Source organism: Taudactylus pleione, unplaced genomic scaffold (assembly GCF_031769625.1).
Source record: "Taudactylus pleione unplaced genomic scaffold, aTauple2 ptg000572l, whole genome shotgun sequence".
Taxonomy (NCBI): domain Eukaryota; kingdom Metazoa; phylum Chordata; class Amphibia; order Anura; family Myobatrachidae; genus Taudactylus; species Taudactylus pleione.
Genome location: NW_028284974.1, coordinates 2,168,944 through 2,313,122, shown reverse-complemented (window position 1 = coordinate 2,313,122; position 144,179 = coordinate 2,168,944). Strand labels below are relative to the sequence as shown.

Sequence of the window (144,179 nt, the reverse complement as noted above, 5' to 3'; positions counted from 1 at the left end):
CCTAGAATATGGAGAAATATACAAACACCAATCCTATATACTTACATACCCCCCCAGCTGACTCATTTCGCATTGGACACAATGTTATGGAGCAGTTTCACCCAGCAAAGTTCCTAATGCATAAATCTAATCAAGGCAGGGGGCACTGTTTGGGCCTGTCAATTTTCCTGTTTATTATCATTCTCGCTTGTAGTCTCCTCTTCTTGTATCCCCAGCATCTCCTGGCCTCCCCTATCTCTTCCCTGACCCTTCCCCATGAGGTCATGGCCCTTTTTCGGGTGTACTACTTTATGTCCCTCTTTGAAAAATGGGGGAGGGGGGGCACCAATGCTCTCTCTGGCACAGGGTATCAAAAAGTCTAGTTACGGTTCTGGTGCTGGGATCTGAAGGGGGTATGATGATGTGGTAAAAGTAGGGCCAACACAGCGCTCTGTATATGATAAGAGCCGATCTGCCCAATTTCATCCTGGACCGTAATAGTGTAGAAGAGAGGCCTCTATAATCCCATACAAGATATGACATTCTGGTCTCTCTGCAGTGTTACTGCAACACAAGTTCAGTTCTAAGATTACAGATAAGAATTTTATTCCTAATTCCGGGTTTAGATGGATTAATACCCTGGTAATTTTTGGAGGTAAAAGGGTTTGGTATTTGGGCCTGAATACTGATCTATACATAGATTCTTTGAATCCCTGGTATATAATACACAGCAGGAACATCACTGGCCCACATTGCGGAGGATGAGAATAACCAGTGATGGACAGGATTAGCCTAACTGTTGTATGTGCTGACGCCGGACCATGGGTCCATGACTGGCCAAACCGTACGCCAACTAAAGGTAAGCAGGGCATGGCATGGCACATCACAAACCGCGTAGTTACACAAGTTATAATATATCAACTTTATTTCATTGACTTTTTAAAAACATTGGGGGATAGCTTTCGGGGGAGTGTCCCCTCTATATGTGGGGGCGGAGGGCATATATATAATTGCTACTGATATATACAGATGTGTCATTATACACTGTGGCTTCAGTCGCGCCAAGCAGTCTCTCTCAGTGGGCCAGGTCTGGGGCGACTTGGCCATTTTGAGCATCTTTTTCACTGGAAATGTGCGTAATAATCATAAAAATAAAACAACTGGAGGCGGCAAAACTCCTTTGCTAGATGACACTGATCAATTTGATGTGCGACATTTGTATATCTGTGTGCGACTGAGCCTGGCCCTGTGTACAAAGTGCTGCGAGGCAGCGGCCACAGCTTCTTCTCACGCCAAGTTACGTTGTGCTTCATCTGCGACTTTGTACGTATTTAAAACTAATTCCTGTGAAGTTAAAGTCGCAGCCCAGCGCCTGTAGTACACTGTGAGTGGGCGTTTTGCTGCATTGCAAATAAGATAGAAAATGTAAAAGATGGTAATCTACAGCTCTCGGTGCAGCTCAGTCACGCTGGGAGTCGCGCCCCGTATGGCTTATTGATGCTAGGTGTTCGAGGACACATCTCTCTTTCTATAGCGCCTACATACTCTGCGTCCCATTATAGATGAGATATCTGGGTCAAATCAAGGAGGAGGTATCCCGTAACATATGACAGATACATGAGCATGTTACTACACTATTTACATGTGGCCATAGGCACTTCCTGCACAGCGATGTCCCGGCTATGTTAGCGCATCATGGAGAATAGAACAGCACAGTCCTAAGATAATAGATGGCCCCTTGGTGTCATCTAAATCACTGAAATCATTGGTGATTCTCTAATGCACTAATTAGCTCTTGTATAAAGATCATAGTAAGACCACGGAGGTGTGGGAAGACCTTGGCATGTTGGTGGCCCCTCTATATCCCAGTCAGGCCTTTAAAAGTGTCATGTGTATATTTCCCATTATGGACATATAAACCTTTCTATTCATTTTGTAATGAGGATTACAGAGTTATTAATGTACATTACCTTCACTTTATTTGGGTCTAATATGAAATGCTGACCCATAACTAGCAATTAACCTTTCTTTTCCCTTAGCTGCTTAATTAATCAATTACACCCTAATTGGAGAGATTGCACAGCAGGGTCGGAGAAGAGAACAGTCACACAACATGGAACCACAGATTCTGGCGGCACTAAGCGGCCGGCATCGGGGAAAGTTCTCTATATTTAAAATAAAGGCACCTATTTATTGAAAATGACGTTGCAGCCCCGAAAATGAACATCCCTTATCACCACATAACGTGGTCATTTAGATTGTCTTATAGCAGGGATGGGGAACCTCAGGCCCAGGGGCCGTATAAGGCCCGTGGAATCATTTGGTCTGGCCCTCTGAGCTTTTTTCTGCTAGCCTCATCTGGCTAGCAGGGTTCCTAGCTGGCACCCTGCTGCCAGAGTCTATACAGCAGTGCCGCCTGGAGCGTCCTTAGGACGCTTCAGAGAGTCGCACCGATGCCGTCACAGCTCCCTGGAGCATCCTGAGGATGCTCCTGGCATTGCTGTAATCACCGGCGATTGTGGCCCCGCCCCTATGTGACATCACACGGAGGGGGCGTGGCCTGCACCAGGCCCGCGAATAATATTATATATATCAAAGTGACCGTCGGCAGAAAAAAGGTTCCCCACCCCTGTCTTCTAGGATCTGGAACACAGGCTCCTGTAAGAACCATCTCTTTCCTTCTGAATATTTGCAACGGGCATCACAGTCAGCTGCAGCCCACTGAGGAAGGGATGTAGTTATAATCCCGACAGTCGGGATGGCCGCGCACATCCTGACGGTATGTACTGGGGTTAGGGGTCAGGCTCTAAGCGGGAGAAGGGTTAGGGATAAGCACTGGGGGGAAGGGTAGAGTTAGGCACTGGGGTGGGGGAGGGTTATGTTTAGACAGAAGGGGGAATAAGGTTTAGGGGGAGGGTCTAGGATTCAGACCACCGGGATCCCGAGCGCTGGGAACCCCATACCCAACCCCTGAGGAGAGATCACTAGATCCCTCTCTGTCCGGGCTCCATCTAAATCTAAGCTTGTCTGAGCTTTGGTAAATAGCCCCAGTAACTATGTCTCTACAAAAGAACTATGGGACGGCTACTGCAAGCATCTGCGGGTTTATGGAGAGTCTGGCATGATGTTTTAAAGGGGCAATCATTTAAAAGGCAAAACCATGTTGTCTTTTAAATGATTGCCCCTTTAAAACATTAAGCAGATGTGCCAGAAATTCGCAGATACCTGCAACTCGCAGGAAATTCCATTTACCGTAAGATATCTCCGCTATCGCCTGCCTTCTATCTCTTCTAAATAGTGTGTATACTTCATTGTGCAGAAACAGTCGTGTCCACGGGTTTTACAAAATTCAGTTGAGAAATAGGTCCCAAAATACCTGTTTTTATAAGTGAATAATACAAGGGTATTGGAATCGGAGTTGCATGTTATAGTATAGCATTGTAATATTTACCGATATAGGTCCAGGGCTGTATTTAATGTATGGATACGGGTTAGTAGAAGACATCTGAGGGGATACACTTGTGCACTCCAGCTGATTGTCTCTGGGCGTGAGTAAAGTGTTCAGGCTCACGTATGGCATAGAGTATAGCAATATTACTGTGTGTCAGTGTTCAGACTGCACTTGCTATGGTAAAAGGAAATAGTACAGCACCAGGTCTCACTATGGTCAATTTTAATAAATTATATTATAATATATGTATATATATATATATATATATATATATATACACACACACACACATACTGTATATATATATATATATATATATATATATATATATTATATATATATATTTATTTTTTTGCGGTTCCTGTCCTGTATAATTAGTGCCATTATTAAAGGCAGTCTGGGGCAATGCTTAGATGGGTCTGGCATGGCCGGGTCTTTCCCTGTAACAGCATATTGCTTGCCTGTATTTCTGCCAATACAATACATTTATAGTACTGTCACTGGCTGCTGCACTTGTCCCAGCTGTCTAGTTCTATTCTAGTATCACTAACACCTCTATCTAGCTCTCCTATGTTACACTGAAGCTCTTATATGTATGGCCTAACCCATAACATAGCTGCTATACAATGAGAGCCTGATGCTGGAATGAGCTTACAGCCATATGTACGCCATACATTGTGCACGTTTGCACAGATCATGCCATAGGAGGACGCACACATATATGCGCCAATGCTGACTTTCGCATATACAGAACTCAGACCACCTTACACCTTTAGAAAGGAACGGGGGGAATGGGGGTGCAAACGTATGCTGAGCACAATAAGGACATGTCCGCACGAATACTGCTCATGTCGTCCTGCAGAAACACCATATACGCTGTTAGGAAGGGTAATATTTCTACCTATTAAAGGGTGGCTGCAAATACACGCAGGTGACGTAAACCAGACGCATACCTGGCGCTGAAAAGATGGATGCTTATGTTCAGTAATACGCAATATTTGCATGCACTTTTTTAATTTATATAACTTACGCTCATTGTTCAACCAACTCTGTGTCCAAACTATTAACAATGAAAACTACATTTCTCATTTTGGGATCTTTATGCCGGAGCAAATATGTACTTTAAGGCCTGTGCCAGCTGTTTTTTTATTGACACTATTTCAAATAAACAGGTTGAATAATGTTACATATACTAATGAAAGAGTCACAGGTCATTCACATTAAACTATTCGTAGATCCATATTTTTTTACACATTAGTCACAATCTCATTTGAATGCTCAGTAGCTCCCCTGTAATCATTTCTGCATAATAAGTTGGTCACAAACCTTGCAGGTGACTTCTCTGGACAATTAGATCCTATGCTTGGGTGGGTTTTAAAGGGATCATAGGAGGTGGGTTCCCTCTAGTGGTCATTTCATCACATTGCAATTGCAGCACCCACCTTTACTTTAACACCTTCAATCCAACAGGTAGAGAACTACAGGGTACAGTGCTCTCAGCTACACCATTCAGATGTTCAGGCAAATAATACGGCTTTACCTGTGTTTTGGGTTTTTAAAAAAAAAAAAAAAAGAAACAGATGTGGCATTTGTTAATGGAAAACATAGTGGTTTTCACAACACTAAAATCATACTATAAAGCCATATTTATTTATAAACAGTTTCCTAAATAATGCAGCAAAGTCTGTTGCGCTTTACAATTGGAAACAACATTAGTAGAACAAAACTGAGTAATAATAGACAGACATAGTGGTACATTAAGGGGCCCTGCTCGCAAGCTTACAATCTACTTTTACTGCGGAGACATACACGGAGAGCCAATGCAATTTACATTAAAAAGAAAAAATAACAGATGCTAATTGCATACGATAAATATACACATTTTACGTAGTATGTAGAGCAGCAGGTATTTTACAAGACCTGTAACCCTGCACAGGGTCCGAGTCAGTGAAGTACGCTAAACGCATCGCCACTGCATAGCCAGGGCTGGTGGCGCTATATCAGTGCTGGGCCCCCTTGCCATAATAAATGCCATTCCGTACTATAGTAATACATTTTTCCTTCCGCATTTCACAAATCGATTGTCTTTAGGTAGAGTTGGGACTCTGATGCCGATTCACTGTGCTCTGTGGTGTGGTTGGCATATAAAAAGTATAGATGTGCGCGGACCCCCGTATTCTGGTTTTGGCAAAACCACCCTAAAGTGTTTCAGTTCGTATTCGGTTTTCTATAAAATGGATAAAAACAACTGCAATCATATCATTTGGACAGTTTACATGCAGTCCAGAGATTCGGTTCTTAAATCAGAGTTCTGAACATACAGAAGACCCGAGCCGGGACTCAGTTCTACTCAGAATCCCAAAAGTGATCTGAGTCGGGACTTGGAACTCTAAAGCTGCATACACACGTAAAGATTTTCTGTCCAACCATCTAACTAGTTGATTGGTTGGAATGAAAATCTGGTAACGTATGGGAGTAACTGATGATCAGCAATTTGCTCCTAAATGCCAAAAAACATATGAAAATGGTCGTCAGACACGTTTGTTAAATGTTTGATCTAAACAATTTGCTCAAACAACAGTTTTTGTCCATTTTCCGGCGTTTGGAAGCAAATTGCTAATTGTTATTTACTCCCATACCTTACCAGATTTTCATTCCAACCAATCAACTACTGTAGTTGGATGGTTGGACAGAAAATCTTTACGTGTTGTAATAGGATCACTGGTAAAGTGGTCTGTGGCAGGTGCATTTGTCCCAGATTCCTGTCAATATGTGTTTTAAACCCCCAGGAGAAGGTCTGCAGTGTAGCAGGCTTGAGTTTCGGCTTTTTGAAAAACCGGTTTGGGACCTGGGGGTTGTGGGTGAGAGGAGAGGGAGGTCTCCACCCACGGCCACTCCAGGTTTTGGTTCTCGCAGCCTGGTAACAGGCTTGATTGAGTTCCCACCTGAGGGTGGCCAATATAAGCCTAGTGTGTTGAGGGCTGATTGTCTCACCTGGGAGAGCAGACAGGGAGTTTGCTCAGAGACACTTGGAAAACCGATCTGTAAGTACTGTGCTGTGCTTTGTTGCTGGCGAGGGCATTAGGCCCTGCCAGGTTCTGGTAGTGAGGGAACTACCTGTGAAGTTAGTGCCCCGACAGGGCTAGGATTTACGTTTATGTTTTCTTTGTGTTATTTCTGACATTGTACAATAAAGACTGGCGCCGACCAGCTTGTACTTGCATCCAGACTGGTGTGCTGCTTCCCTGCTGCTGTGTGTGTGTAAGGAAGGAGTCCTCTACCCAGGAGAGGGACCCCCTAACCTAACTGTGTCACAATATGGTGGAGATGGATACAATGGCTTTGATGGTGGTGGTGGTAAGTATGGTGGTGGTGGCCCTGGGTATGGCGGCAGAGGTTACGGAGGACGCCCAGGCTATGGAAACCAGGGAGGTGGATATGGTGGTCGTGGCGGCAGCAATTCTGGATATGATGGTTACAATGAAGGCGGAAACTTTGGTGGTGGTAACTACAATGACTTTGGAAACTATGGTGGCCAGCAGCAATCCAGTTATGGTCCCATGAAAGGTGGCGGAGGAGGAAGCTTTAGCGGAAGAAGCCCTGGAAAGATAGAATGGTACTGTCGGCCGTCCGAGCTCCTCCAGTAAGTCCAGGGCCCTTAGTTCCCGAAGTGACAGCGGCAAAAACCCGGTCGGCAATTCAACAACGAGAGGTCAAGGAGTTTCTGGTTAGAAATAGGGTGCTGTTCTCGGACGTACCTGGGAAAACCTCGGTCGTTAAACATGACATCATCACTGACCCAGGGGTTAAAGTTAATCTAAAGCCCTATAGGGTACCAGAAGCACCAAGAGCATCGGTGTCGAAAGAAATTAAAATGCTAGAGTTAGGGGTTATTGAAGTATCACATAGTGAATGGTCAAGTCCCATTGTGTTGATTCCAAAGCCCGACGGGAGTGTGCGTTTCTGCAATGACTTCCGAAAGTTGAACAGTGTTTCAAAATTCGATGCCTACCCGGTGCCACAGTGGAGAAGGAGGCGTTGGCCATAAAGTGGGCGTTACAAACTTTTAAATTTTCGGTGGAACACAGGCCAGGGGGCCTGTTGTTTAAAGCAGACGCGTTGTCACGCGTTCTTTGTTTGGGGGCTTCAGTTGTTCCGCCCCATAGGTCGAAACAAAGGGGGGGGATATGTGATAGGATCACTGGTAAAGTGGTCTGTGGCAGGTGCATTTGTCCCAGATTCCTGTCATTATGTGTTTTAAACCCCCAGGAGAGAGTCTGCAGTGTAGCAGGCTTGAGTTTCGTGTTTTTGAAAAACCGGTTTGGGACCTGGGGACCCCCTAACCTAACTGTGTCACAATGTGTATGCACCTTAAACTTTGGGTGTGTTCGTGTTTCAGGAAAACCGAACCACCCGTCTCTAATTAAAAGGAAGTCTGGCAGAACAAAAATTATATGGCAAAATTTGACCGACGAAACCTACAAAATTCAGCTCCCAATGACGGAATATAGAGAATATTCCTTGGAGCAGTTTTGAGAATTTTGCTTACTTCTAATCAGGTAAGGGTTGACAACATTTGGCCACGGGGGGTAACACTAGCCAGCAGACCAGGCTTTCAATGATCGAGCAGAAAAATGGGCGTGACAGGATGCACGTGTGTGAATTTTTACAGTCAATTAAATATATAAAAGCTTGTTATATCAAAGAGCTATAATCAAATGCAACACTTGCAAGTCCTATCTGACTACTGTTCAAGGCACAGACTATTCTAGTGACCTCTATACTATACAGAGATCATTTTAGTGACCTATATTTAATATAGAAAATATTGTATTGACCTCTACGCAATACAGCGACCAGTCTATTGTTCTCTATAATATGGAGAGTATCCTAGAGAACTCTATACAACACACTGAGCATCTAAATAAACAATATAAAGTACAGAGAGTATGCTAGTGACGTATTCAATACAGAGAGCATGCTAGTGACCTCTATGCAACAGAGAGAATTCTAGTGACTTGTATACAGTACAGAGCATTCTAGGGACCTTTATAAAGAACAGCAAGTTTTCCAGTTACATCTACACAATACAGAGAGCATTCTAGTGATGGCTATACCATACAGAGACCATTCTATTGACTTGTACAGAATACAGAGAGCATTCTAAACCCGGGAGAGGGCAGTCAGGTGGGAGGTGCAGGATGGGGGTGTGTGATGTGGCAAAGTGGGTGGGGCATCGCTATTTGGTCATCATGGACCCTGCTCCACTACTATACAAAGTTGCTATTCCCGGCTGTGTAAAGAGGGGGGTGGGTTATGATGACGTGATTTAGAGCTATTTGCGTCATCAAGCCAACCAGACATCCGGGCATCTATTTGGTTCCTGGAGAGGTTGGGGGCAACCCAGCATGACGACAAACGATGCAGTCACCCAGATATTTGAACAAACCAATATCTATTCTGAAAGCTGGCAGTGACTTGTTAAAGATAGCCTTTGATAGACTACAACTGGGGGTGATGACCCATCCCTGGACATGAGGAAAGGGATAAAAGAGGCTGCAGGGAATCTCAGAAGTTGAGTTGTACATTTTCCGGGATGAACGGGAAGACTCGGTGGGCTCAGTGTTCCTTAGGGACGGGGACTGACTGACATCTGGGCCGGAATCATCAAGATTGAGTAGGAACCAGCAGCGTCCCACCAACATAACAGAATGGGGATATCTCTATCACCAGTACTTCCCCTGTAAATGTGGGTAAGCGAGAGACTGGCATATGCTGATTTCTGTGTAAACTAAGGAACTGTTAGAAGGTGGAGGGCACTCCGGATGACTAATAATTGATGTCACTGCATTGTATATGGTGTATATATTGCACATAGTTACTGTTTATAAATTGTTAACACTGTGTTCTGAGTAAAGTAACAGCATTGTCGTACCTTTGCTCTTGTGTCTTTTCTGTGCGATCTGTGACTCTCAGGTTACTGCCATAGTGCTCGTTCTAAACAGCCACCTTTGACATGGGGATAAGGCACACATAAAGCTGGCATCCTCACAGAAAGGGGAGAACATGACATTATGTGCTAGATTACAGTGCTTCCAGACAGCATGGTATCTAGGGTCCCGGGCTCCCCTGACAAAGTGAAGGGCTTGCTCAGCCACGCTACAACTTCATGGAGGCCCCATGATGGAGCCCAGAGACAGCAGCTTGAGCAAAACGGCGAGGCTGGGGTAATTTGTGGAGAATCTTCCCTGGGACCCAAGGGGTTAAGGTTTGTGGTTTGTTGAGCCATCCTGGCTAACCTGTAGTCACGACCCTTCTGCAGGGACCAGCATGTGTAGCTTGTAACTTGCGAAAACGCAACAACTCAACAGTCTATTCAGTGTGGGCTCTGCTGACATCTAGAGGTCAATCCAATTAGGTGCGAGTTTGCAAATGCGAGTGTGTTTCATGAAACTCGCCCACTGCGCACTTTTGTGCGCTCCAGGGAAACGTGAGCTCCAAATACAAAAATGTCATTTTGCGCTACTCACGAATTTCCATAAGAAAGAGTGGGGAAACCATCCTGGACCCCCAAAAATTGACAACTGAGATAGCAGGACCATTTACAAGGCTGTTAGTGGCCATAACTTAAGTATTGAAGGTTCTCAAAAGGTGTTAAATATCTGTTTTTTGCACTTTTTATTAAAGGCTAAAAAAAGCATTTTTTTTAAATTAAATTAAAGTCTTTCTAGCATTTTAAGGTACAGAAAAATGCTTCTGTAGTGATTTTGCAGTGTTTTTATACAAGATTGTAAAAAGTAAGAATAAATGTCTTTAACTCCCATCTGGAAGTTCAAAAAGCACTCTAACATCAATACACTTCCACACACCTGTCCCCTACCTCCACACATGGGTTGGGTTCGCAATGCCAGTGCTGAAATGATGGCAGTCAGAATACAGATAGCGGAATCCCGACAGTGGAACCCTAATATTCACAGTCGGAATCTCAGTCATTGGGATTCTGACTGCTGTCTGGATTCTGACCACCAGCATTGCGTGTGCCGGGATGCCAACTACATCCCCCACACCAGGGTTGCCGATATTCTGGCTGCCCGTTCCAAATTGTTTCCTAATTTATCCCTTCCAGGAGGGAACAGCCAGATTGGCATTGCAGGGAGGGCGTGAACGGACAGTTTTGTGATCGGTGCGGGGGCATGGCCGAAATGGCAGAGACTACCGGCATTGTGAGCAGAGGGCGGGGCCAAAATGACTATTCAGAGTAAATCGCGTCATCGGCCTACCCTGCTGTGGGGGTTTCTCTTGCAACCGCGGTGGTGGGCCGGCGCTGCCGGGAGGCTTGCCTGCCTTTCCAGGGGGCTGGGAGCAGCACCCAATTTTTTGGGGAGGCTCCCGGCCAAATCGGGAGGGTAGGCAAGTATACCCCACACACCTAACCCCAATCAGTTAAACCTTCACACACCTGTCCGGCATAATTTACTCCACATATTTCTCCTACATTTTTTATACCTACAGTATCTGGGCCTAAATCAGACCCGCTCGCGAGCGCTGAGCGCTTGCAAGCGGGTTGATGTTAGCCCAGTGCGCATGCGCACGACGGAGGCGACTCCGTCGTGCGCATGCACAGGACCCGGATAGCGACGGGCAAGCCGTCGCTATGGGTCTCGCTTCAAAGGGGGCGTGCTGTCGATGGTGAGTGACAGCACGCCCCCGGGGGCGTGGCTGCCCAGACTGAGGCGTTCCCATGGGAACACCTACCGTCTGGGGCCGGCCCCACTGACATCACAAGTGATGTCAGTGGGAGTGCTTTCGGCTCTGTTAGAGCCGAAAGCACTCCAGGGCTTGCGGCCACGAGACCCAACCACAAGGGTCTCGTCGCAAGCCCGATGGTCGCGATGGTCTTGACCATCGCGACCATCATTTTGGCCGCTCGCTATAGCTGTGGGTGGTCACCGACAGCTATGCGAGCGACCAGGAGGCTGCTCTAAAAAAGAGAAGGAGGGCACTGATTCATAGCGAGCGCTCTGAAAGAGTGTCCGGCTCTAAATCAGGCCCTCTTTCCCTCAACATTTACACCTACACATACCTATCACCCATCATTTACACCATCATGTACCTGTCCCCCATCATTTACACCTCCACATACCTCTCCCACATCATTTACACCTCCACATACCTGTCCCACATCATTTACACCTCCACATACCTGTCCCACATCATATACAAAACCACGTACCTGTCCCCCATCATTTACACCTCCACGTACCTGTCCCTCATCATTTACACCACTCTGAAGCTGTCCCTCATCATTTACAGCTCCACGTACCTGTCCCCCATCATTTACACCTCCACGTACCTGTCCCCAATCATTTACACCACCACGTACCTGTCCCTCTTCATTTACACCTCCACATACCTGTTCCCCATCATTTACACCTCCACGTACCTGTCCCCCATCATTTACACCTCGATGTACCTGTCCCCCATCACTTACACCTCCACGTACCTGTCCCCCATCATTTACACCTCCACGTACCTGTCCCCCATCATTTACACCTCCACATATCTGTTGCCCATCATTTACACCTCCACATGCCTGTCCCCCATCACTTACACCACCACGTTCGTGTCCCCCATCATTTACACCTCCACGGACCTGTTCCACATCATTTACACCTCCACGTACCAGTCCCCCATCATTTACACCTCCACGTACCAGTCCCCCATCATTTACACCACCACATATCTGTCCCTCATCATTTACATCTCAACATACCTGTCCTACATCATTTACATCTCAACATACCTGTCTCACATCAGATAAACCCCCACATATCTGTCCCCCTTCATGTACACCTCCATGTATCTTTCACCCATAATTTAGATCTCAAAATACCTGTCCTACATCATTTAAACCTACACATACCTCTCCCACATTAATTACACCTCCGCCTACCTCTCACACATCATTTACACCTACCTGTCTTACATAAGTTACACCTCCACATACCTGTCCCCCATCATTTCCAGCACCACGTACCTGTATCACATCATTTACACCTCCACCTACCTGTTTCACATCATTTACACCTCCACCTACCTGTCCCACATCATTTACACCACCACGTACCTGTCCCCCAAAATTTACACCACCACCTACCTGTCCCCCATCATTTACACCTCCACATACCTGTCCCACATCATTTACACCCCCAAATACCTGTCCCCCATCATTTACACCACCACGCATCTGTCCATCATTTAAATCTCAACATACCTGTCCTACATCATTTTACACCTCCACATACCTCTCCCACATTATTTACACCTCCGTGTACCTCTCCCTCATCACTTACACCTACCTGTCTTACATAATTTCCACCTCCATATACCTGTCCCCCATCATTTCCACCTCCACATACCTGTCCCCCATCATTTCCAACACCACGTACATGTCTCACATCATTTCCACCTACCTGTCCCACATCATTTACACCTCCACCTACCTGTCCCACATAATTTACACCTCCACGTCCCACATCATTTACACCTCCACATACCTGTCCCACATCACTTACACCTCCATGTACCTGTCTCACATAATTTACACCTCCATGTACCTGTCCCACATCATTTACACCTCCAACCTGTCTCACATCATTTATACCTCCACCTACCTATCCCACATCATTTACACCTCCACCTACCTGTCCCACATAATTTACACCTCCACGTCCCACATCATTTATACCTCCACGTACCTGTCCCACATCACTTACACCTCCATGTACCTGTCCCACATCATTTACACCTCCACCTACCTGTCTCACATCATTTATACCTCCACCTACCTATCCCACATCATTTACACCTCCACCTACCTGTCCCACATCATTTACAACTCCACATACTTGTCCCACATCATTTACACTTCCACCTACCTGTCCCTCATCAATTACACCTCCACACACCTGTGCCACATCATTTACATCTCCACACACCTATCCCACATCACTTACACCTCCACCTACCTGTCCCACATCATTTGCACCTCCACGTACCTGTCCCCCATCATCTGCAACTCCACGTACCTGTCCCCCATCATTTGCAGCTCCACGTACCTGTCCCACATCATTTACACCTCCACCTACCTGTCCCACATAATTTACACCACCACATATCTGTCCCCCATCATTTACATCTCCACATACCTGTCCTACATCATTTACACCTCCACATACCTCTCCCACATTATTTACACCTCCGTGTACTTCTCCCACATGATTTACACCTATCTGTCTTACATCATTTACACCTCCACATACCTGTCCCACATCATTTACACCTCATGTACCTGTCCCCCATCATTTCCACCACCACCTACCTGTCTCACATCATTTACACCTCCACCTACCTGTCCCCCATCATTTACACCTCCACCTACCTGTCCCCCATCATTTACACCTCCACCAACCTGTCCCACATAATTTACACCACCACATATCTGTCCCCATCATTTACATCTCCACATACCTGTCCCACCTCATTTACACCCCCAAATACCTGTCCCCCATCATTTACACCTCCGTGTACCTGTCCCACATCATTTACACCTACCTGTCTTACATAATTTACACCTCCACATACCTGTCCCCCATCATTTCCACCTCCACATACCTGTCCCCCATCATTTCCAACACCACGTACCTGTCTCACATAATTTCCACCTACCTCTCCCACATCATTTACACCTCCGCCTACCTGTCTCACATCATTTACACCACCACATATCTGTCCCCCATCATTTACATCTCCACAAACCTGTCCTACATCATTTACACCTCCACATACCTCTCCCACATTATTTACACCTCCGTGTACTTCTCCCACATGATTTACACCTATCTGTCTTACATCATTTACACCTCCACATACCTGTCCCACATCATTTACACCTCCACCTACCTGTCTCACATCATTTATACCTCCACCTACCTGTCTCACATCATTTACACCTCCACCTACCTGTCCCACATCATTTACACCTCCACCTACCTGTCCCACATCATTTACACCTCCACCTACCTGTCTCACATCATTTATACCTCCACCTACCTATCCCACATCATTTACACCTCCACCTACCTGTCCCACATCATTTACAACTCCACATACTTGTCCCACATAATTTACACTTCCACCTACCTGTCCCTCATCAATTACACCTCCACACACCTGTGCCACATCATTTACATCTCCACACACCTATCCCACATCACTTACACCTCCACCTACCTCTCCCACATCATTTACACCTCCACCTACCTGTCCCACATCATTTACACTTCCACACATCTGTTCCTCATCAATTACACCTCCACACACCTGTCCCACATCATTTACACCTCCACACACCTGTCCCCCATCAATTACACCTCCACGTACCTGTCCCCCATCATTTACACCTCCACGTACCTGTCCCCCATCATCTGCAACTCCACGTACCTGTCCCCCATCATTTGCACCTCCACGTACCTGTCCCACATCATTTACACCTCCACCTACCTGTCCCACATAATTTACACCACCACATATCTGTCCCCCATCATTTACATCTCCACATACCTGTCCTACATCATTTACACCTCCACATACCTCTCCCACATTATTTACACCTCCGTGTACTTCTCCCACATGATTTACACCTATCTGTCTTACATCATTTACACCTCCACATACCTGTCCCACATCATTTACACCTCATGTACCTGTCCCCCATCATTTTCACCACCACCTACCTGTCTCACATCATTTACACCTCCACCTACCTGTCTCACATCATTTACACCTCCACCTACCTGTCCCCCATCATTTACACCTCCACCTACCTGTCCCACATAATTTACACCACCACATATCTGTCCCCATCATTTACATCTCCACATACCTGTCCCACCTCATTTACACCCCCAAATACCTGTCCCCCATCATTTACACCTCCGTGTACCTGTCCCACATCATTTACACCTACCTGTCTTACATAATTTACACCTCCACATACCTGTCCCCCATCATTTCCACCTCCACATACCTGTCCCCCATCATTTCCAACACCACGTACCTGTCTCACATCATTTCCACCTACCTCTCCCACATCATTTACACCTCCGCCTACCTGTCTCACATCATTTACACCTCCGCCTACCTGTCTCACATCATTTATACCTCCACCTACCTGTCCCACATCATTTACACCTCCACATACCTGTCCCACATCACTTACACCTCCACGTAGCTGTCCCATATCACTTACACCTCCATGTACCTGTCTCACATCATTTACAGCTTCATGTACCTGTCCCACATCACTTACACCTCCACGTACCTGTCCCACATCATTTACGCCGCCACATTTACACCTCCACCTACTTGTCTCACATCATTTACGCCTCCACATTTACACCTCCACCTACTTGTCTCACATCATTTACGCCTCCACCTACCTGTCCCACATCATTAACACCTCCACCTCCCTGTCCCACATCATTTACACCTCCACATACCTGTCCCACATCACTTACACCTCCACGTAGCTGTCCCATATCACTTACACCTCCATGTACCTGTCTCACATCATTTACAGCTTCATGTACTTGTCCCACATCACTTACACCTCTACGTACCTGTCCCACATCATTTACGCCGCCACATTTACACCTCCACCTACTTGTCTCACATCATTTACGCATCCACATTTACACCTCCACCTACTTGTCTCACATCATTTACGCCTCCACATTTACACCTCCACCTACTTGTCTCACATCATTCACACCTCCACCTACCTGTCCCACATCATTTACACCTCCACCTACCTGTCCCACATCATTTACACCTCCATGTACCTGTCCCCCATCATTTACACCTCCACGTACCTGTCCCCCATCATTTACACCTCCACGTACCTGTCCCCCATCATTTACACCTCCACGTACCTGTCCCCCATCATTTATACCTCCACGTACCTGTCCCCCATCATTTGCACCTCCACGTACCTGTCCCACATCATTTACACCTCCACGTACCTGTCCCCCATCATTTACACCTCCACGTACCTGTCCCCCATCATTTGCACCTCCACGTACCTGTCCCCCATCATTTACACCTCTCTAGGTACCTGTCCCCCATCATTTACACCTCCACGTACCTGTCCCACATCATTTACACCACCACATATCTGTCCCCCATCATTTACATCTCCACATACCTGTCCTACATCATTTACACCTCCATGTACCTGTCCCACATAATTGACACCACCACGTATCTGTCCCCATCATTTACATCTCCACATACCTGTACCAACTCATTTACACCCCCAAATACCTGTCCCCCATCATTCACACCTCCGTGTACCTATCCCACATCATTTACACCTACCTGTCTTACATAATTTACACCTCCACATACCTGTCCCCCATCATTTCCAACACCACGTACCTGTCTCACATCATTTCCACCTACCTCTCCCACATCATTTACACCTCCGCCTACCTGTCTCACATCATTTACGCCTCCACATTTACACCTCCACCTACCTGTCCCACATCATTTACACCTCCACGTACCTGTCCCCCATCATTTACACCTCCACGTACCTGTCCCCCATCATTTACACCTCCACATACCTGTTCCACATCACTTACATCGCCACGTACCTGTCTCACATCAGTTACACCTCCATGTACCTGTCCCACATCACTTACACCTCCGCCTACCTGTCTCACATCATTTACACCTACACCTACCTGTCCCACATCATTTACACCTCCATGTACCTGTCTCACATCATTTAAACCTCCGCCTACCTGTCTCACATCATTTACACCTACACCTACCTGTCCCACATCATTTACACCTCCACCAACCTGTCCCACATCACTTACACCTCTACATACATGTCCCACATCATTTACGCTTCCATGTTCCTGTCCCCCATCATTTCCACCACCACGTACCTGTCTCACATCATCGGAGGTTCTGCACATCAGTGTCCTGACATTTTTACCTGAAATTAAAGATATCCCTAACTTTTCACATGCTCACAAAATAAAAACGTGAATTGCCTCTGATAAAAGCAAGGTGAGTATGGCATATTTTGATTGCAATTGAAAATTGCGGTACGAGTTTTCCATGAGAGCGGCTCGCAGGATCCAACTCGCACCTAATTGGTTTGACCCCCTAGGGGTAAATTTACTAAAGTGAGAGTTTTTAGAAGTGAGTTTTAAAAGCGATGTTGCCCATAGCAACCAATCAGATTCTGGCTATTATCTACTAGGAGGTGCTAGTTAAATGTTAAGTAGAATCTGATTAGTTGCTAAGGGCAACATCACTTTTGAAACTGTCTTCTAAATACTCTCACTTTAGTAAATTTACCCCCTAGTGTCCAAACAATGGAACTACATCAGATTTAGCTCATGATTAGTGTCAGTAAAAGTGACTTACACAGAATAAAATACCTTCCCCCATCTTGTCCTCAGCTGCCCTATCGGACCTTATGCATGATGTACGGACTGAACTACTCCCCCCATCATATCATTCATGGCCGCTCCAATAAATATCCAGCACACACACACCCGCATAGAGTAATTGGGTCGTACGCCCCGCCCACCAAGTCATTCTCCTCATTAATAAGCCGTCCCATGGTGCAGCCGGGTGCGCCAGACTACACCTCCCAGGGGGCATTGCGGAGTGACGTCACCGGGCGGCCGCGTGGCGCTGGTTGCTATGAGAACCGCATTGGACAGTGTCTTCCCCGCAGCTGCTTCCGGACGGTGCCAGATCACTTCCGGCGGCTGCCAGCAGAGGAGGTAGGTGGTGCTGGTGGGGAGGAGGGGCGGGAGTGTTTACTATAGTCTGCCGGGGAACTACAGATCCCAGATGGCTCCGACAGTTCTTGGTTTGCTGTGACTTGTAGTTCCACAGAAGGAAGCAGGAGAGACACAGTGACCACCTCTGGCAATGGTTGTGACTGTAACCAGATATGCAAACCATTTTATTCCTTCCCTGTTTGTGTGTGTGTATATGTGTGTGTGTGTGTGTGTGTGTGTGTGTATATATATATATATATCATACACAGGGCTATTTTCTAGAAAAATAGATTCAGGAACTGTGAGTGGAGCTATAGAATTTAAAATGTGTATGTGTGTGAAAAGATGGCACTGAAAAGGATTTTAAAATAAAGCTTAACTTATGAAAATACATTTTGGGCCAGGACATTGTGTCAGTTAATGGGAGGCACAGGAACTGAATTCCTCTTGAATAATATCTGTGTGTATATGTATGTATGTATGTATGTATGTGTGTGTGTGTGTGTGTATATATATATATCTATATCTCAAAGTCTGAGGGCACACTGAACCTAACTTAAGCCATCAGGGTGTGCTCCATTAAAGACATCAAATGTCCAAAGAATAGAAAATCCAGTAAAATGTCGCTAACCGCAGATTATAAAGAAAAACTTTGTTTATTCAACTCATCAAGGGATCCCTTGGTGGTAGCTGTGCTGTCTTTGTGTATTTGGTCTTGATTCCCTCTTGCTCTTCTAGCCATAGTCGTATTCTACTCATTGCCTCCTCAATACCACCCACCCTGCGTCTGGTTGTATACTTGTGTTTGTGTTCATAGGGCCTGATTCAGCCAGGATCGGAACTGCCATTACGCATGCAATCGGCCGATTGTGTTCTGCGCATGTGTATGCATCACTGTACGCGAACTAGCCACTGCGATCAGGAGCCGTATTCAATTTGAGCCGAGCCACAATACTTTTCCGCATCCCGGACCTTTCACCTACTTCGCCTGTTTTGTAGGCGGAAAAGTATAGCGCGTTTGCACGCTTTACCCCGTATTCAATTTGAAAGTAGGCGAAAACGGGACCCGGCGAAACTTGAACAGGCGGAAAGTCCTGTCAGATTTGGGGAAATCAGCCTGACACCCCGCAAAAGATGCTTGACATGGGGGTTAGCTATGGTACCACCGATTTGGCTTGCTGAAGGTATTTGCTGTTTTTAAATGGGCTCAATAGCTGCTAAATAGTGTTTTTCTATACTTGGTGCAGAATAGTATTCAGGAGTATTTTTTCCAGGTAATAAGTTATCCCAGCAAATTTGGGGTACTTGAAAATGGGGGGTAGCATATTTAAAAGTTGCTAAAGTGAAGTTGAAAAAAATTGTGAAAAATCCACCTGCCGCAAGCACCTGCAATCAAAAAAACACTTGGCCCATACTTAGGGGCCCCCCCAGAGTCAAGTTCGCTAGTTTTTAACTTTTTACACCAACATTTTTTTTCGCCCCCTTTTCAAAGTCATTTTTTGGGGTGTCCTTAAGTGTTTTTTAATTTTTTTTGACACAGTTTACCTTTGGGGGACTGTCTGAAGGCTGCAGGGGGGTTCCTGCAACGTTACACCCCAAAACCCCAATTCTGCACTTTTTTCCGCCTGCTTTTCATAGGCGAAACTTTTTCGCCTAGTACATTGCATTGACTTTCCACCTAGGCGGAAAGTCTTTCAAATTGAATACGGGGTTAAAGCAAAACAGACGAAAATTACGTCATTGGCGAAAAAGTATTGTGCATCCGGACTTTTTGCCTCAAATTGAATACGAGCCCAGGTCTGCGTTCACAGTGGCTACGCAGACCCATTGCAGGGTGGGTGGTCGGGGAAATGCAGGCGTGCCAGTGCGTTTGAACGCTGTTGCAGGGGCATGCATAAATTATCCACTGCAATGCCATACGCAGCTCGAGTGCTCAGTGCGTGCGCTGAGGATAGCAATTTCTGAGTTACGTCAGACCTTGTGCAAGTGTGTGTGAGGCTGCGATGGTACTCCATGTTACCGATGGTTTCTCAGTCTTGCTAAACATTACAGATGTGTGTAAGGTAGGCGTCCTTATGTAGTGCTGTGACGGCATAGCGTTCGTAATGTATTAGCATATCACAGTGAGACTGCGTGTGTAATTGTCATGAATTGGGCCCATAGTTCTCATTCTGTCTGAGTTGTCTAATGACCACCGTACAGTGCTGTGGACACCATTAATGTAATTTATTAATAATTAAACTTTGTGGTATAAATGACTATTCTATATTGAGGACTCCTGTAATGTTAGGTAGGTTTCGGAGCATGCTTAATGCTAGTAACATGCTGCACGCAGCAATAACTTATGGTATCCATATGTGCACTACTGCCAGTCCCTGCATTGTTCTTCTTACCCAGTCAGCGTACACTCTGTAAGACAGGACCATTAGGGTTACACCGACAAGGTGGCACTGCCAGGCCACAGGTTGCATTGTACACACACAGGATATCCTTGTCTGTGTCTAGTTCCTGGAACATATCATGTGTGTTTAAGTTGCTGGTACGGCTTTTCGTTCCTGGACGTTTTGTTACAGATGTATCCATCTTGTTTACCTGTGTATTACAGAAATACAATTCATTACCGTCCTAGTCAATATGTGAACAAGTGTTAGATATTTAGCATTTCATTTGATATATCCATACAATACTAATATCTATATAATAATGCAGAATGGCATGCACATCCTGAGGGGGAGGGCTAAGGTGACAGCATACGCCAGGTCCAGATATATAGTGCAGTAGCTTAGTTGGTGGGCATCATGTTTTCTACCCAATGGAAACCATTGTGAATTTAGAGGGTCTGGGTCTGTCTCTATTAGAGAGAGTGTATATCCAACGGTAAAGACCAGCGGCTAAATGTAATAGCTTGCGATCTTCAGCCGCTGCGGGGATTTATGCGAGTCTCCTCGTATTTTTAAAGCGCCAATCATTTTAAAGGCTAAACCAAGCTGGTTTTAGCCTTTAAAATGATTGGCACTTGGAAATACGAGGAGACTCGCATAAATCCCCGCAGCGGCTGAAGATCGCAAGCTATTACATTTAGCCGCTGGTTATTCTGGTAAAACGAAAATATTTTTTTTAAGGCTTGAAAGTAATATAAATATTAAGGTGGTGTTCTCTAATCTTGGATTAGAGTGTATAGCACATTCTTTGAAATAATTAACCTATTTAGTGTTTTTTCTAGCACCATGCACCTGTCACAACACGTGCAGTTCCTCTTTCCTGCCTGGGGTGTTCCTGTCTGCTCTGGTGCTTCTAGCAGCTAATGCAACAAACTGCTAAGATACAGACCAGAGGGCCTGATTCAGAGCTGAACGCTCTGACCAGAGCGCTCGCTCTGAATCAGGGCCCTCCTCCATGAAAATGGAGCGGCCTCCTGGCCGCTCGCATAGCTGTGGGTGACCACCCACAGCATATGCGAGCGGCCAAAAAGATGGTCGCGATGCTCTTGACCATCGCGACCATCGGACTTGCGACGGAGACCCTGCAGTAGGGTCTCCCTGCCACAAGCCCTGGAGTGATTTTGGCTCTAGTGATGTCAGTGGGGCCGGCTTCAGACGGTAGGCGTTCCCATGGGAACGCCTCCGTCTGGCAGGCACGCCCACCAAAGGGGGCGTGTTGTCAATCAACATCGACAGCACGCCCCGTTTGGTGCGAGACCGGGAGCGATGGAAAGCCCATTGCTCCCCGGGTCTCGAGCATGCGCACGACGGAGCTCCCTCCGTTGTGCGCATGCGCAGTGGGAAACATCGACCCGCTTGCGAGCGTACTGCCACTTGCGAGCGGGTCTGAATGACCCCTAGAGTGTGCTAGAAGCACAACAGCGGAAAGCGCCACCTCCGGTAGGAAAGAGGTACTGCACAGGTTGTGACAGGTGCAGGGTGCTAGAATAAACACTACTATTAATGTGGGGTTTTCTAATATCTAGGAATAGAACGTATATTAGCACAGAGCATGCGCTTGGAAATAATATAGAATTTAAGGTGGGGTTCTCCTTTAATATCTATGATAGGAATGTATATTAGCATTGGGCATGTGGCAGGCCTGCTAAGTTCTGTGTCTCTCTCTGTTCCTGTCGCAGAAAGCCCAGGACACTGAACATGACAGGGAAGAGTGGGGAGGTGTTAACTGGAGCAGCGGACGAGGGACCCAGTGGCATTATTACCAAGTAGGAACTCTAATGTGTTATTGCTGAATGCATCAGTTATTGTTCCCTGATCATCTGCATGTCTGTTATCTGTAAGGACGAACTGACCTAACCTGTCCAACACGTCATGCCTACACAAACATGTCCATCTGATGATGGCGGCCTGTCACGTGCGAGGCATCAATAAACCACACAGACCAGTTGCATAAACTCTGTATGCTAAACATTGCTCTACTGCTGTAGGAAATACAAATAGTGCAGTAGACTTCCACGTTACAGACACGTGTCCCAGATTTAACGTGTGCTCTATGCTGTTCTGTCATACCCCAGTCTTAGCTTTGTCCCATGCATTAAACGAGTTTTGGAAATCCACAGATTTGTTACACAGTGAATCAAACAGAAAGCAGATCTGATTGTGACAGATGGTGTATTATTTATCACATACATCTTACATTGGCTTATTACCCCCCGACTACGCTTATACTTGTCCCTGGGAGGATAGACCCATTACCTGTAATGCAGGTGTATGTTTCTTATACCCCTTTTCCACCTAAATTCCGGGTCTGACCTGGAGTTGGAACAAAGTTCCTATCCGGATCAGACCTGGAATTTTGCCGGCGCCGACTCGGGATATTCCCGAGTCGGCGCCGCTCACACCGCAGTCGGGTCTGCATAGACCAGGCTTTTGCGGAGTGAAAGTGGTCGCTTGGAGATGACGTCATCTCCAAGCGCCACTGAAGCCGGACCAATCGGCCGGCTAGCAGCGCACTCCAGGTCATTGTGACCAGTGTTAAACCCTGCCAGTTACCTGGGTTGGATTGCCGGGTCACTCGACCCGGCGATCCAACTCTCTCCCCTTTTACACCAGGGAGCTGCCCAGGTTAACCCTTCAAAAACCCGGGTTTTAGCTCCGGTGTAAAAGGGGTATTAGTGTGTGCAGCAGATTTATGGCCATGTAATGTCCAGCTTTTTTGTCTACGTCAGAAGTCTCGGTGGCTTTAGCAGCCATTTTCATGAAGTTCAAGTTGTTTTTTAAGAACCGTAAAGAAGACAGGACCACAGTGTTTGATGTACAGCAAAATAGCAATAACCGTACCCTCTGTAATATCAGATCAGAGCTGAGTATTTATTAAGCATTATGGCTCCTGTTACACTGTGATTGGCGGTTTTCTGTGCGGTGGTCGGGCTGCAGCTAAAATGCCATTACCACAGACTGTGTTTTACCATGAGACCCCTCTGACGCGTGAGTTTCTTGTTCTGAGTTTATAAAGCCACTTTAATGTCCTGTATGGTGAAATCAGTAATGCTATTTGCACAAGTGATTATTATAGAAAGCAGTATGTAAGGAAATTGCTCTAATAAATCTAATGGTATTTTTCCAGCAGGGTCCTTTTCGGTACATAGGTACATTGGCCCTCATTCAGAGCCGTACGCTCTGAATGAGGGCCGCCCTCCATAATTATGGCGCGTCCTCCTGGACGCTCGTATAGCTGTGGGTCACCACCCACAGCCTATACGAGCGTGCAGTTTGCTGGCCGCGATGGTCTTGACCATCGCGACCATCGCCACTGCGAGCCGGAGCCTGCGGTTGAGTTTTTCAACCGCAAGGCCCGGAGTGATTTTGGCTCTATCAGAGCCAAAATCACTCCCACTGACATCACTAGTGATGTCAGTGGGCCGGCTTCTGACGGTAGGCGTTCCCTTGGGAACGCCCCCGTCAGGGAGGCACGCCCACCAAAGGGGGCGTGCTGTCAATCAACATCGACAGCACGCCCCCTTTGATCAGACACAACGAGCGAAGGAAAGTCCTTCGCTCGTCGCGTCTGGCGCATGCGCACGACGGAGCTCCCGCCGTCGTGCGCATGCGCAGTGCACAACATCGACCCACTTGCGAGCAGACAGCCGCTTGCGAGTGGGTCTGAATCAGGCCCATTGTCCTCTGTTTCCCTGAGTCCTTTTTGTTCATTGTTCCCTAGACATCCATCTTGTATCTGCTCCTCTGCTGCACACTATCTCATTAGACCTCTTCCTTCCCTCCTCAGGATCTTTCCCAAGATGATCACCCCAAGCACAGCGAAGGATTGGTTTGACCGGCGCAGGGCCCACATCCGCCCATGGAATAACTTTATTGACCAGAGACGCTTCTCCCGTCCACAGAACTTCGGGGATCTGTGTAAGCGCATGACGCGGAATGTGGAACATTTTCAGAGCAACTACATCTTTGTTTTCCTGGGGCTCATCATGTACTGCATGTGAGTTCTTCTGTCTGCCAGCATCATTCTATACAGTCTTATGTTCTCTGGGCCTGATTCAGAGCCGGACGCTATTTGCGTTCGCTCGTTCAGAAAAAGGGGCCGGCTATTTAAATTGAGCGCTTACTTTTTGCGGTCTGTTGACGCCTCTGTTTGAGCGAGCGAACGAAACATGCGCTCGCTATTCTGTAAAGACGCCCCCTGGCCGCTCGCATCATACGTCATCTCCGCTATTTATTTGATTAATCGAGTACATCGAAAGGCGTCTGAACTGCTCGCAGTGCTTGTGGTTGGATTTTCCTACCGCAATCATGCGAACAGTTCAGGCTAAGAAACAACCAAGCAACGTGGTCGATGACGCTGCTTTGTTAATTATGCACACCCTTAAAAAGCCCGTTTTGACCGTTTGGCACGCCTGCGTTCGGATCACCACTCCCCGTTTTCAAGCACCTTCCCCTGTTACCACCCACATACGCCTCATCCTGTCACTCAAATTAGCAGGCACTCGCTATTTTGCGAGCGCTCGATTTCCGACCGCAATGACTGGTTGGCGCATGCGCATTATGACCCATGTGCAGTTGTGCGAACATCGCTCGGAGCGAACGAGCGGCTCTGAATCAGGCCCTCTGTTCCAGCACTTCTCCTTCTGTAAGTCAGATTGATCTGTGAAATGAAGGACTCCGACAAAATGGTAAGAAGGTGGCTGATGGGGATTTACATGACTGAGCACGGGCAAGTAACTCGGAAGAGACAGCCAACACGAGATTGTAAATGTTGGAGGCAGTCTTTATATGCTGTGCTGTACACTTCTATCTATTATCTGTAATGGAGGGAATGCTGAGTGTTGTCTGTGGTAACCGCTGAAGGGGATTTGTGGTGAGTCCTGGTCTACTTCTCTCATGGACACGTTCTCCAGCACTGCACTAGAAGCAGACTCTGCACCAGAGACTCTATCGTAGCTGAAACACCTTCAGCTCTGCCCAGAGGTCTTTGGGTCTAATGAGGCCCATACATCTGTGACTGATGGCGGCAATTCTCTCTCTGCTGATGGCGGGGTCCTAGAAACAGAGATAATCAACATGTTGAAAAATCTCGATTCTCCGATTCCAACCTGAGAAAACAGTCGGAAAAGTTGTGTCTGGGATTTTTTCCACGTTGAATTTCTCTGATCCGCCAACGGATCGCCGATCATCTATGACCATTGGTCGGATTTGCGGAACAGGGAAATGGGGCCTGATTTTGAGACTGACACAATGCCAATATTTTCGCAGAACGAGCGATTGTTTGCTAATGCGTAAGTGCGAAAGCCGAACTGTGCAAGTGCGAAAGCCGAACTGTGCAAGTGCGAAAGCCGAACTGTGCAAGTGCGAAAGCCGAACTGCGCACGTTCAGCGATAGCATTGCGATTACTCTCGTACACAGGAACCACTTGCCAAGCGAGTGACAGGTAGTCAGTGCTTGGTGGTGGTAACGCAGGGGATGGTTAGAAAAACGCAGGTGTGTCTGACTGTATAAACACCGTATTGTGGGCGTGCATAAATTAACCACTGCAATCTCCTAGGCTGCGTAAGACCTCTGCGTGTCAGGAGAGCTGCAGTGTTTGCGGCTGGTCAGGCTTGCCTTACATGCTGTGTGACTCCCGGATGTGCGTTGAGAAGGCAGCAGTGGGTGTCCCTATGCTCGATTAAGCTTTGGAAGCATTAGCATATTTTCTCAGCTGTGTTCCGTGCGAAAGCGCAGCCTGAAATTGCATTAGCGTACATCTCTGAATCAGACCCTTAGTGTGAACAATATCATGTCTTTGGCAATTCTATGGTGCCCTCATAGTGGGTATTTGTATCTGAACGCTACGTTAGTTAGAAAGGTGAGTAAACAAGTATATTTGTCACATACCAAATTGTTAGGCTTATATACGTGATTAAAGTTCACCAAAATAAGCTAATACCAACTCTGTGCTAATGTAATTGTAGTAAACTGATTATTTCACATAACCTATGTATCAGTATTGTAATCTATAACAGATCTGTGACCGGGACGCGTGTTTCGCTGTCGGTTCTGATTACACACAGGGACTGGTTTAAGTAGGTTTTAACACCTATCCCTTTGCAATACGTCATGTAGCCGTTGTCCAATCACCTCCTTTGTTTTCCAATGTGTGCTGCAATGAATTAAGTTATTACAGTAGTTAGACAATTAAAACTAAAGTTTATTCTATCAGGTGTGATCGTTGATATTCATTAATGAGAAAAGATATATCTCACGTATTTACTAAATGGCAGCTTTGCAAAACAAAGATCTTCTTTTTAAAACAGCACTTTATTTAAAGACAATGCACTTTGTTGGCGTTAAAAAAATTCTGCTATATCACGTGTGTGTATGTATGTGTGTATATATATTAGGGATGAGCGGGTTCAGTTCCCTGAGAACCGAACCCACCCGAACTTCCCAAGCCCAAGCTCGGATCTCCCTGTCTGCCCCGGATCCCTCTCCCGAGGTAAAACCTCGAGATCTGCTGTCTGATCTCGAGGTTTTGCCTCGAGCGGCCATTTTAAAAAAAATGCCTTTGCCTTCAATGGGCAAAGTGCTGATTGGCTGACAGAGCCGTCTGTCACGGCTCTCAGCCAATCAGCATTATGGTGCTCATTTGCATGTAGCACGGACTCGTGAGATCCGTGCTACATGCATCTGTGTGACTGACAGTGACAAAGAGCACAGATGGGTCAGTGAGACCCGTCTGTGCTGCTGTGTATTTCAATGACACAGATGCACGCACGGACCAGGAGATTCGTGCTACTTGCATCTGTGTCATTGACACAGAGCACTGACGGGTCCGTGAGACCCGTCTGTGCTGCTGTGGTAAAAAAAAAAAACCTGTGTAAAAAAAGAAAAAAATGGCGTGCCCCCCCCCAAAAAAGAGCAACCAGCCCCGGGCATTAGTGACCCAGTGCTGGGTGTGCTTAGATACAGGGGACAAACGACGTAGGGGTCCCCTGTACTTAAGCACAACCAGCACCGGGCTAGTCAGAACCAGCGCTGGTTGCCAAAATACGGGGGACAAACGATGTAGGGGTCCCCCGTATTCTGCGCAACCAGCTCTAGGCTCTGATCCGGTCCTGGTTCTGGAAATACAGGGGAAAAAAATTAGTAGGGTTCCCCTGTATGTTCCAGAACCAGCACTGGACTTTTTCTAGCGGGGGGCTGATGCCACAGCCAGGGGAGCCCTTTCACCGGGCCCCCCAGCCGCAGCATCAGCCCTGACCGCTAGTCAGCCCAGGCCGGGGATCCCTGGAGAGCTGGGGACCCCCCCCAATAAAGGGGTCACCCTCTCCAGGGCACCCCAGGCCCAGGCCGATAGCCCGGGGCTATCCCCGCCACCCCTGGTGGCGGTGGGTGGCGGGTTGATTGTGTGGTGTGGTGTAAATAAAGAATATCAAACATTGTCTTTACAAGTAGAACTGCAAGTCCCAGCAAGCCTGCCCCGCATGCTGGTACTTGGAGAACCACAAGTACCAGCATGCAGGGCATTAAGGGCCCACTAGTACCTGTAGTTCACCTGTAAAAAAATGTTTAAAAAAAACACAGGACACACACCGTGACAGTATAAGTTTATTAAACATACATACACACACATGTACACATACTCACCTATGTAACCTGTAGCATCGGTCCACTTGTCCGGTAAAGTATCCATAGGGGACCTGTGAAAAAAAACATACTCACCATCTCCTATGCGAGGTTCTGTCCTCTTCGTTCCAAAGTAGGCATCCCCGGACTTGGCAAAAAAAAAACGAAAATGCGATCCACGAACTTAGTACCGTTCTATAAAACGGTACTTCCCGAATGAGAGCTTAGCGGCGGGGTATCACCATGGAAACCCCGCTGCTAAGCGTTCATTGGCTGAGAGGGGTCATCTCCCGTCTCTCAGCCAATGAACGGCTCCCTCCATTGTAGTCAATGGTGGGAGCCGCAAGGTTATTAAAGTTTTTAAAGACCAGCGGGAACACGCATTGCTGGTCGTTTTAGACATTTTAGTAAACGATTAATGAACGATAACGACTTCGTTATCGTTCAATCTCTCAATTTAATCGCCTAGTGGATGGGCAGCTTAAGTGTCATCTTTGGTGGTAGTTTGCCGGGTCCTTTGAGGTATGCTGTAATTCTGTCATCTTTTAAAAGTGAGGCTGTGACGTGGTATCTCTGTCTGAGTGAGGCTGTGACGTGGTATCTCTGTCTGAGTGAGGCTGTGACGTGGTATCTCTGTCTGAGTGAGGCTGTGACGTGGTATCTCTGTCTGAGTGAGGCTGTGACGTGGTATCTCTGTCTGAGTGAGGCTGTGACGTGGTATCTCTGTCTGAGTGAGGCTGTGACGTGGTATCTCTGTCTGAGTGAGGCTGTGACGTGGTATCTCTGTCTGAGTGAGGCTGTGACGTGGTATCTCTGTCTGAGTGAGGCTGTGACGTGGTATCTCTGTCTGAGTGAGGCTGTGACGTGGTATCTCTGTCTGAGTGAGGCTGTGACGTGGTATCTCTGTCTGAGTGAGGCTGTGACGTGGTATCTCTGTCTGAGTGAGGCTGTGACGTGGTATCTCTGTCTGAGTGAGGCTGTGACGTGGTATCTCTGTCTGAGTGAGGCTGTGACGTGGTATCTCTGTCTGAGTGAGGCTGTGACGTGGTATCTCTGTCTGAGTGAGGCTGTGACGTGGTATCTCTGTCTGAGTGAGGCTGTGACGTGGTATCTCTGTCTGAGTGAGGCTGTGACGTGGTATCTCTGTCTGAGTGAGGCTGTGACGTGGTATCTCTGTCTGAGTGAGGCTGTGACGTGGTATCTCTGTCTGAGTGAGGCTGTGACGTGGTATCTCTGTCAGAGTGAGGCTGTGACGTGGTATCTCTGTCAGAGTGAGGCTGTGACGTGGTATCTCTGTCAGAGTGAGGCTGTGACGTGGTATCTCTGTCAGAGTGAGGCTGTGACGTGGTATCTCTGTCAGAGTGAGGCTGTGACGTGGTATCTCTGTCAGAGTGAGGCTGTGACGTGGTATCTCTGTCAGAGTGAGGCACTGTTGTGCTGCTTTTCTCTGAGTGGTTTCTCTGTGAGTAATGCTATTGTATACACTTTATTAGGTTTTGGTCATAGTGGGAAGTAGTGCAGACATGCAGTCACACTGGGAGGTGTGCGGTCATTGGGAAATAATGCATGGTTATGTGATTTGGTGAGTCCAGTCATGTTAGTGGATTTTCTGCACTTTTGACACACCATTTTATACATAAATAAATATACCCATTAGCCATAACATTAAAACCATTGACGGTTGCACTGAATAACATTATTTATCTTGTTGTTATGGCACCTGCCAAGGGATAGGATATGTTAGGCAGCAAGTGAACACTCAGTTCTTGCAGTTGATGTGTTGGTAGCAGTAAAAATGACCAAGTGTAAGGATCCGTGTGACTTTGACAAGGGCCCAATTGTGTTGGTTAGATGACTCGGTCAGAGCTTCCCCATAGCAGCAGGACTTGTAGGGTGTTCCCAGTATGCAGCGGTTAGTACCTACCAAAAGTGGTCCAACGAAGAACAAACAGTGAACCGGCAACAGGGTCATGGGCGCCCATGCTTTGAGGAATATAATGTTGACTTAGCCATCAAATTCCCCAGATCTCAATCCAAGTGAATATCTGTGGGATGTGCTGGAAAGATAAGTCCAATCCATGGTGGCCCCACCTCACAATTTACAGAACTTAAAGCATCTGCTGCTAATGTCTTGGTGCCAGGTACCACAGAACACCTTCCGAGGTCTTGTGGAGTCCATGCCTTGGCTGGTCAAAGCTATTTTGGTGGCACAAGGGGGATCTACACAATATTAGGAAGGTGGTATTAATGTTATACCTGGTGGGTGTATGTTGAATGATTTGTAGTCCAGAAACATCTGTTTTATCCATTTGTCCTTCCCAGTATCACCAGCCCCATGCTGCTTATAGCCCTGGCCGTCTTCTTTGGTGGCTGTTACATCATTTACCTGAAGACCCTGCAGTCTAAGATGGTTCTGTTCGGTAAGTTACTGTCCCTGTGTTTCCTATAGATACAGCCCTGTTATGCTCAGCAGGTTTAACTCACTACCTGGAAACGTGTCTCCTGAATAACCACTTTATAATGTAATTTAGTTCTTTAGTTTTAGAACATTGTACTTGAGCATATTACACCAGGAGGTCTAATCTGGCAGGGATGGCTAATATATGGGATAAGGGCAGGCAGTGACCTATCCCTTCCATGACCTCTTATTATAAACAGATTCCTTTTTTAATGTCCCATTTATTCAGCAGATATCTTTACACTTTTGGCTCCTAGTTTCTCTTTTCTCCAGGTCACTAGAATACTTCAGTCTGCCATGTTTAACCTGCTCCTCTGGAATTCAGTGTGTTCTGCAAGTCAGCGGACACTCAGATATGTGGGGCAGGTGGTTTGTATCATATTTAAGAGGGACAGATGTGATGGTAGCAGAGTTTTAGCAAATGCCCAGTAGATTAGTTGCACTATGGCAGGCCTGGCCAAACTGTGGCTCTCCAGCTGTTGTGAAACTACAAGTCCCAGCATACCCTGCAACAGTTTTAGCATTCCCTAATAGCAAAACTGTAGCAGGGCATGCTGGGATTGTAGTTTCACAACAGCTGGAGAGCCAGAGGTTGGCCAGGCCTGCACTATGGGTTGGTTGGTCATGGTATATTAGGGGATGACGGGAAGTAGTGGAAATATATTTACACATCACACTAACCGTGCCCCATACACATGGGTTATACCAGAAATACAGCCCCCTTGAATAAAAAATGGTTAATTGGCTGATCCGCATACACCACCATGGGGGAGAAATGACTGACCACCCTAACCTACATAAAGCCCTTGTATAAACAGCTACAGTGCTATTGGCTCCTGATGCCCAGTCAGAAAAGCCTTTCACTCCTCACATAGATTATCCGGCATTATTTGCTGTTCAATAAACAGACTGCAAAGTTTCTAATAATACAGTAACTGGATAGACTGGTATTTCATGTCATTGCAGTCATTCATTCCATCATCTGGCTGCTCCATCCGGGGCCTGGGAAACCCATCTATGCGATAACTGGGGTAGGTGGGCCAATACTCAGCACGTGGCTGGATACTTGCTCCTAGGCCCCAATAGCCAGTAATTAGGACTGCTAATAACAGTTGCTAATGCCTCTACACATCACTGACATCTTTCACTATATGTGGTGCTAACAATAAATTTCCATATGTGACGTTCAGGTTTGTATGATATGTTTAGTGATCCTGTAGCAATAACGGCTTTGTCATTACAGGCCGGGAGCTGACCATGGCCAATCAGTATGGCTTGGCAGGAGCGGTCTCCTTCCCATTCTTCTGGCTGGCAGGAGCCGGGTCTGCTGTGTTCTGGGTTCTTGGTAAGATTGTCTGTTTTATTGTAATGTACACTGTGACCTCACACTGCAGACTTTTCTTTAGTTATAGATTTGGAAAATGTATATAATTGTCTATGTTTTATATCGCATAAAATTGAGCACCATTATATCGTTTGGATTTTTCATTTTCCGTTGTGTGCTGCAGGCAGAGCACATAATTCAGGCCCCACTGTTTTACAAAGGATTCTGGGAAGTTTAGTTCAGAACCATGCAAACTAGGACACAATGAAATCTGTCACCATTTATTGGTAGCTAATTATTAATGTATCTCCTCTTGCGCTGTCTTATGACATGTTGGAGTTGTACATTATGGCGTCTCCCTCTTACCACAAGTGAATGTAGGCCAAAATATATCCCATTGTCTCTATCCTGTACTCTCCCACTATCATGTTCCCTTCTGTCCTGCAGGTGCCACGCTCGTCGTCATTGGCTCCCATGCATCTTTCCATGAGGTAGAGGGGGATGTAGAGGAACTGCAGATGGAATCTGTGTAACAAGCGGTCTCTGGGATCCTCTCACCTGACTGGCAGCACTGGTGTGGGCCCTTGTTGTACCTTTTCCATATTATATTATACCTTCCTTCCCACATTATAACCCTTCCTTCCTCATTGCGCACTTTTGCAGCAGCCTTTGCACAATATCATGAGGGCCGGTGACTGTCGGCAAGTAGCCCCTTGTACTGCCTCAAGAAAACTACCAGTATAATACGGCGCACTCTGTATAGATTATAGGTGGGGATTGGTCAGCCCAGAGGGACAAATCCGAAAGCAACTGACGGCTACTCTTTCCTGAAGGAGCTGGAGCACTCTCTTGAAACTCTATGACAGTGTTGGCTAACCTTGACACTCCAGCTGTTGTGGAACTATATATCCCAGCATGCCCTGCCACAGTTTTAGCATGCCCTAATAGCAAAACTGTAGCAGTGCATGCTGGGTTATGTAGTTCCATAACAGCTGGAGTGTCAAGGTTAGCCAACACTGCTATATGAGGTTGTCTGTCTTTTTTTTTTTTTTTTTTTTTGTGATATTTAACCCTACTATGTAATAAACTTGTTATTATGTAATAATCTCATATTAAAGGTACTGTACTTCTGAACAATATTCTGACTCGCTGAACAGGCAAGACATGCAATGAGGCCTTTTTGTGTACCAGACCATTGAAAGTTTGATAAATCGCCACCCCTCATAGACCTCTTTGGGGACAGTGGGCCTGATTCAGACCCAGTCACAAGCGCTGAGCGCTTGCAACCGGGTCGATGGTGGCCTAGAGCGCATGCGCGAGACCTGGATAGCGACGGGCAATCCGTCGCTCCGGGTCTCGCACCAAAGGGGGCGTGCTGTCGATGTTGAGTGACAGCACGCCCCCTTTAGTGGGCGGGCCGGGGGAGTGTCTGCCAAGACGGAGGCGTTCCCATGAGAACGCCTACTGTCTGGGTGTGGCCCCACTGACATCACAAGTGATGTCAGTGGGAGAGCTTTCTGCTCTGTTTCAGCCGATAGCTCTCTGGGGCTTGCGGCCACGAGACCCTACCACAAGGGTCTCGTTGCAAGCCTGATGGTCTTGACCATCGCGACTATCTTCCTTGGCAGCTGTGGGTGGTCACAAAAAAAAACCGCCTTGATTCAGAGCGAGAGCTCTGGCAGAGCGTCCGGCTCTGAATCAGGGCCATTGTTATGTAGAGAAGAATTATCTGATTTTTATGTGGTTAAGTCTTCTTAGGCTATGGCTACATTACATGCAATTTACTTTCTCCAGATTTTTGTCTTGTTGCTGTATACCAGTGGTTTCCAACGATAATTGAGGTGTGAGCTTCTTGAGAAAAAAGCTACAAAAATTGTAGAAAAAAATCTGGCTAATAACCTGTTTCCGGCAGAGCGTCTGTCGCGCTACCGTGGGTGGAACCACGGGGAAGCACATCAGGTGACTGATGTAGAGCAGGCATGTCAAACTCAAAATACCAACCTGGCCGAATATTCAAGATCTAAGAGTGTGTGGGCCGCAAGAATAAAAAAGTCTTATATGCAATTTTGAAAGGGTTATTAATAAATACCAATTTGACCATCGCGACCATCACCCTGGTCGGTCGCTAAGCTGTGGGTGGTAACCCGCAGCTTAGCTAGCGACCAGGAGGCCGCACTTAAAAAATCAAGTGGCCGCCCTCATTCAGAGAGAGCGATCGCTTCTTGCGACCGCCTCTGAATGAGGGCCAAAGTCTCCAGTGTTGATTGTAACAAAAGAGGTGTAATATGGGTTCCACAGCTGTTTAAATAGAGCGCAGATACACTGAGATGTATATGGGAGAAATCCCTTGATACTCACTGCAGTACAGTCCTCTTTAACAGACTCCGGTCTGTAATGTTGTTGAGAAGCCCTTTTATAATCTACCTTGTTCATACTTCTATGGAAGCGCTCTCTGGGCCTGATTCATAAAGCCGACAAGTTCAGTGAAACATGTTAAGGGAATGGAGCCTACACATCGGGAGTGCTCACTATTTGAAGTGACTATCATTGAGATCATGATCACCACTGACGAGTCACCAGCAGTGCAAGTTTGGGATGTTACCAGATTTTGGGTCCTATTTATCAAAGTATATTTAAGGTATAAACCCCGAAAACACCAGTTTTTAGGGGTTTACCTCAAATACTAAGTATCCCCCGGATGTATTAAGGAGGGACTGCAGCAGGTATCTCCGATACCTGCTGTGATCCCTCCATTACCGCGTTCAGCAGCCTCCCCCATAGGTTTTTATGGGGGATGCGATGCTCCCAAATTTACCAATATCCGGAATGTGATGAACTCCAGATATTGGCCCCGTCAGCTAACTCCATCTGAAGGTGGTCTTAGCCGCTGTAGCCTATGGGCTACACGGGGCTGCACATGCGAACTACCCCCTGCAGTGACCGGCAGCTCTCTGGGCACATCGCAGTGATGGGCTCCTTACGGAGCCCGTGTCCCTGCAAGTCCCAGATTATACATCCTGCCGCTATGATTGCATTTTGCAATGCGATCATGGGTGGTACTGTCATGCAAAAGCGATCTTTAATAAATGGGGGCCTATATCTCCTTACTCCCACATTATGGCTGTGGCTCATGCCATCTTGAGCTCCCGGCACCGGGCTTGCAGCTGCTACCACAACAGCGACGGCGCATTGATTGTGGCTACTGAGCGGGAGGAGTGGACCCGCTGCTCTGCTCACTACAGTGAGATTATACACAGAGGCGTGGAGTGACCTGCAGTCTGCTGTTTACCTGTATCACCAGGGGTCCCGGATCATTAATTATACACTCTTGGACAGCTCATTGTCCTGGCCTCTTGGACCTGCATTTGCTCAGGACAATCATCTGCCTTTAATTTGATACCCCAGGCTGTGCAGTACACTGTGATATTACAGTTCTCTATAAAGCTGTATTTTATACTAATCACATTTTACAGTGTACTTCAAAGAACAAGTGCATACCCCAGGGATCTTTGTTGCCCAATAGAATGTATGTTTTCATGATTAAAGGACTTCAATGTTGGATTCTAATTGTGTAAATATTGCTTTCTCAGTTATGCATAAGTTATGAGTCTACTTTAAATGGACAAAAATAGAAGCTAAAATTGACTTGAATATGAACAAGAGCATGATACAATCCAGGAATAGACGAGTCCCGGATTTTGTGGTTACTGCAAGAAGTAATTTTCTTCCGTACTCCTCAGTTCCTGAGCCAGGCTGGGAGAGACATTCCACATAGGGCGTAGACACAAAGGAGAACAGAAGCACTATTCACTGTACATAAAAATAAGTAATTATATAAAATTATACCCTTCTTCACATCCCTAGAACGAGTGTGGTATGATATGTTGCTTTTTATCATGTCGACATGGTTGAAATGCTAGAATGTCAGCAAATCGTCTCTGGTGGCCTAGTGTTGACTAACCTGCTCCTGGCGCCTGCAGCGACTCCTCCTAGTACCTAACCTTAAACCCCCCAACGCAGCATCCCCACCCGCAGCATAACCCCCTAGTGGCTAACCTGTTCCTGGCGGCTGTAGCGACTCCTTCTATTGCCTAACCTTAACCACCCCGCCCGCAGCATAAAGCCTAACCTCCCCCTAGTGGCTAACCTGCTCCTGGCGGCTGTAGCGACTCCTTCTATTGCCTAACCTTAACCACCCCCGCCCACAGCATAAACCCTAACCTCCCCCTAGTGGCTAACCTGTTCCTGGCGGCTGTAGCGACTCCTTCTATTGCCTAACCTTAACCACCCCCGCCCGCAGCATAAACCCTAACCTCCCCCTAGTGGCTAACCTGCTCCTGGCGGCTGTAGCGACTCCTTCTATTGCCTAACCTTAACCACCCCCGCCCGCAGCATAAACCCTAACCTCCCCCTAGTGGCTAACCTGCTCCTGGCGGCTGTAGCGACTCCTTCTATTGCCTAACCTTAACCACCCCCGCCCGCAGAATAAACCCTAACCTCCCCCTAGTGGCTAACCTGCCCACCCGCAGCCTAGACCTAACTTCCCCCTAGTGACTCACCCCCTAACTCTCCCGCCTGCAGCCTAACTCTAATGTCTACCTGCTGGTCACCACACTGAAAACACGTGACCACATGTTCTATTGTTTTTTGGGAGGTTTTATTTTGCATACATGTAAACATGTTATCACATTGTATTCATTTGGAGCATACACCAGAAATCAGTCCATTTGCAGTTTTTTGGGGTATTTTTTTATTATTATTTATTTTTGTAAATCACAGAAAATGGCAGGAAAACACAAGATAATAAAATAAAATAAAAAAATCTTGACAACCTGACAAAAAACTAATGCGAGAGGGGGGTGGAGACACATAACGGACACAAACCGCAAACAACACTCCCCCCGTTGGAGGCACACGGCCACTCCCTCACCCTAGAGAAACTTTGCCCATTTTTGGCTCGCCCACACCTTTCCTATTCAGCAGACTCCACCCACCTCTTACCCCATACTGGGCCCAGTTACTGCCCCGTCTAATTTATACCGACCACCCAGTAGCTACGTTCCTCTCACCCCTACTAACGTTGTGCTCTCCAGCCTCTCTGCCACCACGGCTTTAACCTTACTACTCTCCATACCCAAATATATTGCCAAGCCTGGAACCACTGTTGCACCATTGTATGGATTACATCCCATCTCAAACCCAGTCCCGACCCTCTTTTCTGCATTAAATAGGAAGATTAGGGACATTTGCTGTGACTCTCTCTTCCTCCAAATTACAAAGACATCAGACACACTCCGCACTCCCTCCTAATACACAGACATCAGGACATGTACCTAGCACCCCCTTCTAATACACAGATAGTTGGACACATACCTCTCACCCCCTCCTAATACACAGACATATACATGTACCTCTCATTCTCATATAGACCGAGTACATCAGATATGGAGAAATAGAAGCGGATGATTGGGTGATGGGGGTTATTACACATATAAGACTTCGATATGAGAGATGCTCTGCGGGTCTCTCTGGAAGTCAAGGGGTTAACAGGGCTCTATTAATGCCCGTGAAGACCCTAAGTTGTTCACCAGACGCTTTGTTCACGAAGAGTCATGTGACCACAGTACTGGTGCCCTCGCAAATCCCCAAATGAACCCTACAGCCGATGAAACGGCACGTTACTAGTATACGCAGAGCTGTGTTCACACGCCTTTGGCAGCAGAGATTTTAATAAGAAGAGAGTTCTGTTGCAGCCCCCCTGTATATCGCCTCTCCACCTTTCCTTCCCTCTGTCTTCGCTCTCCTTCCGTACCAGAATTGCCGGCAGTAAAGGGTTAGCTCTCCCGTGTGTCCCCATCTCTTCCCTCACTGTGTTTGGATTTTGTATCTCTCCCTCATTCACCTTCTCTCTCCCCCTCCTTTAATAACATTAAAAATAATAAAATGGAAAAAAAAAAGAGAGAACAAAAATCCTGGTGCTATTTATATTTATATATAATATATATATATTTATAATTTTACAGAAAAAAAGGGGGGCGGGGGGGAGAGAAATGAGTTGATAAGAAACCAAAGTGGAATCTGGAACAGAAGGCCGGGCGGGGGGCTTTCACACGGTTGTTGCGTTTCTTGAAATCCTGTTTTGTTGATTTTTTTTTTTAGGGGTTTGTTTTAATGTCGTTTTTCTGTTTGTTTGTTTTTCGGTTCGGGGGTTGGGGGATTCGGAGGTTGGAGAGGGTCCAGGTCTGGGAGATGTGTCTCAGGGAGTTTAATAATAAGACTCCTTTTCTACCCAACCTGTAAAGTAAAGCATATGCATATATTAATGGCAAATCAGTATATTTTCAAAAACTAGTGAACTTTTAAGACACATTGGTAAAATGAAGACAAACAGGCAAATGCTTATTTCCAGAAGACTGAGGCTCGTCCTGAGCGTGGCAGGTGTTCAAATGATTATGGGAAGTGCAAATGACCTATAATGTTCTCTGAATAGTTAATATTGCTGTGAGTAGGGTGGGGCAGGACTTGGTGACATACCAGTACGTGTTTTGTGTCAGAGAGGGTGGGGCCTGGTAACATACCAGAATGATATTGTGCCAGAGGGAAGGGCTTGGTGACATACCAGAATGTGATTGTGTCAGAGAGGGCAGGACTCAATGACAAAATCACATCTTGGTATGAGGTCACGAAGTCCCAAACCTTGTAGGCACTACACTACATACATTTCTACATCAACCACTAGGGGACACTGGCGTTTCGCTGGGGTATAGTGAGTGGTGAGTAGAGCCTGGAGATTTGAAACAGCCTCCCCCCCCCATATATTAGCTGTCTCTTCACTCCTGTGCCAGGACTCACTCAGATGACACACGCGTGGCGGATATTGCCAGGAATGAAGGGATCATATCAGGTAGAGATATCTGTTGCGGTCCCTCTGTCATACATTTGAGTTATAGTAAATATTTGCAGTTACACCCCCTGAAAATGGGTCTTTTCGTTTATTGATGTTTATTAATAACTGGGCACCTAATTGTCATTTGCAACACCCTAAGTAGTATACCACATTTATTTATTTCTTAAAATTCTGGTGCGCTTCTGTCATTCTTTTGTCATATGCTTCACTTACTTTGCTTTTGCTACAGAATTCTAAAAATAATAATCATTTTCTGTGCTGTTATCTCTGAAACTTGCATTGTTTCTTTGTTCTCTCTGCTCCCTCCCCTTTAATCACTATATCTGGAAGGGTAATGCTGCAGGATCAATCCCAGAAAAGAGTAGCACGGTACAAAAGATTTTTGCTTGTGGATACACCTTGGGTGGTGACACTGGCTGGTGCTAAGTCTGAATTTTCACCACAATGCCCGCTTCCTTTTCTGGGATCCTTGGCAGCTCCCTGTCTTCGGGAGCCTTCTAGGAGACCTTTACCTACAGTTGCCCCTGTGGGTCAGTCTACTGTTCAGCCATCTATGTCGGTCGAGCTATCTTAGGCTCAAGGCTTGGCTAGTTTAGTCCAGCTAGTTTAGTCTTGTATTTGCTTAAGAGACTACTTGACCCTTCTTCCAGAGGCTCAGGTAAGCCATCCAGACACAGTGGTCCTACTAGAGACTTCCAACTGTTCTACAGTCACGTGATGAATCCTCTTCTAAGGGTACCTCTCAAGGTGAGAAAGACCATCCAGAAGACTCAGATCATTTGTCAGTGATAGATGTGACGTACAAAGGGTGGACGCTGTAATCAAAGTCTTGGGATGTGTACATTTTCAAAAGAAATGTAAGCAACCAGTTACATTTCCTTTGTATCCACAGTTGGAGGACATGTTATCCACAGTGTGGTTAAATACGGACTGCAGATTACAGGTATCAAAGGGCTACCGGCTAACTTGTATGGAAAGATGAAAGTGGGAAACTCCCTCTTTGGTAGATCCTTTGGTTTCCCGCTTATCCAAGAAAACTACCATCCCTGTTACCGGCTCTATATTGATCAGGGATACCCTCTGATCGTAAATTGGAATCTATTTTAATATAAATTTATGTGGCCGCAGGAATGGCACTTCCCATTCTCGTAACAGCCTGGGTATATAAAGCAATAGAAAACTGGATTGGCCTTATTGCTGATGGCCTTTGTTTGGGTACAGCATGGACTGATCTTATCCCTTTTGTCGAGGACATAAAAGGAATTTATTCACCGGCCAGTGTTGATATTTCTACTTCAGGGTCCATAGGGTATCCACAGGATACCTTGGGGTATAGGTGTGACGTCAGTCGCAGGGCACCAAAGAGTTAAGCTTTCAGCCTCCCAGGATGCACTAGGTCCCCCTCCTATACCCCGCCCCCGGGCCAAGGCACCTCAGTTTAGTTTGGTGCCCGGCCGGAGTCGGGTGCACCTGTTGGAGTGGGGGCTAGAAGAGCCCCTGAAGCTTTTTCTTCATGCAGCTGTGGCTGCACATCTGGATGAACAGCATGGACAGTCAGTCCTGATGTCCATGCTGTCTTCCCTACACCCCGCCGGTACCAGAACGCCGGTACTGATCCGGGGATGCTGGTGGGCGTCTGGGGTCACAGCTAGCGGTGACCCCAGATGCTCCGGACCATGGCCGGATTCAAGGGGGACAGAGGTAAGCAGCGGGGTCCCGCGGTGGGTCCCCGCTGATCACATGGTCCTAAGTCCCCAGGCAGGGGGCTCCCTGGGGACTGGCTGCAGCGTGGAGCCAGGCGACCAACCTGCGCTTCCACTACCCCCTGGGACAGCGGACCGCAGCAGAGCGGTAGCGCTGCGGCGTCCCAGGGGTTAAATGCATGCCAGGGGAGCGCGCCTTCCCTGTCTCACAGCCGGCGCCTCCCCCGCTGCACACAGCCCTCTCTGCACTGTGCTGACTGGTCCTGTGTCAGCGCTCCTCCCCCAGGCCAGCTTCTCTCTGCTCCTCGGCGGCCATCTTCTCTGCAACGCATGGTGAACGCTGCTGGAAGTCTGGAAGGAAGCATCGTGGTCTGGGTCCCCCCGCATACCTCTCCTCCGCTGTGGCTCAGGTCTGTGTATGCAGCACTGTGTCCTACCAGGCCCTGTGTCTGTGTAGTTGAGTGATCAGCGCTGTTAGTGCAGGAATTGTTATTTCTCTGCATTGTATGTGACTGTGCTAGCGCTGCCTGTAACTTTTCTTCACTAAACTGTCAGCTTTATTACTGTCCCTGTTCTTTCTGCTAAAGCCCTTGCTGTGCGGTGCTGCAGGGTGGTCTCTCGCCTATTTAATACTTAATTGGTGAGAGGGGTCACATACGTGGTGCCATCATGTCTGAAAGTGATTTTCCCCTCCGGCTACAGGGTACCACGTGCAAAGTACCGTTAGCGGAGGGGGAGGGTAGCGCGGAGGGCCTTTGCCGGCAGTGTTTGTCCATGGCGCGGCCTATTACGGTTACAGCACCGGTACAGGAGCCGCCCTGGGCTTGTTTCGCTCAGGCGTTAACAGCTTTAGTGGGCCAGTTAGCTCCGCAGCCCGCGTTTACTCCGATGGGTTTGTCCCAGCAGTCTGTGGTGTCGTCACCCATGCAGGGGTTCCCACGACAATTGGTGGTACCCCACAGTCTCCCTATTTCCCCGCTCCCGGGTTCTCAGGAGCCAGCGTGGGTTAACTCCCTGACGAGTTCTGTACAGCACTTGTCGGATGTGTTGCAAGGGGAGTCTGTGATGCGGCCTCATAAAAGGCCGGTGGCGTCTCTGTCCGCTCCTTATGAGGATGACGAAGGGACGTCTGATGATGGGGAGATTCTGGATCCTTACGATCAGGAACCTCTCCATACTAAGGACGCTGATGCTAAGTCCAAAGTATATATTCCTGGACTTATTCGGGCGGTCCGCACAGCCTTGGTGATTGAGGACGAAGTTCCCCCAGCGGCTAAATCTAAGTATGCCTTTTTCAAAGATGTGAAGGGCGATGCCACAGTCTTTCCTCTTTCGGGTCAGTTGGTGGACCATTTAGAGGAGGCGTGGAAACAACCTGGCAAAAGATACCAGCCGCAGAGACGCCTGGCGGTGGCTTATCCGTTCGCGGATAATTATTTTGCTAAGTGGGAATCCCCTCCACAGGTGGATTCTCACGTGACCCGTCTTGTCCGTAGTGCCACATTGCCGATGCCATCCATGTCCTCCCTTAAGGATGCTACGGACCGCAAGGTAGAAATCTGCCTGAAGTCCGCTTATTCCCTTGCAGGGGGGGCAGCACGGCCGGCTATGGCCATTTGCTGGGTTGCCAGAGCGATGGAGCGCTGGGCGGATTCATTAGAGGCTTCTTTTGAATCCGACTGTCCGGCCGAACAGGCGGAGTTGATTGGCAATCTCCGTGATTCGGCCACCTACATCAACGAGGCGGCTCTAGACATTAGTACTCTGGTGTCTAGAATTTCTTCAGCAGCGGTAGCTGCTCGTCGCACCTTGTGGCTGCGATCCTGGAAGGCGGACGCAGATTCCAAGAAAGGTCTGGAAGCGTTGCCGTTTACCGGAGAAGTTCTCTTCGGTCCGGATCTGGATAAGATTGTGGCCACGCTGGCGGCAGCCAAATCTGCTTGTCTCCCGTCGGCCGCTGCTCCTTCTGGTTCTGGACCATTGTCCTTTCGGTCATCTAGGGCCCAGGGCAGGCCCAAACCACAGTCGTTTCCTCGACAGGCTGGCCCTAAGAAATCGGTCAAGCCCCGGAAACAGGCATGGAGTACCAGACGTCCGGCCCCCAAGCCAGATGACAAGCCTGCGGCCTGACGGTCCGGGTCTCCCCTTGGGGGATCCCAGGGTGGGAGGCCGCCTGCTGCAGTTCTCCCGGTGTTGGTCGTTCACTACGACAGACACTTGGGTTCTGGAGGTGGTCTCCCACGGGTACGCCCTCTCCTTCCGGCACAGACCCCCGGCTCGATTCTTCACCACGGGTCTACCATCAGACCGGAACAAGGCTACGGAGCTGCGGAAGGTATTGCACACTATGCTCCAGGCTGGAGTTATAGTGCCTGTTCCATTCTCCCAGAGGGGCCAGGGTTTCTATTCAAATCTATTTTTGATACAGAAACCCAATGGGTCATATCGTCCGATTCTCAACCTCAAAGCACTCAACAAGTCTTTGCGGGTCCCGAAGTTTCGGATGGAGACCCTACGGTCCATCATTCTGGCGCTGGAACCTGGGGACTACATGGTGTCATTGGACATACAGGACGCTTACCTGCATGTCCCTATTCTTTTGCGCCATCAAGAGTTCCTTCGGTTTGCAATCCGCAGCGACCACTTCCAGTTTCGGGCGTTACCTTTTGGCCTGGCGACAGCACCACGTGTTTTCACCAAGGTGATGGCGGTCATGGCGGCTTCTCTGCGGCTGCAAGGAGTCCGCATGTTGCCGTACTTGGACGACCTGTTATTGGTGGCAGGATCTCCAGAGCTCCTGTTACACCACTTGGACCTGACCATTGCACTGCTGCAACGGCACGGCTGGCTAATCAACTGGCAGAAGTCCACTCTAATCCCGTCTCGGAGGATTCTGCATCTTGGAGCCTTATTGGACTCGGGACAGCAAAGGATCTTCGTGACGGAGGACAAGATCTCTGCTTTACAGTCAAGGGTGCGCAGTTGTCTGCACAGCCGCCGGGTGTCCTTACACTCGGCGATGAGGTTACTGGGCTCCATGGTGTCGGTGTTCGACATGGTGGAATACGCCCAGTTTCACTCCAGACCTCTGCAGCACCTGATCCTGTCCAAGTGGAACGGGCTGCCTCAGTCTCTGAAGTTCCAGACGATTGTGCTCACCCCGGAGGTTCGCCTGTCCCTTGCGTGGTGGTTAAAGACGACCCACCTCAACAAGGGACGTCCGTTCTGGGTTCCAAATTGGGTCCTGTTGACAACGGACGCCAGTCTTCGGGGCTGGGGAGCAGTTTCGGGTCCACACTTGTTCCAGGGCAGGTGGACGCCGACAGAAGCGGAGCTTCCAATAAATATCTTGGAACTCCGTGCGGTCTTCAATGCTCTCCTGCAGGCACAGCGGTTTCTCCAGGGTCACCCGGTGCAGGTCCAGTCGGACAATGCTACCACCGTGGCCTACATAAACAGGCAAGGAGGAACTCGCAGTCGGGCGGCTCTCGTAGAGGTCTCTCGGATCCTGGTTTGGGCGGAGCGCAATCTTCCGGCCATATCAGCGGTCTTCATCCCGGGAGTGCTAAATTGGGAGGCGGACTTTCTAAGTCGCCAGGACGTTCATCCAGGGGAATGGTCCCTGCACCCGGACGTTTTTCAACTACTGGTGGACAGGTGGGGTCTTCCAGAAATCGACCTCATGGCGTCCCGGCACAACAACAAGTTGCCGGTGTACGGGTCTCGCACAAGAGACGAAGGGGCGTCTCTGGTGGATGCTCTGTCCGTCCGGTGGACGTTCAGGTTCGCATACCTGTTCCCTCCGGTCTCCCTTCTTCCACGGGTAATCCGGAAATTCAAACAGGAAGGAGGGACGCTCCTGTTGATAGCTCCCGCGTGGCCCAGACGGCACTGGTTCTCAGACCTTCAGGGTCTGTCCGTGGACAGTCCTCTGCGGTTGCCGCTACGACCGGACCTTCTGTCTCAGGGTCCTTGTCTTCACCCGGACCTGACTCGGCTGTCTTTGGCGGCGTGGCTGTTGAGACGGCCATGCTGAGGTCCCGGGGGTTTTCCAGCTCTGTGGTGCGTACCATGTTACGAGCTCGGAAACCGTCTTCCGCGAGGATATACCATCGCGTGTGGCATATGTTCTTCCAGTGGTGTCGACCGAGAGGTTATGCACCGCGGGAGTTTCGTCTGTCTCGGATTCTCGCCTTCCTGCAAGCGGGACTAGATCATGGGCTTCGCCTTGCTTCTTTGAAGGTACAGGTTTCGGCCCTATCTGTCTGGTTTCACCGTAGGATTGCTACAATCCCGGATGTGCGCACCTTTATGCAAGGTGTTCTCCGTATTCAGCCGCCCTTTGTTCCACCTGTGGCGCCTTGGGATTTGGCTGTGGTCCTGAGGGCTCTCCAAGGACCGCCGTTTGAACCACTGGGCTCAGTGGATATTAAATGGCTAACAGCTAAGACTGTTTTCCTTCTGGTCGTTGCTTCGGCCAGACGTGTTTCTGAGTTAGGGGCTCTTTCTTGTAGACCCCCTTTCTTGGTTTTTCATGGGAACAGGGCAGTGCTCCGCACTCGGCCCGAGTTTCTTCCCAAAGTTGTTTCCCAGTTTCATGTTAACGAGGAAATAGTTGTTCCGGCCTTTAACTCACCGGGTCTTTCCGTGGGTGAGGCCTCTTTGGATGTTGTGCGGGCCTTAAGGACTTATGTTGACCGCACTTCTTCGTTTAGGAAGTCGGACGCTTTGTTGTCCTCTATGGCTTCTGTAAAAAGGGTTGGCCTGCTTCAAAGCAAACTTTGGCAGCCTGGATCCGTATGGCTATTTCTGAAGCTTATCTTCATAAAGGCCTACCGGTCCCTCCTTCTCTGAAGGCTCATTCCACTAGGTCTGTGGGTCCTTCGTGGGCAGCTCGACGTGGTGCCTCGGCAGTTCAGATCTGCAAGGCTGCTACGTGGTCTTCTGTCCATACCTTCGTGAGGTATTACAGGTTTGACACCTTCGCCTCTCAGGATGCTTCCTTCGGGCGGCGGATTCTCCTTTCTGCACAGGAGCGTCCCCACCCTTAAAGGATACTGCTTTGGAACATCCCCAAGGTATCCTGTGGATACCCTATGGACCCTGAAGTAGAAAATATGAGATATGGTAAGAACTTACCCTTGTTATCTCTATTTCTACGAAGTCCATAGGGTTCCACAGGACTCCCGCCCTGTCGCACCTGTGCTGCAGATGGGCTTTGCTCTGGTCACCGGTTTTCCGTCTCCCTCTGGTGAGAATGTGATTCTTGTATGTGTCCAGATCTTTGTTCTCTCTCTTCCTTCTCCTCCTCCGGCCTATGGCTTGGTAACTAACTGAGGTGCCTTGGCCCGGGGGCGGGGTATAGGAGGGGGACCTAGTGCATCCTGGGAGGCTGAAAGCTTAACTCTTTGGTGCCCTGCGACTGACGTCACACCTATACCCCAAGGTATCCTGTGGAACCCTATGGACTTCGTAGAAATAGAGATAACAAGGGTAAGTTCTTACCATATCTCATATTTTTTACACAGGATGCCGGCATCGGTAATCTGACCGCCGGGATCCTGAACGCCGGCATTCCGTACCCAACCCTGACGGTAGACAGGGGTGTTGGGTGAAGCGTCTTGAAAAATTTCAAACAGTTTGGCTTCAGGCCTGTTCCAATGCCAGGGTCAGGAGTACTCCCAGCTGTCAGGATCTTTATCCCAGTGAGTGGTCACTTCATCTGGAAGTGTTCTAGGCTCTGGTAGCGAGTTGAGGACTTCCGAAAGTCGATATCATGGCGTCTAGTCTCAACCACAAGGTTCCTCTTTATTGTTCAAGAACAAGGAACCCCGCAGTTCTGGCAGTAGACACTCTCTCTGCCATGGTCCTTTCGCCTGATTTATTTGTTTACGCTCCTCCTTCGGGTTCTCAAACGCATGAAATGGGAGCAGGCAACAGGAATCCTGGTGGCTCCAGATTGGTTAAGCGGAGTGTGATACTCAGATGTTCTAATAGACACCCAGTGGCCTCTTCTACTTTGCCCATATCTACTTCGACAAGGACCATTAGTCCATCCAGCTTACCTCGTCTATATTTGATGGCATGGCTGTTGAGGCGCGATTTTGAGAGCAAAAGGTAGTCCTGAGAACGTTATTACAGACTCGCAAGGCGGTCTTGGCACAGCTTTATCTTCGCATCTGATGGGCCTGCAAACCCTGTTTCTTCCTCCCACCGTTCCGTAGGACCTGAATATTATACTGGACTTCTTACCATCAGATTTGTTTGAACCACTTGACTTGGTCAAGTTGAAGTACTTAACTTGAAAAACAGTGCTTAATCTGGCTCTTGCCTCTGCCAGGAGAGAGTCAAAGTTAAATGCCTTGTCATGTCATTCTCCCTATTTGGTATTCCATGGTGACTGGGCAGATCTACGTGCCAAACCTCCAGTGGCTAGGTGTTTTCAAGCGGTTATTTGACAAGCTTATGCTGCTGGTGGCCATCAAGTGCTCTCCAGGATTTTGGTTCATTCCACTCGTTTGGTGGGCGCTTCTTGGGCTGTGCTTCACGGGACCTCTGTTGCTCAGCTGTGTTGGGCTGCCACCTGGTCTTCTGTGCATGTTTTTGGGCTCAGGGTGCTTTAAGCAGCCACAGTGTGCTCCCTCCAGTGAGGCCTGCTTTGAGATGTCTCCAGCGTAATTCTAGTGTCCCCAGTGGATGATGGAGAAAACAGAATTTTTGTACTTACCAGTAAAATACATTTCTCATAATCCATGGGGGACACTGGTTGCCCTCCCTGGACTGCTGTGTTCTACTTCTCTTCTATCTGTTTGAGTTATGCTTGTTTGCGGGTTGACTGTTGCCATGCACATTGTTGAGGTGTGTTTTCCTCAGTTTGGGGACCTGGTGTCCCTTAGGTTAGGGGGGCTCTTGTTTTTTTGTTCCTAACTCCTCTCCAACTTTACTTAGGCTTTGTTAAACTTAACTGGGCCAGGCGGGGGTTTAGGAGGGGAGCAGTCAATTTAAAATCTTCAAATTTAAAGTGCCAGACTCCACTTTACACCAGTTTAACTCTAGTGTCCTCCATGGATTCAGAGAAATGGATTTTACTGGTAAGTACAAATGTCCTGTTTTTGAAAGGTCAGAAAATGAGAAAGAGAGCATTTTAATGCTTTTCTCCCCCATTCTGGCATCCCCAAAAGGAGAGTTCCCTCAATTATGTGATGCCTGGTGATCAGGTATGAGAGAATACCAATGCATTTCAGAAATTATTATCTCATCGATCCTGGCTTCAATAACCACATGGGCACCCTCAAAGATCTGAGGTAGGGCGCTGAGATGGGGGGGGCAGGTGGTAATTGCCCAGGCTCGACGATGTCCCCCCTCCCTCTTACCTGTCAGCAGCCCAGCACACGCTGCTGTGTGCTGGGCTGCAGTAGGAGACTGCTTGCTGAGCAGAATTCTGCTCTCTGCCTATGGGGGTAAGTGATCACACTGATCGCACCCCCCCTGGATTTGCGCAGGGCTGAGGGGCTCACCGCGCCCCCTCCCCAGTGGATAGAGCCACTTTGTGGCGCTGTAAATAGGGTTTTTAAAATTTTTCTTCTAAGAGGGAGTGGACATGCCTCCCGTGATTAGGCCACGCCTCCTCCATAGTCAATTTTTTTCTAAGGGGGAGTGGACATGCCTCCTCAATAGTAATGGGGCTACGGCCCTGAGCGGAGGCCCCTCTATCAACTAACATGGCCTCTTAGTGGTTATTGTCGGGAAGGATCACTTTTGACAAATAGCACCCTTTTACATTGTCCTGTATCTTTTACTGTGCTAATGGAGACCTGTATCTTTCATAACACATATGTCAGGTCATCCCTAAATTTAACCTTTCTTTGGTATGTTTTCATTGTGACGTCATCAATCCCCTAACCAGGACTGCAGGCTTGTAATGGTATCATGCGCTCACTTACCTCCTGGGTGTCTTCTAAGGATTAGTTTCCGGATCTCATCATATATAAAGATGAGGAAGCTGTATGGGAAGGCACAGAACCACCAACTGGGCCTATGTGGAAAGTTAAAGAAAATATTTATCAGTTCACTGGACCGTCTCTAAGTTTCAAAAAGTTGCAGCAGAGCCTAAGAAAGAGCTCACTCAAGTAACTTGTATCAATATTTTAGAAGTTAAAATAAGGATTATGGGGCTTATGTAATAGGTTGCGAGCTGCAGCCGCTGCGGAAACTCCTGCGAGTCTTCCCGTATTTTTAAAGCGGCAATTATTTTAAAGGCAAAACCAAGCTGGTTTTGCCTTTAAAATGATTGCCACTTTAAAAATATGGGAAAACTCTCAGGAGTACCAGCAGTGGCTGCAGCTTGCAACCTATTACATAAGCCCCCTAATCTTTGTCTGGGTATTTGTGAATGATAAACATATAACGTCAACTGTATTAAACATACTTAACCGTAATCTTAAAAGGGATTTAGTTTTTTATTTAAAATATTTTGAATGGGGTCTTAATCTACGTTTATAATGTTGCCAATATGGTAATATAAATGAATAATAAATATAGTTGATTTGTTACACTGACGTCCACACAGGTACAGACACTCCCAACATTCCTGACTTTTTCTTGAAGGCATAATAATAGTTTAGAAATCAATGTTCCACAGATTTTATTTTTAACCTACCCAGTGTTATTGACAGCACCATGGCAGGAGTGGTCCTGGACTGCACCCCCCTCCAACCCACCTGTGCCCATACACAGGTCGCTCTCCCGTACTTACTTCAATGGGTACATTCTCAGTGCAATGTCCATTCCAGGGCAGTACGACAAGAATGCAGCCAGAGCTGTTTCTTCGAACAGGCCAAAAATAAGGATCTTATTCCTGAAATGTGATGGAGACAAGAATGGAGGATAAAGAGGTTAAAATTTGAGTTTACTTATATTTAGGATATACAAAGCAATCCTGGAAATCTACTTTCATATACTGATGTGAAGACATTTCAATATTTAGGGCAAAATTTACTAAGCGACGGGTTCTAAACCCCGGCGGTTTGACGGCGGGTTCTAAACCCCAGCGGTTTGGTGGCGGTTTGACAGCGGGTTCTAAACTCCGGCGGTTTGGTGGCGGTTTGATGGCGGGTTCTAAACCCCGCCGTTTTGATGGCGGGTTCTAAACCCTAGGGGTTTGGTGGTGGTTTTGCAGCGGTTACTAAATGACAGCCCTATTCTATTCTAAAATGTGTTTTGACTGTGGTTTTGCAGCGGTTATGGCCTTAGTAAATCGGTGGATAGCAAAACTGCTGCCAAACCGCCATGGTTTAGAACCTGCCGCTTAGTAAATTTTGCCCTTAATGTCACCAAATGACTAGTTCTGAGTTCTCATAGAAACATTGTCAATGGACAGGCTGACACGTTTAGGGGTGTATTTTCTAAAACTTCTACAAAAGAAAATTGGAGGTGTTGCCCATAGCAACCAGCAATCAGATTCTAGCTGTAATTTCCTAAAATATACTAGATAAATGAGCATATAATCTGGTTGCTATGGGCAACACTTCTACTTTTTATTTTTAGAATTTGTAAACATTGGTTATATATACCTTACTGGTGACTTTGGTCTGTTATTTACAGTACTCCATGTGGTTGTGTGTACTGGTTGTGTGCACTTTATGCACAGATTTCCTTCGCTTTAATGGTAACTAATCATTAAACCATTTTGACAGCATGGTTGCACAGTGTTCAATATTGTCATCTAATGGTGCTGAGGTCATGAGTTCAATTCCCGAACAGGGCCCTATCTGTCTGGAGTTTGTATGTCCTCCCTGTGTTTGTGTGTGTTTCTTCTTCTTCTTCCTTCCACATGTTTAGTTCCATCCCTGCCGGTGGCCATTAGTTTCTGCCATCACACGCATGGTCGGATTATAAGCAGGGCGACATGGGCCCCACATTGCGTCCCCACAACTAGTACAAAAAAAACGGAGCACAGCAGCTGCGCTCCGGTTCTCCTCGATGGATGCTCAGTTGTTCCCTTAGAGCAGCCGCCGAGGAGCTTCACTGCAGTACAGTCTCACGAGATTTGACGCCAACATCTCACGAGACTGTAACTGCTCAGGACCAGAGCTGCGGCTGAGAGTGCAAGGCAGAGCAGACTCTAAGGGGGGAATTCAATTCAGTGCCATGGAGAATAGCTGCAGGAGGGAGGATTTCCCGCAGCATGCTAGGAGAAAACCGACAAAAGTACCAGGCGCGCAGCTGTTTGCCGGCTTAGCGAGGCGCTAACAGCCACGCGCCCGGTACTTTAGTTGGAGAATGCCGGTTGCCGCGCCTTAACACCCAGGTTAAGTCACGAGAACCGGCATACTCTGACTTACCTTCTTCCCAACAAGGCAAAAACAGCGCATTGAATTGAATAGCTGCGGGAGCTCCCTCCCGGTACTATTCATCATCACGCTGAATTTCCCCCATAGACATCCTAGGCATTTTTACTATTCTGCTCAATGGCTCCTCCACAGCGTTTCCCCATATATGAGGCAGGCATCACAGGTATACAGTATATGTGTGTGGAATAAACCGATTTCAGGGGGCCAGAGCATGTGATCTAATATATATGACATTTCAGTCTCTCTATTCATCTGTTTGTTAGTCATCAACACATCTGATATTTGTTTATAGCGTTGTTGTCCCATGCTTTGATGTGGTTATTTGTTTGTAGGTACCGTACCCGCTATAGCATAATTTGTTTTCTTTCTTTAACATATAGTCTATCTGTGTAGTTTGTACATGCATGAACATTTCTATATGTGGTCCTTAGTGTGTAAATATGTATTCTTGTCATTTATCTTCACCTTCATATGTACGATGTATGGGCTCATCTATTGTACACTGTGATATCACTGTGTAGGTGTAATCATTATGTTTTCATGGTGTTGGTTTCTTAGATACCATGGTTTACCATCTGACTTCCCAGTGGCGGCGTATGTCATTACGCACGCCCCTGGAAGACGGTCAGGGAAAGCTGACTGGTCTGCACTTGGATTCACACTCAAAATGTAGTAAACATTTGAAACGTGAAAAGTGGTTCATTGTTTGCTGCCCGTGTGTTAGATTTAACCACAAGTTGACCTAACAAGCATATCGCAACCTATTTTCAGCATGCATGCAATTGTCAAGGTAGTAGTTGTCTAAAAATGTCTCTGGACATATCACATCTCCACCTTCACCTATCCTCAAATCGCACCACATACTGTGGACCCCCATTCAGCACACCATGGACTTTGCAACATCTGGGACTTCATACAAAAATTCTAATCCTAACTACCTAGTACACTAGAAGCAAAGTAATATGCAAAATTCAGGAAAAAGTATGCAATCTGGGTAAAAAGGCAAAAAACAGAGGTCAGACACAAGTGAGCCACGCCGTGCCTCGCGCCACATTGCAACAAAACTACTCATCTTAAGTAGCTAGGACCTGATTTAAAGGTGGGGGCGCTGTGCAGTAGCAGTTTCGATGGGTTGGGTATGATATCCCGGCAGTCGGGATGCCGCTGGTCAGAATACCGTCAGCTGCATCCCGACAACTATAAGGAAAGCGGGTTTGACTAATCCCTACCCCTAACCCTAACCTTCCCTCCCTAGTGCCTAATCCTAACCTCCCTTCCTAGTGCCTAAACCTAATCTCCCCCTCCCCGCACCCTAAACCTAACCCTCCCCCCTAGTGCCTAACCCTCCCCCCTAATGTCTAACCTTAACCTCGCACCCTAATCCTTTCCCTAATGCCCGATACTTACCTTCGGGATGCCGGTGATCGGGATTCTGGTGCCAGGATCCCGACGCTGTTGGGATTTCAGCGGTGGTATTTCACCCGTCGGCATCCAACACGCCGGGATGCTGACTACATCCCGTTTCGACTTGTCACAGCCGCTACTGCAAAATGATACTAATGCTAATCCGCCGTACTAAGCACAAAGGTGCACCATCGAGCAGAAATCGGCAGCACCATCAGATTTATGAGGAACCCTCTGTATAGGTGTAAGAGGACACCGCTGTAGTTTCCTATCAGGGAACTCTATATCTTACTTCATGCCCTGCTGGAACACAGAGTTTCTCCTGGTTTTGCAGATGATAACATCGGCCCACTGTACAACCACAATACTGACGAAGAAGGCTGTGTGACATGTGAACTCCACAATCTTGCGCTGCTCGTATGTCTAAAGTACAAGAAGAGAAAGATGAGAGACTGTTGAAGGTGCAGAGTCAGGTTGTCCACAACTTTTACTACTGTATGTAGTCTCATATGCATCCAGATCCCCACTTATGTGAGAGCTCCTGGAACACACTTCAAGTGGACAGAGAAGTATGTTACAGCTAAAGCAATGGATTGTATGGAAAATGTGTGGAACTAATAACAGAGCAAGTGAGGAGAACCTGGATGTGGACATGGAGTCCACAAAAAATGACACAGTACTAAAGGTAAAGACCATCAAGTATTACAGGGATGGAGGTAACAGGAGTTACATCCACTGCTTGGGGTGATATTTGCATTTAAACATTTATTGAGCATAGGGCTCACAACTCACCCACTGTTGGCCATAGCTGTCTTCCAGGTCATTCGTGGTTCTATCATCCCAATTTAGCCGAATACCAACCAAGTGAGATGGCAAGAAACCATTTTCTGCTAGAATGACAAAGTATGAGAAGAAGCCACCGAGAGCCTGGATCATACCTAAATTAAGAGACGGGTACAAAGATACCAATGGTGAGCACTGAGATACTATAATGGTACAAAGCTTCTTCTGTATGATACAGGTATAAGTCTGTAGTAACTCCTTATACAATGACTCCACTCACCAATTTGCCCGTACGCCATGCTGATCAATCTCTCGTTCACCAGTTTGTCTGTACGGGGGTTTCTTGGTTGACGCTTCATAATGTCGCTCTCGGCTGCTTCGTATGCCAGGGAGATGGCAGGAACCTAAAAAGAAGTTATAGTCATGATATGAAATTCCTTATGTAATATCTGTAGTAAATTTCACCAGCCCATGAATAGCCAACCAAGGCCCATACATGTAACAACGCTTAAGATCATATCATCCAATTGATGATCAAATCATTTGAAAAACTTTTAATTCACCTTTCTGGTCCTTTTAAAGTTGAAAACAATAAGGATTTATATTCTCTGAGCTGTAATTGGCCATTTCAACATTCTGTTCATTCTCTTCTCTATGGGGTCCTAAGCCCATAAACCATGGTACCATTCTCTCTCCTACTCACCATGTCAGTACCCAGATCAATGCACAGAATGGTGATGGTGCCCAAGGGCAGAGGGATATTGGCCATAATGAAGAGCAGGAAGGGGGTGATCTCTGGGATGTTACTGGTCAGGGTGTAGGCAATGGACTTCTTTAGGTTGTCAAAGATAAGGCGACCTGTGAACAGACATTCATATGTATGCATACAATACCTTACTGTAATGAGCCCTTGCCCCCCAAGCTATGGTGTGATTTGTTACAGTCTCTTCTTACCTTCCTCCACACCAGTAACGATGGAGGCAAAATTATCATCCAGCAGAATCATATCAGCTGCCTGTTTAGAGACATCGGATCCTGCAATACCCATCGCCACACCAATATCAGCCTTCTTCAGAGCAGGGGAGTCATTTACACCATCGCCTGTGACAGCTACAATGGCACCCTGGGGAGAGAAGTGCACAAGTGAGACTAAGGCCAGGTATACATCAAAACAATGTGCTTCTCGGCCGATGGGACGACCGATATAATGATACGTCGGTCGTCCATGCACTGAACTGTATATCACGCAACCGAGCAATATATCGTTTACGGCCACATTTAAAAAGCATGCCGGCGGCCACTGGGTGGTCACATCTGATAAGCAGAACATCGCTGACATTCTGCGGGAGAGCGCAATTGCGGGTACACATTAGATATTGTGCCCGATATATCGTTCCGATCCGTGTTGAAACAATATATCGGACGATGTATCGTCTAATGTGTACCCAGCCTCAGTGTACCAGTTGCTGTTTTTTTTTTTTTACAGGAGTAAAGAGTGAAAGCTAGAGAAAGTAGCATGTAGTTGTGGTAACATGGGTGCTGATGAAGAGTTAAATGTACGCCTGTTTGCATGTTATTTCCACTGCTCATGCTCCGGAACCGAGCATACGCAATTATAAGCGACGCTTAGTCCTGCGCGTGACGCATCTCTGCTTGCAATTGAAGGGGCAGTAACAGGGCACACACTCACATAGGAAAACTTAAGAGATTGTGTCGATCAGCTGCTGTGCAACTGTGCATATTGCCCATAATGTTCATTTTAAGGGAGGAGATATTCTTATATTATATTTAGAACTGGTTACCGACATTATGGCCACAAAATACTGTGCTAATAATAATAATATTATTCCCCATTTTGAGTACCTAGTGCACATTATAAAAATTAGGGAACATTATAGTAGTTAATGAGTTTTTAGAACTTATTTTTTATATTTTGTCGGGGAAACATACTGATGAAATCAGTATGGATTCCCTAGTGAGATGTTGGAATAGCCATGGTTCTAAATAATCACGTGTATTGTGTGTATATGGAATAATCATGTGTATAAATCATTGTGCGTAAAAGCTGATAACTGGGGGCCCGATTCAGACCCGCTCGCTAGGATGCATGCGCATGCAGCCAGCCGATGTTTGCAATGTTCGCCTGCGTACGCTTTGCAGTGCGCGTGCACGAACCAGTCCATGCGATCGCGAAGGGATCACCCCTTAAGCATAGATGGCTTGCTAGACTGAGTGACAGGACAAGCCATTTCTGGGTGGTGACAGGGGTTGGTCGATGGAAACGGGGGAGTGGTGGTGCGAACGCAGGCGTGTCTGAGCATCTTAATGCCGTGCATAATTAAGACTGAGCGTTATAATACACGTCACATGACTGAATTACACACTGAAGCACTCGCAGTGCTTGCGGTAGGGTATGGCCAACCACAAGTGCTGCGTACGCTTCCGATGGTACTCCATGTTACCGATGGTTGCATACACTTCCTGGAGATGACGTGTATAAGTGGGCGTCTTAAGACAGGCTGGTGGGCATCTAAATACACAACGTGATCGCAAGCCAAGACATAGTGGGCGTGCTAATACTTTTCGGTACGATTGCGAGATTTGCCTACTTTGGCAGCTGATGGCTGCGTGCGAACGCATCTAGCGAGCGGGTCTGAATCGAGCCCTGGGACCCTAAGTTATCATTCAGAGACCACTGTAAGTGTTGGGTATCAAATATCGGGATAACATGGACTACATCAGATCAGGGCAAATTTGTTATTTCTCCATTATAAGATAATTTTTTTAAAAATTAGTCTTCATTTAAGTAGATTTAGTAAAGCATGCCAAATATAAATACAGTTGTAAATACAGCTCACTGTCATTCTCTGTGTATAGTATATTAGGGGTATCTGAGATATAAGTCTGGATCTAGTTTAGTTAGCACCTTCACGCGTTTCACTTGAGCTTGACTGAATGTGGTTATCATCTATGAACAGTAGCACACTCACCTGGCGCTGGCAGCCTTCTACGATGATGAGTTTCTGCTGGGGCGATGTGCGGGCAAAGACAATCTCTGTGTGGTTCTGCAGGATCTCGTCAATTTGCTCACTGCTATAGTCTTTCAGGTCTGTCCCATGGATTACACAGGCCTTAGCGTCCCTGGTGAAGCAGTAAACACACATGAGTTACACATGGACATCCAGAATATGTAGACAGCCAATTCCACATTTTTATACCATTGCATTGTCATTTTATTATGTATTATCATGTATTCAGAAGCTTAACAACTTTCAGCCTAAAGCAGACTTAAACAACCTGAGGTTCTCCAGCTATTGAGGAAATACAAGTGGAACTTCAAGACATGTAGTCCTACAACCACTGGGGAAGCTGAAGCTACCTACCCATAACCTAAAGGAACATGATAAAGAAAGGTTAGAAGTAAGGTGACATCCTTTTGAAGATGGTGTCTGGGATCATGCTTATATGTGCGGTGTCTATGGTAGGATCATTTCTAAACTTGGTCTGGAATATTGATTAGCCGTAGAACATGGTAATCATTTTGATAATTAATATATTTTTGGGCATAGTTTTGCGGAGAGGCCACGCAGGCTTGGGCCGATGATGACAGACTTTCAGGGGAAATAGGTTGTCTCAATTATTTTTAATTACTGATGGAATACACTGATTGTGGAGGCGATGGTGATTGGCAGCATAAAAGGTGTCTTGGAGACCATAAATCAGGAAATCAATGTATTTCCTTGTTGGGCTAGCACAGGCTGCTACTGAAGTATTCTTATTTGGAGGACACAGAGAACAGAGGGTGCATTGTGGTAGCAGGAAATCAGTTAAACGAGAACCTAGATGTCAAAATTTGGGACCTTATTCATGCAGTTGTGGAGTTCTTCACTTCAGAATAAGAGATTACAGGAACACCAGCATAAACAGAAGCATTAGATTGTGTGATCGTCCACAATATATTCTGAGCAATGCACATGAAAAAGTAGGCTAAACAGTTAATGTTATCTTTTGAAGCATGGGAACAGAAACTTATATGGTGAAAATAGCAATGTACCAGGATATGACTCAAGGTCAATATTGAACAGGGTTAGACAACCTGTGGCATGCCCTGCCATAGTTTTGCTGTTAAGGCATTCAAAAACTTTGTCAAGGCATGCTGGGATGCAGGGGTGTAACCTGAGGTGTGGGTCTACCTATGCCCCCATCGCCCCCACCACCCTCCAGTCCTGCACTACTTAGCTCAACCGGAAAGCCCGGCGAACCGCTCCTTCTCTCCTCACTGAAGCTGGGAGGAGGCGTCCTCCCAGCTCCTAGTAAGAGACGTATCAGAGGAGAGCCAATGTAATTTTTAATCAGGCGCTGGTTGCCAGCCAATCGGAACTCGCGGACCAGCAGCCACTGCTGATTGGCTGCTGGTTAGAGAGTTCCTATTGGCTCACGACCGGCGCCTGATTAAAAATGACATCGGTGCTGTACTTGGCCGGATGCAGGGGTTTGCTTGCTGGGGTAGCAGGCCCCCTAAGCCGCCGGGCCCCATAGCAGGCGCACCCCTTGCACCTTCTATAGTTACGCCACTGCTGGGATGTGTAGTTCCAGAGCTGGAGTGCCGGAGGTTGCCTACCCCTGCTTTAGAACATATATTTATGAAGTTCATACAATCTATATAATAATCAAAGATGGCATGTCTTGAGAAGGTTTGGGTACGAGATCCTGACAGTCAGGATGCCGACAGTCAGAATACCGGCAGCGACATCCCGACACTCAGAATCCCAAAAGTTTTTGGAAGTATTATAACCCTAACCCTACTCCACCCCCTAACCCTAATTCACCCCATCTGCAGTCTAACCCTAACCCTCCTGTCCCGCAGCCCAACCTCCCCCTCCCGCAGCCTAACTCTAACCCTCCCCTTAGTGTTTAACCCTAAGTCTCCCCCTGACCCTAATAATTACCTACGCAATCTGTCAGGATTCTAACTGCCTGGATGCTGACTACATCCCCCTGAGACTGACATGTGCATTCCTCTGCTAACAGCTCCCACTGTGGGGGAAAGATAGAAGGGAGTTGGGGATGGTGGCTGGGGTAAGTGGGGGGTGGGGGGGATGGGAGAAGAGAGACCCCTCGACCCAGCGTTCGCCGTAACCAATATGCTAATAACGATTAACAGATCTAGCAAATGGGAGAGTGCAAATTAAAACAGTGTGTCCTGTAGTTCCTGAAAATGAGGGGGAAAGTGATAAGGAAGTTTTTATACTGAATGATGGATAAGGATTGTGTTTCAGTGACGTCATTGCCGTTACGTTAGATGGCTAGTAATGGCATTCCTATTCCCAAACCTGTTGCCCCTGGATTCCTGGTCCTCACACTTTGTTTATGTTATTTTGATCCCCTTCTAACCCCCATTGTCCCCCACAATCCCCTTTTCATTCTTGCGGGTTATAACGTTTACTCCCCATACCTGGGATTAACCTGGGAGACAGGAATGTTGAGCCTGGCCGCAATGTCCTCCACCGTCTCATTACCCTCAGAGATAATCCCCACGCCCTTAGCGATGGCCTTGGCTGTGATTGGATGATCTCCAGTCACCATGATGACCTGCAGGACATAATACATTATATCTAATCAGCGTGTTACTGTCATAGATCAGGGTATCTTTTTTATATATAGACATACAATAAAACAAAGGTAAAGAAACATATCACTCTAAACAAACTTTGAGAGGAAGTAGAGCGGAGTGTAACAATAACTATAACATAGTAAGGGCAACACTGTGGTTAGGTAATAACAGAGAAGAGCAGTTCAGTTTTCTTGAAAAACGAACACACCTGAACTTTGGGGTTCTGAATCGAACCAAACCCCGGCTCTGATTACTTCTGGGGTTCCAAGTAGAACCGAGTCTCGGCTCTGATTACTTCTGGGGTTCCAAGTAGAACCGAGTCTCGGCTCTGATTACTTCTGGGGTTCCAAGTAGAACTGAGTCCCGGCTCTGATTACTTCTGGGGCTCTAAGTAGAACCGAGTCTCGGCTCTGATTACTTCTGGGGTTGCAAGTAGAACCGAGTCCCGGCTCTGATTACTTCTGGGGTTCCAAGTAGAACCGAGTCCCGGCTCTAATTACTTTTGGGGATCCCAGTAGAACTGAGTCTGGGCTCTAATTAATTTTGGGGTTTCCGAATAGAACCCAGTCCCGGCTCAGGTCTGCTGTAGGTTCAGAACTCCGATTTAAAAAACAAATCTCGGGTATTAGATGGCATGTAAACAGGTGCAAATCACATGGTTTCAGCTGTTTTTATCAATTTTTTTAAAATACAAAACCGAATCCGAACCAAAATGGTGGTCCGCGCACATCTCTAATACAGAGTGAAAAAAAATACAGTGGTTTTGAAAGGTGCTAAAAAGGGCGAGACCCTTTGGACAACGTTTACAAATTGTACCAAGACGTCAGTTTGACCGCTTGCCTAGTGTATTCAATTACATGAGAAGGTGGGTAACAAAATAGGGGAACCAAATATCAAAAATCTTTTCAGCTCAGGCCTCCATCCATTTAGAATAAGAATGCTAATCTAAAATAATATTAACAAAATAGCCTCACTATGAATACATTGGGGGTAATATGGTCTTTTTAGCAGCTGCGGCTATTCGGGCTAAAAGCCTGGCAGTGCTTGCTGAATGAAGGTGTGATGTGGCGGGAATATGTATATCTCATAGTGCCCATGCCATAGCTATAGCAAAATTAATACCCAAATCCCTAGAGATGGAGGTTTGAACCTTTAACCAAAAGCTGATGATAGTCTGTAGGCTTGTTACCGGAAGAACCCTTGGCAGATCAGGGTTTCTTATCTTTGTGTTATAAATCATGTACCCTCTAATGATGCTAAATGTATGCCAAAGTATGGCGCAGCGTTTGTGGGTTTACACTAAGGGCCTGATTCAGAGATGGACGCTAATGCGATCGCAGCTGCGATGTTATACACACACAGCAGCGAAAATATGCTAATGTTAGCAAAGATCACCCCAGCATAAGGGCGCCCACTGCGGCCTTCTTATCCCAGTGCGATTACTCATACCTGTGTAAATATCGGTAACATTGGCGCACATCGGCGGCCATCTTACCTTTGCGGCAGGTCTGACCTGCAGCAGCCTTGAGAGCTCTTTTGACACGTTGAGCTGCGCATGAACTCGCAGTGGCTAATTTATCCACGCCCATAAAACGGTATTTAAATGGAGTGGCACGCTTGTGTTTTTCTGACCACTCCCCGTTACCACCCTCAAACGCTGACAACCTGTCAGTCACTTTGTGATGGGGTCCTTTGTACTGTGTACAAAATTGCAAACAATTACCACCTCTCTTTAAATGATTAAAATGACCCCTATCTTTAACACATTATTTTGAGTTAAATAGATAGATATAGAAATATATCTATATATCATACAGCTACATAAACACACACATACACTATGTAGACAAAAGTGATCGGACACTGACAGCAAATAGATCAACAAGATTATATTGACGTCAGTACTATGTAGGTGCACCACGTGCAGTGATTACTGCAGATACCCTTCTTGGCAAACTGGCCACAAGTTCCTGGACAGCAGCAGGCGGTATGTTTTGCCATTCTGCCTTATGTACAGAGACTAACTGTGACACTGAAGAAGGTCTAGTTGGCCTAGAACGCACCCGTCACTCCAATTCATCCCTGAGGTTCACAATGGGGTTAAGATCTGGACTCTAATCTGGTCAGTCTATCCAGGTTACCAAATGTTCTGTATACTAGTCCAGCATCGCCCTGGAAACATGACTAGTGGCATTGCCATCCTGATAAAACATTTATTGTTTCCATAGAACTACAAGTGCATGGGGCTCCCTACCAAGTGTTCTTGTCGAAAGTGCCATGTGTAATGGTATGCATGGTGTTCATTTCACTTGCGCAGGGGTGTCCAATCACTTTTGTCTACATAGTGTAGATATATACATACACACACATACAGTATATATATGTACAGATACAGGTATAGATATGAACCGATCTCTCTCACCTTGATACCCGCACTTCTGCATTTACCCACAGCGTCTGGTACAGCTGCTCTGGGTGGGTCAATCATGGACATCAGCCCCACAAAGCACAGGTTTTCAGTGCTGAAATTAAGGTCCTCAGTATCAAAAGCAAAGCCCTTAGGGTGCAGTTCCTCTGGGAAATAATAGTGACAGAACCCTGGAGAGAGGAAGAATAGAGGGCGGAGATAGAGAGAGGAATCATTGAGGCTGTGACGATGGAAACACATATTACATATAGCAGCTACAAAACATCACAGAGCTGATCTCCGCCACCTCGGAAGGGGCAGAGAATTCTGCACAGGGAGGAGTGACGCAAAAAGGTTATAACAGGTAGAGATGTGCGCTGACCCCCGTGTTTTGGTCTTAAATCTGGATTCATCTTCGTGTTTTGGTTTTGGATCTGGGTTTTTTAATAAAAAAAAATATTTTTAAAAACAGCTAAAATCATGTAATTTTTGCAATCCAAAACACGAAATTCGGATTTAAAATCCGAATTCCTAGCCACGGGAAGATCAGAACCATGATTTGGATATGTCTGGATCTCCTCAGGAGATCAGAACTGCGAATCAGATTAACAATGGCCATAGGGGGAATGTGCCACTCTATAATTCATATATGCCATGGACCCCTGGAAAATAATTTTAATAACCATTATAATCTATTTCTCATTTGCAGTGAGCTGGAGGGAATCTTTTTTTCCTGTGGTTATGTGTAAACACCGCCCTTTACGAGCACCTGTGCAATATCATTAAGCTGATATGAGCGACCACCTTACTTTTTGTTTGCAGTTTTGAGAAGGCATGAAGGGAGCCAGCATTGGGAGCATGTGCTGGTCCTTATAGTGCTATGTGGAGGTTTCTGGGGTACCTCCAAGGTGAGTCAGCTCTCAGCTTATGCATGTGCTGTTATTATGCAGTACACTAATTTGTAATTATATGACCCAGAGTGGGTGCTACTATTATGTAGCAATAATTATTTTGGGGTGAGCATTTGGGAGTGGGGCCCCCGGAGTTGTTCTGGCTGGACTTTTTCAGGGCATCACCACTTAATTCACATAGATATTTTTTTATCACTTTTCTAATTGTTTGTTTATTATTTATGTCATTTTAATTCTCTCTCATTTCATTAACACTTATTGATTTATCTTTACACATCTATTCTTTACACTTCACTATCACCTTTTTTCCCCTTTTCATGTGATGCCCTGGGGATTGTCCTTGGCTGGAATTTTTTGGGTACCTTGCTTCTCGGATGTGAACCCCTTAATGTTAGGAATGCCAGTATAGAGGAGCCTTGACGATGGCCTGGAGCTTATTCATATATTTGCAAATGTATGTAACTAATACCTCTGAATCTCTATTATCATGTAGGATTTAAGTATGTTTTGTTGATATTGCTGCAGTGAGCTGGAGGGAATCTTTTTTTTCTGTGTTACATATTACATATAGCAGCTGCAAAACATCACAGAGCTGACCTCCGCCACCTCGGAAGGGGCAGAGAATTCTGCACAGGGAGGAGTGACGCAAAATATAATTGGTAGAGATGTGCACTGACCCCCGTATTTTGGTCTTAAATCTGGATTCATCTTCGTGTTTTGGTTTTGGATCTGGGTTTTTTAATTAAAAAAATGATGATTTTTAAAAACAGCTAAAATCATGTAATTTTTGCAATCCAAAACCCGAAATTCAGATTTAAAATCCGATTCCAAGTCGCGGGAAGATCAGAACCGCAATTTGGATCTGTCTGGATCTCCTCAGGAGATCAAAACTGCGATTCAGATGAACAATGGCCATAGGGGGAATGTGCCAATCTATAATTAATATGTGCCATGGACCCCTGGAAAATAGTTTTAATAACCATTATAATCTATTTCTCATTTGTTTCTGCACATGCAGCACTCTCTGCCAGAGTCCCCCCAGCTCCAGATGTTGTCTCACTCCCAATTCCTTCTTAGCATTTCTCCCTACTCACCCAGTACTCTATATTAGAGTCCTCCTTGCTCCAGATGTTGTCTCACTCCCAATTCCTTCCTAGCATTTTCTCCCTACTCACCCAGTACCCTATATTAGAGTCCTCCTTGCTCCAGATGTTGTCTCACTCCCAATTCCTTCTTAGCATTTCTCCCTACTCACCCAGTACTCTATATTAGAGTCCCCCCAGCTCCAGATGTTGTCTCAGTCCCAATTCCTTCCTAGCATTTTCTCCCTACTCACTCAGTACCCTATATTAGAGTCCTCCCTGCTCCAGATGTCCTTCTCTCACTTCCTTAACAGAATTTTCTCTCTACTAATCCAGTACTCTCAGTTAGAGTCCACCCAGATCCAGATGCTGTCCCTCTCCCACCCTCTTCCTAGGATTTTCACCCTACTCATCCAGTACTCTCTCTCCGAGTCTTCCCATCTCCAGGTGTTGTCCCTCTCACACTCCCTTTCCACATTTCCTTCCTACTCTCCCAGTACTCTCTCTCTCTTATTCCTCCCAGCTTCAGATGTTGTCTCTCTCCTACTCCCTAACCAGCATTTTCTCACCCAGTCCTCTCTCTCTCTGATTTCTCCCAGGTCCAGGTCTTGTCTCTCTCACTCCCTCCCAGTACTTTCTCCCTACTCACCCAGTACCCTCTCTCCGAGTCCTCCCAGCTCCAGGTATGCATTTTGGAAAGCTTCTTTCAGCTCCTCATCCAGTGGTTGCTCCTTGCCCTGGATTAGGATGGTGGAACAGACATCCAGAATCCTCTCTGGGGCTCCTTTCATTACAAGCATGAAGCGGTTGTCATTGGGGTCCTCTGTCTCGTGGATGGACAGCTAGGAAAGAAGATGGGAAGCAATTGAGGTGCTCAGTTAAAATCATCTGATCGTTGTATTGTTACAATACATTATATATTAAAGTAAACAGGTGGAACCCACAACTTCTGTCTAATGTGATCTGCTACACACATATGTTCTTACTGTGATATTGCATGTGTATCTTATGTCTGCACACAGAAGGAATTTCTCATCATTCTTATTATTGTTATATAACACCATCATATTATATAGGGCCACACTTATCCCCTCCAGAACTTTCCTGGAGGGGAGAAGCAGCTGATCACTGTAGGAGCTGTGCTGGGAGCTTCTCATCATTAAGCCCTATCCTCTCACTACATAATGCTGCAAATCGCAGACCCCTTGAAGGTAGGGGGGGAGGGATGGCCAAGATGACACAGTTCTCTAAGAAGAGGGTTGGATGCGGGAGGGCGACCTACTCCTCACGAAAGTCCGTTGCTCTCCCTAAATATTTAACAGAGCGTATCTTGTGTGTCTCCACACTGCATACACGATCCAGAACCAAGATTATGCAAGTGTAGTCGACGCAGAGTCTTACGCAATTCAGACACCTGTGCGACTGAGGGGGCGTAACTGGGCCGCTTAGGCATTGTTCTCAGATAGGTGATGTTCATCAATGGGCTATGTAGAGTTGGCCAGAAGCCTAATTACACCTGCATTCAGACCAACCTTCTGCACCAAGGACAGCTGGTATGGATCATGACTAGTCGCAAACACCCTCATAGGAGCGAACATAAAGATACTGTATTTCACATGCAAGCAATACGGGAGCACGAACGTTCCCATCCATCCCTACATCAGGCCCAATATGTGGAATGGTGGCACGGAGAGAACGTTTGTTCCAGAATGGCGTGTTGGTTATTGTTCACCAATAAATAAATATATATATATATATATATATATTTTAAATGATGTAAAATTTTCCAACAAACACATAAAGGGCCACATATTGTATGGTAAGAGTTGTCAGAAGTACCAACGCTGGAACAACTCATCTCCATTAAATCCACATCACATTTGCCCGTGCTGAATTAATTCACTGAACAAGGTGTCTTTATAACATTGGTTATTTCTCTCACCCCAGGGAACTATTGGGGAAAGTGAGACAATAATCATGGGTCTTAAAAAGAAGGTTCATTGGCAACATTAGAATGTCCTAGTCATTGTGAGTGAATGCACCATAAATTAGTGACTGGTACCTGTACCCCCCATGCTGGCACATACTTTGTCCCACAACCCCACCTTCATTGATTGTATCCTGTTTGTAGTAAGGACTAAGGGTCTGATTTAGAGATGGAAGCGGTTTTGATGTTCTCACAGGTGAGCGATATTTTGCTTCTGCGGCCTAAAGTGATCACAAAAAGTGTGTTCGGGGAGTGTCACGGTCATGTCTGGGAACACTTCTGCTCTCCCAATCGCAAACCAGTGCCTCAGTGGCCATGTTTAGTTGGATTTGAGGAGAGTAGCTAGAGTAGACCCTAGGCTACCGCACATGTCGATGGTGTGCCCGATGTTGGTGTGATTACAATCTACATCGCAAATGTACAGACCTAGGAGCCTGAAAGTGGGCGTCTCATTGCTCGTACACTCCATCGCACCGTGGAGCACAAAGGAAAGGCTGATTTTAGCATTTACATATTCCCAAAACCCTATTGTGAGAGACAGAGCGGCTACATTACCAGCCATATCTGAATTAGGCCCTAAATTGCATCCAAACTTAATTTAAAAGAAAAAAGTGAATATAGTGACAAAAGCTTATGCTGTCCTCTTAGCAGCCCTGCATTGGGCGTATACCTCGCTCGCCTATTTGCTAAATGCATCCATATATTCTATCCAGGGGCGTATCTATAATGAGTGCGGGGCACACGGGCCCAGGAGTCCATGGGGGCCCTCACATCTCCGTAGTGCTGCTTTGCAGAGCAGCAAAAATCACTGGGAAAGTGGCGGTGGCCATTTTCCCTGTGACCTGTGCATGCACAATACTACTGTCCCCGGGAAAATAGTACCGGCGCCATTTTCCCAGAGACCCGCGCATGCGCATTAGATTCTGGCACTAAGACAGAATCTACAGTGCACCACGGGACCACCACGCCGGAGAGAGGAGGGGGCCTGCACTGAGTCTGCACGCAGGCCCCCTCCTCCCTTAAAACGCCCCTGATTTTATCAGAGTATGAGAGAAGTCACACAGCTCATTCTTTGTGCTGTACAGCCCAGCACGGATTGGGTTACTGTCACTACACATAATGCAGATGGAGCAGTACACAGAGGTAAAAAGCTTTTATGTTATTATGAAATGAATGTTAAGAAGGATCAGGCTGGGATCCTGTAGCAGCTGGGACTAATCGTAGAGAGAGAGAATGACAAATGTGGGGGAGGAGGGTCAGAGGCGGCAAAGAGACATACAGACAATGGTGCTAGCAGCGCACACGTGGGGTGGACGCGCATTATTTTCTGAACCAGACCTTTACGTTTACAGGACCTGATTCAGAATTGTACACTATACCGATGTTTTTGCAGCTGAGCGATTATCGTCCGCCTGCGTGTGTCTGAGTCACACAGTGCATGCGTCCAGATACATCAATGTAGTCGCTCGCAGCTAGTATTTATTCACAGTGTGATTGACAGTCAGGGAGCATTCGGGGGAGGTAAGGGGAGTGGCGGCAAGGAAGGCAGGTGTGTTGGTCAGGGACGTGTCTCGCCCTGCAACTGCGATCCTGTACGCTATGAATATGGCTCCAGCATCTCAAGAGTAAAAAGTAATGCCATCTCTTTACTTTTGGGTTCAGGCCCAGCATTTTGCAACTGCACATAACCAGGTGCATTACAACTGCATTTTTTATGCTACTGCATTGTCTGACTGCATCTCTGTACACCAGTGTTTCCCAACTCCAGTTCTCTGGGACTCCAAACAATGAATGTATTACAGATCCCCTCCATAGCACAAATGAAGCATTAGCTCCACCTGTGTCTCTTTTAAAATGTGTCAGCCAGAAGTGGCGTATCTATAATGGGTGAAGGGTGTGTGGAGCCTAAACTGCACACCCTGCATCCGGAGTCCCGCGTCGGCGCTGCACAATTACTGGGAAAATGGTGCTGTGGCCAATTTTTCAGAGATTTGTGCTTGCACAGTAGAAAAGTCAGCAGGGACTGGGTGCTGGCTGTGTCTACTGTGCCATGAGAGAGGACGGGGCCAGTACAGAGACTGCACAAGAGCCGCCTTCTCTCTTAAACCGACCCTGACAGCCAGTAATGACTGCATCTGTGCACCAACTAGGAGATCTATAAAACATGTGTGACACCCATGAAACGGACACCCCTAGGACTGTGAGGGGTTAATACCACCTTGGGCAAGGAAGAAGTTAATACATATCTCCCCAGCACGTGTGAAGCAAGGGGACAGCTGGTGCTGATTGGATGAGCCTGTCCTGTCTCTCAAGCGGTGGGTGTGGTCAGGTGCCCGCGAAGAAGAGTGTGAATTATAGAGGGCGTGCCAGGAGCTGAGGAGAAGTGTGGCATGCAGCACGAGGACAGCGGACAGAGACCGTCAAGCTGCAAAGCTCTAGTGGAGTGTGGAGCAGCCGGGCCGGGAGCGTGGACGCCGGGGACCCGCGGAAGATAGACCGGGTCAGGTGAGCCACAGCAGTGGGAAGTTGGGACCAAGAGCAGCGCACCATTAAGGCGTCCAGCGCAGCAGCAAGAGCCGCTCGTGGAGGTACACAGCCACAGTGGCAACACGCAGTACAGGGTAATCATCCTCCCTGCCCCATACCACAGCAGCAGCCATCATAGGGTAACTTCAAAGCACCCTCATTTCAGTTATACTACTTATAAGAGAAGGCGCTGTATTATTGTGATTTATAACTTTTTCTGCCAACCACAAGATGGCCGCAGGCCAACAGCAACACTTGCTTTGAGTTGCCATGCTGCCAACCACAAGATGGCCACCGATTAACTGCAGTGTAGACATACAGCTCCAGCAGTGGAGAAGTTACATAGCCTTGCACCAGAGGTAACTACAGGAGTGGTGAGTGGAAGATTGATTGCACCACAGGCAGAGCTGCACTGACACTCAGTAGTACTGGACTTTCTCATACCTTGTTGCAAACAGCAGAACCTCAGTGTTACTTTCACTTTTATGATATAGGAGTTATCTGCTTCACTGACCAAGCTCACCACTATTTACCCTGCATGCTTTCCGGATCACACCAAGACTGTCCTATTTCACAGCACAGTGATTCTTTGATACTTGAAAGCTGGAATACACTACTTAAAGGAGATAATATAGCCCTTCAACCTGGGATAGAACTGCGGGACACTTTACAGTAACAGTTGTCTAGGAATATTGAATAACCTTCTGATTGCCTGAGAATTGAATGTGCCTATAGAGAGAAAAGTGGAATTAACATTCAGTGACTGAATTGCTGTACTGTGTACAGGACTTCCATATACACATTGGCGATTCTTCCCTCCCAGATTTAATACTAACAAACGTTACACTAAGTGGGACTAGTACCGTGGTCAACTTAAACTGATCTATAAGAGCTCCACCAGCTGCAGCAGCGAAGACGGGTAGGAATACAGTGTTTTGTGTTTAAGGTCATCTGGACATTGAAACTGTTAGTTTAGTACTGACATCATTGCTGAATTGTTTTCTTGTAGTGTGCAACCATTTGAGATAAGAATGTATGCTCAATACTGAATTTAACTGTGAATAGTAACGTAAAAGTTGCCTTACATTGTATGGTCATACTGCCGAAGTATTATTACACCAATCCGTATGGTGCCGTGCAAATGCCATTGTTTTTATGTGTAATCTCATTATTGATGTTTTCCCCACTGATGCAATACAAAGGCTGCCTCATTGAATGCGGAGTGTTATTTATGCAAGTGCCCTGCCAACTCTCTAATAAACCTGTGTTCACAAAATAAAAACCACAAGCTGCCTCGTCACCCCTTCATGTGCTTCCATTACTCTCACCTCTCCGTAAGTCGAGTGAAGACTGAACCACAACACACAAGGTAAAACTTACCACATAAAGTCAAGGTTACCACAACTGGCGTCACGAACAAGATTAACGGAGTCCAAAGTGAGAAGGTTGGAAGTATAGAAGAGCCATGTCGACCGATCCACCAGCCCAGGCAGTACCGCCTGCTGGCGCAGGAGCACCGATCAACCCACCTGTGGCACAGATCAATCCTATCACGCTCCCCGATTACTTCGGAGCCCGTGGCTTCCCACGTATTCTGGTGAGGACCATGGCACAGAAGGAAGCACTCTCACCGAGTTTAAAAGGAAGATGACCTCTATGTTCCGTTTGTACCCGCTAAGTGATCAGCAGCAGGTCGAGATACTCATTGGGCAATTGAAGAATTCGGCACTCAGGGAAGTGACGTCCTGGCCCACCAGAGAAAAACAGAACGTAGAACAAGTCCTTAAACGACTGGCGACCACTTTTGATGCCCGTACCTTATCCACCTTGAAAATGAGGTTATATGCATGTAAACAAAAACCTGGGGAGAGTCTGCGTGACTACGCCCTCACCCTGCAGGAGGCCTTGAGGGCAATCCAGGCTGTCGATCAGGAAGAAGTCAGGAACCCGGATGAGACCTTGGTCACCCAATTGATAGAAGGAGTTAACAGAGAAGGAACACGAGTTCAACTGCGACTACAACTTCCGACGCATACTTTCTTAGACTTTAAAGAAGCGGCTATCAAAATGTTGGGCACGGTCGAAGAGCATAATACGGAATTCCCAGAATTACCAAGTCAGTCCTACTCGGCAGAAGCTGGCTTACGGAATGCATGTCAGGCACCCAAAGAAACCAACCCCACCTCCCATGGGCTGCAGCTGCCATCCCCTGACCCAATACAACTGTTGAGGAAACAGATGGAAGAAATGACATTGGGAATGGCAGAGATACGTAGGGAGGTGCATAGCCTAGCTCAATCCCAACCGGCGGATTATGAAGAGCCGCGGTGGCGGCCAAGAAGACAAAGGGCTGATGACTGGTGGGAACCACCCCGGGGACAAGGGAGAAGATCAACAGATCGGTTTGATGCTCAAGGCCGTCCCATCTGCAGGCAGTGCCAGAAGGCAGGTCATGTGGAGAGACACTGCAGGCAAGAGGAGACGTTAAACTGCAACACCCCGAGGGTGGGGGTCAAGCCTCGGGGAGAACAGGAGGAGTAGACCCGAATCCTGAAGAGTGGTGCCCCCGGTATGTCGGGACGTGTCCGACAATCCCAATTGTCATAAACGGTGTGGAAGTTTTGGCCATGTTAGACACAGGATCCCAAATCACCACCATACAGCTACCTGCTTTTCAACGCTATTGGAAGGAGGGGCAGTTGCTGATGCCACCTCCCTCATGGCTGCAACTAATTGCTAGTAACGGACTGGGGATCTCCTGCGTGGGGTACTGGGAGGCTAATATGCAGATCGGAGAAACCCTCCTTCCACTACAGGGATGTCTGATCACTGAGAGCAGTGAAGCTAAAGTAGCACCGGTGATTCTAGGAATGAACGTCTTACAGCAATGTCCGGAGGAGCTATTGGCCACACTAAGGAGTGAATTGTCTCAGTTGGTCACCGGGGAGCGAAGAATCATACAGAAGACTATCAGGGTGCTTCAAGGTCATCAGAGGTTCGCCCATAGTGAGGGAGAGATTGGAAAGGTTAGACTAATGGATAGTAAGCCCATCAAATTGCAACCCAATTCAGAGACCATCCTCTGGGGCAAGGCACGATGCGGACCAGCTGGCAGAAGCTATGAGGCCTTAATTGAACCCTGTTTAATGTCCGCTCGCCAGGAGGCGGTAGTAGCCAGTACCCTAGTCACTGTGGAGAACGGACGAGTCCCAGTGCGGATCTTAAATCCCCATAATTACGCAATCAAGTTGTATCGACGCCAGCCACTGGCCCGATTGTTGTGGACCTCATTTCAAGATATCGTATATCCATCCTTACAAGCTAATCAGTGTCAAGTAACCACGGAGAGTAGTACAGCTGACGAGCAGGAAGATGAATGGTGGATAGAGATTCAGGTAGAGGATGGCAGCACACCGAGAGACCATAAGGCCGGAATCCTCCAGGTTGTGAAGAATAATGCTGAGACTTTCAGCCATAGCCCTACAGATCTGGGTATCGTGAAGGAGATACACCATCGTATCCTGACAGGGGATGCCCCACCCATAAAGGAGCGGCATCGCCCATTGGCACCAGCGCTATATCAGCCCGTACGGCAACTGTTGGAGGACATGAAGAGCAATGGCATCATCCGAGAGAGTCACAGCCCATGGGCAGCCCCATTGGTGTTAGTTCGCAAAAAGGATGGCCAGCTAAGATTCTGTGTAGACTACAGGAAGCTGAATGCTATCACACATAAGGATGCCTATCCTCTACCCCGAATTGAGGAGTCTCTGACGGCGCTTAAATCTGCCAAATATTTCTCAACCCTAGATTTGACCAGCGGCTACTGGCAGGTTCAGATGAAGGAAGAGGACAAGGAGAAGACTGCCTTCGTCACACCAATGGGGCTCTATGAATTCAACCGTATGCCATTTGGCTTATGCAATGCACCCGCCACCTTCCAACGCGTGATGGAGCATTGTCTAGGCCATAGGAATTTCAATGTGGTTGTCCTATATTTGGATGACATTATCATCTTTTCAAAAACCTACTCTGACCATCTGCAACACTTACGGGAGGTTGTCCAACAGCTGACTAGATTCGGTCTGAAGCTGAAGCCATCCAAGTGCCACCTGCTCAAGCCCCGAGTTCAGTACTTAGGTCACATTGTAAGCCCTGAGGGTGTGACCCTGGACCCTGAAAAGGTGAAAGCGGTATTGGAATGGCCCATCCCGCTGACAATCAAAGATGTCCGATGGTTCCTTGGATTTGTAGGATATTATCGACGGTTTGTGAAGGACTTTGCCAAAGTCGCCGCCCCTCTATTAGAAATTCTACGAGGGATCCCTAAGGATAAGTATAACAAACGAATTCCCATTGAGTGGACGACTGAACAACAGACAGCCTTCGACCTGCTGAAGAAAGTCCTGACAGAGGCCCCTGTGCTGGCCTACCCAGATTACAACCACCCGTTCCGGCTGTACACAGATGCCAGCAAGCAAGGGTTGGGAGCTGTACTTGCCCAAGTTCAGGAAAATCAAGAGCGTGTGATCGCTTACGCTAGTCGCAGTCTACGTCCCACCGAACGGAACGACGCCAATTACAGCGCCTACAAACTCGAGTTTCTTGCCTTGGTGTGGGCAGTGACAGAAAAATTCAGAGACTATCTAGCGGCAACACCGTTTGTAGCTTATACGGACTGTAACCCACTGGCTCATCAAGCCACCACCCCTCTAGGAGCTTTGGAACAAAGGTGGTCCTCCAGACTGGCCAACTACCAGTTCAAAGTAGTATACAGAAGTGGGCGAAGTAACGCGAATGCCGATGCACTCTCCCGGCTACAGACGGGCGAAAGTGAATTGGAAGGAATAGACAGGTGGGAGCAGATTGAAACTCCCAACTTCAGTTTGAAAAGAAGAGCACCGGAACAGAATGCTATGGTTCCCATCCCTGCGAGAGTGCAGGAAGTTCAGGGCGTGGAGATGGAAGGAGATTGGACTGTCTGGCAGGACGCAAGCCCAACTTTAAAAAGGGTGAAACAGTTGCTGGCCTCTCGTCAGGGGTTGACCCGAATTCAGAGACAAGCTGCAACCCCGGACCTAATCCAATTGTGGCGGCAAAAGGACCATTTGACGTTGCGGAGAGGCCTATTGCTACGACAGAGCACAGATCCAAAGACACATCTGTTGATTGAGCAGTTGGTGGTGCCCCCTGCGAAAATCGATCTTATCCTACGGGCCTATCATGATCACTCTAGCCATTTCGGCTGTCAAAAGACAGAGGCAACCCTACGTCGAAGATTTTACTGGGGGAATATGCGTCAGGATGTGGAAGACTGGTGCAAATCTTGCGACATATGCACAGCACGTAGACCGGCTCCATCAGAAGAGAAAGCACCGCTGCACCCCATTGTTACCCGACAACCACTGGAACTCGTAACTATCGACCATGTGAAGCTAGAACCAAGTAGCTTAGGATATCAATATGCTGTAACCATAATTGACCATTACACCAAGTTTGCCGTTGTACTGCCAGTTCGGGATCTCACGGCAAAGACGACAGCAGAAATCATCTGGCGAGCATTTGTACGGCCCTACGGGTACCCTGCTAGTATTCTGACGGATCAGGGGCCTGCGTTTGAAGCACTACTCTTCCAAGAACTATGCCAGTTGTACGGGTGTGTGAAATTACGCACTACAGCATACCATCCTCAGGGCAACGGGGCCTGCGAAAGGCTGAACCAAACTGTGATAAATTTACTCCGAGCTGTACCCCTTCCACAAAGACGTGAGTGGCCCACTCTGCTAGCAGAACTGATCTTTGTCTACAACAACATTGTGCACAGCTCCACAGGATACACACCATATTATCTGCTTTTTGGACGATCTGGGAAACTACCCGCTGACGTTCACTTAGGCCTGGCTTCGGATGATGCCACAGATTCTTGCTTCCAAGGGGATTGGGTCGTAGAACACCAGCGTAGATTACAGACTGCTCGAGCTCTTGTGGACCAACGTATGGATACTATCCGTGATCGACAAAAGGATCGATACGATGCGACCGCACATGCCAGACCATTAACCGTAGGAGATGTCGTGCTAAGGCGAAATAATCGGCGGCACAGCAAATTGGATTCTCAATGGGAGCCTCATCCATATGTAGTTACCGGCATAACCAACGCTGAAATAGCCGTGTACCAGATTGATAAGGTAGAAGGTGGTCAACCGAAAGTTGTACATCGGGATCAACTCAAATTGTGCCCTAACCATCACAGAGCTCCAGAATTACTACCTGATTCTACACCATCACACCCAGCCCGAGATCAGTTGTCGATACTAAATGACCCATTGAGTCTTGTCCTGAGTATGTATTGGACTGTCGTGGCCGGTTTCCCGACCCCAGAAATGAGGCATCCGCCTGTGGTTGAGGAAGTAATTGCAGACGTCCCTGAAATTGGTGAAGTGAGACGCTCGACCAGGAGCACCCAAGGAATACTGCCTACACGTTACAGACAATAGAGAGGTCGGTAGAGGCACCTTTAGTACTGTTTATATTTTCCTGATTGCACTAATCTGTTTGACATTGATATGTTGTATTTATGTGTACATTTGTGCTAGTGTGATAGTTAATGGTTAGGCGTAGTCAGGGTCATGATCTATTCATCCTATGTTCATTGATGCCCAGGATTTGTGACTTACAGATGCCAATACTCTGTTATTTGGGAATTATCCTTTGTTCTGTTTCCCTTTATTATTGGACCAAGCGTGAGGACACGCATCATTTCAGTATGGAGGGATGTGACACCCATGAAACGGACACCCCTAGGACTGTGAGGGGTTAATACCACCTTGGGCAAGGAAGGAGTTAATACATATCTCCCCAGCACGTGTGAAGCAAGGGGACAGCTGGTGCTGATTGGATGAGCCTGTCCTGTCTCTCAAGCGGTGGGTGTGGTCAGGTGCCCGCGAAGAAGAGTGTGAATTATAGAGGGCGTGCCAGGAGCTGAGGAGAAGTGTGGCATGCAGCACGAGGACAGCGGACAGAGACCGTCAAGCTGCAAAGCTCTAGTGGAGTGTGGAGCAGCCGAGCCGGGAGCGTGGACGCCGGGGACCCGCGGAAGATAGACCGGGTCAGGTGAGCCACAGCAGTGGAAAGTTGGGACCAAGAGCAGCACACCATTAAGGCGTCCAGCGCAGCAGCAAGAGCCGCTCGTGGAGGTACACAGCCACAGTGGCAACACGCAGTACAGGGTAATCATCCTCCCTGCCCCATACCACAGCAGCAGCCATCATAGGGTAACTTCAAAGCACCCTCATTTCAGTTATACTACTTATAAGAGAAGGCGCTGTATTATTGTGATTTATAACTTTTTCTGCCAACCACAAGATGGCCGCAGGCCAACAGCAACACTTGCTTTGAGTTGCCATGCTGCCAACCACAAGATGGCCACCGATTAACTGCAGTGTAGACATGCAGCTCCAGCAGTGGAGAAGTTACATAGCCTTGCACCAGAGGTAACTACAGGAGTGGTGAGTGGAAGATTGATTGCACCACAGGCAGAGCTGCACTGACACTCAGTAGTACTGGACTTTCTCATACCTTGTTGCAAATAGCAGAACCTCAGTGTTACTTTCACTTTTATGATATAGGAGTTATCTGCTTCACTGACCAAGCTCACCACTATTTACCCTGCATGCTTTCCAGATCACACCAAGACTGTCCTATTTCACAGCACAGTGATTCTTTGATACTTGAAAGCTGGAATACACTACTTAAAGGAGATAATATAGCCCTTCAACCTGGGATAGAACTGCGGGACACTTTACAGTAACAGTTGTCTAGGAATATTGAATAACCTTCTGATTGCCTGAGAATTGAATGTGCCTATAGAGAGAAAAGTGGAATTAACATTCAGTGACTGAATTGCTGTACTGTGTACAGGACTTCCATATACACATTGGCGATTCTTCCCTCCCAGATTTAATACTAACAAACGTTACACTAAGTGGGACTAGTACCGTGGTCAACTTAAACTGATCTATAAGAGCTCCACCAGCTGCAGCAGCGAAGACGGGTAGGAATACAGTGTTTTGTGTTTAAGGTCATCTGGACATTGAAACTGTTAGTTAGTTTAGTACTGACATCATTGCTGAATTGTTTTCTTGTAGTGTGCAACCGTTTGAGATAAGAATGTATGCTCAATACTGAATTTAACTGTGAATAGTAACGTAAAAGTTGCCTTACATTGTATGGTCATACTGCCGAAGTATTATTACACCAATCCGTATGGTGCCGTGCAAATGCCATTGTTTTTATGTGTAATCTCATTATTGATGTTTTCCCCACTGATGCAATACAAAGGCTGCCTCATTGAATGCGGAGTGTTATTTATGCAAGTGCCCTGCCGACTCTCTAATAAACCTGTGTTCACAAAATAAAAACCACAAGCTGCCTCGTCACCCCTTCATGTGCTTCCATTACTCTCACCTCTCCGTAAGTCGAGTGAAGATTGAACCACAACACACAAGGTAAACTCTTTACTTACCACATAAAGTCAAGGTTACCACACATGCACTGTTAGGGGTCCCTGAGGCCTGGAGTTGGGAAACACTGCTGTATACTATTGTACTGCACCAATTTATGTGAATACAAGCAGTGATACAACACAAGGGCATAGTTCTGTTCTATGTTTTTTTTTCTCTGGGTCACATTACATATAAACACGATCAAAGTCCATGTGCACCACCAAATGTATCTTTTGTCTACATTCTACATAGCAACCCTTATAAATGTTGGCAGAACTATGGCATATTAGGACAGGGGTGGTATATACCTTGCCCCCCAAAAACCTACTCTTACAAACTATTCTCAGTATAATACATTTCTAATGGGAACCTTAGGGCTAGAGGAAACAAACCTACAGAGAGAACAGCAACTGGGTACTGCAATACTTTCCATATGGTGCTTAGAGATATTATTTCTAGTGCAGGTGGTGTGAGGGCCACCAGTAACTCACCTGGTACTTGTTGGTGGAGTTGAATGGAATCTCTGCTACCTTCTTGTTCTTCTCCCTCATCAGCTTCACGGACCCACAGGACAGCTCAATGCACTTCAGGAGAGCAGATTCAGAGGCATCGCCTGCCACGTCCCTCTGAGAAGAAGATAATCGCTATGTTACTGACCACCACCAACATCCCGTCATACAGTAATAGATAGTGAGTCTGATATACAGTGACAGTGACACATACACAGTTAGCGTGACATACGAAAAGATGTGCATCCACACACAGTGACACAATGATATACACCTCCAGCCCAGGGGCTAACGCCACACACCTTCAGTACGGGAATGTTGTCATTGCCTGCTTTGAAGACAGCACGGTTGCACAGGGCAGCAATCCGAGACAAGGCCACCCAGGTAGGAGAACTCTTATCAAATGATGCACCTGAGGAAGCACAATTGGGAGAAGACAAGAGAGAAAGTGGTTGAGTTGATGGTGAGAAGACATGGTGGGGGAGATCTCTGGCTGTGTGCTATGTGTTATTCCCACACCTGACTGGTCCTCTGTGGTGTCAGCCTCGTGGATCTGGTTGTCAAACCACATATGTGCTACAGTCATACGGTTCTGTGTGAGGGTTCCGGTCTTGTCTGAGCAAATGGTAGACGTAGATCCCAGAGTTTCTACAGCTTCCAGGTTCTTCACCAGGCAATTCTTTCGAGCCATACGTTTGGCAGTTAGCGTTAGACATACCTGCAGAACAAGGTCATAGGATGAAGATAATAAAATATCTTGTTTATCTAATTTACAAACTAGGGAAGGCTTTAACCTGTGTGCAAATACACATAAAAGAAGCTCTCAAGCCATTGTGCAATCACAAGACTTTATACTAAAGCAGGGGTGGGGAACCTTCTTTATGCCGAGGGCCATTTTGATATATATAGCATTATTTGCAGGCCCGGTGCAGGCCATGCCCCTCCGTGTGACATCACACAGGGGCAGGGCCACAATTGCCGGTGATTACAGCAATGCTCGGAGCATCCTGAGAATGTTCCGGGGAGCTGTAAGGGCAGCAGTGTGACCGTCTGAATCATCCTAAGGACGCTCCACACGGCACTGCTGCATAGATTCTGGCTGCAGGGTACCATTCTAGGCACCCTGCTAGCCAGATGAGCCTAGCAGAAAAAATGCTCCGAGGGCCAGACCAAATGATTCCGCGGGCATTATGTGGCCCCCGGGCCTGTGGTTCCCCATCCCTGTTTTAAAGATTCATTATTAAATGATTAATAAGGTTTTAAGAATATTTTGTAGCTGACTTCCTATTAGAATAAAGGAAAAACCACACTTGTTCACACCATCCCTCACACTATAAACATAAAGGTTACCTTATTATTGTGACTGAAATCGTCCTGGTAAGGAGTGCTACCCACTATATCTGTTTAACAAGAACGAATGCAAGAAGGAATAGTATTTTGGTGTACTGGTGCCTAATAGTATTACAATTTTACTTTTATTATATCCATTAAAATATATGTACATAGATATGGTGAAATATTAAAATCAATAGAGTTATAGTCCCTGACACAATAACTTTCTATTGATTTTAATATTTCACCATATCTATGTACATCAATTTTAATGGATATAATAAAAGCTAAATTTTAATAATATTAGGCACCAGTGTACCCAGATACTATTCCTTCTTGCATTCGTAGCTGACTTCCTATTAGTTATCAATTACTATTATATGCACAGGGAAATTAAAATTAAATACTTCTTTTAAACAATGTCACCCGCACTGCTTGGACCTCTGCACTGAAGAGCAGAGTATTTATGACAAAATGGGGATGATTCATAGGGGGTATATTTACTAAAGTGAGAGTTTTTAGAAGTGGAGTTGTTGCCCATAGCAAGCAACCAATCAGATTCTAGATATTACCTTCTAGAAAGTGTTAAATGTTGAATGTTAAATAGAATCTGATCGGTTGCTATGGGCAACATCTCCACTTTCAAAGACTCTCACCTTAGTAGATATTCCCCATAGTCTGTATGATGGGACTGAATAGGGAATTCCCACCGAGCTGTTGTGAATGGGATTCTTATTTGTGATGTGGAAGAGTCACCACACTAGTTAACATTGATATGGAAGATATGAAACCTATAACCAAAAATGATGATATAATTTCCAGAGTTTATTCTCATGGCTGTCGTGGCTGTAGCGAGGCTTGTCCAGGGCACAAGACTGAGGGGGCGGCACGGCCGCTGCCAGGATGACACCTGTTTACAGATAGTGGGGTAACATGAGAGGCACAGCGCTACATAGAAAGTGCCCATCTTTCTATTATACTGTCATTTGCGTGACATCCTGACGTCCCATGTGCTGGAACAGGGCGCCTCTGAGCACGATGGCGCTGTCTCTTCTGTTTATATCTCTAAAAGAATGACGTGCTGCTGCTCAAAACTTAGGGGGAGATTTATCAGATCTTGGAGAGAGATATAGTGGAAAGAGATAAAGTACCAACCAATCAGCTTCTAACTGTCATTTTTCTAACACAGTATGTAAAGTGACAGTTATGGGGGGTATCCACTTGACGATATACAAACAAGAGAACGATTACGACATTGCAATCGTGCTGTCGTTTGTATAGCTAGTGATGTGCCTAGACTGAGCATTGACTCGTTCAGTCCCGGCACATCCCTCATCCCCGCACATGCTGAACCTGACGAGATTGTCAGGTTGACCTGCATATACGGACGATGTTGGATGTCAGAAGCGACCAGCGGGCACGCGCATCACTGGTCGCTTCTGACCAAAACATGCCCAATGCATGCACGATTTGCAAGCGATTGGCTAAATCGCTAAGTGGCTACCCCCCTTTAGAAGTTTATTAGTTGGTATTTTATCTCTCTCCAAGATTTGATACATCCCCCTCCTTAATATAGATACACACACCAAGAAGTTTCTATAAAAATTTATTGCCAAGAAAATAGAACTTTTATGAGTTCAATAAGTAAAATATGTATACTCAAATTTATAAAGTTTGTTTATTTTGTATTTTTATATTGAAACCAGCAATTTTTTTATTTTTTATAAACCATAGAAATTATCATTAGTAGTAGAAGTATCTATTTATAAGGTGCCACAAATTTCCACAGCGCCATACAGAGAAAAAGATACAATTCAGGGTCACATTTAATAGCAAATAATGTACATTAAATGAGTCTGTGCTTTATTATACTCATGTATGTCCTTGTAAAATTGGAAAAATTGGTTTCACCTTGTAATAATGAATATTAAAATGTATGCATGGCAAAAATTAAAAATCACCCTGTTTAAACAGGTATTTCCATAATGCCATGCGAGTTTGTCCTGCATTTGATAGACCTCTTCTACATCATTTGTAGTTCTTCATTTCAAAGTGGTCAGAAATAACGAGCTTTGAAACGACAGACCTCAGATTATATGGGAGAAATTGCGGACATATATAACACAGGGATCCATCTAATCTCACGCTCATATCTTGCACCAAGGATAGGACTGGTGCAAGTGCACTTTTATAATGGTTATGGCTTTTATACAATGCTTCTATGGATAGCTCCATACCAGTCGCATATGGGCAAATATACTCTATATACCTTACAACATGCTCACACACATACACACTAGGGTTATTTTTTTTTCTTGGGAGCCAATTATCCTACCAGTATATTTTTGGAGTAGGGGAGGAAACCCACGCAGTCAGGGCCGTAGTGGGAATCGAACCCACGACCTCAGTGCTGTGATGCAGTAACGCTAACCATTACACCGTCTATGCTACATAATGGATGTACTTATGAGGACAGTCACTGGAATGTTTCATAATATGGACCCTTTAGAAGAGACTTACTTATTGTGATATACAAATACACGTGCACTGAATGCTAGTTAGAACAATTCCCCAGTACTCACAGTGACGGTGGCCAGAAGCCCCTCTGGTACATTGGCCACAATGATTCCGATGAGGAAGATGACGGCTTCCAGCCAGGTGTAGCCCAAAATGAGTGAGAGGACAAAGAATGAGACCCCCAGGAACACAGCCACACCGGTGATCAGATGGATAAAGTGCTCGATTTCCTTTGCAATTGGGGTCTTCCCGACTTCCAGACCAGAAGCCAGGGTGGCAATGCGGCCCATCACTGTTCTGTCTCCTGTGGCCACTACTACTCCGCGGGCAGTCCCTGTAAATGAAGCATTAACATGTTTGTCAGGGCTCTAACTACAACTTCTATGGTCAATCTCAGAAGCTCTTTAGATAAACCCAGTTTGTTAATGTGCATAGCGCAGCAACATGAAGAGTGCACTTTCCACTGTGTGCTCCCGCCAACTACTTCTCAACTTTCCTCAGCATCTTATACACAGACTATCACTTGTACAATGTATCTGTATCACTGGTAGAAATGTACTGGATGTTATTAAGACACTTTCTAGTCACACACAAGTACAAGGCCATAGACAAACAGTGACGCACTCAGCCATAACAAGTGGTGAGTGTCTTCCACCAGGCACCCTGCAGAGGCATCTTGCTGCATGGAAAGTATCAGAGCATGACTTTAAGTAGCCATCCAGTGCTGTGTGGCATCATAATGTCTAGTGTGCAGGGGTGCAGGCCTAGGATGCAGAGGTGCACTGCTATTGTACTGCATACAGGGTTGGACTGCCCATAAGGGTACAGGGGAAATCCCCAGTGGTCCCCACCGCTTGCTCTAATGTCAGGTTCCAGACTGTGCACTGGAACTATACATTATTACTCTATCAGAGGGCCAGTTACATGGTCTCTAATGTTTATCCAAGCCTATATGGGGCTGGTCTCATCCCCTGTGGTAACTAACCATACCCGGAGGCAAATGCAGGATTTTTATGGGGGGGTCTCTATATATATATATATATATATATATATATATATCTGGAAAATGGGGTGGAAAGGACAAGCGCCAAATAGTGTGATAAATTAAAAAATAATTGTGCCCGTGCTCAAATAATAATGTGCGTACCAAAAGATAAATCTTTAAGGCTTATCTGTAAATCTTGTCAGTCGATTGAGTATACAAAGCTGGACCCGGGTTACTGGTGCCAGATAGGACCTTAGTAGGGAAAGGCTCTTGACAGAGCCAGGTGAAGAAGAAAAATAATATAGTGTAGTAATTTCAGAATACTGAGTCTCGTAATAAATGGTTATGCGTACCCGATAGATTCCACCCCATTTTCCAGATCACTATTTCATCTGATTGCCATACAGACCTACGGAAGGGACTGCTGCCTCCTCTTATTTGAAGGATTCAAGTGGTCGATTAACTTTTCATATATATGACACCTGCACTTTAATGTCACAATCAGGTTAAATACACTGTGCGCGATCCAAGAACTACTATTTCCATATATATATATATATATATATATATATATATATATATATATACAGTATATATTTATATATGTATATATATTTATACATATGCGTGTGTGTATGCACAAATATATATATATATATATATATATATATATATACAAGCATATATACACACATACATATATACACACACATGTCACATATACGTTACAAACAAACTTACCTTGCAGCAGATCTGATCGGTAAAGGACCTAGCAGGCTGACACCATGTAATTAGGCCCCTCCCTCTCGTGGCAAAATGCTGCGATTTGCGGGTCAATCAGGGGGGGTTTGGGGGGGGGCAAATGACTCAATTCTAATGAAATTGTGACAAAATGGCTCCGCCTCCTCCATATTGACCCACGAATGGCAGCAATTTGCCGCAAGGGAGCGGGGCTTAAGAACATGGTGCCTGCACTCCAGTCTGTCAGGGTTTTTTTGGGGTACTCAGAAACCCCCTCTGCGTGTGCTACTGATACTCCAAACCATGGGCCCTTACCACTGCATTACCCCGTGGGACAAATGGGTCATTACTATCCTATAGGTGGACATTATTAGTACTATTGACTTTTATTTATAAGGCTCCACAAAGTATTTGCAGTGCACAAGGGCACTTTATCAGGTTAGAGGGCCTGTCTGCAATCTCTGCACAAGTCCCTTCTAAGCAATGTCTCCACTGACGCCATTTTTCCAGTGATTTCTTTAGTAAATACGGTGCCGGCCGCAAGGAAAATGAATTTAATGGGTGCACCCATTATAGATACGCCGTACATGGTAAACATAGAAACATTTCACAGCAATACTCTTTTTCCACCAAAATGACAGGTCTGAACCGGGATTTCGAACACGATTCCAACCCGTGTCACAGCCAGGTCAGACCCCTTTCACACTGCACCTCGGACCCGGGTTATTACCAGGTAGACCCCATTCACACTGAACCCATGTCTACCCTTCAAAACTGTCATTAGAAATGTAAGTTATTTAGGCTTACAAAGATGAGGTCATAAAAAGTGGGTAGTGACTGCTCACTGCATTGCATTAATCACCACCAGAAACTCCAATTAGCATTTTTTGCATGACCCAGGTTGGATAACCCGAGTCACACCATTCACGCCACAACATTACCCAGGACCGTACATTACCCAGGACCGTACACAACATTACCCATTACCCAGCTACCAGGGTTCAACCCTGGTAGCTACCAGGGTCAGATTCACAGGTAATGTAACAGAGTATCCGAGGATAACATGACAGGCATGAGTGCCTACCGCCCCATAAGAAGTAGTGTCACATGTATGGCCCTCCCACCCCCCATTGACCATATCAGAATAATAGCGCGATGTTACCTTCTACACAGTTGGTGGAGAAGAAAGTGATGTTTCGTGTCTCAAGAGGGTTATCATGCGTGCAGTCAGGTGACCTGGTCTGGGGCTCTGATTCACCTGTCAGGGAGGAGTTATCTACCTGGAAGACAATAGAGGTGGAAGGAAGAGGAGAAATAAGAAAGACTGGAAAGTGTGAACAAGGAAAATGATACTTGCAGAAGCAATGGAACTCTAGAGAGAAAACACAGACCACCATATATTATTGTTGATTTATCTATTGGCCTCATTCAACAGGAGGTTGTAGAATTTTACCTTTCTATGTGGAAATTAGTCTTAAGTGTTGCATCCAGAATTCACAAGTTATTTTTGTTCTATCTAGACTTCTACAGTACCTTATTATACCACAACCGCAAAACAGGCCAAAATCTATCTGTAGGCTAAAAATACGGTGAAACGTGGCGCAAAATCAAAACTTGAAGAGTGTATAGTCGAATTTAAATTTGTGCAAAATTTTGACATAAATTTACTTAACTCTAATACTGAGGAATGTTCATGAAAACTGTAACTGTATAGGACAAGAGTTGTGCCACATAGCAACCAACCAATGAGATTCTAATACAGTTTAAAATATGAAAGCAAACATTTAATTGGTTGGTGTTGTCAACACACCCTAAAGCTGGGTACGCACGTAAAGATATTCTGTCCAAGCATCCAACTAGTTGATTGGTTGGAATGAAAATCTGGTAAGGTATGAAAGCAAATTACAATTAGCAATTTGCTTCCAAACGCCGGAAAATCGATAAAAACTGTTGTTTGAACAAATTGTTTAGATCAAACATTTAACAAACTTGTCTGAACGTCCATTTTCATCTGTTTTCTGGCATTTAGGAGCAAATTGCTGATCATCAGTTACTCCCATACGTTACCAGATTTTCATTCCAACCAATCAACTAGTTGGATGGTTGGACAGAAAATATTTACGTGTGTATGCAGCTTAACAGTTGTCACAATTATATCTGATTTGATCTGCTTGGCTTGTCTTACCTACCCATCAACACAGGGTCCTGGGATTTGTACCCTCAACCACCAGAATGTTGCAAGGCAGCAAAAAGCTAATGTTAGTAATATCAGCGGTTGCCCGCATATGTATCCTACAACAATGGATCCATGGTGACCATCCCTCCTTGTCTCTCTTCTGAGCGAATTTATTCCATGTGTTCCACATGGATTCGCTGTAAGCTTCCTTACACAAGGAGGAACATGCTGAGAAATTCTTTCAGATCTGGGAGGGGTTTATAGACTCACTATTAGAAGATTTAAAAACCCATCTACATAAATGTTTCCATTCTATTCAATGGTACGAAACTAGGCAACTATTAGAAGATGCCAATTAATTTGCCTACGAATGCTCATGTTTGATTTGATTGTAGTGCCAACCACGTCTGCCTATTTTCACTCTTATGGATACTACCCTATACCAGCAGTTTGTTTCTTTATTTGATTTCTCTTATTTTATACAACTTCACATACTGTACCTGTTACTTATGTGATCATTTTGTTGAAGCGTCCATTGTATTTATTTACACTATTGGTCCAAAGATTGTATAATTCAAAATTTGTTTTTATGTGCTCCAACCCGTATAAAAAAAATAAAAAGAAATAATAATAATAATAAAAAATAAATAAATAAATATATATATATATCAGCAGTCAGATACCACCGCAAGTAATAAAAATTAAGAAGCCTGAATATCACCCGGACGTCTCTGGGGACTCCGTCGGCTATTCGATCAGTAATGGAAAGCAACGCCAAACCCACGGGGCATTGCGCACTGAATTTACTGTATAAATATATATATATATATATATATATATATTCCAGGGGTGCACTCACCAGTCTTCATACAAATTTTTTTTATTCCATATCCATATTGATTTTTACAGTAGCATCGACGTTTCGGTCCTGTGACAAAGGTCCATGCACAGGACCGAAACGTTGCTCTAAAATTCAATATGGATATGGAATGAAAACTTTTTGTATGAGGACTGATGAATGCACCCCTGGAATTTATTTCTATTTTTGTAAGGATTTTTTCGTCCTCTTTGGATAGCTACCTCAGCGCATTATTTATTTATGAAATATGTGTGTTTAAGAACTATGGGCCTGATTCAGACCCGGGCGCTAAGCTGCGAACGCTCGCTGCCAAAAGGGGTCGAATATGCAAATCCCACGATCGCACTGTCTGGCTTAAGGACGCCCTCTATGTCTTAGAGTCTTAGAGGGCAATGGCAGTGCGCATACGCAGGAGTATAAAGCCGCCAACATTTCTCTCTTAGCACATGTCACCTCCAGGAAGTGTCTGATTAATCGGTAACATCAAGAACCATCGGAGCTGCACGCAGCACTTGAGGTAGCCCCTACCCCATCGCAAGCGCTGCGATCAGTTCAGGCTAGAAAACAACTAACTGACATGTTCAATGACGTTTCTATGGTAATTATGCCCATCCATTAAACTCCGTTTTGACGCGCAGACAAGCCTGTGTTCGCACATCCACTCCCCTGTTCAAAAGCACCTTCCCCTGTCACCACCCACAAATGGCGCTATCTGTCACTCAAAGTAGCGTCCAGTCTGTGTACTACGAGCGCACAATTCCTGGCCGCAGTGACTAGTTCACGCATGCGTACTTTGACGCATATCTGCGATTATCGCCCCTAGCGAGCGTTCGCAGCTTAGCGACCGGGTCTGAATCAGGCCCCATGTCTGATCTAGGGGGATTCAATCTTTTCCTGGGAGACATGATATTGCAATTGTTTATTGTAACTATACTCACTTTGCAGCCATGGGCGGAAATGATCCTAAGGTCAGCTGGGACTCTATCTCCACCTTTTATCTCCACCAGATCACCAACCACAACTTCCTCAGCGTTCAGCTGCATCTTCTCACCTTCCCGAATGACTAAAGCTTGCTGAGAAAATAAAGTAAATAGAATAAAATAATTAAAACAAAAATTACAAAGTTTGAATGCATATGAGACACAGTATAAATTATGTTGGGAAAACAGATTATGGACAAGATAAAAGGAAAAACACTGTTTTGCTTTTTATAGCATCAATATATATATATATATATATATCAGAGTCAGCTGATCTTACTTGCCGATACGTAAAAATATAGCAGTAAATAGAATATTTAGTGGCATAGGCCCTGATTCAGACCCACTCGCGAGCGGCTGTCCGCTCGCAAGTGGGTCGATGGTCTGCACTGCGCATGCGCACGACGGAGGGAGCTCCGTCGTGCGCATGCGCGAGACGCGACGAGCGAAGGACTTTCCTTCGCTCATAGTGTCTGATAAAAGGGGGCGTGCTGTCGATGTTGATTGACAGCACGCCCCCTTTGGTGGGCGTGCCGGAGGCGTGCCTGCCAGACGGAGGCGTTCCCAAGGGAACGCCTACCGTCAGAAGCCGGCCCCACTGACATCACTAGTGATGTCAATGGGAGTGATTTTGGCTCTGATAGAGCCAAAATCACTCCTGGCCTTGCGGTTGAGAAACTCAACCGCAGGCTTCTGCTCGCAGTGGCGATGGTCGCGATGGTCAAGACCATCGCGACCATCATCCTGCACGCTCGTATATGCTGTGGGTGGTGACCCACAGCTATACGAGCGTCCAGGAGGACGCTCCATTTTAATGGAGGTGGGCCCTGATTCAGAGCAAGCGCTCTGGTCAGAGCGTCCGGCTCTGAATCAGGGCCATAGTCTGGAGTGGTCCCAGGGGAGTGACCTCTGCTCTTGCTGAAATGTTAAAAACTAATAAGGCATGAGGAGAGTGATAATTAATTAGCGCCCAGAACAATTGAATTGCAAAACTGGGCGCTCAATAATTATCACCCTCTTCTCACAACAATTGAATCACCCCCTATGAGTATTATTTTACAAAGCAAATCAAGATCCACCCAAGGAACATGGCTGCAACCACTAGCGTGATTGAGAGCTTGTTACAAAACATCTCAGAGATAGAGAACAATATAAAAATACAGATGTGCATTGTGGTCACAAAAAGTTCTCTATAGCGATCACTGTGATGCTGTGTGCACTGTATGGCGGTCGCTGTGATGCTGTGTGCACTGTATGGCGGTCACTGTGATGCTGTGTGCACTGTATGGCGGTCATTGTGATGATGTGTGCACTGTATGATGGTCACTGTGATGCTGTGTGCACTGTATGGCGGTCACTGTGATGCTGTGTGCATTGTATGGCGGTCATTGTGATGATGTGTGCACTGTATGATGGTCACTGTGATGCTGTGTGCACTGTATGGCGGTCACTGTGATGCTGTGTGCATTGTATGGCGGTCATTGTGATGATGTGTGCACTGTATGATGGTCACTGTGATGCTGTGTGCACTGTATTGCGGTCACTGATGCTGTGTGCACTGTATGGCGGTCACTAGAGACTATATTTACTGCATGGTTATCACTGTGATGTTGTGTGCACTGTATGGCGGTCACTGTGATGCTGTGTGCACTGTATGGCGGTCACTAGAGACTATGTTTACTGCATGGTTATCACTGTGATGCTGTGTGCACTGTATGGAGGTCACTAGAGACTATGTTTACTGTATGGTGATCACTGGGATGCTCTGTTTACTGTACGGCAATGACTGAGTTCTGGCTGTGTTATTTTATACTATTACTGTACTGCATGGGAAGGTATCAATGTAATGTCAGAGGTAATTATTGATGTTATTTGGATGCAAATATTGTATTTAGATGTTTTAATTCCTCTTTGCTCCCCATAATGTCAAAAGCTGGCTACTCCACTGATAATATATGTTATACTACATCTACTTAGAGAAAACAGGAAAGTGGAGAGCTGGGAACGGGACACAACCACACAGATTGTCCCTTACACACCTGGGGCACCATGTTCTTGAAGGACTCCATGATTTTAGAGCTTTTGGCCTCCTGGTAGTAAGAGAAGCAGCCGGTGATGATGACTACGGCGGCCAAAACGATACCCAGGTACAGCTAAAAGGAAAATGAGAGAGGATGACAATTATAATCCCTATATTTGCTAATATTTTATACTTTGATACGCTCATAGGTAAGTAGTACAGTGCATGGTAACTTCTTAACTTCTGCAAATAAAATGTATAGTGAGTATGTATCCAATTATAATTATACACATTGGGTACATTATTCTGTGTTGCACACAAGTCCAAATATGGCCACATCTCATGATTTCTAGCGGGTGTGGTCCAAAATATAGACATTCAGAATGTTGAGACCAGAATGTTGACATGGTTCTAATTCACAATGTGGACGTGGATGTTGTGTCGACTTGTGAAATGTTGACAGTCGACCTGTCGACATATAATTTTCAACTGATTTGAGCCCTAACTGCAGCCTAAGCCTATTACTAAGAAGGACTGTCGACATTGTGCATTCATAGATAATTGGTGTGGAAAAGATTCCAAAACAAGAGAAAGAAAATTCTGTATAGGGCACTATCAGACAGAATAAATATACAAGTAAATGTTTGTTGGTTAAAAATATGTTTTATTATTAGGTGTAGTGTCAAATTACTAAACTCTTTTCTGTAAGTATCTCTGCACATTCTAAATCTGCCCCAACTGCAGTGCCACATATTTTTGCAAAGGTGCAAATTGCTCATATTATTGCTCTTTATTTGCTCCTTCACAGACAGTGAGGCTTAGGGTGCGAGCTGGTGCCGCTGCGGGAATTCATGCGAGTGTTTCCATATTTTTAAAGTAGCAATCATTTTAAAGGCAAAACCAGCTTGGTTTTGCCTTTAAAATGATTGCCGCTTTAAAAATATGGAAACACTTGCATGAATTCACACAATGGTGCCATCTTGCACACTATTACATAAGCTCCATATATAAAATTTGAGTACATGGGACCTCACCTCGTAACTAGATTTATTTTGATACTCTGACTTTATACAGGGAAACCTCAGCCAAGATAATTTTACCCACTTCAACAATAACTCATTTTCACTAAAGTGCACTCCTGCTGCCTCCGGTACTCGCAGGGAAGGTTTAACAGAGTAGGGGGCTTGTGTGCAGTTTCCGTGCTGGCCCCTCGTCCTCTCTCGTCGGCACATGTCCCGAATAGACTCTGACAGTGTGCCATAGGCTACTGCAGGGGCGGATCTAGATTTTTCTTTTAGGGGGCGGTGTAAGAATTAATCCTGACTCCTCCCATCTTTACTAATTCCTCCTCCTACTTCCAGTCCTGGAAGTGGGAGGAAGAATGAGTAAAGAGGGGAGGAGTTACAGGTCAGGGCCAGTTACAGGTCAGGATCAGTAGGTCGGCGGAGCTGGGGCTGTGTGTTACGGGGGGTCGATCGCCCTTGTCGCCCCCTCCCCCCATGGATCCGCCACTGGTCCAACTGTGCAAGGGTAGATCTTTGGAAAAATGGTGGCCTTGCCATTTTTACAGTAACTTCTGCGGTGCTGTTGGAGAGGTAAGCATCATGAATGGGTGCGGTATGGGCACTTGTGCACTGCATACCCACTGTAGATTCACCAATGAGTACTCGTTTTGCTAACCCCTCTGATCTTGTCTCTATTTGCCCAACGTCAGGTTATTACTTTGCTGTTTGATATTGTATTTCAGTATTTCCAAGCAGTGTTTACAAAGTTATTTTAATTGCCACAGAAATAATTGATAGGTTCATATTTTGGAAAAATAAAAAAAATGGTTTTAACACTGAAATAAACCCCTCCCCCTTCTTATTTGCAACTAAAATACAGAAGTTTCTAAGAATCTCATGCTGCATTGAACCTGCCTGTCCCAACAGTCTATCTATGTACATCACCGATGCCTATGACATCAGGAGAGAGGGTATGAGGGTGTATGGTGACTATGAGAAAACAACACATGTTCTATGAAGTTGTCAGGCCTGTACAGACCCCATGTCCTTCGCCTCTGCTAGCTCAGCATTCACATGCACAGGGATAACCTCATAGCCAGGCACACACAAACCACAGAGAGATAGCATTGAACTGGTCTGCTCACATTGTCACCCGCGGGATCATCCTCTGTCCCCGCCTGGATCCCGTATGCCAAAAAACAGAGAATGGCTCCAAGCCAAAGCAGGATAGAGAATCCACCGAACAGCTGACGGCAAAACTTTATCCATTCGGGTGTGGTGGGTGGGGGGGTGAGTGCATTGGGTCCGTCCCGGGCCAAAATCTCTGCTGCTTTACTAAGTGTCAACCCCTGTACAGACAGACAGACAACAAATATTATGAGCCAGAGCACTTACAGGGGAGAGAGAAATAGGTGTTACTAGCCTTCCACAAATCAACTTTAAATGGGTATTCCTCCTTCATGTAACTTTAATTTGCTGACCACTGTGCACTCTAGTGCAACTTTTATATAACACATTCTGTAATCAGGCAGGGTTGTTTATTATTGTTGCCAGGGGATACGGCAAACAAAGCCTGACTCTGGATAGCACAGGATGATAACCAAATGATAAAGCAAACTGGATAGTAAAAGCTGCAGGAAGTTACATACAAGCCAATCAGTTAAAGTAACTTAAAGATATTTTTTACTTGACACAAAAGATGGAGAAGTCGTAAATTAAATTTTTTTTAATGTCCCTTTAATGAAGTCATTTCCTGAAAATGATGGATCGGCAAGTAAAAGGAGGTGACCAAACTCATTCCTTATTCTTAACGAAACGACTTTAGAAATGTTTTGGTCTCATAATGGACAGAACAGATGAAAGAACTGGTAATAAAGTCATTAACTTTTGTCATTTATCTCAAAAAGTTAACTTTGTAAATGAGATTTTGAAGGAATCTTCATTGGTACAGGGATGAAAGATCTACGGTGTCTAGATAGACAGTCAATAGTTTGATACCAAAAGGTTGACAGGCAAAAGGTCGACAGGGTCAAATGGTTGACATTTAAAAGGTCAGCATGGCCTAAGGTTGACTGGGTCAAAAAGGTCGACATACACATGGTCAACGCAGAAAAGGTGGACACTTCATCATTTTTCCTGATTTTTAGGGTTAAGATGAGGCTTAGGGTTAGGCTGTGGAAGGGGACAGCCAGGGTTAGGAACTAGGGCGAAGGTTAGGGTTAGGTACCAGGGGGATGGTTAGGGTTAAGCACTAGGGGGAGGATTAAGGTTAGGCACTTGGTGGAGGGTTTGGTTTAGGCTGTGAAAAGAGAGAGTTAGGGTTAAGAACTAAGGGGAGGGCTAGAGTTAGGTACCAGGGGGAAGGTTAGGGTTAAGCACTGGGGGAAGATTAAGGTTAGCCACTTGGCGGAGTGTTAGGGTTAGACTGGAGAAGGAGATGTTTGGAGTTAGGCACTAGGGGGAGGGTTAGGGTGAGGATTATGGTTAAAGAACAAAAAAAATGTGTTAACTTGTAATATATTAACAATCTGTGTGTCAACCTTTTGAGCATGTCGACCATTTGACCCTATCAACCTTCTTTATACTATAGATCTTTCAATCCACACCAATTTTCATTATATCAAGCCTTTGAGTATATGAAGATAAAAAAGCATGTGTAGATTTTAATACCATGTTTGGTTACACTTTAAAATCAAGGGCCAGTATGCCAGAATGTGTGATAATATTGGGCCTCTCACCTGCACGCAGTCTGTGTTGTATTTCCGGCATACTTCTTCTATTGACATCTTGTGCTCCGTCTATGGGCAGAGGAAATAAAATGAAGTTAGTAAGATACAGTTCTGAGCTCACAAAATACTCTCACATCAATGCAAGGTCCTGGACAACATAATAGTTTGTCATGTCCCTCTATTCCCCCCCCCTCCCCCTCCCGCCCTACAGCTAAGAGGGGGGCCTGGGGAAGGTACAGGAGGGGAAACTGGTTTGTGCCCTCTAAATGTTATCTCTCCACTTTGCTGCCTATCACAGTATAAATATGCTGGGTGACTTTGTTATTGCGGGAAGACTGGTTTTGATCTGCTATTATTTTATAAACTGGGCATTTAAAACTTTCCCAGCTTAATAAAATAAGGGTACTCCCATGGCTGGTAGAAGCTTTGTTAAAAACAAATGACTGGCTTAAAACTTACCCATCGCCCACACACACACAGAAAGCAGCTGTATTCCTGGGAATGGGGGCCTATGGAATCACTAGGAACCAGTGACATCACTGAAATATGAGGCACACCATAAAGTGATCATATTATGCTCACGTAAAGCCAGACAGCACTCAGAGAACACAGGGGAGCACAATTGTTAAATAAAAATGAGAATGAGGGCACCGATGTGACATAACGTGCACTCAGTCAGTGTAGGCCACCCCTTGCTTAAACATTGGTGGTGTGGCATGTCCCAGCATAGATGGCCAGCTTCCATACAGCAACGCTCTACTACCATCTCTCCTCCACGCCCGTCTCGGACCACTGACTCACTCACCATGGCCACCTCTTTCTTGAGGTCATCCATCTCTTTCTTGGTGGGCCCCTTCCCCTTATGAGGTGATTCGTCATCTTTATTGTCCTGCGTGGTGGCCACACGGTAACTATCTGACCGGCCGTACTGTAAGAAGCAAACAGGAAATTATCAGTAAACAATTCACCAATATGTAAATTTGTTTGTACAGTTTTTTATTCCCTATTGGAGGATCGGGTGGTATCCTATCTCTGCTGGAAGTCAAAACCATTTAGCCTTCTACTGTCCTTATTATTTCTTCTTTATATAAAAAAATCCAGAACCCTAAATCATACACGATTCCTGGGCGACAGACATTGTATAAATGTAACAGAGAACTTTGAATGAGGGGTCTTCAAAACAGTGGCGTAACTTCATCCCAGGTTCCCGGAGGCGGGATAAATGTTGGTGCCCCCCCCAAATTAAAATGTACCACCCCCCCAGCACCTATGCCAGCCCCAGCTGCCGCCCCCCTATGCAGTTCCCCCAGTAGTGGTCCCCTGTGTAGTGACCTCTGTAGAGGTCCCCCTATACAGTGCTGCCTATGTAGTACCCACCAGTAATGGTCCCCCTATGCAGTACCTCCAGTATTTTTCCCTCTTTGCAGTGCCCCAGTAGTAAGGGTCCCTGTAGTGCTCCCAGTAGTAAGCCCCCTGTAGTGCTCCCAGTAGTAAGCCCCCTGTAGTAAGCCCCCAGTAGTAAACTCCCTGTAGTGCCCCCAGTAGTAAGCTCCCAGTAATGCCCCCTGTAGAAAGCCCCCAGTAATGCCCCCTGTAGTAAGCCCCCATAATGCCCCCTGTAGTAAGCCACCAGTAAAGCGCCCTGTAGTAAGCACACTGTAGAAAGCCCCCAGTAATGCCCCTGTAATGCCCCCTGTAGTAAGCCCCTGTAATAAGCCCCCTGTAGTGCCCCCTGTAGTGAGCCCCCTGTAATGCCCCCTGTAGTAAGCCCCTGTAATGCCCCCTGTAGTAAGCCCCCTGTAATGTCCCCTGTAGGGAGCCCCCATAATGCCCCCTGTAGTGAGCCCCCTGTAATGCCCCCTGTAGTGAGCCCCCGTAATGCCCCCTGTAGTAAGCCCCCGTAATGCCCCCTGTAGTAAGCCCCCAGTAATGTCCCCTGTAGTGAGCCCCCAGTAATGCCCCCTGTAGTGAGCCACCAATAATGCCCCCTGTAGTGAGCCACCAATAATGCCCCCTCTAGTGAGCCCCCCCCACCCCGCGAGCGCACACACATACAAATAAAAAAAAAAAATACCTGAAACCCCCGCACCAGTGCTGCTGCCTTCCGTCCCCGGCGCCCTCTCCTCGGAACTATGGGTGTGGCGTCATGATGTCACTCCCATAGTGCATTGCGGGACCCGGAAGCGGAGCTCAGGAGTGAGCTCCGTTCCTCCGGCTACCGCCGGGGGAAAAGAGGGAGCCGGGCGCCTGCTGGTAACACACTCAGCGGGCGCCCGGCAAATAGGGGGTGCGACCACATCCCCCGTATTGATGCCGCTGGAGGTGGAGCGCCGATCAGCTGTGCTCCATCTCCATTTCAGTGCCCGGAACGGCCCAGGGTACAATGGAGCCAGGTGCCCCCTTAAGGGCTGGAGCCCGGCGGCAAATAACTCCATTGTCTCCAGGAGTTCCGCCACTGCTTCAAAAGCAACAAGATTACACAACCATCATAAAGAATGACATAAAATAGATGAGAGTAACAGTAAAACCAGGGATTGCGCTCAAGCAAAATGAGATATAAGCTCTTATGCACAAAAAACATGGATTAGTGAACCCTAAATTAGGTAGGAGAACTGATACTGTACATCTATATTCAAGAATATCACTGGCAGCTCCTTTATATAAAGTAAATTCTGCTTTAGACTTAGTGGACCTTTAAAGAACAATATTATATTGCAGAATAGGAATTAGATCCCCAAAAGCAGATAAAGCCCAAACAATCACAAAAACAGTGCAACTAGTTACATAGGACCTGATTCAGACCCACTCGCTAGATGTGATCGCTCGCATCCAGCGTATGCAAATTTGTCAAGGTGACGACATGGGAAGCAATCGCTCGCCAAGGCATAAGCACACCCACTTTGGCTGTGCGAGCGATCGCTCTGTGTATGCAGACACCCATTAGCGTATGTAGAGACGCCCACTAGCGCACGTCATCTCCAGGAAGTGTATTAAAACATTGGTACATCGAGCACCATCGGAAGCGAACGCAGAGCTTGTGGTTGCCTTACCCTGCCGCAAGCACTGCGAGGACATCAGTGTAAGAAACAGGCATGTGACGTGTACTATGACGCTGCCTGTTAATTATGCACGCCTTAAAAACGGAGTTGAAACACCGAGGCACGCCTGCATTCGCACCTACACTCCCCCGTAATTAGTGTCCAGCCCCTGTTACCACTCACAAACGGCCTCTCCTGTCACTCATTACACTGGGCTGCCTTTGCTAGGTGAGCGAGCGGGCTGGGATCACACAGAGTAGTTCGTGCAGAACGAAGCATGCGCGAACGCAAACCATCGGGCCGCTTGCGAGCGCAAAGCGCTGGCGAGCGGGTCTGAATGAGGTCCATAGTTCCTATATAGCTTTATCTGACTATCTGTAAGAAGCATAAAACAGCTAAATGAAATACATTTCCAATAACTATTGGCTAATTGCTTAAAATATAAATTAAGGTCATTTAATAATAAGCAGTGGTGATTGTTATTTCTTGATATTCCATATATTACTGTACGTATTTTTCCTTTAATACAAAAATATATACTTTTTATATAGAAATGATGAATGCTTAGATCACACTTCACGCATCACAAATCAGGCAAAGCGCGGCAAAATTATTCAAAGACGCGGGGTGAAAGGGATGAGACAAACCCTTGGAGATGGAGAGACTTATGTTAATGTGGCATGGGTTAGGTCCGCCGCTGGTCTACCTGAACACGTCATTGACCAGTAACCATTACATTGCATTGCTTGATGACCATTTCCAGCCCTACATGGACTTCTTGTTCCACCACAACGATGGAATATTACAGCAGGATAATGCACCGTGTCATCAGTCCCAAGTTGTCTAGAGTTTTGACAAATGGTGTGGCCACCACAATTACCCAACTTGAACCCAATTGAGAATTAATGGGACATGGTGGAGAGGTCCAATTGCACCCAAAATCCTACACCTACATATATCAGGGAGCTGTGGGAACCAATCCAGCAGCATGGGGCAACATCTCTCCAGAGTTCCTCTGTCCATTTGTGCCACGTCAAGTTGCTGCACTTTGCCAGGCTAGAGGAGGTCCTACCGTCTTACACAATACTAGGCACCTATCCCATGACATTTAGCACTTCAGTGTAATTACAGATAAGCCGCCAATTCCTGCAGTATAAGTGAATCATGATTTGCCTTCATCAATCAGGACTTAAATACCTTTTTGCTCCAATGCCAACTTGTGTAGATAGCTGTTATTTTAAACCATGCAAGTCAAGTACAGTACAAGACTAGAGGGAACAGGACCATTTTCTATCTGGGAATAATCTTTTAAGTCAGAACCAACTGTCTGACTGACCACCGTTCTCATAATGACATGCACAGTAAGAATTGACAGCAGGCAGGAAATCAGAGAGCATACCGTGTAGTGAAACAGTAGCACAATGAGAGTTTCACACTCATCACTGAAATTAGACAAGTGTTATATCTGGGTGCACACAGAGTTTTGGGAGGTTGGAATCAGATACTGAAATGGTCTTATAGCATACTGGTAGGCTTAGCCCTAAACAGTAGTGTGTTTGTTGTTTGTCCTCTGTTTAAAGTGCACAGGTTGGAAACACCAGGAGAAACAATTATTTAATGGAATCAGTATGTTTCACCCAGCTCCCTGCCCATCTCAGGGTTCAGAAGCACCCAGCTCCCTGCACATCTCAGGGTTCAGCATCACCCAGCTCCCTGCACATCTCTGGCATCAGCATCACCCATCTCCTGCCCATCTCAGGGTTCAGAATCACCCAGCTCCCTGCCCATCTCAGGCTTCAGCATCACCCAGCTCCCTGCCCATCTTAGGCTTCAGCATCACCCAGCTCCCTGCCCATCTTAGGCTTCAGCATCACCCAGCTCCCTGCACATCTTAGGCTTCAGCATCACCCAGCTCCCTGCACATTTTAGGCTTCAGCATCACCCAGCTCCCTGCACATCTCAGGGTTTAGCATCACCCAGCTCCCTGCCCATCTTAGGCTTCAGCATCACCCAGCTCCCTGCACATCTCAGGGTTTAGAATCACCCAGCTCCCTGCACATCTTAGGCTTCAGCATCACCCAGCTCCCTGCACATCTTAGGCTTCAGCATCACCCAGCTCCCTGCACATCTTAGGCTTCAGCATCACCCAGCTCCCTGCACATCTCAGGGTTTAGAATCATCCAGCTTCCTGCACATCTCAGGCTTCGGCATCACCCAGCTCCCTGCACATCTTAGGCTTCAGCATCACCCAGCTCCCTGCACATCTCAGGGTTTAGAATCATCCAGCTTCCTGCACATCTCAGGCTTCAGCATCACCCAGCTCCCTGCACATCTCAGGCATCGGCAGCACCCAGCTCCCTGCACATCTCAGGCTTCAGCATCACCCAGCTCCCTGCACATCTCAGGCATCGGCAGCACCCAGCTCCCTGCACATCTCAGGCATCGGCAGCACCCAGCTCCCTGCACATCTCAGGCTTCAGCATCACCCAGCTCCCTGCACATCTCAGGCATCGGCAGCACCCAGCTTCCTGCACATCTCAGGCATCGGCAGCACCCAGCTCCCTGCACATCTCAGGCATCGGCAGCACCCAGCTTACCGCCTCAGAACCATTCACATCAGCCTCCTGCAGACCTTAGTTTGTTGGTAAGCATGGAATGTAAGCTCTCACAGACAGGGTCCTCTATCTTACATCTCACACATGTCCAATCTCCATCTCCTTCTCGTGTTCCTGTCAAGCCTTAAGATGTATTGGTTATGTACTAGAGATGTGCGCACACCCCACTGTTTTGGTTCTAATTCATCATCGTCTTTTGGCAAAACCACCCTTAAGTGTTTTGGATTGGGTTCGATTTTGGATTCCTTAAAAACCGCTAAAAATCAATTTTAAAAATCAACAAAACAGCTAAAATCATGTAATTTGGACCGGTTTACATGCAATCCAAAACTCGAGTTTTGTTTTTAAAGCCAAGCTCCGAACTGACAGCTGACCCGAGATGCGACTCTGTTCGGCTCGGAACCCCAAAGTGATTCTGAACTGCATCTCGATTCGACTCGGAACCCCTAAGTTGGGGTGTGTTTGCATTTCCAGAAAACCAAAAAAACGAACCGCACATCTCTATTATGTACAGCGGCTGCTCCTACCTCAATTTACCAGGGTCTGCCGGTCTGAAATGTGCACATGCGCTGGATCGCGCAAATTAGCAAGCAGGCTTCTAGGTGCTGCAGCCTCAAGTTGGAATACAGGGTACCCATATAGCAGAGGAGTGGCTTCTCTTTGAAAGTGCTCTCTCTTCTAATTGCAGTCCGTACTGGCAGTCCCAGGGGTAGAAAACACCTCCCCCTGGGACTGTGTGTCCGGCTGCTATTAGCAGGGAGCTCTTCCAATGGGAAGTCACTGGCACTGCTAGACAAGTCCCTGTAGGCTGCGGAAGTTAATGGGTGTGCTGTGGCCCTGCAGCCCCTAGGTAAAATCCACCATTGGTTCTGTATGTGTTTTGATTAAGCTTTACATCATTACATAATTAATGATTACATCATTTCCTCTTATTCTGCATAACTGTTATGTTCATGCCTGTCAGCCTGTGTGCCATGTCTTATAACTAATTCTCCTGCCTGCCTTGCTAATTGTTTGACATCACATTCATTCTTATTTATCCAGCCTACTTGTAATTATCATGTATGTCATTTTGTCATCTTGTACGCCTCTGTCACTCATCTACTCTGTGGGTTATAGTAATGATTTGTACTTACACTTAGTTATCTGGTGTGTATTGTACCTATGCTCTGTGATTATAATTGTTTTATATTTACCCCCTTATACAGATCTGAGGACACTTTATACCACCTTGTAAATAAAAAAATATAACTAATAATCTTCAGTTTCATACACCTACCCTCAATACGCCATGCCAGCGTGAGAGAGCCGCCATGTCACATGCCACTCGCTTATGCCAAGTGTCTTTTCACAACTTTTTTGTCTGAAAATGCATCTAGTCACAATCGAATGCTTCAGGAGACTGCCATGATTAATCTGATGTGTGACATAGATATATAGATATGGGATAGATAGATAGATAGATAGATAGATATGAGATAGATAGATAGATATGAGATAGATAGATAGATAGATAGATAGATAGATAGATATGAGATAGATAGATAGATAGATAGATAGATAGATAGATAGATAGATATGAGATAGATAGATAGATTGATAGATAGATAGATAGATAGATGGATATGAGATAGATAGATAGATAGATAGATAGATATGAGAGGTAGATAGATAGATATGAGATAGATAGATAGATAGATAGATAGATAGATATGAGATAGATAGATAGATAGATATGAGATAGATAGATATGAGAGATAGATAGATAGATAGATAGATATGAAATAGATAGATATGAGATAGATAGATAGATAGATAGATATGAGATAGATAGATATGAGATAGATAGATATGAGATAGATAGATAGATAGATAGATATGAGATAGATAGATAGATAGATAGATAGATATGGGATAGATAGATATGAGATAGATAGATATATATGAGATAGATAGATAGATAGATAGATAGATAGATAGATAGATATAGGATAGATAGATAGATAGATAGATAGATAGATATGAGATAGATAGATAGACATGAGATAGATAGATAGATAGATAGATAGAGGATAGATAGATATGGGATAGATAGATAGATAGATAGATAGATAGATAGATAGATAGATAGATAGATAGATATGGGATATATATGACATAGATAGATAGATATATAGATATGAGATAGATAGATAGATAGATAGATATGAGATAGATAGATAGATAGATAGATAGATAGATAGATACAGTGCTTAAAGTGGTCCTAGAGAAGTGGTGGAACTCACCCCTCCCCACGGTGCTTATCATGCAGCAAAAAAAGGGGCGTGGTCACACAATAGTATCCCCAATTCAAATTACGCCACACAGTAGCACAATCTTATTCACATTACACTGCACATAGGGCCTGATTCAAACCCACAAGGTTACGTTTGCATGCTGCCATAGCCACAGTAGTAGTGACCCTAATACACATAATGCCCACAGTAGTAGTGCCCCTTATACAATGCCCACAGCAGTAGTGCTCATTACACATAATGCCCACAGCAGTAGTGCTCCTTATGCATTTGCTGCTGTAATGGTAGTGCCCCTTATGTAGTACCCACAATGGTAGTGCCCCTTATGCAGAGCCCACAGTAGTGGTGCCCCTTATGCAGTGCCCCCAGTAGTAGTGCCCCTTGTGCAGTGCACCCAGGAGTGGTGCCCCTTATACAATGCCCCCAGTAGTAGTGCCCCCAGTAGAAATGCCCCCTGTAATAGTGCCCCCTGTAGTAATGCCTCCAGTACTAATGCCCCCTGTAGTAGTGCCCCCAGTAGTAATGCCACCTGTAGTAGTGCCCCAAATAGTAATGCACCCAGTGGTAATGCCCCCATTAGTAGTGCCTCCAGTAGTAATGCCTCCCGTAGTAATGCCCTCAGTGGTAGTGTCAGCAGTAGTAATGCTCCCATTAGTAGTACCCCCATTAATAGTGCCCCTTACACAAAAAAACCCCAGTAACAATATTTACCTTAAGCCCCGCTCCTGCATTCGCTGCTGTCCATCTGCGCGCACACTCCACGGAACTATAGGAGAGACGTCATGACGTGTCTCCCATAGTGCACACTGTGGGAGCCGGAAGCCGGAGCTAAGGAGTGAACCCCAGCCTCTGGCTGCTACTGTGGTGAAGGAGCCGGGTGCTCGCTGGTAACAAAATTTCAGCGGCGCCCGGCATTTCCCTGTGGACCTGGGCTGACAGGCTTTGTTAGGTGGGCCGTAGGAGGCGGAACTGGTTCCATCTCCTAATAGAACTGACGGAACACAGTTCCGTCCCATTCCTGCCCACTTTAACCCCTGCATAGATAGATAAATAACATTGGAAAAGGCAGATCCTTATAAAATACATAGAAAAAGTCGAACCCCCAAAAAACACATCGAAATAGCTGGTGAGAGAAGAGCAAGAAACAGTTTGGCAGGAGAGAATTTTTTCCCATCTTAATTAATAATATTAGCGTTTGCCTGCAGCTTTGCTCGCGTGGATGTCTGTTATTGCTTAGCGGAACAAATTTTACAAAGACAGTAGTGGCATCTATTATTGTAATGCGACTCATGTATACTGCAACTTCATGAGTCAAGATAAGCTGCCTGATTAGTGCTTAACATATAGTTGAATTTTCCTGCAAAATAGATTTTGTGATATATATAGAGTTAATCAGTCCAATATAGAAAGGTGCAATATTTGAAGAAAATGCAGTGAAGGACAATGAAGTTTTTCAGCTGGCTGTGTCAGATCTGAATCTCAATGACGATATCTTACAAAGTGAAAAAATTGGGCACACTATCAAGATTATAGAAGCTAACAATCCAAGCTGTCCAGGAAGGGGATAAATAGAAGGCACTCCATAGACCTATCTCTACTCCTGAAGAAGTCCTTAAAGGACGAAACGCGTTGAGGCCAGCTGACCCAGGCTCTCTTGTGTTTTGGATACATATTTATGAGGACTGGGTACCTTTCTAAAAGATAAGCACAACTTTTTACTTTTTGTATTTTTTATGTGATGTCTCCCCTTACCGTGTAACCCAATAAAACAACCCTATGTTCAAATATACAGATGAGGGATCATCTGTATTTAGCTCTCATATACTGAACATATATGCTCTATAGAGGGACGGAAAGAGGGCACTAGGAGTTACGTGGTGGCTGACATACTACAGGCTATTAAAGTAGCACTATCTGGAATGCAGCCTCTATATGTAATTATACTGCTACTAATTCAAAAAATACTACACTATATATACTTTCTCTTTCTTATGAGGCCATTTAAGCTCTTTATAAGGTGATCCAGCAGACGACATCCGACTTAACCCTACCAGTGTGGACCATTTATCCTCTGGATTCACAGATAAGCCTAAAAGATTTTATTTGTGGTACGCACAATTATTTTTATGAGCACGAGCTACCACTATTTTAAATACTACACTATTAGGCGCATGTCTTCTTAAACTTTTTATCAGAATCACTCCATCCGGTAGCCAGAACAGACCCCAAGAAGAATGCTTCCACCTTTAAATTAAGGATCAGTGACTATACAAACAATATATCCACTATCACACTATTAACACACTACTACCTTTATTATTTTAGTTTGAGGGAATACAACGGTTACTGAGTGCTGTCCCTACATATCTTTCACACACACATATATATATATATATATATATATATATATATATACAGTGAGGTGCATAAATATTGGGACATTGACAGAATTTTCACATTTTAGCCTCTATTCACCACCACAATGGCTTTGAAATGAAACAAACAAGATGTGCTTTAACTGCAGACTTTCAGATTTAATTTGAGGGTAATTACATCCAAATCAGGTGAACGGTTTCTATATGTGCCTCCCACTTTTTAAGGGGCCAAAAGTAATGGGACAAACTAAACAATCCTAAATCTGACTTTCACTTTTTAATACTTTGTTGCAAATCCTTTGCAGGCAATTACAGTCTGAAGTCTGGAACGCATAGACATCACCAGACGCTGGGTTTCATCCCTGGTGATGCACTGCCAGGCCTCTACTGCAAATGTCTTCATGTTCCTGCTTGTTCTTGGGGCATTTTCCCTTCAGTTTTGTCTTCATCAAGTGAAATGCATGCTCAATCGGATTCAGGTCAGGGGATTGACTTGGCCATTGCATAACATTCCACTTTTAAGCCTTAAAAAACTCTTTGGTTGCTTTTGCAGTATGCTTCGGGTCATTGTCCATCTGCACTGTGAAGCGCCGTCCCAATATTTATGCACCTGACTGTATATATCTATGTATTTCTTCTATATGCATACATATATAACTGTTAGCATTCGGGGTGTGCAATATATATATATATTTATATACATATAGATTTCGATAAAAACAATTTTTGTCTCCATAGTTCATAAACAGTCTGTAAAAGTATATTTGTCCCAAAAAAATTATATTTATATACATGTAGTCATTTTTGACTTGAGGAGTCTGCACACTGCATGCGCCGAGTGTCAAGGTTTTTCCTTTATTGCTCCTATCCCTGATGTCACATTGAGATCGTACATACCTCAGTTTCTTTCTAGGTGACTAAGCTATACAAATTCATCTCGTAGTTTTTGCGTGATGCCGGAACAAATAGACAAACAATAATTCTGAAAACATTTCCCCATAGTTCATACACAGTCCCAAGGAGTACATTTCTCAAAAAACAAAAATTCCATGTACGGACAAAACCATTACAACTTTATAATAATAAGTATAGATAATATGAATGCATACTATCTATAGCAAGGGAATGGCCTGTAATCCCAGTCTAGGATCCATTTCATGTGTTCTGTCAGACCAGTTATTTTAGCTCTAGCAGTCCCAATGCTGCTTCTCGATCAATCAATTCTATTGATACCGTAACCTATTTCTCAGCATGATCAGAAGAGAAATCCCATCAGAGTAGCCAGCGTTAGATGACGCCCACAGATATAAATAGATACATCTATTAAAAATAACATACACAAATATATGTTGCAGTGATGACCAAACCAAGGGCTGCTGCTGCTGTTGTACTTGGGAAAAGTGAGTTCATCGCCAAATCAGGCACCTAGTATACAGGCATTATGTGGTATCTCATGTCAGGGCATAAATAAGTTATGTATCACTTGGCAGACTGTCACCACCACTACTGTGTAAGACAGTGTGAGATACACTCTTCTCATGACTGCGGAACCACTCTAAAGCTTTTCCCACTGTGTGAAGTAACATAACACATAGATCACCTGATGACTCAGATCAGGTCTTCAGATAACACTGTCTATTGCCCTGTGCTGTGAGTTGAAAATGATGACAAGCCTATTTATCTATCGTAACGGGTCATGCCTGTCCCCAATACGCCTGTGGTAATGATAGATCGTTTCTGAAATTAATATCATAAAAACTAAAGCCTTAGGGCCTGATGAAGAGTTGGGTGCAAATCATACGGTAAAAATGCGTATATTGGCGCATGCGTGCAATCTGTACGTGTCTGTGTGTGTAACATGAACGTTTAGTTTGCTGCTGGTCATCTTCATCAGTGCAGACTTGCATGCATCTGTCCTATACTAGGTGTAAAAGATATACCTTCTACAGGGCATATTTTAACTTCTAAGTCTGCTTATGACACATTTGCGTGAACCCGCCCTCACTGACCTTTCCCTATGTGAATACGGCCTGCTGCAACCTATTCCCGATCTTTGGTTGTAAGTGTAGAATTGATCAAAATGACTACAACTCTGTGCCTCCCATTCTTGTGTGCCTGCATGTTCCAAGCATGTGCAGTGTAAATTCCACACACTGGTGTACTGTACGTTCTGCATCTGCCCCTTAAAACCACTATTGAACACAATTGGCTATACCCAGGGAGTCTCTTAAAACAGAATGCCACAGCGCCTGCTGGGTGGGAGGAGCCCTTTCTTGCTGCCCTCTCCAAAAAAATAAAACACAGAAAAAGCTACATTTATAAAGGGTTTTTAAAAGTATCTACCAGACCTCTTTTGTGAGTGACAGGAATTTTTTATCATATCCAGGACCGGTGGAAGGATACTGTCCTAGGTGCCTCTTTCCCTGAGCAGATGTCCCTCCCCTGAGTGCTGTGACCTCACCCTCACTGCTTCTTACCTACAGGCTGAGGTGGATCAGATATGTCCCTCCCCTGAGTGCTGTGACCTCACCCTCACTGCTTCTTACCTACAGGCTGAGGTGGATCAGATATGTCCCTCCCCTGAGGTGCTGTGACCTCACCCTCACTGCTTCTTACCTACAGGCTGATGTGGATCAGATATGTCCCTCCTCTGAGGTGCTGTGACCTCATCCTCACTGCTTCTTACCTACAGGCTGAGGGGGATCAGATATGTCCCTCCCCTGAGGTGCTGTGACCTCACCCTCACTCTCACTGCTTCTTACCTACAGGCTGAGGTGGATCAGATATGTCCCTTCCCCTGAGTGCTGTGACCTCACCCTCACTGCTTCTTACCTACAGGCTGATGTGGATCAGATATGTCCCTCCCCTGAGGTGCTGTGACCTCACCCTCACTGCTTCTTACCTACAGGCTGACGTGGATCAGATATGTCCCTCCCCTGAGGTGCTGTGACCTCACCCTCACTGCTTCTTACCTACAGGCTGAGGTGGGGGCAACACTCAGTTAGTCACACAAAGAAAAAGTCACTGATATCACTATAGATAAGAAACGTAGGTTGCTTCATTTAACTGTGATGCAGATTGCTATATTTCCAGTCACTGAGGAAAGGAGATTTATTTTATTACCAGTCACTATATAGTGCATACATATTCCACAGTGCTTTACAGAGACTATGTGGCCATTCACCTCAGTCCTTGGGTGGGATGCACTGACGCTAAAATGCGTTCAAAACACCGAAAATCGCAGTTTTCTGAGTTATGATGTCATTTTCCATATGTACAAAGCTCCGGGAAATTAAACTTACCTGAGCTTGTATCCGATAGGCAAATAGAAGTCTATGGGGTCTCACCGCACCCAGGATCCCACGTGGCTGGCGCATGCGCTGGCTGACAGCTGTACATGCGCAGAAGGATTCTCAAGTCATAAATCCGGAAGTCCTCTCTTTGCAAAGGACAGTTATTTTCGGGAGAACTGTCCTTTCAGATTATAATTGCAATTGTACGTTCATACCAGCTTTACTAACGCCGCTATGCATGTGGTAAGCGACGGGATGTATCGCATCCAAAATGATGTATTTTGTGCCAGTTCACAAAATAGAGTAATTTATTCCAAATTAATTTTACTGAGGACTATACCTGAGCAAGAATCATAAATGCCGTGCTTGTCTGTCTTATACATACCTGTCTACTCTCCTGGAACGGCCAAGTGGCTCCGAAAATCGGATGGCATGGCGCTCCAGGCTGTCAGGAAATGTGTGACAGTCTCCCAGTCGGCCGCCACCAGGCCGCAAACCCGCAGACCTTCCTGCACCTCTACCCACACACACGCAGTGGGAGGGGGGGTTTGACGCGTTTCGCGCTTAATGCGTCATCGTGGTCCCGCCCCCTGCTTCACAATGGTGGTAATCTCTGCATTGTATAGCAGGGCAGGGCCATGATGACGCAATTGTGTGTTCACACCCACACTCCGACTCAATGCCACGCCATGTCCCCGCCATTCCCCACTTATGCTGTGCCACGACCCCTGACCTGGCTGCCTTCTCCTGGAGGGGCAGCCAGAAATGTCAGCAAGTATGGTCTTATGTATGCTATGCATATCCAAAAAGTCATGCGGCATTCTGTGTTTGCTGTCAATCTGGCTATTCCTTTCAATTTGAATAACGCTGTCCAAAATCCTGACCTTGACCCCTGACCTGCCAGCTTCCAGGGGAAGTTCTGGAATTTTAAAGATTTGTCAGATTGTTGAACAGGATTCATATCCATTTACAATCTACTGAAGCTGCTGAAAGTTTGTAGTTAGTTTGTCAATGGTAATGACCCTCAAAAATGTTACAGCAGCAACAGTGTGTTTCACAGTTTTCAACAGGAGTTTTTAGGCAGAAGTCCTATTTAAAGTGAAGGTTGCAGTGACCAGCACACTAATTTTTGAGTGACATTACTGTTAAATTGTGTATAAGAAGCGTATTGCTAAATTTAATTCAAATGGAGCTAAACTTAAAAAAATGAAAACGTGTTATTAAGGAGTATATTTATTAATTATCGGGTACTAGAACCTATAATTATAAGCTATTCGCGGCAATAAGAAATAAATTTTTGCCTAGATGTATTAAAAAACACCCGCAGGGACAGTTGTTTCGAAAGTGTTGTAGAAGTTAATTCACACAGATTCAGCGCTATTGTGCATGCGCAGTCTGCTGTCCACACATGAGCGAGTGGAGAGTGTAGGGGATTCTTCTCCCGGTAATGCTTGCGATGTGTAGTCCATAGGCTACAGTGAGATGGCGCTAGGTACCGGGGCCAGGCTCTAGAATACACCACAAGGGGGATGCGGGCCGCACCGGGGTGTCACCCGCCGAGGTATGACACCAAGGCGCAGACTCCATCTCAGTGACAAGGGCCGAGTGCTGCACGGTAGCATAAAGTGCAGCGCTCGGCTACTGACACTGTGAGGGAGCCGGGACAATGCACACAATCTGCACCTCCTGCACCCCCCCCCCTTTCCCGGTAAGAAAGAAGAACAAGACCACGGGGGTTCGGGCCACGAGACCACGGCCCCTGCCATCGAGGCTACGCCCCTTCTCTGGCGGCACACGACTGCGCCGCACACACAGCATCCCTCTCCGCACCAGGTGACACCGCAGGTAGGGACACCACTGCATGATATCCCAGGACTTGGTGTATTTGGCAAAAAAGAAGCCCCCATAGAAACCCATAGTGGCTGCTTTTGCGAGCGAAAACAGGGACCACAGCTCCCCTCCCCCCAGATACATTCAGGAGACACTGTAAATTCGTGGATATCCATGGAAACAGGTGTTTTCAGTGGATATCCCACAAATTTACATTAGTAAACACTGGCTCCTAAATATCATGTATACATATATCCTTATGTGTATCCCCTCCCACACACACACACACACAGCCCCCAAAGCAGCGTTTTATACTGATTTCACGCTATTTTATTATCTGAACTTATAACTACAATGAGTTCTATCAAAGTGAGACTGCTCCTGAGGGGGTGTAGTCCTACTGTCGACATTCACATAATGTCGACATTTATGATGTCATCACTGTTGAAATCCCACCATTGAACATGTTAGCAAGTACAGATTATCGACAATTTAATGCCGACATTCTGCACAGACCAACAGTGGAGGGTTAGGCGTTCTTTGGTCCTGATTCAGACCCGCTCGCTAAGATGCAAACGCTCGCTGCTGACGATGGTATGCAGTGTGTATGCATTGTGCGTATGCGCATACCTTAGCGAAAGTTCACAATGCGTTCGCTCGATGCACATAGACAGCCCAGCAGAGTGAGTGACAGGAGAAGCCATTTGTAGGTGGTAACAGGGGCTGGCCATTAAAACCGGGGGAGTGGAGGTGCAAACGCAGGCGTGCCTGAGCATCTCAATGGCGTGTTAGAGGTGTGCATAATTATAAGACAACATCATAGTACACGTCACCTGGCTTGTTTTTACACTGAAGTGCTCGCAGTGCTTGCGGCAGATTATGGTCAACCTCAAGTGCTGCGATAGCATCCGATGCACCGATGGTTGCATACACTTCCTGGACATGACGTGCACAAGTGGGCAGCTTAAAACAGGCTGGTGGGTGTTTGCATACACTATGTGATGGCGCTCTAAGAAATACTGGGCGTGCTAATACATTGCTGTGCGGTAGCACTGCCTACACAATTTGCATACACATCGTGCGAGCGCTCGGCTCTGAATCAGGCCCTTTGTGCCAAAATGGAAGTACACTGCTCTGACTTTCTGTAATGCAAACAGATAAAAGAAAGTAATAAAATAAATCTGATGCATCTTACAGGCTGGCTAATTGGCTTATATAGGGCTTTCTAGTGTTTTATTCAAGTCAGTAAGATATGGGATGGACTCTCACAGAAATATGTCAGCATTCAGCAGCATGCAGTGGGCAACGCTTTAATAACCAAAGCTGTTTTAGCATGTAAGGACAGGCAAGACGATAAGGTTCATCCTACACTACAACATATTTAGGCTCTTTCTTTTAATTGAGTTCCAATAAAGTTATAAATAAAATAAATTGTCTATATTCTAAGAAAAATATATTTTTACATTACTAGTAAACAGAAATAAATACAAACAGAGGGCCTGATTCAGACCCACTCGCGAGCGGCTGTCCGCTCGCAAGTGGGTCGATGTTATGGACTGAGCATGCGCACGACGGAGGGAGCTCCGTCGTGCGCATGCGCCAGACGCGACGAGCGAAGGAAAGTCCTTCGCTCGTTGTGTCCGATCAATTGACAGCACGCCCCCTTTGGTGGGCGTGCCGGGGGCGTGCCTCCCTGACGGGGGCGTTCCCACGGGAACGCCTCCCGTCAGAAGCCGGCCCACTGACATCACTAGTGATGTCAGTGGGAGTGATTTTGGCTCTGATAGAGCCAAAATCACTCCGGAGCTTGCGGTTGAAAACCTCAACCGTAGGCTCCGGCTCGCAATTTCGATGGTCGCGATGGTCTCGACCATCGCGGCCATCACAAAGCACGCTCGTATAGCCTGTGGGTGGTGACCCACAGCTATACGAGCGTCCAGGAGGACGCTCCATGAAAATGGAGCCCGGCCCTCATTCAGAGCGTGCCCTCTGCTCAGAGCGTACGGCTCTGAATGAGGGCCAGAATCTTTAATTAATATTTGATATTATTTTACAGTATTTTTTTATTATTTCATATGAAACTATGGTGGGAAAAAAATGATTTGAAGCATTGTGTGTTATATTACAGAGACTGTATGAATAACTGTATAGTTATTTATTTTATAAGTAGTCTGCAAGCTGTAATACGGGAAAGGAACATATTGTGCATATTTTTATGGGCTGATTCTAAGTAACACTAATGTGGGGGTTCATATGTGCAAGCAGGAATCCCTGCCACCCATTCATTTTACAGCAGTCATCATCAACGGAGGCTCCTTGCCTGTGTATTCTGGGGGTCTGCAGGTCATAGGCAAATGCAGGGGGGGGTTCCATCTGCCTGGAAACCCCCCTCCCCAGCCCACACCATGACCACAATAGAAATAGTAATATAATAGATTGTTACTAGTGCTGCATGTTCTTCTCAGTATCACAAATGAAATTAGCACTACCTGTGGATCTTTTAACATGTATCAGCCAGTAATAAATAACCTGTGCACCAACTAGAAGATCTGGAAAACATGCACTGTTAGAGATGAACTGCTATAGAGCCCAATATGTACATATATGTCCAGGGCCATGCTAGGTTCTTCTTCTGTTCCTCTAGGCTCCCGAACTTGCTCCAATAGTCTGGAATGGTGCCCAAATCTAAAATAAATACGTTCACCTCAGGCAGGATGGCCCTACTGCCGCATCTAATGGCTTACTGTGATCACTGGTCCTGTATATGCTGGAATTAATACACGCAATACACTTTGTATGATGCTTATTAAAGCTGGTTAAGTACTAATTCTGCTCTCTTCATTGACAGGCCACACTCGCTCTAAAATTAAGCATTTGGAAAGCCCCCTCTGGAAATCCTGCGTTTGCCACTGCACGTCATCGGCTGCATCTATGCAGCCCTCTCCTCCCAGCCACCCCTGGCATCAGCAGGGGTGGAGCCTAAATAAGGGGGCATGGCTTACATTCAACGCTGCTAATTACACTCCCACAAGTTATGGTGCATACACACTGTCAGATTTTCTGTCAGATCTGAACGATAACGATTTTTAAAATTGTTCAATCGTTCATATCTGACAGAAAATCTGACATGTGAGCCTGGAATGATGAACGATGCACGATCCCGATTGTCAGATAACGATATCTGACATCTGATGTCAGATTTGGATGATTTCATTCATTTTAATACAGGCTGAAATCGTTCAGTCGTTCAAATCGTTTGTAAAATCGTTCAAATCGTTGAAAAATCGTTCAATCGTTCAGTCATTCAATCGTTCTTCTGACATATCTGACCGTGTGTATGCACCATTAGGGTGGTTCCGTTTGATCACATTGCCTTTCCTAGTTCCATCCTCGAAACACCCTATTTCATGGAAAGCCAGGTTCAGACCCAATTCCATCCAACTCAGAATACTGAAGGATAGACATACGCAAAAATGCGCAAATTTGCCTCCATAAACGCAACTCACAATTAGCCCCTTAAGTGTCAACAGGCATTATTGTGTCATGTAACAGAAACAATCTGGAACACATTATGTTCATATACATTACAAATAGCATGTAAGTCATGGTGCTGTAGAAAAGCTATATCCTAAAGGGGAATTGATTTATACAGTGTGCGTCACAAAAAGTAAAATTATATTCAATCTGTTATAAACCACGAAATCATATGTTTTAGAAATCCGCTGTCATATTTATTCAGTGTCAAAAGAGATCACAAGTCTTCATGACACTCCCAGTTTGGAAATGGACAGTATCCTATCAGATCATTAATGTTCACAGCAGCACATAGGGGTGTGGTACAAAATGTTGGTATTCAAAACAGGGCTGGCAACAGAAATCTTGGGACCCGACACACATGTTTTTGGGGCCCCTCATCCCTCCACAGTAGGTATCGGTCAGTAAGTCATGTTCTCATCCCCCAGTGTCTCTCCAGCCTAATCCCCATGTGTCTCGCCAGCCTCAACCTTGCCAATGTTGCTCCAGCCTCATCCTCGCCTGTGTTACTCCAGCACTATCCCTGCCATATCTCTCCTGCCTCATCCACCCTATGTCTCTCCATCCTCACCCACCCATCTCCCCTGTGTCTTAGCCTTGTCTCCTCTGTGTCTATCACCCTCACCCCCCCTCGGTGTCTCAGCTGCATCCTTCCCCTGTGTCTCAGCTTCATCCTCCCCATGTCTCTCAGCCTTACCCCCTGTCTCTCAGCCTCACCCTCCTGTGTCTCATCTTCATCCTCCCCCATGTCTCTCAGCTTCATCACCTGTGTCTCTCAGCTTCATCTCCCTGCTTCTCTCAGCCTCTCCCCTCCCCCTGTGTCTCCTAACCTACCTTCCCCCATGTCTCTAAGCCTCACCCCCGTCTCTCAGCCTCTCCCCTCCCCCTGTGTCTCCTAACCTTTCTCCCCCCATGTCTCTAAGCCTCACCCCCGTCTCTCAGCCTCTCCCCTCCCCCTGTGTCTCCTAACCTTTCTCCCCCCATGTCTCTAAGCCTCACCCCCGTCTCTCAGCTTCTCCCCATGTCTCAGCTTCATCCTCCCCCCATATCTCTCCGCTTCACCCACATCTCTCAGCTGTCATCCATGTGTCTCTCAGCTTAACCCCCCCTTGTGCCTCACTCCTGTCTCTCATCCTTATCCAGTTTCTCATCCTCCCTCTGTGTCTTACTCTCTCCGTGTCTCACAGCTTCACCCCTCGTGTCTCTCACCCTTATCCCCTGTGTCTTTTAGCATTATCCCTCCTCCGTGTCTCTCACCATGTCTCTACAGCACATCCCTCTGTGTCTCCCCAGCCCTGTGTCTTCAGCTCTATCCCCCTCTGTGTCACTTCATCTCCAGTCCCACCAACCACCATCCATCCCATGTCTGTCCAGCCCAGACCACTCTTACCTGCTGTGGTGACAGCTCCTCTCCAATTCATTAGTGTGACAATGACATAACACATGCTGCGCCAGCCCCCCAAAAAAACTCTATTGTGCCAACTGCCGGGCTCCCTCTACTCTTACTGCCTGTGCCCTCCTGAATATAGCACCAGCACAGGCAAGGGAGACACATGAACTGAACTCCTGAGATTACTGAGGGGCCAGAATGTCAACAAGGACGTTATGTGACATGTTGACATGGTTGTGTCGACATTATGCATGTCGACAGTCATCATGTCAGCATAACATTACTGTTAGAGCCCTAGCCTTACCTTAACACTAACCGTAGCCGAACACTTAACCTAACCGCAGTCTAACCCCAACCCTAAAATGTTGATGATGTGACTGTCGACATCCGCAATGTCGACATAATGATCATGTCGACATTATTCTGGTGTCGACATTCTGGATATCGACATAATGTCTACATACTACACATAATATTTTAAGGGAATGTTGTGCTGATGGGGAGTCAGTGACCTACCCATTAGTGTGACTGTGTAATGGTGCACACAAACGGTCAGATTTGTCAGATGAACGACTGAACGATTGAATGATTGAACGATTTGCAAACGATTGAACGATTTTTGACTGCATTAAAATGAATGGAAATCGTCCAAAACTGACTGCAAACACATCAGATGTCAGATATCGTTATCTGACCATTGGGAACATGCATCGTTCATCGTTCATCGTTTAGACATGTCAGATATGTCAGATTTTCCTTCAGATATGAACGATTGAACGATTTTTTAAATCGTTATCGTTCAGATCTGAAGAGAAATCTGACCGTGTGTATGCACCATAAGTGAAGGCAGGGTTAAATGGCTGGGTCATTATAATGATGTTAGTTGCAGCTAGACTGAGTGGAAGGAGTTGGGTCTCCAAACAGCAGGAAAATAGTTATGTGATAGTGTTCCTGCTAGACTGCAGGCAGGGCAGAACGTTGAGGATGCACAGGGTTTCTAAAGGGGCATGGCCGACCAGGGGTGGGGGCATGTCCTTGTCATACTTGGAGGTCACACTTAGTCACAACTGGGGGTCTGCCCAGCACTTACGGAGGTGCTGAGCTTCCCCCAAGCCCTCCCATCTATTGCGTACATCTATTCACCTGGCGGAGATCTTTCCCACCCGCGGGACACTGCGTCCAGTGGGTGAGGAACACACAGGGTAGGTGGTTTTAGTGGGGCACCACTAAAAGGGCAGGGTGCATTTTGCTTCTTTAAAATCGGATAGGGCACGGCGCCCCACTAAAACAGCCAGCCTAGCAGGAACACTAATGTGAGGCTTTTCTTAAACTGAATCAGGAAGACTATGGTGTTAACAATGGCCCTCATTCAGACCCACTCGCGAGCGGCTGTCCACTCGCAAGTGGGTCGATGGTCCGCACTGCGCATGCGCACGACGGAGGGAGCTCCGTCGTGCACATGCGCGAGACCCTACGAGCGAAGGACTTTCCTTCGCTCGGAGTGTCTCATCAAAGGGGGCGTGCTGTCGATGTTGACTGACAGCACGCCCCCTTTGGTGGGCGTGCCGGGGGCGCGCCTGCCAGACGGAGGCGTTCCCATGGGAACGCCTACCGTCTGAAGCGGCCCCACTGACATCATTAGTGATGTCAGTGGGAGTGATTTTGGCTCTGATAGAGCCAAAATCACTCCTGGCCTTGCCGTTGAAAAACTCAACCGCAGGCTTCTGCTCGCAGTTTCGATGGTCGCGATGGTCAAGACCATCGCGACCATCATCCTGCATGCTCGTATATGCTGTGGGTGGTGACCCACAGCTATACGAGCGTCCAGGAGGACGCTCCATATTAATGGAAGTGGGCCCTGATTAAGAGCGAGCGCTCTGGTCAGAGCGTCCAGCTCTGAATCAGGGCCATTGTTCATACATGTAACTTGTTATTAAAAATAATATTTAATAGAATGACATTTTAACAACAATTTACCACTATTGTATCAGTACTCTACTTTAATAAAATAGCCCATAAGTGGTCACAACAGACCCTATGGGAGTTATTCTATAAAAGCAGAGCCAAATAGTACTGGTGTGTAGACTTATACCGTTTCATAAAGCCTTACACACGGGTATCGGAGTACAACACTTATTATAGGTATACACAAAACCTGTACTTTTGTACTTTTTTTATTTAACAAAGCATGTTTTCAAAGCTTCCCTGCAGCGTGGTGCACAATGCCCTTAATAAGATCTCCCATACTGTTTCCTGATATTGTACTGAGTATTCGCTGTCACCAACATCGAAATTGGTACGATGAATAGCAAAACAAACACTTATCAGAAATGGGTTGGGTATGAAATCCTGGCTGTCGGGATGTCGCTAGTCGGAATACCGACGTGGCATTTTTTTTTTCATTTTAGCACTGTGATGATGTGAAGAGCCCGTCCCCATCCCCGGGCTTCTCCTAGAGAGAAGAAAAGTCGGAAAGTATGGGTAATGGTAGGCTAATGCTGATGGCACATCCATAGACTGTGAGCAGAATCAGCTATCTCTGTCGGAAGGGTATCCTGGCGGCTTCCATGCTTAATTATATCTGCCCCTAAGAGAGCACAATGTACACAAAGGTCCAAATGCACCAGTGCAAATTGTCGGTATAGCAGATAGATTTCACCCAGCAATTTGTTTGAGAGTTAGGACACCCCTCTCTCACATTTAATATCTCTGCATATTTTATATCTGCCCCATCCGCAGTTACTGATGGCCATTGGTGGGTTAACTATTGATGGTCACTATTGATGTTACCATTGATGTTATCATTGGTGGGTTAGCCATTGATGGTCACCACTGATGTTACCATTGGTGAGTTAGCCATTGATGGTTACCAATGATGTTACCATTGATGTTACCATTGGTGGGTTAGCCATTGATGGTCACCATTATTTGTACCATTGATGATTAACCTCGATGGTATGAAACCACTGACACATGAATCAGCAATGGTCATCCACGCTCTATTACACACTGGCAGCAGGCCAATCAAAGGTGGGGGGTTGGGCTTCACATGTTGTATCTGGGTGTAGCTAGGCTCCATGTCCTGGCACCAAGTAGAAGGGAAAAAAAAACATTGGGGGTCTCTGTATCATCCATAGTGGAGAACCATTGGATCTCCATCATCGATGGCAAAACCATCTACCACAGGTAGTTAACCATTAATAGTTGTTAACTATTGATGGTCGATGGCCATTGCTACCTGCAGGGGCACACGGTTTGTATAAAATGACTCCCTTTTGCTCCAAACACTGAATCAGCCCATAAATTTGTTTTGCTGTCCTCACAGAAAGTCAGCAAATTCATATATATTCTAAATAAAAGTGTTAAGTTATTCATTAATTCTTGTTTTTTAGGTAGTTAAGAAAACTGGTTTAAAGTAAAAAGTTGTTTAAATAGTAACATACATATATTATCAGTTTAACCATAATATCATGGAGGCATAACATAGTATGCCATTGTTTTTTTTATAAACTTTGGAACAGTTGTCTTTTTAATGTTTGATTGGTGCCATGGTGCCATCATTTATTACACAACTATAAAAAGGGTGACAGTTTTTATGCATCACTTGAGAATGAGCACTTTAATTTACGCGCGCTGGATCACGTGTCGCTAAACTGGAGATGCATGTTGTGGTCATTTTATACAGTATGTTGCATAATTCAGCTTTATGCAGACTATTCTGGCAGGCAGAGTATCATCACTGTAGCAGGACACCCCCCCAATGTGTGTCATGTTTCCGCAGCACACAACAGTGACTCATCCTCAGATCATGAATGATTACAGTTGTATTTGTCTAATGTGAGGCAGAACAGTGATCAGGCTTAAAATAGGTTAATAGCTGTGAGCAAGCCAAGGATATGGCAGTAAAATCAAAGCTGCTAAAATGGCGCTGCGAGAAAATCCCAGCCACGGATGGATGGACAGCAGAGACGCAGAGTCAGCCCCCCCCCCCCCCTTTCATCCTACCCCATCTTACATCTCCCATAATGCATCTGCTCTCATCCAGCGCACCAATTACAGTATCATCCCACAGTCTTGATCTGTCTGTTCAGACTGAGAGCTTTTCCACCATCCCTGTTTGCCAAGCAATTAGCCCTTTACTTAGCCCTTCCAGGAATACAGCATCTGTAATGTCATGATATAATGAGGAAAGTGACCTGCTTCCCTTCCCTGGCAGGGGTTTGTGTGCTTGTCCCCCGCTGCTGCATGCTCACACATATATAATGTACATAACCTTGCTCATTATAATCCCTAGATGACCTTGTCTTTGCAGCACTGCGGGTGAAGCGGCTTCTGATTAATGTCAGAGGGGGAGAGACAGAAGAGGAAAGTCCCTATGGCTCAGAGCCAACACTGCAGCATTTGCAGCATCATCTGTGTGGTGCGGTGATCACTGGGTCAGGCAGGTGCTCGCACCAGGACTCCCCACAAAATAATGATACTTACTTACCCACCCTTAAATGGACTCACGAGGACAACATTGATCCACAGTTGCCATCTGTTCCTGATTTTTAGATGCAGTGCTGCTTTTATTCAAACCTCCTGACCGGAGCTGGGTCCTCCATTAGGCAGCCGAGGCTCTCACCTAGGGCCCGGTGGACACCTACGGGACCCATATTGTCTCTAGCCTGGTGTCTTTTGACAAAAAGAAGGGAAGGTAGGGGGCTCAAACAAAGTCTTGCCTTGGGCCCCATGGGGGTCTTAATCAGGTTGCTGACAGTGAGTTTCTTTTTATGAACTGGGAAACGTGAACTTGCAGGGCATCATTTGGGAGCAAATTAGCCTATTAGACGCCCGTCAGCGTAAACAGGTGAATGCCCTGATTTCTGTTTTACAAGAAGCATTGGCACAGATGGCATGCATGATTTCCCGGTTTGTTGATGACCATTAAAGACTTTGGTGCTTTTGAATCAGGCCCTTATTTACTTAAATGATGCGGAAATTGCATTTCTGCTTTTATTTCCGCGTGATTTGAAGTATCGCAGTAATGTAGCAATAGTCTAATGCAGGAGATATCACAGACGTCTGCAAAAGGCTAATTAATGCTGTAGACTGCAGTCCCCATTATTCTCAATATGGAGTGCAGTCTGACCTATTTACCAAGCTCCAGATGGGGTCAACTGCTTTATACCTATAGAGGCATTCTCGCAGGATCCCTCTCCCACAGTCAGTGCTCTTCTCTTCTCGGAAGCTTTTTGTATAGTGACACTGCTGGTTATGTGCAGTGTCCGAAGGTGTAGAGGAGCCTTTCTGCAATGAGAAAGACTCCTAGGGGGTATATTTAGAAGTGGAGATGTTGCCCATAGCAACCAATCAAATCCTACTTAACATTTATTTAGCACCTTCTAGAAGATAATAGCTAGAATCTGATTGGTTGCTATTTGCAACATCTCCACATCTAAATACCCGCAGGTTGTATTGCATAAGGACAGCCTCCTCTCACATCCACTGTCTCTGCTCAGATTTTTAATACATAGTAGGGATAATTATGTTGCAAGCACAAACACAAGCCATGATAAGGATTGTTAATATAATCATGACACTACTGCATACTTGCCTACCCTCTCGATTTGACCGGGAGCCTCACGAAAATCGGGTGCTGCTCCAGGAAGCCACCGACCCCTCCTGCCCCCTACGACTGTATGAGAATCCTGCACAGTGGGGTTCTGCCAGTGGAACGATTCACGCAGAATCGCGTCATTTTAGCCCCGCCCCCTGCTGCACAATGCCAGAAATGTCGGCATTGTGTAGCAGGGGTGGGGCCAAAATGATGCAATCGCATGGCCACGTCCCCTGCTCCGCCAACAAACGCCGGCCACGCCCCCGATTTTGCCAGTCTGGCTGCCCCCTCCCAGAACGGGCAGCCAGTATGTCGGCATGTATGCACTACTGTGGCTATTACTACATAGGCCAACACTTTCTTTGTTCTGTAAACTGGATACAATTCTTAGGGGCCCATTTATCATATCGTTTTCGAGGGTTTAACTGCAAATATTAAGTTTCCCCCAGATGTATGACTAAGGGACTGCAGCAGATATTTCCAATACCTGCAGCAGGCAGCCACTTGCCCCATAGGTTTCTATGCGGGATGCGATACTGGCAAATTTACCAACTTGGCCCCCACAGCTAATGCTATCTGAAGATGGTGTTAGCTGCTGTAGCCTATGGGCTAAACTTCGCATAATTAACCCCTCCAGCAATGGCGGCCACACATGTGCAGTTAGCGGGAATATGCAAGCACAGAAGCCCTGGCAACTCTCTCAGCACATTGCAGGGACGGGGTCCTTTCGGAGCCCCTTTCCCCCTGTGTGCTGAATTATACATTCCAGCGCTATGATCGCATCTTGCAATGCGATCATGGCCGGTAATGTCATGCTCAGATCACATTGCAAATGCCATTAATAAATGGGGCCCTTAGTCCATGTCCTGATAATCCGTGATGTATGCGTTATCACTGATTAAAGGACAAAGTATTTACTGATCATGTGAGATGGTGTATGTGTGTGAGGGTGCCCTAGGTCTGTATATACATCTATTCTCACAACCATTTGGAAATGTACCTGCAGAGAACTCTGCAGTAAGGAGAAGCCCTGCTGTAATCTGTATCGCTAGCAGCATCTATCGACTATTAATATAAGAGTGTGAGGGTGACCAATCTGGCGCTGGTCCAGAGTCATTGGCAGCTCTTACAGGTGGCAGATTACATAGTATCTGGCTGCTGACAGCCCTTGAGTCTCTAGCACCCAGACAATGGGTGATATCAGAACAGGGAGCACACTTGCATGATGTCACCTATAACTGTTTCAGGCCAGGTTATTGTCTCTGCAGACCAGAAAATCGGACAGTTTACTGCTTGCAGAGCTACACTTATCAACACTGCAAGCTTTATTGCTATACGCAGGGTCATCTGCTTTCAGACAACTTAAATGTATTGGTTTCATTATACTCTCCAGCAACTTTTTCCAAAATTCACAGATTTATATAAATTTAATATGCTGTTTACTATGCTTCGCACTTGGGCCTTTACATTATCAGGGCAGAGTTGTTTTCTTCACAGATCAGCTCTGTTGCTTACACTGGATACAGGCTTTGCCACAGAGTGGTTCTACGTTGTGTGGTTGTGGACCGGCCGTACAGTTCATGCATATGTTCCGCATGCGCAGTGTGAAAACATGCAAGATACGCATGACAGGCGTACAATCAACTTAGCATCAGCTCCTTCCAGTGTAATTGATTTACTCAGTAGATCAATATTGGGCTTTAGATGTTTCGGAAGCTTCGCCTTTAGAAAGATATTTATATAGTAAAAACAAAAGCCAGATATGCCTATTGAGACATATTAATATTTGGAATTGATACTTATGAAACAATGTGTATTGCTGAGCTAAATTATATACATATCTATTATCTGTCCAGCATGGACACTAAGGGTGGTGCTTCTGTATCTAGCATTACTCTGTGAGCAATTAGTGCATATACTGTATGATTGCTCTTTAAGATTCCTAGGTTACAGAAATGCTTTATAGAGTCAGTAGATTCAAGCACCATATACAGGGGCACTGCCAATGGAGTCACAGCGCACTGACATGTCAGCTTTAGAATTTGAGCTCTTTCTCCTATATCAGCACTGCTTTCGTGTATTAGAACTGTAGGAGAGACGCTTAGGGGTAAATTTACTAAAGGTCGATTTGGCATTTTGAATGATTTGAGGTGCGATTTTCATTCGATTTGGCTTCGATTTTGCTTTTGGGTATTTACTAAAGGCCAAATCGAATGTAAAATTGGACTTCAAATCTAATTTGGACTCAAATCGCCCTCAAATCGCCCATCGGAAAAACATTGGTACTTTTACATAGCCCAAATCACAAAACCCTTATTTACTATCTTTCGATTTGAAATCGACCTTAAAATCGGACTTCAAATCGAACTTCAAATCCCCAGTATAATAGATCTGCTTCATGCTTTCGATTTGCAGTTATGTGGATATATAATAATTGTGGCTGCTGATGTTCCTTACTGATGCTATTATAGAGATCTATCATGGGATAGCAGTATGTAAAGGTAATGGTACAGTAGGTGGCGTCACCAAACTGTTGTGACATCATGGAAATGCCCAGACTTGCATCAGTTGTAATCTGAAATCTCATGAGTCAGTCTGAACACTGACTGGGCTGTTCATGGCAAGGCGAGTTTGAATGGGGAATGATAGTGAGTGCCCAATGGAAGTAATATTCCATTCCTTGAACTACAGTGTTACGTCTGTACTAGGAATACCTCATAGAAGGCATTACCACCCACTGTGAACAGCGCAGTAGCCAACCACAGGTGCTTAATTCATAGTGACCAGTGGCATCTGGCCAGAATTGTCTGTGGTATCAGACAAGTGACACTGGCTCAAATCCACATCCATCCACATTCAATGCAGGAAGTAGCAGACGCACATCCAGAAGGTCAGTGCATGTTCTGTTCTTTAGCTTCCATGGGATAGAGGAGCAGAAGACCCACCAGATTGCTCCTGGTAACACTACGACACCAGACACAGTGCTTCACCTGGGCTCGTGACATCGTAAATTGGACCCAGGAGGACTGGCAACTTGTGGCATTGTCCAATGAGTCACGGTTCCAGTTGTTTTGGACTGATGTTAGGGTTCGGATGTGGTGTAGACCCAAATAGGCCATGTATCCCAGTTGTCAACAAGGTACCATGCAGGCTGGTGGTAATTCCATAATGGTGTGGGTTGTGTTCACGTGGCATGGGTTGGGTCTGCTGGTCTGCCTGAACACATCATTGACTGGTAACCGTACATTGCATTGCTTGACGACCATTTGCAGCACTTTATGGTCTTCATGTACCCCCACAATGATGGAATATTATAACAGAATAATGCACCATGTTATCAGTCCCAAATTGTCCAGAATTGGTTCGAGGAGCATTCTGGAGAGTTTGGACGAATGGTGTGACCACCACGTTCGCCCGACATGAACCCAACCGAGCATTTACGGGACGAGGTGGAGAGGTCCATTCGCACCCAAATCCTGCACCTACAAATATCAGGGATCTGTGGGAAGCTATGCAGGCGGCATGAGTCTTTCCAGAGGTCTTCCGTTCACTCGATGCCACGTCGAGTTGCAAGAACATACTGCAAATCTATCATGACAATCATTAACAAGTGAAATAAGCAGATGTGATCGTCTGTTTTCTAAGCCCAAGACACATCAAATGGGAAATATAAAGGAGAAGTAAAATGTTACAACCACAGTCACGAAGTACCAGGACTACAGTCACATGCTAAATACTGCTGTGCCTCCATTTCCAGGACATACGTCTTCACCGTTCACACAGAGGACAAGATTTGCAAATTTAAATTAATAATAGTAATAATCGCAGAAGCTTCCAAAAGAAACATACAATCTGTTTTTCAGCAAAAGATTAGTATTTTCATTGGGGAAAAATTTCTGGTAATTTTAGTTAACAACTGGTAATAGGTATTTGGTAAATGGGCTGATATGTGCTGATATTTATATAAAATCACAAATCTACTGTAGTACAAACCCTGGAGAGAGCACCAAGCACAGAAATGGTTCTTTTCTAAGAGCAACAGTACAAATGCTGTTCTTGCTTAGGAGTTTGAGATCCTGGGCAAAATTTACTAAGCGGCGGTTCGACGGCGGTTTCTATTCTATTCTAAACCCCGGCGGTTTGGTGGCGGGTTCTATTCTGCTCTAAACCCCGGGGGTTTGGAGGCGGTTTTGCAGCAGTTTCTAAATGACAGCCCTGTTCTAGTCTATTCTAAAATGTGTTTTGACTGTGGTTTGGTGGCGGTTTTGCTATCTGCAGATTTACTAAGGCCAAAACCGCTGCAAAACTGCCATCAAAACACATTTTAGAATAGAACAGGGCTGTCATTTAAAACCGCCACCAAACCCCCAGGCTTTAGAACAGAATAGAACCTGCCACCAAACCCCCGGGCTTTAGAACAGAATAGAACCCGCCACCAAACCGCCGGGGTTTAGAGTAGAATAGAAACCGCCATCAAACTGCCGCTTAGTAAAATTTGCTCTCTGTGTGCAACTTACAACAATAATAATAATAATAATAATAATAATAATAATAATATACTATTATTGATGTGTTTATACTAAACTTACTTGTGTCAGTATGATGGAGAAATCACTCATTTCTAAAGAGAGTGGCATTTATCTAGCTCTGCACAAATAGTACATATATGATTGAACTATAAGATCCCTCATTACAGAAATACCTATGCTGACTATAAAATGAGGAATCATATAATTCCAGTGGTGTCACAGCAAGCAAATGACACGTCAGCTTTATCATTTAAGCTTTTTGTCCTATATCAGGACCATATTAGTGCTTTAAAGCTGTAGTTGTGTTTCATAAAAGAAATTGAACAATGAACAATGTATTATCCCTTTATGTTTCATGTGTGATCATATTCTTTTTTCAGGTGATTACCCTTTAAAATAAATAAATACATACACTTTTGAAAGCACTGGTTTGGAGGTGTCAGTAGGTAATTGTTACCTGTTCTCTTTTAAATGCTGACAGAAAGTAATAGTGTATTACAGTTGAATTAATCACAACAACATTATTCCTGTTTAATAGCTATTTAAGCATGCAGAACCCAGGCTGCATTGCTGTATTTATTGTCACTGGCCAGTAGCAATTGGATACCTTGTGAAAGAGGGCATCCGAGGATAGGGTGTGTGCCCATCACATGATCCTAATACACCCAATCCTAGGACACCCACTTTGGCCAGGCACCCCTTCTGCTGCAGAGCACCCCAGCTGATTGTATTAGCAATACGACCAGAAGTGTATGTGTTCGGACGAAATCCCGACGCCGGACAGAAGCCCAGTGACTCCATCCTGATTGCCTGGATACCGAAGGTAAGTATCGGGGTGTTGGGGGGGGTTAGGTTTAGGGTGCGGGGTTAGGGTTAGGCACTATGGGGAGGGTTTGGCTTAGGCACTAAGGGGGGAGGGTTAGCGTTAGGCACTAAGGGGGGAGGGCTAGGGTTAGGCACCGGGGAGGTTAGGTTCAGGCACTAGGAACTGAGGTTAGGGTTAGGCACCAAAGAGGGGTAGTTAGGGTTAGGGTAGGGGGAGGTGGAAGGGTTAGCATACCAACCAACAAGTGTCGGTATGTTAACCCTTTCAAGATGCCGACATCAGGATTCTAACAGCTCCCGAGAGTTGGCATGATTCTGTGGGATCATCCCACCCAGGGCCATACCAGGATACTTTAGTGCCCTGGGCATGCCAGGCAGTGCCAAATGCACCTCTTTCTGGTGTGTATGAGATTAAAAGGATGTTTGGGTATTTTATAGATGAAGGGAGGGAACTGGGGGACCTAGCACCTCATTTTGATAAGGCCATGTCCTTACGGCACAACCCCACCCCTACCACAAGGTTGCCTTTTCCTTGTGCTGATCAAATAAGTTGGAATGTTGGGAGGTATGTATACCCAGGACAGAGAGAGTGCGGGAAGCGCTAACACAAAGTGAGAACTTACTGCTGTGCAAGCCTCTTGTAGAGACACAGTGGGCCTACACAATCTGGGTCTGATTCTGAGTTGGGAGCAAAACAAGTAACTTAGGGCTCGATTCAGACCTGGTCGCTAGATGCATACGCTCGTTCCCAGCGTATGCAAATTCGGCTAAGTGACAGCAAGGCAGGAGATCGCACGGCAAGGCATAAGCACGACCGCTAGGTCTTGGCATGTGATCTCTTTGTGTATGCAGATGCCCACCAGCCTGACTTAAGATGCCCACTTGCGCACATCATCTCCAGGACGTGTATGCAACCATCGGGTACCATCGGAAGTGAATGCAGCGCTTGAGGTTGACTATACCCTACAGCTAGAACTACGATCACTTCAGTGTGAAATACAACCAGGTGACCTGTACTTTGATGCTGCCTGTTAATTATACATGCCTCTGAAATGGCGTTAAGATGCTCAGGCACGCTTGCATTCGTATTTCCACTCCCCCCGTTTCTAGTGGCCTGCCCCTTTTACCACCCACAAACGTCTTCTCCTGTCATTCTTTCAGCCGTGCTGTCTATGCTCGGTGAGCATATGCTTCCCAATTGCTTGGACTGGTTCACGCACGCGCACTGCGATGCATACACATGTGCACATTTTGGAATATCGCCTGCTACGAGTGAACGCTTCCTAGCAACCGGGTCTGAATCAGGTCCTTAGTATCTGGAACAAACCACATTGCAATGCCCGGTGTGTAAATACATTTATTTATTGCATGCAGGGTAAATACTGTCTGCTTTTGCATGTAGCCCACAAATGCTAGACGGCTTTATTTTTACACTGCAATGTAGATTTGATCTAGGACACATCCTTCTCTCATCTCAATCTCTCTGCACATCTTACATTAGGGATGGGCATCGACCATCGATGATTCAAAATGCTTTTACCATCGATGGCAAAGATCCAATGGTTCTTGGCCATCAATAGACAAGTGGGAGCCAATGTTTTTATTTTCTGGACAGGACAGAGCTTGGCACTGGTGCCCGCTAAGCCCAGTCCCAGTTTTTGATTGGCTCACGCTCGCTGCCCCTCCCCGCAGCGGTGGCCATCGAGGGATGCAATGGACAGGACAGAGGGCCTGATTTAGACCCGCGCGCGAGCGCCAAGTGCTCGCAAGCGGGTCGATGTTGACCAAGTGCGCATGCGCACAAGAGAGACCCGGCTCCGTCGTTCGCGCATGCGCGAGACCCGCATAGCGACGGGCAAGCCGTCGCTATGGGTCTCGCTACAAAGGGGGCGTGCTGTTGATGGTGAGTGACAGCACGCCCCCTTTGGTGGGCGTGCCGGGGGCATGGTTGGCCATCGGAGGCGTTCCCATGGGAACGCCTACTGTCTGGGGCCGGCCCCACTGACATCGCAAGTGATGTCAGTGGAAGTGCTTTTGGCTCTGATAGAGCCAAAAGCACTCCAGGGCTTGCGGCAACGAGATCCTACCACAAGGGTCTCGTTGCAAGCCCGATGGTCGCGATGGTCATCTTTTTCTTTTTGGCCGCTTGCTATAGCTGTGGGTGGTTACCCACAGCTATGCGAGCGGCCAGGAGGCCGCTCTAAAAAAAGAGAGTGAGGGCACTGATTCAGAGCGAGCGCTCTGAAAGAGCATCCGGCTCTGAATCAGGCCCTGAGCTTGGCCCTGGCGCCTGCTAAGCCCAGTCTCTATTTTTGATTGGCCCGCACTCGCCGCCCCCCCACCCCTGCAGCAGTGGCCATCGAGGGGTGCAAACCATCGATGGTTCACCATAGATGGTTTTTGTGCCATCGACAGTAACCACCGATGGACCCATCAATGGTAACCATCGATGGACAGGCCAACGATGGCCATCCCTATTTTACATCTGCCCCCCCCTGCAGTGCAGCATGGATTTACCCAGGTGCAAAGATACTTGCTCTTTTTTGCTCACAACTCAGAATCTGGCCCTTCAGAGATTCCAAATCAATAAACCAGGAGAGAAAAGGGGGCTAAGAGGGGTATTCAATATGAAACGTTAACTTCACTGTCGAAGTTAACGTTTCATATCGAAGTTTTTTTCTGCGTTAAAGTATAGTGCGCGCTCCCGCTTATCCCCGTATTCAATATAAAATTAACGAAAACGGGAAACTCCGAAGTTGGATTTGCGTAAAGTTACAAATTTTTTCTTAAAATAATTGTATGAACCCCCTAAAGTTGTAAAAACATGGGTGATCACTATGGGTACCCCCGTTTTAGCCTTTAATTGAAAGTCGGGGATTTAAATAGCCGCAGCAGGTGTTTTTTTCCCGACATTGAATAAGTGATGCAGAAGAGCACTTAGGTTATTTTTTTCATTTTTTTAAGTGGTCCCATCAAATTTGGGGTACATGAAAATGGGTACTAGCATACTTTTATGTCCCTAAAGTCAGTTTTAAAAAATTCTGCATTTGTGCACCTGCCGCTATAATTCTATTCTAGAAAACATCTGCCGCATACATGCAGGATAGCCCTGAACCTATTTCCCGATTGTTATACAATTTTTTCCCATTTTTTTTTTTTCACCCCAATTTTTAAATACATTTTTTGGGGTGTCCCTATTTTTTTTTAAAACTTTTTTTGACACAGTTCTTTTTTAAATGTCAGTCCCAGGGGTGCAGGCTATTTTTTTTAAGCCTGCACCCCTAAACCCCAAATCTGCACTTTTTTCGACACCTATTCAATGGTGAAAACTTATCCCCGTTTTTTATCAAAGACTTTTCAAAACTGCGATAAGTCTTTGAAATTGAATACAGTGTAAAACTAAAACCTGCGATAATGACGTCATAGCTCCGATATTAACGCAAAAACAATGTTATCGCACCCATATTGAATACCCCTGTTAGTCTTTAACTTTCAAATAAGCTTATGTCAATGCTGTATAGGCCTGGAAGATCGATAACACCAAGGAAGAAAGGTGAGAGATTATTATTAGGTTGGCAGGAAAAACTAAATGTTCTGTTCTCAGAAACTGCACGGATCTCAAGGCCAAACAATGTGTGACGCAGGGCATGACGAGCACAGCCGCACTTCAGAACAGTTTTATAGAAATCCCCAGTATGCGGCACAGTGGTAGCTTAACCCTCTAATGTCAGGAAATGAAGATTACAGGGCTGGTTCTGAGTTGGTAAAGTGCTGTATTAGGGGGTACCTATGGAAGCCAGACTGAGGGCCTGATTCTGACCCGCTCGCAAGCGCATTTTACTCGCAAGCGCGTTGATGGTGGCCCAGTGCGCACGCGTAGTGTGTGCACTGCGCGTACGCGAGCCCCGGAGCAAGCGCAAAAAGCGCTCACTCTGGGACTCACTACAAAAGGGGCGGCTGTCGATGTTGTTCGACAGCTCACCCCATTTTGTAGGCGTGGCGGGGGGGTGGCTTCAAAAACGGAGGCGTTCCCATGCGAACGCCTACCGTCTGGGGCCGGCTCCACTGACATCACAAGTGATGTCAGTGGGAGAGCTTTCAGCCTTGTTAGAGTCGAAAGCTCTCTGGGGCTTGCGGCCACGAGACCCTACCACAAGGGTCTCATCGCAAGCCCGATGGTCGTGATGGTCTTGACCGTCGCGACTATCATCATGGCCGCTCGCTATAGCTGTGGGTGGTCACCCACAGCTATGCGAGCGGCCAAGAGGCCGCAACTAAAAAAACCTGCGTCCGCCCTGATTCAGAGCGAGCGCTCGCTTTTTGCGAGCACCTCTGAATCAGGCCCTGAGTGCCTTATGCTAATGCAAGATTCCATTCAGTTACTGCAATGATCTTTGTGCGCCTGCAAGCGGGAAGCCGCTCTGCCCAGTCATCTTATGCCAACCTACGTAACCGTCATCATTGGTATCAGCAATTACACCAGCACCATGCTGGGCACAAGAGATCTGTCAGAAACAGGCTCCCCCTCGCCACGTGTGCAACTCAGAATGGCACGGAGCTTCAGATACACGGCCACGACAGCCCCAATAAATCAGAATGGAATTGAAATCCCAGCGGGATTGAAATTCCGACTGCAGAAGCCAGACGGGAGGATATCCCGACTGGGGCTGATAAGAATTCTAACGCTCCCTTATCTTCCCCTAACTCTCCCTTGGTGGTGCCTATCCATAAAATTCCCAGGGTGGTTCCTAACCCTAAATCCCCCCGGGGGTGCCTAATCCTAACCCTCCCTTCCCGCACCCTAAACCTAACCCTCCAGGGGGTGCCTAACGCTAACCCCCCCCCAGTGGCACCTAACCCTATCCTCCCTTTCCCCTAGCCTAACCCTCCCCGGGGGGTGCTTAACCCTAAATCCCCACAGGGGTACCTAAATCTAATCCCCTCCCTTCGTCTAACAGTTTAGATGCGCCAGACTTACCTCGATTGGTCCGGCGTCTGTCTGTCTTCCAGCGTCGGGATTAAGATAGGCGGCAGTATTTTGACGCCTATCTTAAGTCCCATGTCGGGCTTTAGGCGTCAGTATTTAGACCAGCAGCCATCAGTCCGCCGGTCTAATAACTGCCTCCCTTCAGAACAGTTCCATGTGATAGCAGTGTTGCTGCTCCGTCCCTGCCCCAAATCGCCACCTTCATGGAAAGACAGCTCCAACTCACAATAAGTCGGACATGTGCATGCGCAGTATGCCATGGCAGTCCATGTAAATAGTTCCATCTTAATCGCTAATAGTGGCTTGCTGGACACGTTGACCTTATATAACATTTTGGGAATTTATTTTTCACACACATTGAGAGAACAGCCAACTTTTACAAAATAACTTTTTGGATTTTATCTGGATCCCGAATAGTCTCTACTCACAAACATCAGTGATGCGCACTATCGGCCTGATTCACTACGGATCGCTATTGCAATCGCACCTCCCTAACTGCACGCAGGTCTGCTGGGAAAATACGCTAATCAATGCTGTCGCACAGCCGGCATAGACGCCCACTGCCTCCCACTACCGCTATCTCACATCCGTAATACCTTGCAAACCTCCACAAACATCTGTAACATCGAGTACCATCGGCCCCTCATGCAGAATTACAGCAGCTCTTAGAAATTGCTAACCTCATTGCACGCAGTAAGTACTCAAGCTGCGTATGCAATCTCACTGGCTAATTTATGCACGCCAATGCAACGGCGTTCAAACTGAGAGACACACCTGCGTTTCTCCGCCCCCACTCCACCGTCACCACCCCCAAACGCTCACTGCCTGTCAATCACTCTGCAATGGCTCTCTGTGGTCTGTGTGATGGCAATGCAATCCTTTGCGCACGTGGTACCTTCGCACACTTGGATGCATACGCAGTACGCAACAATTGTCCATCTGCGTATGTTTAGCAATAGCGATCCTTAATGAATCAGACCTTATGTTCTTCCCCAAATCTCTACCATTGACATTTTCAATGTTTGTCTTCTTTCAATGTATGGAAATATCTACTGTTATTTTAAAAGTATTGTTAACGTTTACCCCCTTCTAATGGTGGTCTAGCACCTGCACACTGTAAGCTTTGGAGACAAGTATGCCAGATGGGTCTCCTTAGGTGACATATAAGTAATAGGAATAATGATATAGATCACTAAATTGAATATATTATTGTCCCAGTACATTTCCGCTTTGATGAATGAGAATAAAAGTGTGCATTACTATGAAACCTGGGCACCCCAACCCCCCGTCCCCCATTTGCCTCCTTGCACCCTGATTCTATGTGAGTACTAGAACACAAGTCTGCATATTTTCTATTTTAGCCAGTTAATGTTCAACTCTGTCCACCTAACAGGGGCAGAACTATGGGAGACAATGGAGGCGCCTTCCGCCGGGCTCCAGCTCTGAAGGGGCACCTCCTCCATTGTCCGCAACATATAATTATATACCCGGAGTGTACCCTCAGAGCCACCCAATACATGGGACCCTGTCCCGGCACCTGAGAAGCCACCATACACTAGTGGAGAGCTCCATGTCAGACCATCAGCTGCTCCCTTCGTCTATCTATAGCCTGCCTGCATGCAAATTGCTACATTACAGTGTCAGCGGCTGTGATGGGGGGCACCAAATTATAACTTGCCTCCGGGTGTCTGGGATGAAGTTACACCACTGCCACCTAATCCTGATCCTATCATGCATCTTTTGTCTATACCACTCTGCAAATCCCTAGTACCTAACTTATAACCTGTGCCTCATAACCTGAGAGATCAATGGGACACGGGTACTGGGGGAAGTGTGTCCAAATCCAGGATGCGTGGCCATGCCCGCTCATAGCATTACACGCTCCATAGTGGGACATATTGCCCACTCAACAGCTGGCCCGAGCCCTTCCAACAGCCCAGGTAATCAGTACCCACCCCACCCTCACGCTCCTGCCCATAACTATTACAGGGTTATTTAGGAGGAATATTCTATGATATATGACTATTTGGCCTTGTCTACAGATGGAAAACACTTTCCACAAGAACATTAAACTTAGTATACCGGTACTCCCAGGGCAGAGAATCACAGCCAAATAGCATCTGATTATTTCCATTCTAATTGGTGACATGGTCTTAATCTGCTATACCACAAAACTCCCCGAGAAGGTATCTACAGCCCAAAATATATTTACAAATAACCTATATCTTTATACTTTTTTTATAAAATGTTCATGTTTTTGTGACTTTTACTAAATTCCAAGTTTTTTCTACTAGCAGTGACACTTGCTCTGGGACCCCAGCCGCACCCCTCTGAGGGCTAAGTAAGCAATTGGAAGTTTAGAATTAGCTTAATTAGTCCTTAATTACTTACCTTCTGAAGCTGTGTCTTCTGAATGCAGCTTCGGGAGCTGGGTCTTCTGCTGCAGGGTGAGTGTGTGAGCGTGTGTGAGTGTTTGTAAGTGTGTATGAGTGAGTGTGTGTGTGCATGAGTGTGAGTGACCCCGGTGTGTGTGTATTCCCCCCTAGCTAATGCTGGGAGAACTACATCTCCTAGCAGCCCTTGCACCACCCAGCAGCTCCCGGAGCCTCCCAGCAGCCCCCACCCCAGTGACAAGATGGAGGGGAGGCTACCGGGAGCCGCGGAGACCACCTCAGACCCCTGGACAGGTGAGTATCATTTTTATTTATTTATTTTACGTGTTGCTGAGTTTTCATCTCTGAAAACCCTGCGACCGCTTTTTTTTATTGGATACTGCGGGTATCGGGATCACGCATACCCACAGTAATCCAAAATTGGGTTTATCTTGCTAAACCTCGTGCCCAATGGAATCATGTCCCTTATGTAATATGTAGACATTTGAAATCTTGGTAGGTCCTATATGTTATTGCATGCCAGGCTGTGCAACAGCTACTCCCCAAGGAATATTACAGTATGTGGTCTGATTATGTAATAAACAAGTGACTAGTATGTATATAAATGTGATTAGTAATGTCATCACTTATACTGTGATGGGTGCCTTGTGATGATATAACAACAATAGTATAACTTAATTGATATTTAAGGCAATAATATATTACAGTATAAGGAATGATATGAAATAATGTACCAAGCAATCTCCTTTCATTATGTGGTTACTATTGGACCTCTCAATTTTAATTTCCTTATATATTACATTATTAATAATAATTATATTGATATAGGGCCTGATTCAGCAGCTATTACGGAAGTAGATCGAGCGATCATTTGCCATCGCCCATGCGTATAAAACGCACTATGCGTGCGCAGCAGTCATATTGCTATTACGGACACACAGAGGAATCCTTTGTAAAGTGAGTGACAGGCTGTCAGCATTTAGGGGTGGTGACGGGACGGGATGGTTCAGAAAAATGCAGGGGTGTATGTACGTTTGAACGCCGTTTCATGAGCGTGCATAAAATAGCCACTGCCACATACATAGCATGAGAGCCCTCTGTGTGCAACAAGACTTGCAGAGTCTGCGGCTGGTCAAACCTGTTGTAAATGCTACGTGACTGCACGATGCTATCGATGTTTATGCAGAAGAACAAGATTGGATGGATATGAGCGAGCACGTCTTTATGCCGGCTGAGCTTTGGCAAGCATTAGCATGTTTTTTGCAGCTGCGTTCCATGCAAATTCGCAGCTGTGATCGCTGCTGAATCGGGCCCATGGTGCTTTACTCTGAAAGGACTCAAGGCGCTTTACAGAACTCATAAACATTATACAGAGGTCTAGCTCTACAGAAATACTGAAGCCATGAACATAAAACAGAGGAATATATTTGCAATACAGAAAGCCATGAACATGAAGAGTTAAGGCAGCCATTTTGTATCATAAATTCCAATGATTATTCATTTTGCCCATGAGAGGACCAGGCGAGGCAGCCATCTTTGGTGCACTATATAGGTTACACTGTGCTGAATAGGCAATGTCTGGACGAAATGACACGTAAAGGGGCAGCTATAGAATACTTAAGCTACATTCACGATCCTTACAAAATCAGCACATCCATGTCTTGTTCACTCTACCCACAAGGGTCCCAGGTAGCAAGGTAACTATCCCATAAATGTAACACAAGCATTATTTTATATATGACTTAGGAAATTGTAGGATCCTTATATTGTCATGGTTCATTCATGGAGACTAGTAAGACTGCCATTATGACACTTATTTATCAAATTAATCTTAGTGCATTGAAGTGTAAATAAGTGACAGAAATAATTGTATTATGTACAATTAAATTAGTTTTATTAGAATGGTAATAAAGTGTTATAATCCTATCATACAGTATATTGTATGAGCCTTGAGCTATTATAGTAGATGGAAAGATTCTATAAAATTACAAAAAAAGCTATGGCTATTGACTAACATAAGATTACTTACTGTTGTGTAAAACAATGTTTATAGGATACAATAAGAAAATGCTAATTTAATGGTATTCAGCACAAGTGCACAAACCTGTCTATTGTACACACAAGAAGACAAATTTATCACATGATTATAAAAGATATATCCTACCAGGGCCGGCTCGAGGCATGTTCGACCAGTGCGGTTGAACAGGGACACCACCCCACGGAGGGTGCACCCCTCCCAGCCATTCCCAATTTCACTGGGACAGTCCTGTTTTTAGGGCACTGCCCTGCTGTTTCACTCATGGGACGAAGTGTCCCGCGGGAGGTTGGGCACCTCCACCGCCGCAGTGGTGCCGGCCCCGGAGAAGAGGAATGGATGCGCGCGTGGCACCCATTTAGTGCAGGAAGAGAGCTGGGGGCAGCCCAGCTACTGACATAGTGCTGGGCTCACCCCCATCCAGATGTTAAATGGAGGCGTGCCATACGGCCCCAAATAACGTCATTTAGGGGGTGTGGTTTATGGTAATTAGGCCACACCCCCATTTTCGGCCGCATGTAGATAATGGGCGCATGGGTCGTGTCCTCGACAGGGTGCAGCTCCCCCTGGAGCCAGCCCTGTATTCTACCAGTATAAAAACACACTTTAAATGTTATATGCAGTAATGTACATAAATCTACATCGGAGCATTGCCATAGGTCCTAATTGTGTAGACTAACTATCAGGGGCATAATCCAGTATTTGAAGGCCTCATAGCAAAAGTTTGTTAGGGCCCCTATGTACCACGCAATGGTAAAATATATATATATATATATATATATAACACAAGTAACTTTGACAAGGAAGATGGGCCCCTCTAAGCTTTGGGCCCCATAGCAGCTGCACCCCTTGCACCTATGGTAGTTATGTCCATGCTACCTATCAGTAATCATATCCCCAATAATCCATGTCATGAATAGTGGGTATGATGGAGTCTCTGACTGGTTACTTCAGACAGGAGGTAGTGATGATATAATGATAGACCTACCTCTACATAACATTCATTCTGCTCTTGGGCCATACACTATTATAACATCATGACATCCAACAGAGGTAGCACGAGATGCTGAGGGTTAAGCTTGGAAGGGACAGATCTGTTCTATATACAACCCATTGGATAGGTAAGGTTCAGCTGAATGCATCAATAGTATGTCGGGTACCAGTGCAAATGTTATTTTTACATTTTTGTATTCTCCAGTACCTCCCGGTTCCTCTATTTTATCCAAACATTGATGGACTGGTAAAAGCTGCCCTCTTTAGAACAAATAACCACTTTAGAACAAATAACCACATCTTCACAGATGCTTAATGGTATGTATCATATGATTAGTTACTGGATATCAGAATTTCTCAAATTAACTTTTTATTATACAGTTTGATTTATATTCTGACCACACTCTCATGCTATGTGTTTTGTACCTGTATTCCATTTTATTTACCAGTATTACATGTGGAGTGTTTTTCACACATGTGATTGCAATACACGTTTAACACTTTATTGTAACATTTCATTACCAAGCCCCTGATCACTTAAACAAAAATGAATAACGATAATATTAACAATAATAATAATAGTAATAATCATCATTATAATGTTAATAATAACCATCTCATTAACCCCTACCGAAAACCCTCTAATCTACCTCTAAGAAATGAATGAGTGACTATGATGAATATTAAGGACCTTTAAATAGTTAAACATAAAACTACAAAGTGATTCTTGCTTCCTGTGACCCATTATGCTTCCCTAGGCTGTCTGTGATCCCAATACCATAATCAAAGATAAGTCATGTGACACATGGGCGTGACCTGGTTTTTTCTACACAAATGGGCATAAACCAATCTCCCAAAGAAACCAGGTGCTGATAAACTAAACTGTTAATCACCTGAAAAAATCCACTCACTGATAACTGCAGCTGCAGTAGCCTAATACCCCTTTTACACCGGAGCTAAAACCCGGGTTATTGAAGGGTTAACCCGGGCAGCTCCCTGGTGTGAAAGGGGAGAAGGTTGGATCGCTGTGACCCGGCAATGCAACCCAGGTAAATAGCAGAGTTTAACACGGGCGTAGCCCATGAAACCCTGCTGTGAGAACAACGTACTCTGGGTCACGATGACCTGGAGTGCGCTGCAAGCCGGCCGATTGGTCTGGCTTCAGTGGCACTTGGAGATGACGTCATTTCCAAGCGTCCACTTGCACAACGGAAAAGCCGCATCTATGCAGACCTGACTCCGGTGTGTGTGACGGTGACTCGGGAATATCCCGAGTCGGTGCCGGCAAAAATTCGGGGTCTGATCCGTATAGGAACCCTGTTCCAACTCCGGGTCAGAACCGGAATTTTGATGGAAAAGGGGTAAAATAGAGCCCGTGGAAGCTCTATCGGACATATATATTAACATTGCCTTTTCTAATAATGTTTTTCCAACTAAGGCCCGTATTCAATTTGGGAGCGAAAAGTATATGCTGGACTTTTCATCCACATCGGAGCTTTTCCTGGGATAAAGTATCGGGCGCACGCCCGCTTTATCCCCGTATTCAATTTAAAATGAACGAAAACGGGACCCGGCGAATTGGGATCTACGAAAAAAATGGGGATTTTCGGGAAATAATTGTAGGACCCCCCCCTAAAGATGTCCAGACATGGGGGATCACTATGGGTACCCCCGCGGCAGGTGTTTTTTCCCGACATTGAAGGAGTGATGCAGAAGAGCACTTAGGTTTTTTTTTTTTTTAAGTGGTCCCATCAAATTTGGGGTACATGAAAAGGGCTACTAGCATAATTTTAAGTCCCTAAAGTAGTTTTTTTTTAAATTCTGCAAAAATGCACCTGCCGCTAATAGCCTATTCTAGAGAACACCTGCCGCATACTTACAGAATACCCCTGAACCTATTTCCCTATTTTTAATCAATGTTTTCCCTTTTTTTTCACCCCAAAATTTTACATGTATTTTTTGGGGTTTCCCTATTTTTTTAAAAAAACTTTTTTTGACACTGTTCCTTTTAAGGGGTTATTCCCAAATGTGCAGGCTATTTTTTTTAAGCCTGCACCCCTAAACCCCAATTCTGCACTTTTTTTCGCCACCTATTCAGTTGTGAAAAGTTATCGCTGTTTTTTTTAAAAGACTTTTCGAACCTGCGAAAAGTCTTTGAAATTGAATACGGGGATAATTGAAAAATGCAAAAATGACGTTTTCGCAGCCTAATTGAATACCCCCATAGTCCTGGATCTGACTCGAGATTTGGAATACAGTTCCAAAATGGGTCAGGCCCTGGGCAGACTCTTTTTATGGCACCGATCTGGGTTATTCCCAGATCGGGGCCGTTCACACTGCACATCATCTCCAAGCACCAAGAAACCTGGAAGTCCCCATGCTGTAAACGGGACCCGGGTCGGACGATTTGCAGGATTTCATGGGTTGTACCTGTGTTAAACCCTGCAAGTTACCTGGGTTGGATTACCGGGTCACTGGACCAGTGTTGCCGGAATCCTCCGCAGGGGAAGGGGGGACAGAGACCTGAGCTCCAGAGAGGAGGGAAGGAGACAGAGAGAAAAGAAAGAGGGGGAGAGAGAGAGAGAGAAAGAGAGAGAGATAGAAGGAGAGGTAGAGGCAGCTGAGGATGAAGCGGACTCAGCTCTGTGCTGCTCTCTCACATCCCTCCCTAGAAATCGCATGATTGCCGGTATACACTGTGGCGATTAGTGAAGGTCGGAGCGTTCCCTCGTTCTGTCCTTCATTAACATGCATGGCGCTGCATGCTTTATTGTCAGGTTTGATGTGCAGCACATCAAACCTGACGATGTCGCATGGAAGAGCACATAAGATACATACACACTGCTTGATATGCACAATTTCTCATTACAATTTGGCCAAATCGGCACGACATCGCTCCAGTGTGTACTCGGCATAACAGTGTTTAGTAAGAACATAAAAGAATGTTGCACTATTATTGATGCACATGGTTATTATGCTGTTTGGTTTTTTACCTGTGACAAAAAAACTGTCAAAGAAACCACTTCACAACAGTTATATGACAGAGAAGAGGTAATAACTATTTCAAGCACTTTTATGTGATAAGAAATCAATACACGAAAGCATAAATCATGCAATGTATTTTAATGGCTGTGAATTTAGTGAACACTTCTAATGTTATATCAAAAATGGCAGCTCCTATTTATAATGCAAAGCATTTCCAAACTTGTAAGAGTAAAGGTTATATGACATAGCTTGTAATACAAGACACTCAGACAGGAAGTTATGCTGCAAGAAAACCCAGGGGGGGACCTGCCCAGCAGTGACAAGGGAAGGTGCAGAGCAGACACTTTCCCACCCCAGTAAGATAACAAAATATTACATGTGAAGGCTGAAAAATTAATTTTTATATTTTATCATGTGCTATTTTATCTCAATTTTCATAAAATAAAGATTTAAAACCAAGTCCTGGACATTACTGTGGCACTTTGTCTCCTTAATGCACACGAAACAATCAGTGGTTTAAAAACTAGCATATCCATTTATTATGCTGAATCTGATGGACACACAATACCACATGAGATAGACAATCTGCTGAACAAGGAATCCCGAGGATATAGCCAGAGACACTCATATGCCATAGTGCAACATTCATGTAATACATTGCCTACTTGCCGTAAGAGGGACCTCTAGTGTGCATCTGTGCTCAGCACTAATGTCACATCTAGCCACAGAGGGGTTAAGCCTAAATCCCAGTTATACAAACGCAACAGAAGCCTCGTTCAGGTGACGAGCGGCCATCTTGGGATTTTCTCATTCAAATTGATATTTAATAATCAAGTCTCTTTAGACAGCTTCTGCTCTTTCACTTCATTTACAAAGCTTAATCTAATCTAGCTGTATTTAACTATTCATATCAATCAATGGATTTTAAAATAATTTACAAAAGAATACTTTTTCCTGCATTCTTCATCATTAAACCTCCATTTTGATTCCTATGAGGTTTGTGATACTTCACATTATTTATTCAAATTTCCTCTCATATTTCTCAGTATTCTGCCTCCTATGAAAAGACAATTCTTGCTTATTCTACTGTTGTGCAATATACTTATCAGCTTCACTGTTGTGTATCATTGAATTTCCAACTTGTGCAACTTAAGGTCATAATTGAAAGGTATCTTTCCATCATTTTCACCTGTATTTAACATGCTCTGTTGTCCTTGCAGGTTTTCCTATTCATGAACCCAGTACAACACACCCATGGCCCCTTCATTACTATGTATCACTGCTTTACTCCCTCAATCTTCACATATGCTATCCTTCTCCTATGGTTCTGTGATTATATCAGCAAGGTTATAGCTGACATATCTCTCTTTGATCTTTAGCTATATTAGAAACACAGAATTGCACCCCTCCCCATTCCACTCTAGTGGGGGATTATCCGCACTCACTTCCATGCCATATGTCATTCTACCCTGCCCCCATTCTCTGTCTCCTGGGAGGGAAGTGTATGGATGTAACACCATGAGCAGAACATGGCAAAGCCTTACATAAAACCTCCATGTACCACAATCACAGATGGGTCATCTGCTACATGCTAAATGTCATTACATGTACATGTATGTGTATGCTTCGCAATGTCTGTGTTCTCATAGAACATCATGTGTGTGTTAAGTTTATCTGATTATTGTACATTTATTTTATACATGAGTGTGTGAGTGCCAAGTGCGCGTGGCAAGTTACCCATGTACTGTTATGTGTGTGTGTGTTATAAAGGAGAGCAGCCCTTGTAGGGGAATGAGTGTCTAGGCACTATGACCTTGATCAATGACATGCAGTACTCCAGGGCCTCGGGCAACCAATTTATAAGTGTATGGTCTTCACAGGTAAGCACTGCCCAATACAAGGGCATGGTTGTATTGTCGATACCAATCCCTATGCAATGCAGCATGAACAGTCAGATTTTCCATTAAACATACTGTACAAAGCAAAAAGGGCCTAATCAAGGAATGCCATTTAGCCTCTAGATTTTTAAGCATGTAGAGCATCTGGCAATTAAGCTTCTGCTCATTCTCCACCCCTGCATCATCTTAATTTCCTACAAAGTTTTTTCCCTTTCAATTATCATGTTAACCCAATAAATACCAGTGTGGCCTTCAAGTGAGTTGTTATGCAAAAGATAACAGGCCTCTGGCATTCAAAGTTCAATGTTGCATTCCAATTAGCATATATAATAATCATATGATTAATTGAAAAGATTAATATCTAGATATGTCCCTAGAATTAGGGAGACCTTTTATTGGCATTAGATTGATAAAACAAAGGAATTTGCATCACCTTAAAAAACTCTTGTATGCAATACAACAAATGAAACACAGATGGAACTTCAGGAGGTGAGGACAGAAGACTAATGTTGCAGAGTTTAGAATCCAATATGATTGCCTGTACATATTCAATGCACCAAACTACTCTCTGACCTTCAAGTGCCCTTTTCACATTTTAAATGGATAACAACCCAGGACTCTTCTAGCTTTTCCATGTAGGCTCTCCTTCATGATCCTAATTTATAGCTTGCACTTCTTAACCCATTCAGTGTTACAAAACCACTTATTTAATATCCTCTCTACTCTTGAGTCAGGGGATTTGATTTTCGAGAGCCTTCTGTACCAACCAATCCTTTCCTAAATACCATTCACTATTCTCCCACCTGCCTTATCTCTTCCCACCCCTATCTCTCACCTTCCTTCTCTCTCTACTCCCTCCACCACCTTCTCCATCTTTCTCCTCTCTATGGCAAATTACCTCATCTCATTTCCCAAGGCTTCTCTCTCTCTCTCTCTCTCTCTCTCTCTCTCTCTCCTCTCTCTCCTTCCCTCCTTCTCCTGAGTGCTGACAGACAGACAGACACCGCATTGCGCTGTGCACACAATTATCCATAACCCAGTGCACAGTGTGCCGGGCATTAACCCTTCTGCTGCCAATCAGACCACAGTGACATCCCTCATTTATCAATGTGAAGGGAGTCGGGACTACACATAATTACACAGATAAAAGCTTTGCAAGATACGGAAGGATGGGGGAGGGGGTCTATTCAAAGCCACAAGGAGTTTAGTGACAAACAAGAGAGGTGGATATCATTCAGGGCGTTTGAGAACTACAGACTATTAGACGGGGTGTAGAAATACATTTTTTTCAGCACCTGGTCAGCAGTAGCACTGCCTAATAGTAGGCTGTACCTGATCAGCACCTCGGACAGCAGTAACATTGTCTGACATTTGGATTGATCCGATCAGCACCTTGGACAGCAGTAACGTTGTCTGACAATGCGCTAGACCTGATCAGCACCATGGCCAGCTCCTGTACTCTGAATGCTTTTAGGTTTACAAGGAGAATGCAGAACAATATTTTGTATGGGACGCATGTACAAGTTCAGGAACAAGGACAGCTAGGTCTATTCAGAGATATTCGGAGCAATATAGGTCTAACATCCAAGATCCCATGAACATATAGGTTTGCATAAGTGACCCAGAGGATCTATACTCACCCCCATGTCCTTATCTCAGGCAGGGAGCAGTTGTGGCCGGAATCCTCCGCAGGGGAAGGGGGGACAGAGACCTGAGCTCCAGAGAGGAGGGAAGGAGACAGAGAGAAAAGAAAGAGGGGAAGAGAGAGAGAGAAAGAGAGAGAGAGAGATAGAAGGAGAGGTAGAGGCAGCTGAGGATGAAGCGGACTCAGCTCTGTGCTCAGGGAGGCTGCTGCTCTCTCACATCCCTCCCGCTCCCTATCTCTCCCCCCTCTCACACAGTTGGTCCCTCATATGCTGCAGTCACATAGGCCCCACCCACCAGAGCCTCTCAACCAATTACAGCCTGCAATTCATCCTCCCCACTTCTCATCCTGATGCTCCCACCCCTTTTATTGCAGCTGTTACCTTCTTGAAGGTGAGTGGAAGTGTGGAAGTGAGTGCACGGGCAGGTGGGCAAGTGAGTTATCTCTGTACACAAGTGACGGGATGTGTGTGGGCAGCCTGTGCTCTGTGTGCGCAAGTGAGAGATTGCGTGGGTAAGTGTAAGGAGGGTATGGAGGCGAGAGTGTGCAAGTCAGTTCCTGCGCCTGCAGGTGTGACAGTCTTACCCGTAAGGGATTTTGTCTGTGTGTGTCATAATAGGTGTATAGGGAAGTTTAGTGTATACAATATTGCTCTGCACACACTTATGCATGGATTTTGTCAACTGTAAAGTATGTGTTAGGGCAACAATTTAAAGATCCTGCGTTTGTGTCAGTAACTGAATGTGTTGACGTGTGCAAAACAATATACAATTTGGCTAACTTACCAAAATGATCTAAAATAACTATATATGGTACATACTTTATGTGTTTTATGGCTACAACTTTTGTAGTGTTTCAGTTTGCAAAATTAAGCCTCACCCCACTACCCATGTACCCATTACATATAATGTATAGTAAATTATTATTGCTGGCATATCGACAAACTGACCAATTTTGTACTTCTGGAAATGTTGGCATAATTCACAGTACACCATTATATACGCACACCACTAAACTCGGTGTTAATGCCTTGTAAGTTACATTTTAACTTTACTAAAAGATGATTTGTACAGTATTGCTGTAGGCTGGTATGCAGTCACCATGCTGACATTTATTAAGTTAACATTGATGACACTGACACCAGAAATTCACATGTTATAATGTCAACATGGTTAACATATTGACATTTGCATAATATTGACATGGAGAAAAAGTCGACATATGATATGTCAGCATTTGTAATATGGAGACAATAGAAGTTTTAAGATGGCTACACGCCTAAAGATTTATCTGCCCAATCTGTCTGATGGGAATGAAAAATCTGGTAATGTATGGGAGCAAATGACAATCAACCATTTGCTCCCAAATGCAAGAAAATGGACAAAAATGATTATTTGGATAAATTAGTTAAATCAGCAAATTTGTCTGAATGACCAGTGTCCGTTTTCAGATGTTTGGGAGCAAATTTCGATTGTCATTTCCTCCCGTCGGAATGGGTATGTAATGCCGGCTGTCGGGATGCCTCCTGTCACAATACTGACAGCGGCATCCCGATGGTTGGTATCCCAACAGGGGACAGGTATGTATACTTACCCTCCCCCTTCTCCCCCTAACCCTCCCTTCTTGTAGCCTAACCCTAACACTCCCCGTCAGTGCCTAAACCTAAGCTTCCCCCCTTTGTGCCTAAATTTAGCCCTCCCCCCTCAGCGCCTAACCCCTCCCCCAGTGGTACCTGACCCCTCCCCCCTAAGGGTGTCTAACCTTAACCTCCCCCCTCAAAACCTAAAGCTAACCCCGCTAACTTACCTAGACCTAATCTTCCCCACCGGCGGCTAACACCCACGGCGTCCCGGATTACCTTAGTTTGGGCTGGCGTCCTCCTGGATTCTGGCATCAGGATTAATATAGGCATCGAAAAACTGATGCCTATCTTAAGTCCCTTGTCAGGATTCCAGTGTCACAATTGAGGTCTCATAACTACATCCCGCTCCCACACATTACCATATTTTCTTTCCCACCAGACAGATTGGGCAGATAAATCTTTAGGTGTGTACCCAGCTTTAGGATTAGACGTTACGTCAGTGGTGACATGCTGCAAGTCAACCTTGTGTCTGTTGACATGCAAAACATGTTGACATGTCTGTTGACATGTTGACCACATTGACATTATGCTGTCAACATTATATTTGTTGACATAATGTACCAAACCTGATTGTCTTTGCTGTCTTCTATGCAATTATTAAACTTGCTTCTAAGCTGCCTTCTAGAGAGCTGCAGATTTTAATTGTCATGTAATTCAGATTTAAAACAATTTACTGTATTCAGAACTGAACCTATTGCCTCCAAATTCACTGCAGTAGAACTGACAGAAAAACTATTGTTCATTTTATTTACAGTAGCTGCAAGAATGTTACTGCACTCTGAACCAGACTTAACCCTTAAGGTTGCAAAGATACATCTAAATGTTTATCATCTATAAGACTGCAGATAAACAAAAGTTTTCAAATAAAAAATAACAACATGAAGCATAATCATATTAAATACAACTACATACTGTGTGTATACTGTATGTTTAGTTGATGATATACTGCATTATGCATATATCTAAATGACACAGGGATAATTTACAAACTGAAAAACGTAAGAGGCAGAGCACGATGCACATATATAACGTATTACAGAGGTTCCCAAACTCGGTCTTCAAGGCACCGTTATGGTGCAGGTTTTAATGATATCCATGGTTGAGCACAGATGGTTAAATCAAAAGACTGCGGTACTAATGTACTAATTAAGTCACCTGTGCCCAAGCATGGTTATCCTTAAACCCTGGACCGTTAGGGTGCTGCGAGAACAGAGGACATAATTCAGCAAGGATCGCAAGTGTAAAAATGCACGCACCTGGTCGATTGTTGCCTTCTGCGCATGCGTATGCATCGCAGCACACGTGCACGAACCAACCACTGTGTTCGGGACTGCGATCACAGTGACTACGCAGACCCATCGCAGAGTGATTGACAGGAAGTACCATTTGGGGGGTGGTGACGGGGGGTGGTCGTCGAAACACAGGTGTACCATTGCATTTCAACGTTACAGGGGTGTGCATAAATTAGCCACAGCTTCAGCATACGCAGCGTGAGCTCTAGCTGCATACAGGAAGTTTAGCAATTCCTGGGTAAGGTCTGACCTGCCTTAATTGTGCGTGAGGCTCCGATGGTACTCGATGGTACCGCTGTTTTCACAGACTTGCAAGGTATTACGGATGTGAGTAAAGGGAAGTGGGTGTTTTCATGTTGTGCTGCGGCGGCACTGCGTTCGCAGTCATTTGCATAATTTCACAGCAGAACTGCATGCCCGCTTGCTGCAACAATCGCATCAGGGATCCTTGCTGAATCAAGTCCCTGAGTTTGAGAACCCATTTGATACCACTGTCTGTATCTGTTTCGCTAAATGCATCTAAGGCGCACCCAGTTATGCACAGGGTCGGACTGGAGCATGAAGGGCCCACTGGGGGAATACAGTGGTAGGGTCTCATGCTTTAGGGTGTGGTCAGTTACTACAGGGGATGAGGCCAGCCTCCAAAGAGACTTGGACAGATATCTGAGACCATGTAACTGACCCTCTAATAGAGTAACAATGTAATATTAAAGTGCACAGTCTGGAACCTGACATTAGAGCAAGTGGTGGGACCCTCAGGCAGAGGGGCCCACCGGGGATTTCCCCTGTACCCCTGTGGGCCAGTCCAACTCTG

General features: G+C 45.8%; 2 protein-coding genes across 4 annotated transcripts; one reads left to right on the top strand and one right to left on the bottom strand.

The window, feature by feature from the left end:
• The first annotated feature begins 18,161 nt into the window (after positions 1 to 18,161).
• Positions 18,162 to 33,060, top strand: RABAC1 (Rab acceptor 1). Of its 3 annotated transcripts, none has more exons than XM_088453199.1 (6): positions 18,168 to 18,297; positions 22,418 to 22,504; positions 24,526 to 24,735; positions 30,682 to 30,779; positions 32,061 to 32,162; positions 32,589 to 33,060. In XM_088453199.1, exons 1-6 carry the CDS (start codon positions 18,215 to 18,217, stop codon positions 32,672 to 32,674), a joined length of 666 nt encoding a protein of 221 aa, XP_088309325.1. In that variant the 5' UTR covers positions 18,168 to 18,214; the 3' UTR covers positions 32,675 to 33,060. The 3 variants fall into 3 exon arrangements, with proteins under 3 accessions (XP_088309326.1, XP_088309325.1, XP_088309327.1); XM_088453201.1 differs by lacking the exon at positions 18,168 to 18,297 and adding an exon at positions 18,324 to 18,451; XM_088453200.1 differs by lacking the exon at positions 22,418 to 22,504 and having other exon boundaries at positions 18,162 to 18,297.
• A 3,807-nt stretch (positions 33,061 to 36,867) lies between these two features.
• Positions 36,868 to 140,658, bottom strand: ATP1A3 (ATPase Na+/K+ transporting subunit alpha 3). Its single transcript, XM_088453193.1, has 23 exons — positions 140,427 to 140,658; positions 92,979 to 93,101; positions 92,183 to 92,242; positions 90,590 to 90,793; positions 88,460 to 88,573; positions 86,379 to 86,513; positions 83,568 to 83,685; positions 80,745 to 81,013; positions 77,350 to 77,548; positions 77,133 to 77,242; positions 76,813 to 76,947; positions 63,954 to 64,146; positions 61,327 to 61,502; positions 58,746 to 58,882; positions 56,281 to 56,431; positions 54,245 to 54,413; positions 53,994 to 54,148; positions 53,571 to 53,694; positions 53,300 to 53,445; positions 52,800 to 52,930; positions 49,507 to 49,608; positions 48,695 to 48,786; positions 36,868 to 38,435 (listed from the first exon to the last, which is right to left on the bottom strand). The coding sequence occupies exons 1-23, from the start codon at positions 140,430 to 140,432 to the stop codon at positions 38,407 to 38,409; spliced, it is 3,078 nt and encodes a 1,025-aa protein (XP_088309319.1). The 5' UTR covers positions 140,433 to 140,658; the 3' UTR covers positions 36,868 to 38,406.
• Positions 140,659 to 144,179: the final 3,521 nt, after the last annotated feature.

Excerpts from the sequence above, each read along its gene's own strand:
- RABAC1 (XM_088453199.1), top strand. The coding sequence starts at position 18,215 with ATGAGAACCGCATTGGACAGTGTCTTCCCCGCAGCTGCTTCCGGACGG. Across the intron at positions 22,505-24,525 it reads CCCAGTGGCATTATTACCAA|GATCTTTCCCAAGATGATCA; the intron begins GTAGGAACTCTA and ends TTCCCTCCTCAG. Across the intron at positions 30,780-32,060 it reads GTCTAAGATGGTTCTGTTCG|GCCGGGAGCTGACCATGGCC; the intron begins GTAAGTTACTGT and ends TTGTCATTACAG.
- ATP1A3 (XM_088453193.1), bottom strand. Across the intron at positions 58,883-61,326 it reads GCAGAAGTGCGGGTATCAAG|GTCATCATGGTGACTGGAGA; the intron begins GTGAGAGAGATC and ends TATGTCCTGCAG. Across the intron at positions 54,149-54,244 it reads CGTTACTGGTGTGGAGGAAG|GTCGCCTTATCTTTGACAAC; the intron begins GTAAGAAGAGAC and ends GTCTGTTCACAG.